This window comes from Pinus tabuliformis, chromosome 9 (assembly GCF_031772625.1).
Source record: "Pinus tabuliformis cultivar Carrire ecotype Pingquan chromosome 9, CPIR1, whole genome shotgun sequence".
In the NCBI taxonomy this organism is placed as follows: domain Eukaryota; kingdom Viridiplantae; phylum Streptophyta; class Pinopsida; order Pinales; family Pinaceae; genus Pinus; species Pinus tabuliformis.
Window position 1 is genome coordinate 335,041,644 of NC_142307.1, and position 144,179 is coordinate 335,185,822.

At 39.5% G+C, this 144,179-nt stretch overlaps 1 protein-coding gene across 2 annotated transcripts; it reads left to right on the plus strand.

Moving 5' to 3' along the window:
* Positions 1-11,757: 11,757 nt before the first annotated feature.
* On the plus strand, positions 11,758-96,595 carry LOC149148578 (uncharacterized). Of its 2 annotated transcripts, XM_089440215.1 has the most exons (6): positions 11,760-12,201; positions 61,825-61,878; positions 95,027-95,167; positions 95,384-95,547; positions 95,656-95,750; positions 96,374-96,595. In XM_089440215.1, exons 1-4 carry the CDS (start codon positions 12,007-12,009, stop codon positions 95,525-95,527), a joined length of 534 nt encoding a protein of 177 aa, XP_089296341.1. In that variant the 5' UTR covers positions 11,760-12,006; the 3' UTR covers positions 95,528-95,547; positions 95,656-95,750; positions 96,374-96,595. The 2 variants fall into 2 exon arrangements, with proteins under 2 accessions (XP_089296342.1, XP_089296341.1); XM_089440216.1 differs by lacking the exon at positions 61,825-61,878 and having other exon boundaries at positions 11,758-12,201.
* Positions 96,596-144,179: the final 47,584 nt, after the last annotated feature.

Sequence of the window (144,179 nt, forward strand, 5' to 3'; positions counted from 1 at the left end):
ACTTATATTTTTTGATCAATTTTACTGGGACAAAATTGAATAGCCTTGCATTTATGTGAGTTTATGTTATTTTGTTTTTCTCATTTTCATGCGAAATTCCTTTTCATGATATGTTTATTTATCAATTTATTACATATTAGATGCGTGAACATGTTTTTTTTAAACAATAATGAGTACATTCCATTAGGCACAATCAATAATTTCGTAGAAAAGGTTTTCATTATTCCACCTCGTAGAACCATTATTTCATAAATGCCACAAGGGCCAACATGTCTCCATAGAATTGAACTTCACGATACTTGGGACACAAATCATAATTTCTTAATTCAATATTTCTTAATTTTTAAAATATATATTTTTTAATATTTTTAGGAAATTAAAACTTTAAAAATATTATATTTTTCTAACTATGACTTTGTTATGTTGAATTTAGCATTCCTCTTTTACCTTGAAAACCTAACATCTCTTTCTCACACTTATATAATCACATTGACACTATTTTCTAATTATTCTGCTTCATTTAGCCCCCAGGGATGGGTGGAGTGTCCATCTAAAATGTTGGACATTGTCCTCATTCTACATACACGACAAAGACATCCATAAATATCAATCATATATTAAAATTGTTTTGTGTAGGAGACATGTGGACAAATGAAGAAAAGAAAATGTGGAAAATGAAGAACCTGTAGCAATGTAATTGCTTGAGAGGATGTTATATTTACATGGTTTGATTTTACAAGGATTTTTAGGGACAAAAATCAAAGTATGGATTTGACAATTTGATGATGGTAACCATGAAACAAAGAAGAGGAGAAGATCAAGGAGGGGTTTTATTATAAAAAGTAACTCATGCTTTAGAATGATGGGTTGGAAAAATTTGAATCAAGTGTGTATATTTTTATTAATTTTGAAGGTAATATTTAAGACTTGTATTTTTTGATCAATTTTACTAGGACAAAATTGAATAGCCTTGCATTTATGTCAGCTTATGTTATTTTGTTTTTCTCATTTTCATGTGAAATTCCTTTACATGATATGTTTATTTATCAATTTATTACATATTAGATGTGGGAACATGTTCTTTTTTTAAACAATAATGAGTACATTCCATTAGGCACAATCAGTAACTTTGTAGAAACGGTTGTCACTATTCCACCTGGTAGAACCATTATTTCATAAATGCCTTCTTGGGACACAAATCGTAATTTCTTAATTTCTTATTTTTTAAAATATTTAATTTTTAATATTTTTAGGAAATTAAAAACTTTAAAAATATTATATTTTTCTAACTATGACTTTGTTCTGCTGAATCTAGCATTCCACTTTTACCTTGAAAACCTAACATTCCTTTCTCACACCTATATAATCCCATTGACACTATTTTCTAATTATTCTGCTTCATTTAGCCCCTAGGGATGGGTGGAGTGTCCATCTAAAATATTGGACATTGTCCTCATTCTACATACACGATAAAGACATCCATAAATATCAATCCTATATTAAAAAGAATTTGTGTAGGAGACATGTGGACAAATGAAGAAAAGAAAATGTGGAAAATGAAGAACCTGTAGCAATGTAATTGCTTGAGAGGATGTTATATTTGCATGGTTTGATTTTACAAGGATTTTTAGGAGCGAAAATCAAAGTATGGATTTGACAATGTGACAATGGTAACCATGAAACAAAGAAGAGGAGAAGAGCAAGGAGGGGTTTTATCATAAAAAGTAACTCATGCTTTAGAATGATGGGTTGGAAAAAATTGAATCATGTGTGTATATTTTTATTAATTTTGAAGGTAATATTTAAGACTTGTATTTTTTTTTATCAATTTTACTAGGACAAAATTGAATAGCCTTGCATTTATGTGAGTTTATGTTATTTTGTTTTTCTCATTTTCATGTGAAATTCCTTTTCATGATATGTTTATTTATCAATTTGTTACATATTAGATGTGGGAACATGTTTTTTTTCAAAACAATAATGAGTACATTCAATTAGGCACAATCAGTAACTTCATAGAAACGGTTGTCACTATTCCACCTGGTATAACCATTATTTTATAAATGCCACAAGGGCCAACATGTCTCCATAGACTTGAACTTCGTGCTACTTGGGACACAAATCGTGAACCATACCACTTGAGCTAAGTTCCTTTGACGCATGTGGGAACATATGTTAGTAATAAGAATAATTCTTTATTTTTAAACTATGTATGCATATTGGTTTAACAATTTATGAAAATATTAAGTAAGTAAGTAATTTCCTAGATAGAATTCACTTATAATAGAATTAAGTAAGTAATTTCAATTTTATTTTAATCTATTAGATTAGAAGTCTTTCATAATCAAGAACTTTTGTTCCTATTATTCTTTAGTGGCAAACTAAGCCCACACATCGATTGGAAGTTACCATTCAAAGTGAGAACAAGTCTAATTGTGACTTGTGATTGAATAATTTTCCCCTTGTTGGTAGAGGAAATTTTTTACTATCATCATTGAGATATGGGTCAACTTGATCCAATGCAAAATTGCAATTTGAAATAACAGGTTGCACTCCTCCACCATGAGCTCCTTGAGTCAAGTCCTTCGCTACATCATGCACATATATTCTTCTTAGGCATGGTCTCATTGGCATTGATAATAACACTCGCCCTATTATAAGTCTTATATTTAATGAGGTTGTGTGAGAGCTCTCAAAGTTTTTCTATACGTGGATGTGGTTTTTTCCATCTCCCATGTCACAATTTCACGACAGTAAATTCAATCCCACACAATATTTTCCTTGCACATTTGAAATGTGTTTCCTTGATAGTTAAAGTTACCTCCTCCTCACAAACTCCTATCTTCGATTCAATTCCAATTCCTTCAGCATTTCCTCCTCTTCTTAAAATAAATTTATAATCAAACCATTGCACAATTGTTGCTTCACTGCTATAACAATCCCTCCCACCCCCTTGGGGGACCCCAATCCTAGTGGAAGGTGTTACTTTAATCTAACCCAACCTCCATAGTTTATTCATGGAAATGGGGTTACAAAATTTCCTTCCTTCCCAAAGTTGGCAAAATCAACTTTGGACAACACCATCACATCCAGCTCATCAAGAACTTTCCAATGATATAAATTTTACCTCGATCTAACACATAGAACAAAAGTTATTTCCTTTTAAAGTTAGTCCCTCTTACATTCCTTGCCACATCAGCAGGTTACCTACCTACATGGTACCCACGTGGCACTTCCACCTCATGAGAGGTCCATCATGGCGCCCACAACGACATGGCACCACTGTGCATTGCACAACACTTGATTGCTAGGAGCATTGTGCTTCCTGACTTCTGCAGTGTGACAAACAATTTTGGTGTTAAATGATGGGATGAATCTCCATCTCGTGATTCATCATCTTTGCGAAATATGTCATCCGTGCCCCGGCCACAAAGTGCAACACACACCCTTTTGCGGACCTGTGCTCCGTGATGACTTGGCTTCGGGTCATTTTGACTTCCTGTCAACACCACGTAGATTCCCTACACTAGGTGGCATTACTGACCACCTCCACGTGTCACTCAACCACATTTATCGCCTGCCTACATGGCATAGTACCACCTTAGCCCATCCTGCCTTGTCCCAACCCTTCATGTAATTCATCGATTTCTCGTTATAAGGGTTATGGTCAATTAACGACCCTTACACGTCAATTAATGCTTTTTCGATTATTCCCAAACATTCAGTCTCCATTCCCAGGGACATAAAGGTTCATGTTCATTGATGAGAACTAATTTCCTAGCATGCCCTACACCTCCCATCAACAATGATATCCACCCACACTCGAGCAAAATCTCTACCACACCTCCGTGATGTGATCGACAATTTCGTGGTGAGTGATGGGTATCTTCCCATCTTGTGCCTTCTGTCAACTCCATGCCTCCTTTTCACAACTAACCCTTGGCCATTCTAGTGCAACACGATGTACGCTATAGTACATGGGTTTATTTGTCGTGTGCTTATGTTATATTTGCACCTTGGGCCAAGGAACGATTTATTTTACGAGTTAAGCTCTTCAACTCAAGCACAAGTTTGTCATAACAGATTTAGAGACTTAAGCTTTTTTGGGGCCACACCCAGGCTCCCATGAAGTGTTGATTTTTACATTGTCTTCTTAACCGATAATTATTGTTTATTATTATGATCTATTTGCATTCCCATTGATTAATTACATCATTCAATAATTACATAGAAGACATCAACCATATAGAAAGTAGAATCATAATCAGACAACCATACAAAGAACATAAAGTTTTATCCTAGGAAAATCCATAATGGGGGGAAGCTTGACCAACCTTTTCCTTAGAGAATCAATACAAATAAAGATACATCAAAGTCAACTCACCAACCACCAAAGACAAAGTCAAGCCCTCTGCAACTTTGTCCAAAGAAGCTCTACAACAAGATCAAGAAAAACGTCATCCAAGAATACCACAAAACTGGTACCAAACCACAGATATATCGTCTCCAAGAGAGAAAAAATGTCTTATAGTTCTGCCTCAAAGTGTGCACTCGGCCATAAAGATATGTTACATAATATAAGGTCACAAGAGGGCCGAAGTTAGATCTCTATTTCAGCCTCAGAGTTCAAACTATTCCACAAAATTTGATGCCTTAGACCTTCACCATCTTCCTCGGGAATCTCACACTTGGTTGCAGAGAGATGTTCCTCATAATAGCACACTAAGATACAAAACCCTTGCCTAAGGGTCTCAACCCCTTTTCCACAAACCATGCCTCAAGGATGCGAGTTGTCTTGCCTCATATCATAACCAAATTATCTTTTTGGAGAGAAAATAGGCTTTATTTATAGTTGTTCATCCATATGAAAGGTCACATCTTCTGGGCAAGCCAACTTGATCCATGGAGGGCCGACATGGTCTTTGTGGTAGGAAAAATTTAAATTCAAAAATTTCATTTTCCTGCTCTTAATGAGCATACAAATAGATTATTCCTTTTTCTTCCAAGCATGAACAACGTGCTTCATATAAATTTTCTTTTTGCAAATATAATTCATAGTACAAAATAATATTATGAAGATTGACCATAGCTACAAAAATTTAACATGAAGGTCAGTGTTTCCTAGAACACTACTTCCTGTAGAAATGAAGTCCTCATTTCCATAGCAGTACTCAAGCTTCACTATGGACGGAGTTCTTGTCTAATAAGTTCATAATTATGCCCTTTGTCAAGCACTAGACAAGGTAAACAATGGATAACACTGCTCTTTGAGGCACAACAATAGTATAACATTCCCCAAGTTGGGCACAATGCAACACTATCATCTTGATGATAAAATTAAAATGCAAGATAAAAGCAGTTAATGGATGCAAACCAACAAATAACCTTGACCATGGAAACAATAAGATTCATACAATATAAATTAGCTTTGCAACCCAAAGCGATTTCAACAATCAACCATTAGAACATTCACAATTACATCTCATTAAGAATAGCCAGGAATACCAACATTCTTGAATAAACAATGCTTATACAACCATTGTTATTATCCATAGCAACATCATTTCACATTCGTAATGCAATAGAATACAAGCTAGTACACTTATCTGTATAGGTTAACATTTGGCAACTAAGGGAGGGAATTTCACTCTCCACCCAACCATAGGGCAACTACACTACAATATTTCTTGTAGTTGATCACAATTGATCCAAATTCAAAGTTTGAGGAGTAAATGCTCAAGGGAATTAAAACTAGTACCAGCCAATTGACCACATCATATACACCCATTATCTTAATATTAAATCCCCCCTAGCGTCTCCACCTGGTCACCTAGGATTCTAGAGCACACTAATGTCCATCTGCAAATCCCAAAGACATCAATAACACATAGAGCTTTCTCTCTGCAACCAAGATTTCAAAGTACAACGTATTCTACCTGCTCCACCTCGAATTATTCCATAAGCACAATGTCTCCACCTTTTCCTCCTTTCAAACATGCTTCTAGCGCCACATTTTTCCTCGCGTTATCCTTCTATTCCACAAGTTTACTTGCAATTTCTTGTATGCCTAATTCGACATAAATCACCCACATCCCAAAACCCAAGTATGTGATTGTTCCAAGATCATCCACGTTAGTTTCCCCGTGTGTAGTTCCTCTTTTTTCACCTTCTTATATTGCAATGTTGTCTACTACCCATGAAAATGATCCTTCATGTGTAGTTCCTCTTTCCTGTTAGCTCCTTTCTCCCCCGCCGACCCCCTTGCGACTCTTGCATGTTGAACACACAATGTAGCCCAAGAGGAACTACATAAGAGGGTATGGGATTGTCCTCAATTTAGGAATCCCATATTCCACCTCCCTACCTACCATGTAGGTCATTAAAACCCAATCAGGAAGTTGGTGGCCATTAAATGAACAACCTTGACTTAACCAATTTCCCAGACAACTCTTCCCCAAAGCTTTGAATACGTGTCCACTTCTCACAACCAATCATTATGCTTATATTTCCATAATATTTACATGAATTACAATTCACAAGGACAATTACAAGGGGAATAGCAAAAAGGGTTATCACAACTACCCAGTTTAACATGTCATCGTTGGCATCCATGGCCCCCACTCACATTACCGCAAGAAGAAGAAATGGCTTCAATTCCACGAAAATGAACACAAGAACCTTATGCTCCAATACCACCACAATTCGATCTCGTCTCAACTTCATGAATTGATTCTCAAACTTAAATGATGATTCCACATTGGCATTTTTACCATCCATAACTTTTGTGTTTAGATTGGCTCCCTCAAGTCACAACTAGGATGTAGAAGATTCTAACATTAACACTGAACAAACTACACTAGAAAATATCAAAATTATTTTGGTGATAATATCCCATACCTATTGTTGCAATGTGCAATGACTTGTTTGCTCCTCGTAACCTTCATTCCAAACAACATAAGATGTTTTGACTAATACCTAGTTTTGATTCTTATTTCCTAAGGGGAAATCAATCCCAAGTCAGTGCTAGGATTTGATTGCACCACCACAGCCTCATGTGGCAAAATGAAACAAGCTATAAAAGTACTTTATCCATAGAGCCTAGGATTTTTGGCCCCTCCACCTACATAGATGATGGCTCACCTCCTGCTCTTATTAATGCTTGAGAGATTCGCCAACAACAATGCCACTATCATCTTCAACCCCAGTTGGACCTTTTCTCTTAGTGTGGCAACTCACTCACATGGTGGCTACTCCAATGACAAGGGATATGCACTCCAACAACATGTAATTATTCATGCACGACTTTACGTTTTTACAATAGAAGCTTATACTCCAAGGGATCCTTCAACTCATAAATGATGGATGTGTTGCAATATAACTTTCATTATCTCTTTCAATAGTGGAAGATTTCATAGTGGTAGTGCAAATGGATGGACATATATAGGTTCATCACACTACTATAGACATATCATAACAACCATCTACTCTATTCTCCTACAATGGTGCCACCCATAGGATTTCATTTCTCCAAGCCTTCCTACTATGGAGGCAAGCCTAGACCTATTTTGATACCATGTAAGAAAAGGGAAGAGTAAAAATTATTTCACATGCCAAAAATAATGTTGAGTGCTTTATTAAATCAATGTAATAATGCATATATAAATACATCAGACTTTGGCTTAAGATAGATGCATTATCTTAACCACACTAATTACTTGTTAAGAGAAATCTAAACCATGTACCAATCTAGGAGCTAGTTAGTTTGAGAGAATCTCTCAAATCCAACTAGATCTAACAACCTTCTAAAGTCTTGGAAATAAGCTCTTTACATAAAGATGAAGTTTACCTAATAATGATATCAATTACAAATATGATTGAACATAAGACAAATAGGAGATAATAATTCCAACACTAATAACACTAAAAACATAGAAATTAACAAAAACATGGTTACTATTTGCTTCCTTCAGGGTAAAATATGAGGGAGGGGAGTTCTATTGTTCAATATCCATTGATTTCCTTGGTGAATTGTTTCATCTTCTCTAGAGTTGGCTTGAGCAGAATTGTCTGATACCCTATTGTTTGAAGTTATGGATAGGGAGTTATTTTAGACATTTAGAGCCATATTCCATAGTATATTACATTTATCTTATAAGGTATCAATCCTCTCCTTTTGATGGACCAATAAACTGATGACATTGGTGTGCTAAGAGATGCAATGGTACTCGTTTTCGTGCACCTTTATAGTCACTGAGAACAATAAGCCCCTATGGGACTGTATACTCTCTTCATGCCTTCTAGAATTCCCTTGAATTCCAAAATACCTCTGTTGTCCATGCTTGATATCTTTGCTAAGTAAGTTGAATGAGAAATGGTAGAATAAGAGTGAATATTTCTGCTCAACTAAACAAAGAAGAAGCCTTGCACTTGATTGGAATTAAAAAACAAAATAAAGACTATCGGCCCCATTTCCCTCACAACATGTTTTGACTTAAACTATCCTAGGAATGAAGAAAGAAACACAGAAGGAGAATCATATGAAAACATAAATGATATTGAAAATCAAAGAAAGTTTCCCATTGAAAGATTAATATATATATCATCACTATATCCCAGACTTAATATTGTTGCCACCTTCTTGTGAAGGAATCCCTAATTCATAAAAATGCAATTGAAACCGATAAACAACCTAAAGTAAAGACCAAAGGCCAAACTTTTTACACAAGGTATTCTGATGGAAAATATCCTAGAAATGAATATACAAAGAAGGAGAACCAGGGGGGAGCATAAGTAGGATTTGAAAAATCAAGGAGAGTTTCCCACTAAAAGAGTTGTAGCCACCATCACTATAATCCATGCTATAGTTGTCACCTTCCTATGGAGTTTTTCCCTATTTGGAAAAATGCAATAAAAATTGATAAACATCCCAAGAGCAAAGATGACACTTACGAGAGGGTCAACCACTCGCAATTTTAAATTGTCCGTGTACCCAATTTTAATGCCCACATTTTCCATTATTCCACATAATTGTTGAGATTTCAACCCAAAGCTTCCATCCATTGGAGAAATACTAATTGCTCACATGTTGTGGATACTTGGTAGAGTCCTTATACTCCCATCCCGAAGCAAATGAATTTATGTGGTAGTTTTTGGTGCATGCGAGAGTTTAAGGTTAGGTGTTAATTGATGCACCATACCATATTATACCTTAAGGGATAAATAACTATAATGCTCCCCATTTTTCATATATACCCAAATGCTAAGTACAATGGCCTTGTTACCCTAGAGGTATGTTATAGGATCCCTATTATGTTTTACATGATACTATGAGGTTTTAGTGAAGGACCTTACCTCTTTTTGATTCAAGCAATGGTTGTCACCTTCCTATAATCCATGCTATAGTTGTCACTTGCCTATGGAGTTTTCCCCTTTTTGGAAAAATGCAACAAAAATTGATAAACATTCCAAGAGCAAAGACGACACTTACGAGAGGGTCAACCACTCGCAATTTTAGACTGCCCTTGTGCCTAATTTTAATGACCACATTTTCCATTATTCCACATAATTGTCGAGATTTCAACCCAAAGTTTCCATTCATTGGAGCAATACTAATTGCTCACATGTTGTGGATACTTGGTATAATCCTTATACTCCCATCTTGAAGCAAATAAATTGATGTGGTAGTTGTTCGTGCATGCGAGAGTTTAAGGTTAAGTGTTAATTGATGCACCATACCATATTATACCTTAAGGGATAAATAGCTATAATGTTCCCCTTTTTTCATATATACCCAAATGCTAAGTACAATGGCCTTGTTACCCTAGAGGTATGTTATAGGATCCCTATTATGTTTTACATGATAATATAAGGTTTGAGTGAAGGACCTTACATTTATCTGTGGCTTCTTTGGCCAAAAGAATGCCATACAAGAGTGTATTTCCTTAACCTGATTATTTGAAACTTGACCTAAAGTCCAAGTGTAAGTGGTTACTGTTTTTCCTTTGATATCATAAAGAATCATACAAGTCTAAACATTCTACGTTTTCTATTTTTTTTATAGTAACCATCACCAAACTCTAGGTAGCAATTGTTGGTAAATTGCAATTTTACATTTTTGTAAGTCAAAGAATTTTGTATAACAGAAGGCATATAATAATTACATCTCAACGACTTTCAAGCCATAGACCCCCAGCTTGACATTTTCTCATGAGTGCACAGAGAGTGTGAGACAAAAGCATAGCAAAAATTATCCAAAAGAGTTGGCTAGTGCCCGAAAACCACGTGTTGAGCATGTGACATAGAGGCTTATGGTAAAAGCAAGACATATTTGAGAGAATAGAACAAAGCCAAAAGAAAAAAGGAGGAGTATAGAAGGCAGAGCTGAAATTCTTGCTCAGGATGGCGAGCCATGCTTTTGTGGTTCCAAAACCTCTTTCTCAATAGGCATAGGGCCATAATAATGATCATCTCATGGTTGGGGGCATTCTTTGGGTATGGTGGCAATGCCAACTCTTGGACACTTGGTAGGAGGTGCCGACAAGGACAGAGGATCCGCTTCAAGGGGTGCTAACAAGGATGGAGGAACTGTAGCGTGAGGTACTGACTGGGACGAGATGTCAATAGCTGGGTGTGGCAACATCGATGGCCCAACTGATTCTGATGATGGGTGTAGGAGAATGCCTAAAGAGCCAGCCATATCTCAAAGTGTCGCCTTGAGCTCAAGTCTGAAGTGGTCAAGGTCGAGGATGCAAGCTTCCATCACCAATATGCTCTCTTCATAATTGCCGAGGTGGCAACCCATGACATTCCATAGAGCCCGAGCAATGTCATCCACAAAGTGGAGCTCAACAACCTCAAGGTCAGTGACTTGTCACTGGTGACGTCGCGAGATGCTGGGGTCAAGGCATTCAACACCTAATCCATGCCAAGGTGGTAGCAGGGGTCTACCTTTGCCACAACCTCCATGGCGGGGTGACCATGCTCACAAACCATCAAAACAAAGAATAAATAGGGAATGAACTTGTAGGTAATAAAGACTCGACTTTGGACAAGGAAGAGCTTTGCCTGCAGAAGGAGATCATACATCTTCCAAAGCCTTCCTTGCTAAGTTTTATAACTGCATAGTTGATTGGCAGACCCGCCATGTGTACCAAAGGATTTATTGCATTGAGGCCATTGGGTGGCCACCATGACATCAGTCTTGAATGCCTGACAAGGTCGTTAGCTGGAGTTTCAAGTGAGCGTCATTGATGGTGCAGATCAAGGCTCATAGATTCTTGTGCCATGGGTTCCCAAAGGATGTGGCGTGGCTAGTGATGTCACTCGCATCGACAAAAATTGCAATTTTACATTACAAAATTGTATTTTTTAATGCATACCTCAGTTTAATGCAATGAGAAACCTTAAAATCACTTATATAAATGAAATGATATTTTAACGTCCACGATACTAAAAATAGTCTAAGGGACCACGATGTTCCATGTTTTTTGCCTTTTGCAATTCAATCATTTTCTTATTCAAATTAATGATGCACTGGCCCAACATTTTAACAATCCACTTGTTGAAAAGACAATGCCAATACCAAAATGCTGATGCTCACATATTCCCATAACTTTCCATGATGTCTCTAAAGGCATCATATTCCAAAATAAACAACACCAACAACTAAAATCCACAACACTATCTATTTGTCAAATTTGAAACAACTATAAAACATAAATTAAAAATCTAAAATATTTATTAAACTACCCTGTAAAGAATTCCCACACCGACTACCCATCCATGGGTGAGGCGTGGCAGGTTAGAATATTGCCGTATGTGACATGGAAACCTGATTTGTCTAGAATATTGCCGTCGAATACTTTTACAGACTCACTCCTGTAGCAATTGTTAATTGCACTCTTTTGGAATATTCCACTCACTCCTGTAGCAATCGCTCATTCAACTCTCCAAAAGGAATTAAGGATTTTGGTTACCAGTTATCCACACAACAAGGCCTTTGAAGCAATGGAGAAAGCCAAAGCTCTTTTAATGTCACATTCTCATGCCAAAGATATCGAGACCAGGCTGCATGTTCTCCCACATCAATCGGATTCTTCATCGCCAAGTTTTTACGAATGTTTTACGATTCAAGGCCTCCACATTCAGACGCTGGAGCCCGGTCACCTTCTCTGCACATGGAAAGTCCCTGGCCGGCTTACTGTAAGGGATTCAATTCAACTCTTCATTAATTTACTGTCAAAATTTATGACCAGCTAGAAATAAGATGAATTTATGACGCAAAGGAAGACATCTCGAATTCATGTCGCCGTATTTGGAATTCATGTCGCTAAACTTATAAAAACCTAAAGACGCTTAAAAAACTTGGTAAAACGCTGGAGAGTTGGGTTTTGTTGGAAACCCTTTGAAACCCTGAAAGTCTTAAAAAAGAAGAAGAAAGAACTGAGGGTGTAAATGCACGGAGAAAAACTATAGAAATCCTCATGACTAAAAATTTTAAAAAATGTCGAGACTATGACATGGTACGGACAGGGTAAAACCCTTACTTTTACAAGTTTTGCCACTGCTTATGCCTGATGCCCCCTGATAGTTCCACCACTGCCGGAGAGAATCCTCCAATCGATGATGAACTGCTAGAGATAAATGCGAGGATATGGATTGATTCAAATGAATATGGAGTGATTATCTCACACTAATTCTCTATTTTTTTCCTGATCTTTTTTCTTAATGGAAGCGCCAAAAATCAACTCTTCCTCCAGAATCTCTAATTATTTAGAAACATAAATGGCCATGAAACAATCAGAAGCTTATATTTGCCATTTAGCTGCATTTGTCTCAAATTATTATACATATATTAACTGTTTCCCTTTTTAAATGAAAAGTTGAAAGTTTTCCATTTCTAAAGTAAATCTTCTAATCTCTACCACCATAGATCCATCTTAACTTTGGATCTGTTTAGCACCAAACACAATTAAATATCCTATGTGCAAATCTCCCTCTGCCTAAAAGACCAATGGTTAAGATGGATACCTCTAAGTTGCACAAAATGCTGAAATGTCTAGAAGTTTTGAAATGGGTATGTGAAACGTGACCCCTGGAAAATGGAAACGTCGGTTAAAATGTTATACATACATACATGCATACATATATTCAATAGTGTTGCACATATCTTGATAATATCGGAATTATTGCAATATTATCGCCAAACTGCCCCTTGCTGATATTATTGCCTTAAATTATCGCGAAGCGCGACCCATGGAAAATGGAAATGTCGGCCAAACTGCCCCTCACCTATGGAAAATGGAATTGTCGGCCAAACTACCCCTCACCAATATTATCGCCTTAAGTTATTGCGATAATTTGCCTATTTTGAATTTATCATGATAATTTAGGTAATTATCGCGATAATTTCGAAATTAGCAACCTGTCTTTGTCAGTTGCAAATTATTGCGATTTTTTTCTTTCTTTTAACCCTATATATATATATATATATATATATATTCAACAGTGTTGCACATATCGTGATAAATATCGGAATTATTGAGATATTATCGCCAAACTGCCCCTCGCTGATATTATTGCCTTAAATTATTGCGAAGCGCGACCCATGGAAAATGGAAATGTCAGCCAAATTGCCCCTCACCGATATTATCGCCTTAGATTATTGCGATAATTTGCCTATTTTGAATTTATCATGATAATTTAGGTAATTATCGCGATAATTTCGAAAACATCACCCTGTCTTTGTCAGTTGCAAATTATTGTGATTTTTTTTTCTTTTAACCCTAATTTTTTAAAAGTGAGTTAGGGGATTGAGCTGTGAGGACCCTTCACCTGTTTCCATCAAGCAAACAAGGAGAAATCTTTTGTTTTCATTTCCCAAGATTCATCTCATCAGATACATACCCTAGTTGTTAACAATAATATTAAATTATTAAAATAAAAGTGACATTTTCCTTTATCTTTGATTTTCATCCTTTCTTTTACTTTAATTTTTAAAATTACCATTAATTGACTTAGGATGTTTGCGAGTGGTTTCGACCTCATTGGATTTCATATGGAAAAAGTAGAATTTTAGATCCCACTCAAAATCCAGCAGACTTAACAGTTTTTAGGATTTTAGCATTGGCAGGATTGCAACGTTTCTATTGGATTTTCAAATTTTGTGATGTACGCGAGCATGAAACTAACAATTTATCAAGATCACCAAGCCCTCTATGTACCTCGATGTTGGTGGCATTGACTGTTGAGCTCCTCCTTCATGACCCTAGTAAAAATGTACACTTCACAAGCAAAATTATTGATTAGGATGTTAAGCTTTTTCTATCTTATTTTAATTAGTGGGTGATCTTGATGAGTAGGATCCCAATATAGGCAATGATTTTGATGTTATGTAGCTATTTGTTGTGGCATGATTTTCTTTGGATTTCGGAGGCCATTTAGAGCCTCTCAGTCTTTATCGATCTATTTTGGTTTAGAGATGGATTGCACTCGGTGATATTTTGGTTATATACACCCTTGCTATACACATGACAAATTTTGCATATTTGAGTATAATAATTTGGATTCATATGGATGCACATGAATTATATATCCTTTTCAAAATTTGAATATTTTATGTATTTTTTGGTCCAGTTGTGATAACATTATTTAGGATGATGTGACCATTTTTCCATCAAGCAAACAAAGAGAATTTCGTTGTTTTCATTGCCATGATTCATTTCATGATATACATTTATTTTTGTTTTGATATGGTTTTGTATCATTCTATTAGATCTTATGACTTAGGACAAATATCATATATCAATATCGATATATGATGTATCACTTGATATCTTATACATCTTATATATTGATTTTATTTTCATATTTATGTAGCAATGATTTTGTTTGATGTTTACAATAGATGATTACATGATGCAAAAGTCCATAATTAAACTTTATAGACAAGGCTTTACATTGAAGGCTTCAAAATCAACCTTTATACATATATGAGTTAATAACACATTATCTTGCAAGAAAAGAATGAATGAGACACATAAACAACGTCTTAGAAAGAAAACCAAGTCTATATTAACTCCAATAGATGATTACATGATGCAAAAATCCAAAATTTACCTTTATAGATGAGGCTATACATTGAAGGCTCCAAAATCAACCTTTATACATAAGGCTGTATGTGTTAAAACTGAAATAAAACATGATTTAAAGGCAATTATTGGCTACATCAACATATCATTAATCATAAAAATCCTCATCCTCATCAACAAAAATAGAACATGATGTTTATTTAGCAGAAGAGGCAACTCTACTAGTACTTCCACTTGCAACACCACTAGCACTAATATCAAGAGAAGAAATAGAGAGCTCTAAGTGTGGACATTCTGCTTCCACATCCCAATCTTTATAAAGTCCACTTGTATATTCTTCACCCCTACGAGACACAAGGCATAGGTTTGAATGAACATATACAAGTTTTCAGTGTTTTGCGATCCCAACCCGTTGCGCTTCATAGAGTGAATAAAACTAAGTGCTCCAATTAAGTTCCGCCGATGACGAGCTTGCCACTTGTGATAGAATACGAGTGGTAAGACTTTGCAAATAAACACCAATTGCCCCATGAAAAGTCCACCACTTAACTAGGTTCATGGTCTTCCTCTCATCCAAAGCTGATATGTCTATAAAATCCTATAATTCACTAGCAAAACAGGTAAATTCCTCCCTTACACTTGTTTGTAAATAAGCTGCAAACAACCTCTGAAAGGCTTTCTTCACTCCATTGACCTCCTCCTTGTCCTTATGTGGGGCCTTCCTCTTCCCATTGCCTTCAACAATGAATTCTTCATCTTAAAATTGGATTCAAAGCATGTACCAAAGTGTGTAATAGAGTGTTGAAGCCATTCCACCTCGTAGCAGTGATGGACTTCACTTGCTAAGCAAAATCAAAATCCACAAAAGGAAGAGCGGGAGCCTCTTGTGTAATAGTTTCGAAAGGTTTCTCTGTGTCTGCATCTCAGAGAAGATCAAATGCAGGTAATGTGAACTTGAGCAAGAAATCGTTCTTGCTCCACCAGTGTTCATCAATCAACACCTTCCTCACCATACTTCCCTTCTCTGAATCTACCTGTCTTAGCCCAAGTTGAACCCACCACCATACTCATTAATGCAGTTTTAACTTCAACAAGGCGACGCAGTATGATGAAATTTGAGGCTTACCTTGTCTCAACAACTTTGAGCAAATTTAATTTGGAGTACCCTCGATATATTGCTTGAGATTGGTGGTGGTTGGTGATGAATTTTATAATCTCCCTAGCTTGCCCCGTGACCTCCTTAATCCATTCTGTGCTTGTCTCAATCTCTACTAAAATCATATTCAAATTGGGGACAATGTAAGGAGTCCAAAATATGTGATTGTATCTACTCTCAACAATTAAGCCTACAGTTTTGTAAATAGGTGCTTTATTTGTGATAATTTGCACCACATTTTTTGGTCCTACTTGTTCAATAGCAACAATTAAACTTTCAACAATGAACTTACTATCCTTTACCTCACCTGAACAATCTTCTGCTTTGATGAACATGGCTCCTTTTGGTGATGATGCAATGACATTAATCAAAGGCCCGCGTCTTGTATCAATCTGGCCATTTGAGATAATGGACAACCCTGTGCTATTGCATGAGTTATGAATTGGTTTCAAAACATCATCAAGAAGTTGCCTCTTTTTCTTCAACAAAACTGTTATGAGTTTTTCATAGTTTGGCCCCTTGTAACCTTGAGGGGCTGTGTTATTCGCTCTTACCAAAGTTTGCTAATATGGGGATTGAACCACATTAAAAGGGATGCCACAAGCATAGATGGTCCTTGCCACTCTTGAGGCAACTTCTTCTCTCCCTTGATTATCGAGCATTTTCAACAATCTATTGTCTATAATTGGATTTGATGGCTTGGATAACTTGTCTTACCACTTGCGCCCTCCTCTTTCTTTCTTCATGAACAATCCTTGGCTAAATACTAGCACTCGTGTGAAGACTGGTAGTGCCCATGCTGATTTTGCTTTTTTAATCCTTCAACCTTTGAGCATCATCACTTTCTCTCTTGAATTTAGCCCTCACCTCTGGATATTTGGTATATGCACACACATCAATACCCTTTATCTCTTCATGCAAAATGTGAGGCTTCACTCTTGTGTAAGAGCCCTTGAAGGTCTTATCAATTTTGCATAGATTGCACTTCCATTGCCACGTACCATCGAAACCCATTTGTTTCACTTAGATAGCGTACCTCCATAGTGGATAGTATTCTTGCTGCCTGGTTGTTTGAGTAGATTTAGGGGCACTGAAAGCACAACTTTGAGAAGCCACGAATGTTGCAAAATTAGAAAATGAAACACTCACCAAAACCACTGTTGCCCATGCCCTTCTGCTTGCTTCCCATGCTCCAAAACACAACTAAAATTCTTGCTACTACTATAGGAAGCTCCTCTTGCAGAAGAGTGTGTGAGAAAGGAGGGAATGAAGTGCCTTTTTATAGAAAAGAAGAGATTGATAGGGTTTCTAGAGAATTCTAATCTTTTAATTTTCTAGAGAATTCTATTTCTATTTTTTTTAAATCAAATTTTGTTAAATGAGTGTTTAACTAGATAAAAAAGTGTTAACTTAGTGTTTTTGGGTGATAGAAGGTGCCCATGCCCTTCTTGACCCCTTGAGATGCCCGATCAAGAAAAAAATTCACATTTCTGGTCAAACAACCCCGAAATGCCACTGGCCATCTTAGATGGCATTTCGAAATTGCGAATCACAGTGCGGGATGACTAGCGGTGTTTCAAGGCAGTTTCGGAGTTGCGTTAGCATTTGGGCCCGTTTCAAGTACCGAGACGACCCTTTCCATGATGTTTCCTGCAACATAGGATTACACATTTGATTGACCCCCTAGCACATTCATGGGAAAGGATACCCATCAACCAAGGGTTTTCCTTAAGTCTCATGTTTTTATTATTGGATTGGTTACTCCTTGAGATAGGGCTTTGCTTGCTTCACATGTGTGCATTCATGTTGGTCTTTGTGCATCATTAGAGAGGAACACTTATCAACTCAGGGTTTCCTAAAGTTTAGCATGGTATAGGTTAAGCTTTGCCTCTTTAGGATGAGCACCCTAGTTCTAGAGCACATATTTTTTATTTCCTTGGGACGTGCATTCATGTAATTGGATGGTTGAGATATGCTTTGGAGGAATACCTTACCCAAAAGGCCCCCAATGTTTACATTGATTGATCATTTCATGGGGGATATCACATCACTTGAGGAGCACTCCATTGTAGAGGACCTGCCTTGGGATCCTTGATAGGTTGTTGGAGATGATTAGATGTTTTCTTAAGGAGCAATCCTCTTGTGTACACTTCGCTAGAGTGCCCTCCAATTTTGGTGATCTTTGATGGTTAATGTCATCAAACCTTCATGCATTGACATCATCTTCTAGGGCACCCTAACCAACCTTCTGTTTTGGGCATGAGTTGAATATTTTTAGGTAGTTGACTTCTTTTTTTTTTGACAGAAATGGTTATGGGGTATTTATATTCATCTTGGCCTGAATGCTGCAAATCTGATTACATTGAGGACGTCTGTGTCCTGTTGCATCTCACTGCTAAGAATGAGAATGTAGCTGAAACTTGAAGACTTCTTCCTTGATAAGGAATCTATATTTTCGATTTCAAATATTTTTCCCCACTTGAAGATACAAACAAATTTATTTAAGAGCAGGCAGTAATACATGGCAGTAATCGGCTTATGGGATGGGTTCCCATGATTCTTCTTCATCTTTCATCTTGACCCTTGCAGAGAGGAGGGCAGCTTTGTTGGCTGCAATGTCCGCCTCTTTATTATGAGTTCTCAACACATGGTAGTAATTCAGCTTCTGAAAAGCGTTTTCCAAGCCCTTGATTCTGGATATCAGCCTTGCTAGTTTAAGATCCAACGCTGGGGAGTTGGAAATCATTGCATTTATAATGATCTGGGAGTCACCTATAACATTAGCTTCACTTATATTTAAATCTTTGAGGATCTTGAGGCCTTGAAAGAGGGCCAAAGCCTCAGCTTGAATGCTGGATGAATGTCCAAGCCCCCAAGCAAATGAATGAATTTTTTCCCCAAATGGATTTACGACAACACCTCCTGCACCAGCTTTGCCCGGATTGCCCTTTGCTGCCCCATCAAAGAAGAGAGAGTGCCTTGAGTGCGATTTGAGCCAGTTTTGAAAGTTAGTTTCAGATTTTCTTATTTGCCAGTCTTTAAGAGGAGGGGCGTTTCTGACTGCTGGTTGAAATTGCAAGCCAAGGAATGATCCCCAAGCAATGCCCTGTTGGCTGAGATTAGAGTCATCTTTTATATTAGTCAAGCACTCCTTTATATGGCTTTTAATCTTCATTTCTAATGCCTTGTGATTCTGATTAGTATTTCTGAAGATTCTTCTATTTCTTTCTAGCCATATTTGCCAACAAATAACCTTTGGAAGGATAGCCCAAGCAGTTTTGATTACCTGATTTTTAGGAGGTGAGCCAGGATATCTGATAGCCCAATTAGAAAAAGGATCAGCAGTGGAATAGGGCAACAGAAAGTTGGGATCCAAATTGTGGATAAAAGAGTACCAGATCTGCTTAGAGAAATTGCAATCAAGAATTAAATGGACTGCTGTTTCTGCATTTTCTTTGCACAACGAGCAGATGGAGGGACTGTGGAACCCTTTCCTCTGCAAAACGTCATATGTTAGAATTCTGCCATGGTAAAGAAGCCATGCAAAAAGTCAACCTTGGGCCATGAAGGAAAACGCCAGACTCCCTGCCAAGGTGCTGGGTCAGGGGGGACGTGAGGCCTCTCATTCAGCTTGATATATCCCATGGAGACAGTGTAGCCTTTGCCATTCGGCCCCCAGCCTTTCGAATCTCTTTTTCTCATGTGTGTGGGTGCCAAGCCGTGAAGGAGATTTAGCAGCGTGGTCCATTCGTTGAGCAGATGAGCCGGAATCTCAATACGTTTCCAGCCTGCCCAAACAGAGTCGCTCCAAAGAGAGATATCCCACAACGAACACAGCCCCTCTCTATCCATCCAGCATCGCAGCGCTCTAATGGAGGCTCTGTCTTCGATTGGATCCATATTCATGATTTTATCAGTCCAGATATTGATCTTTTTGCCGTTTCCTGGGATCCAGTAGGAGTGCGCTTTGATTAAAGGAGCAGCTTTAACATACAGTTTGAGGAAAGGCGAGTTAGGCAAATGGATCACATTGTCTAAACAACTTGAACGAGGACCTCTGAAATACTTTTTCCAGAGAGCCAATTGGGCCCAGCCAGGCTTGGGCGCAATGATCCTCCAGATAATCTTAGCTGCCATAGCCACATTCTGCTGACAAAGATTTTTGAAATTCAGTCCACCCTCCCACAGTGGCTTGGAGATGGTTTCCTAGCTGATAAGGGGAATCTTTTTTTCATTCTGTTTTCCGCCCTTCCAAAAGAACCTGCGCATGAACTCTTCCATTTTTTTTAATATGATTGCCGGAGCGAGAAGTCCAACAAATTGAAATAGAGGGAGGCTGGTGAGCACAGATTTAATCAAGACAGATTTGCCAGCAGAGTTGAGCCAGGAGAAGCCCCGGCTTGGATCCTAGACTTGAATTTTTCAAGCTGAGGGAGCCAGTGTTTGCTTGTAATTCTCTTATGAAAAACAGGGAGGCCAAAATATTTGAAAGAGGTCCAAGAGGAGGAGGCTGCAAAACCCAAACATTTAGAAATAGCGGAGAGTAATCTGCGCGAAGTGTTCTAGCTGAAGATATGGAATTTATTCTTATTTACAGCGCTGCCTGAGGCCTCACTGAATTCATCCAAAACTGCTTTAAATTTAGAGGCGGAGGAAAGAGAGGCATTACCTAAAAGTAGAGTATCATCCGCAAATAAGGCATGGTTTATGTTTTTGACCCCTCTTGCAATACACAGTCCATTAATTTCTTGATCTTGCATCTTTTTGTTAGCAGGAAGCTGAGAATAGAGGCTTGGATGACAAATAGCAGAGGGGATAGAGGACACCCCTGCCTAAGCCCTCTCGAAGCTTTGAAAAAATCAGTGGCTCTTCCATTTACAAGAGGAGCAATCCATGGCTCTGAGATGCATGCCCAGACCCATTTAGTGAAGTTTGCTCCAAAACCAAACTTGCTCATGACTTTTAAGAGAAAGCTATGATTTACTCGATCAAAGGCATTTGCTAAATCGAGTTTAATCACCATACCTTGTTCTTTTCGAAGAAGGCTTGAATGGATTGCCTCTTGTAAGAGTGTGAAGTTGTCCACGATCTGCCTTCCTTGGATGAAGCCTCCTTGGTTTTCCGGAATTATTCTGGGAAGAATGGGCTTCAGTCTATTTGCAATTACTTTGGTGATTAACTTGTACCTAGTGTTGCATAAGGAAATCGGGCAGAATTTGCTGAAGTTGTTGGCGCCTTTTTCCTTGGGTATGAGGGCTAAGAAAGCTGAGTTTGTGCTGCCTCCTATTTTCGGAATGTTTTGAGACTTTTGAACCATTTTGAGAAGGTCCTTTTCAACAATCGGCCAACAAACTTGGAGAAACCTGGCGGAGAAGCCATCTGGCCCCAGGGCCTTGTCCAGATCCATATCAAAGAGGGCCTTTTTAACTTCATCTTTAGTGATTTTGGCCTCAAGTATCCCGTTCATACGAGGAGAGATTGCTGAAGGGATAACGTCTAACAGCTCTGGGTATTGGAACAGATCCTTATCATTACTGTACAAGTTTTGGAAGTGAGAAAACGCTGCTTTCTTGATGTCTACAAAGTCCTTGTGCATGTCGTTATCCTCCTTGATCTCAGAAATAGTGTTGAAACATTTCCTGACCTGGGCTTGTTTGTGAAAAAAAGCAGTGTTCCTGTCCCTTGCTTTGAGCCAGAGATTTCGAGATTTCAATCTCCAATATTCTTCTTCAGCTAAGCAGGCCTTATGAAAGCTCTGTTGCAGCTGAGTTTCTTGTTCTAACAGCTCCTCTGTGATTGTAGCGCTCTCCATATGAGTTTGATGAGAGGCAAGAGAGGCTTTAATGACTTTCCTTTCTGTAACAGGGTTGGACAGGGATTTGGCCCAACGTTTTAGAACTCCTTTTACCCTTCTCAGCTTTTCCTCCCAGATGAAGAAAGGTGATCCTTTGACAGGCTGACTCCAACAATCCTTGATTGTTTGCATGAAGTTTGGCTCCTTGACCCAGAGGGGACTAAATCGAAAGGGGATAGGACCCAGATCTAGATGGGCTAGGAGCTCTAGCTTTAAGGGCTTATGGTCCGAGACACTGCTGGCAAGAATGTGCATTCTGGGTTCTAAACCTAGTAACAGATATGAGCTTTGAATGAAAAATCTATCTAATCTGGTAGCAATATGACTAGGACCTATTCTTTTGTTAGACCAAGAGAACTTACCGGAAGAAGGCTTGATATCCAGCAAGTCCCAGTCCTGCATAAGATCCTCCACCCATTCTCTTGCCGGATCTCGGACTGCGCTGCCTCCCCTTTTTTCAGACGAATGAAGAGTGAGGTTGAGGTCTCCAGCAATAATTATATTTTCCAGATTTATCAAGTCTGCTTGGTGCCTTATAGAATCCCAACAATCCTTTTTTTCCCCGATATTGACTGGAGAGTATACATTGAAAAGGCAAAAGATTTCCTTAGTATCCAGGTTCTGCATTTTCAGCAGCAACCAGTGAGTATTGCTCGCCTCAAAGATGACTGCAAATTTGCTGGCGTTCCATAGAGTACCAATCCCTCCCGAGGCACCCCGGGCTGAGATTGCTCTTGCTTCACTTTTAAACCAAATTTTCTTGCTTGCTTGCAGGAAGACTATGTCTTCCAGCTTAGTCTCCTGGACGAGAAGTATGTCTGGAGTTTCTGTTCTTATTAAGCTTCTCATGGCTTCTTCCTTAACTTTACTCCCCATACCTCTACAATTCCAGGAGATGACCTTCATTATTTATGTTTCTGGTGGGCTCCCTTGGAGCCTTGGGGCTGATTTTTCAACATCCTGGGCTTTGAGGCTAGCAGTTTTTCCAGAGTTGGCTGGCTGCCCTGTAGCTTGTCTTTGTAAGTCTCCTGCTCTCTTTTTTCCCTGTCTGTTTTACGGCCTCTTGTAGATCTTCTTACCGAAGTTTGGGACTCTCCTATTTCTCCTTCCTCCTCTGACTCGTCCGTTTCCTGCTCTTCTTCCTCAGCTTCTATAGTCATACCTTTTGGATCTTCAGCTCCTTTGAGGGAGGCTGAGGGAGTACATTTGCTTGGAGAAACTGGTTTTTGGGTCTCGATCTCCAGAGTGTCTTCTGTCTGCTGGCTTAGTGGATCAAATTTGTTTTCTTGCACCTTTTTGGGAGGGGGACGTTGGACATTAGCCTGAAGATAACCTTTTCCAGAGGGTCCTCCCGGTTTCTGTCCTTTGTGATTAATTTTTGCTCGCTTGACTTGGTTCCAACCCTCTTCGTTCCCTTTCTCTGGCTCTGCGTTGGACGGACAGTTTCTAGCAAAGTGTCCATGAACATGACATTTCCTGCATTTGAATGGCAGTTGCTCATAATCCAAGATCTGCACATGAGACCAGCTGCCGACTTTGATTTTGATTGCCTCTGGGAGACCCACCTCTAGATCTACCTCTACGCAGATCCTAGCGTAGTCGTACTGATCCTTGTTGTTTGCCCGATCTATGAATTTCCCGAGAGAGTTGCCTATGTGCTTCAAGGAATCCCAGTTCCAGTAGTGAACTGGCAGATTTGGAAGGCGAACCCACACCGGGACAGCCTTGGGAACATCGACAGCCGGATCAAAGTCCGGAGTCCATTTGTTCAGATAGAGGCCCTGAGGGCCCATGAAATACGACCCATTTTGGAAGATCAGATCTTTGTCTTATTTGGATGTGAATTCAAAGAGGAAGTACCCTTGCCCAAGAAAGTAAGAGGTAACGCTTTGCTTGATCAGAGGAGCCCAGTTCCTATTGACCCATTGCTCTGTAGTTTTCGGAGAGGGCCAAAGTCCCGTGAATTGGCCAATGAGACCGCGATCAGCCAGAGATAAAGCAACTTGGATGGGGGTCTCTAGTGGCAAAGAGATCTCAGGAATTTCATCGAGCTTCTTAACGAATTTTGATGCTTCGCTTCTTTTCTTCTGAGGCAAACCAGCCAGAAGCTGGTTGAAAGCGTCAAAGGCAGTAGCAGAGGGCGGATCCATAGATTGGCCCTGCGTCTCCATAGGATCAGGCCTGAGGCCGGCCGCCACAGGGGCAGCCACGCAGCAGAAGCCCAATCCCTAGCCTAAAATCCCAATGCCTCAGCGGACGGCCGCAGATCGGAGAGAGGCCTTCTGCGGGCAAGCCCGCAGGGAACAGGAGTCGCAGAGAGAGGGCACGACCGAAGTCTTCAGAACTCGCGAAGTGCGGATCTTGCTGCAGGTCGGGAAGAGAATCCTTAATTGTTACCAAGTCCTATCTCGAACTATTACAAAAAATTAGAATTAGGTAGTTGACTTGTTAAATAATGGAGCTCTCCCCTTTTATTGTGTGAATATTTTGAGGTGGTTGACTCCTTAAATAGTGGAATGCTCCCCCTTTTTATTTTCATCATTGCCACATTCATCGATGAAGCATTGCTACCTTTACATATCTCTCTAGGGTGCCACCTTTTGGAAGAGTACTTTAAAATTTGTGGTCCTGGAGCCATGGGAGGTGGTCCAAAACCCCCTTATTACACATTTCTCAAGGGCGCACTTCATTCTAGGTAGCATTATATCTTATTTGGATGATCAAAGACCTTATTGGAGAGCATCTTAGCTAAAGGCGATCAACACTGCCATTTTCATAATCTTAAGAAGGAATAACTCCAGTGGAAGAGCACCTCCATTGTCTTCATTTGGCATAAAGGTAAATCTTGAAGGGCATTCTGAAGGACTTTGGATTGTCTTTGTGAGCGCGTTTTGTTTTGGAGAGCCCCTTTTATGCAATAATTTAGTCCTTTTCTAGTACTTTCCTCGGTGTAATTAGTGGATATAGAAATTGATAATTAATATTTTATTGTAAACCAATCGAGTTGAAATCTATATAAGGATTTGCTCTCTCCATTGTTAGGCATAGTTGGATTTGGGAAGGTCCTTTCTAGAAGTTTAGTTGAATATCTATGGAAGGATTGGAAATTCAACGGTTCTTTCTTGTAATGTGAGGCTTATGTTTTCATCTCAAATTGTTAAATATTGTTTCTGGAAAGTATTTGCAAAATTTGCTTTAAGGGCTATTTGTGAAGGGCAAGTACTCCATTAGAAGGACTTAGGTGTGGGTCCTCCCCTCTCATGTTCCTATGCTATTTTATTTTTGATTATGTTAATTTTGTAACCATCATATTAATTAAAGTTCGTTGCAGATTTTCTAGTTCATTGCAAGGAAAACCTTCCTTGGAAATTTTAAGAGGTGCACCTTTGGAAGGGTCGTCCAAGTAATTTCTACAATATAAAACAACAAATTAAGACTCGCTGTTGTTGGCATTATGATATAGGTGTTGTCCTTGATGTCAACTCACATATATGATGAATGATGGCAGTTCACGGTGCAACAGGTTAACAACAAAGGATTATAGCTCAGACTTCAGAGGTTGAAGAAAGAGAATGGTTTAAGAAGTATACGCTGGTTCACCTTGTCCAAGTAGTGTATACATGCGGGTTTACAGAACAAAAGGAGCGTATACGTATGCACACACTTTCACAGAAGGAAAAGCGCGTATGGGATGGAAAATTAAGGATAATGAATACTAGGGGTTCCTACCATGGTATTGACCCATGGTAATGAGCGCGGCAAAGAATATTGATACCATCAAAGAATACCAGTAGCATAACTATGGTTTTGGTCTGAGGTATTGACAAAGGATCTAAGTATATAAGGAGGAGAAGATCAAAGGGCCAAGTGTGCAAGTGAAAGGGTTTTTCATGAATACTTCTATCTGAAGTATATTTTATGTTGTAAGGGCTATGGTAATGATATGATCTGAAATATCACGTGCACCTTTGGATACAATGTTGGATCAGGATCATGAGACCTGAAATGACTTATCATTGTATGATCTGATAATGGATGGGCTAGATCTAAATGTTAACGCATGTTTTATTCTGAAAATGTTATGATCCGGGTATGACTGAAGTTTGGAATAGCTGTGAAGTTTCAAGTTAGTATTTGTAGATCTATACGCTAGTTCGCCTTGGTGAAGGCGCGTATACACGCTGGTTCGGCACTTTGAAGTAGTGTATACATTATGAAATATGATGTTTGAAGTTGCAGTTGGTTCTGGTTGTTGATGCAGAGTTCTGGGTTCAACTCTATGTTCTGGTGACAGTGATTTGATTGTTCAGATTGATTGATTGTGATTTGCTTCAGTGTTGATGGGTTTCAGTGATTGGTTGTATTGCAGTGGTGATTGATTTTGAGCTTCAATGTTACTGATGGGTCCAGTATGAAAATTGGATGAAACGTGGCCTTCATATTGTGTTGTTGTGTACCAGGAGTATCTAGTCTGAAAATTTATGAAACGTGGTCCCTGGAGGAAGAGAGGTGGTCGTAGCCTTCTGTAGGCCGACGCCTACGTACTGGTAAACATATCGGCCAATATAAGAGCTAGGGGTTGGAGCTCCTTTCCAGTGGTAGTTGGAGAACGAGTGAAGGTTGGAGCCTTCTGTAGGCCGACACCTACGTACTAGTAAACATATCGGCTAGTACAAGAGCTAGGGGGTTGTAGCTCCCTTCCAGTAGTAGCTGGAGAACGAGAGAAGGTTGTAGCCTTCTGCAGGTGGGTGCCTGCATACTGGTATGAGTCTGCACCAGTACAAGATTGTAAACATGTTTTTCTTATATTAAAAGAAGACAAAGACAACAACAACAGGTGGTTTTTCTCCCGCATTGGGTTTCCACCTTAAATCTTGGTGTTCATGTGTGTTGCTTATGTGTGATGGTTTATTCTGTTATTACTACACATGGTTACTTTTTAATAAAATACTGATGCACTGATGAAAGATTAACATATGTTGAATTAACTAAATCATAAGTTCACTGGATATATGTTGGTTTCTTTAATAACAGTTGCGTGCACACACGAGTTCCATTCACTGAAATAGCGTATACAAATCTGAGTAAGAAATGAAAAAGTTATTGATTTGTAAATATTGATTCACCCCCCCTTCCCCTCTCAGTATTATTTCCAACAATTGGTATCAGAGCTGGTCCTTCAGAAGAAGCTCGATTGCTTGAAGGGAGATCTCTCAAGATGAGCAATCACAAAGTAATGGGATCTATTAGACCACCAATCTTCAACGAAGATAACTTAGTATATTGGAAGACAAAAACTCTGAATCTTAGATTTGCTAAAGGATCGGAAACATTAGATGAAATCATCAAAGTTCAGCATTCTCCTCTTATAAAGACTGGTCTTGGTTTTCATGAAACTGTTGAAGGTGAATCTAGCTCACAAGATGAGGCAAGGAACTCTAATGCAAAATTTGAAATGCTCAACAAGGAGATAAGAGGTCAACCCCATCAACAACCAAGGAAAGAAAGACTTCAAAGAAAATCATTTACTCCTAACTATGGAAGTGATAATCGGTTCTTTCCTCTGATGAATAATGTTGAATGTTTTATATGTCATAATTTTGGACATGTTGCAGCCAGATGCAGAAGTAGAATGGTTCAAGCTAATAACTGTCACATAGAAAGATCATCAGTTTCTAGGTACTTTAAGGGATATTGTTTTTCTTGCAATATGTTTGGTCACAAAGCTATTGATTGCGATAGAAGGAATATGAAACATATAAGATGTTATGCTTGTAACAAGTTTGGGCATATAGCAAAGGAATGCAGGAGCAAATTTCGGCCAACATACCAAAAGGAGCAAACATCATCACAATCCAAGGTATTGAAGAAGAAGGAATTGCTGTCAGAAAGATGTGGCATAGCTCAGTATACAGACATAACAGACTTAGGGGGAGCTGAAAGTGTGAAACTTCAGTATTCCAATTCTCATACGCAGTTATTATGAAGAGACATCGCGTATATACGCGATTTAGAAGCTGCACAGTTGTGTATATGTTGGTTTGATGAAGAAGCAGTGGGACATACTTAGGAAAAGGGGTTGGATATGGTTCAGTCAATTATCAATTACCTTTCTGTTCTAATTGATGATTTCAGTCTGTTGATGATATGTAGAAGTGCTTTTGGCCCTCTAAAGTTGTTGATGACTTGATGAATAACTGGTTGATGATGATGCCTTGATGATTCTTACTGACAAATGCAATGATCAGATCTGACAGTGAATAGTTGGCACAGGTTCAGGTGGAGCATATGCTTCTAATAATGCATTGTTGGCATTATATTAGGAGACCTTGGTACATGATGATACTTATATTGCTTGATCCACTTAGTTGTTTTGATTCATATGACCCTTTTGATGATACACAGGCTGTTGATCTTGATGCTACTGACAGATGCTTATGGTGCAGATCATATATGGTATATGATAGTTGCTGATGACTATCATGGTCTTGTTTAGATCGTTGGTCCTTGTTATAAATGTCATGTATATCATTTGATGTAAAGGTCATGTAAAGACTTATGATGTAATTTGTAACCCCACTATGAATGGGAAGGATGATGTAATAATTGCAAATTTTTAGTCTTGTATGAACATTTGGTATATCCCCACTTGGTTGGGTGATTGATGTATGTATGAGTCATTGGTGATAGGCAGGTCATACTCACATAGTTGAGTTATAGAGTCATTCTATCTCTGCAAAATCTGCATGGGGAGCATGGAAAACATAGTGCATCTTTATGGGGGAGAATATCTTGGTCCGCCCTTTCCCCTTGATGTCAAAGGGGGAGAGTATCTTGGTGTTATTTGATATATCTAATAGGTTCCACAGTTTATCGTAATAAACACCAATATGGTTGCCATCAAGTCCAAAGGGGGAGATTGTTGGCATTATGATACAGGTGTTGTCCTTGATGGTAGTTCACAGTGCAATAGGTTAACAACAAAGGATTACAGATCAGACTTCAGAGATTGAAGAAAGAGAATGGTTTAAGAAGTATACGCTGGTTCACCTTGTCTAAGTAGCGTATACACGCGGTTGCACAAAACAAAATAAGCGTATACGTATTCACGCACTTTCACAGAAGGAAAAGCGTGTATGGGATGGAAAATTAAGGATAATGAATACCAGGGGTTCCTACCATGGTATTGACCCATGGTAATGAGTGTGGCAAAGAATATTGATACCATAAAAAATACCAACAGCATAACTATGGTTTTGGTCCGAGGTATTGGCAAGGATCTAAGTATATAAGGAGGCGAAGATCAAAGGGCCAAGTGTGCAAGTGAAAGGGTTTTTTATGAATACTTCTATCTAAAGTATATTTTATGTTGTAAGGACTATGGTAATGATATGATCTAAAATATCACGTGCACCTTTGGATACAATGTTGGATTAGGATCATGAGACCTGAAATGACTTATCATTGTATGATCTGATAATGGATGGGCTAGATCTAAATGTTAACGCATGTTTTATTTTGTAAATGTTATGATCTGGGTATGACTGAAGTCTGGAATAGTTGTGAAGTTTCATGTTAGTATTTGCAGATTTGTATGCTAGTTCGCCTTGGTGAAGGCACATATACACGCTGGTTCGACACTTCGAAGTAGCATATACATTATGAAATATGATGTTTGAAGTTGCAGTTGGTTCCGGTTGTTGATGCAGAGTTATGGGTTCAACTTTGTGTTCTGGTGACAATGATCTGATTATTCAGATTGATTGATTGTGATTTGCTTCAGTGTTGATGGGTTTCAGTGATTGGTTGTATTGCAATGGTGATTGATTTTGAGCTTCAATGTTACTGATGGGTCCAATATGAAAATTTGATGAAACGTGGCCTTCATATTGTGTTGTTGTGTACCAGGAGTATCCAATCTGAAAATTTATGAAATGTGGTCCATGGAGGAAGAGAGAAGGTCGTAGCCTTTTGTAGGCTGGCGCCTATGTACTGGTAAACATATCGGCCAATACAAGAGCCAGGGGTTTGGAGCTCCCTTCCAGTAGCAGCTGGAGAATAAGTGAAGGTTGGAGCCTTCTGTAGGCCAGCGCCTACGTACTAGTAAACATATCAGCTAGTACAAGAGCCAGGGGGTTGTAGCTCCCTTCCAGTAGTAGCTAGAGAACGAGAGAAGGTTGTAGCTTTCTGCAGGTGGGTGCCTGCGTATGAGTTTGCACCAATACAAGATTGTAAACAGGTTTTTCTTATATTAAAAGAAGACAGAGACGATAGTAGCAGGTAGTTTTTCTCCCGCATTGGGTTTCCACCTCAAATCTTGGTGTTCATGTGTGTTCCTTATGTGTGATGGTTTATTCTGTTATTACTGCACATGGTTATTGTTTAATAAAGTACTGATGAAAGATCAACATATGTTGAATTAACTAAATCAGAAGTTCACTGGATATACGCTGGTTTCCTTAATAACAGTTGCGTGCACACACGAGTTCCATTAACTAAAGTAGCGTATACAAATCTGATTATGAAATGAAAAAGTTATTGATTTGTAAATACTGATTAACCCCCTCCGCTCCCCCTCTCAGTATTATTTCCAACAACTGTAGCATTCTTTTGCAACTTTGTTTTGCTTTATCATTAATAGAAAACATCCCTCTAAGACCAATGCCTTGACTCCATTTGCCTTAGATTGAATAGGCAATAGTCTTGGTCCTCTCATCTCATTTGATTTGAAGGTTCATCTCATTCTTTGCTGAGGGATCTCCCCTTGTGCCAAAGGAGAGCCGACCTAAAATGACAAAAGGCATTGTTGTGGTGATAATGGAAAATCCCCCTTAGTTCCCCGAAGGTTTCATTTGTGTTTTAGGGCGTTACTACTTGGAGTGTAGGTTTGGGCAGTAATATTTTGGTGCCATTGTTGGGGATTTGAGGCAATATTCTGAATAAATGGTATCAATAAAGCCTAGAATAGAGGCTACCTAGCCCCCCTTAGTGCTAGTTTTTGTAAAGAAAGCCCATGATAGAGGCCACTAAGCCCCCTTAGTGTCAGTTTTTGCTCCTCTTGAACTCTAGGGTATATTATTTTGTAATAAGGATTGAGGAATAAATGCATTTGATGAATAAATAAAAGCATCTACATGTTGTTGTTTCTATTCCAATTTATTTTTTCAACTGCGTACCAAAAATTTGACAACTATGCTCCAAGACAATTGATGAGGGTTCTCTTTGAAGATCTCTTGGTCGTTTGGTGATTCCATCAAAGAATGATGCCTTTTCATTGAAGATTATGAAGACCTATTGATAATAGAGGTGAGGACATCCATCATCTTCGAAGACTCACCTGGCAACTCCACTCCATTAATATGAATGAGGTATGATGGTCATATGTTTTCACATTTCATATCAGCAATCTTACATAATGGTTGAAGTAAACAAGGAGGTACAGATTTTGTGCTTGGGCCTTTTGGATTTCTTGGATTTTCTCAGATATCCAAATCACCCCTTTCCTTTGGAGTTTACTTGAACAAACTCCAAAGTTCTATGGATCCCCACGTAAGGCCTCACAGCTTGTTAGGTCTTTTATTGAATTTATAGCAGATCCATGAGGATATCATGATGAAGATGTTTGTATTAACATTGGAAGATAGTGCAGCAGAATTGTTTGATAATTATTGTCCAAAAGGGATATCTTTAATTTCAAGTTTTATCAATGCCTTCAGCAAGTTTTGAGTTTTGGTTTTGAAGAAGAAAATTACATGATATATATTTTTGGCAAGAAGTGTTCCATAAGAGAAGAAAGGAATTTAAAAATTTGTTGCTGGCATATTTAAGTGATTCTTTTGATCATATATTTGCCAAGTCAAGGAAAAAGGAGATGCAATGAATACATTGACGGCTGTCATGGAAAATAAGTTCTTGAAGCTAGCTCATGTGAAGCATCAATATGAACTTCAGCGAAGTCCTTCTGTGAGTGACCAGCCCATTATCTGATCAAGAGAATTGTTTAGAGCTTGACATTGTAGATGATGAGTGGGGGGATCCGCAAGGAGATATCTAAGATCCAAAGAAGGATGAAGACTATGAAGACTTTCCAGTTGTTGCTGCAATGGCATGGAAGTTTATGAGAAACCTGCAGTCATGTGCAATTCTTACAGATTTGAGTACTGTAAAATTCAGATTTTAAAAGTCCCGTATATTTCTGAATTCGTAGAAGACAATTGGCAGGAAGAACATATTGAAAAGCTTATAATCATTGATGATGTAAGTTCAGATATGCTACATTTTTTTTCTCCCTCATTGTTGCATGATAAAAAGGTAAATATAGATAAAGAACAAGCTGCCCTTAATATGGATAATGAAGCATATCAAGAAGAAAAAGAGGTTTGGCAGCCAAATGATGAAGAACAAAACTCATATATTTGCTGTTCTGATAGAGAGATGATCACTGAGTCAAGTTCTTTATATGAATTTACCTTGCCTAAATCATGAAGAGATCCTTGCTTAATATATTTTGAGGGAGACCCTATTTATGATGTTGATAAGAGAGACTGCATTAAAATAAAGAGAGCTGTAGATGAAGATGCATTGGTGGCTGAGTTAAAAATTCAAGACCCTATTGAGCCATCTATTTGAGGGGTGGGCTACACTTCATATTGATACCAGTTGGTGTGTTCTTTTACATTGAATCTGAGTGAGAGAATAAACTTGGAAATACACCCCATCAAGAGGTTATGAGGATATTTGATAAAATATTGGAGGAAGAAAGACCCATCATGACTTCTTGGTAGCAGGAAATTGATATACATAGCAATTTGTTTCATCAAATCTTGGGTCTAATCATCAATTTGAAAAGTTGGCTCAGCACTAGGATTCTGAGATTGATGGTATAATCGGAAACAAAAATAAAGGGCATGCTAGAGAAGGTTTATATGATGGACAACATCCTTACATAACAGATTTCAAACAAAGCTGTATGCAGCAGAGTTATATTAATAGCCATGGTGACTCCTTGACATCTGCAGAGTCAGTGAACCGGACCACAAAGATAGCATCTGATCACACAAGTCCTACAGACTCCAGAGCTAAGTGAAGGTAAAATCTGGGATAGAAATGAGGTCAAAGAACAACCATGAGATGCACCCTTTAACTCAGATCTGCAGCTTGAATTTGCTCTTCAGCAGCATGTGTGTGAACAGCAAGATGTGATACTGCTAATATAGGACAGCAGGAGATAATTTTTGGAGCATATGGCAAGGCAAGGAGATAATTCATGTCTCAACATTGACTATATCAGTCCTATCCACTGTTGGATAGAGCAACCATGTAGCAACACCTTGGTATAATCTTAATGTTATGTTTTATTTTCAGGTTCTCACATCCATTTCCAGCAAAGCAGTGACAGATATTCCACCATTAGTTCACTTGATTTTTAATCTCTCCTTGTTTTGGTCTCTTCCCAAACACAACGGAAAGCCTAATAATATAGATGAGATGCTAGCATGGTTGTGTTGGCTTTTTTATTTCACTTAGCATTCATAGCTTCCTATGTTAGAGTAGGGTAGGAAAGAATAAGCTCAATGTTTACGAGCATTAGATTTTATTTTACACGTTCCCTTTGGCATTTTGCCTTATGTCGCCTTCGTAAAGCTAATTTTGAAATACTTACAACTTGAACAAAAAATTGTGAGATTTTTGATATAGGGTTATGATATGAGAGTGTGGACCTATCCCACCACATGTTTTCTCTTCTTTTGATAGGATATAGTAGGTACGCTAGAGATTTGAGTTTCTCATACACTCGAGTAGAGTGCATGTCCCCATTTGGGGCCATGCGTTACTGTTCATATAGAATGAGGATCGTCATAGGTTGATGATCCTACTTAAGAATGTTGCATTTGGAGGATGTTGGTTAGGTGGCATAATTTTGCTGCTACTAATGTGTTATTGTTTACTGAGTATCACTCCTTGTGGGTGCATGGCATCATGATCACATCTTTGGAAGCTTGTCATGTTATTCAACATGGGAGGATGGAAGAGGGCTAGTCTTGATGAGTGTCTTGCATACATGATTACACATTTGATTGATCCCTAGCACATTCATGGAAAGGAATATCCATCAACTAAGGATTTTTCCTCAGTATTATGTTTTTGTTATTGGATTAGTTGCTCCTTGTGGTAGTGCTTGGTTTGGTTCACATGTGCATGCTGGTCTTTGTGTCTCTTTAGTTCTTGGTTTGGTTTGCATGTGTACATTCATGTTGGTCTTTGTGTATCATTAGTGAGGAACACATCAACATATGGGTTCCTAAAGTTGTTAATTTAATTTCCTCAATCTAGCACTTAGCAATTAGTTCCTAGTAGATTTATCACAAATTTATTGAATAAATGGACAACTAGGTTCTTAACACAATTATTCAGTGGAAACAAAATTACAACCAATCTCAATCACATGTGACATACAAATTTTGCGTCAATCAAATCAATGCTTCATTAAATCTTAATCAGAAGCTACTTGGGCTCCCGTCTTGGGATAATGGCCCAATTGAGAAATTTATAGTTACAACATACCTTGGATCTTGACCAACTGATTAGGCCCTAGATCTATCTTTGATCTCCTTGGTTGATTTGGATATCCTATGCTGCACCTGTGCACCTTCCTTAGACATAGCACACTTGAGTATCACACTCCTCACTTGATGAAATCCCTCTCTCAATGGCTTATGTCACTATATGGTGTGCCCTTCTCCTCTCCTTAGCATTGATTTTATAACTTTACATTGAGCTAAATCCCTTACCCTAATCTCCAAAGTGATTGACGACCAAGATTAGATCTCACCTCACTTGAGATTGATAGTTGAGATTAAAACATAATCACTAAAGTAAATACTTTACTTTTCCTAAGTTTCTTTAGCTCAATAGCCAACATAATTGATTATGTGCTTTTCCTAAGTTAGACTTAGGCTAATTTACACTAGCAACTAACTCATAGTTGAACAAGTGCCCTAAGGAGACTTTGGACGACTTTTGCATGCCTAAACACTTAGGCTTGTGTAGAAATACTTGTCTCAGCTACAAACATCAACACTTCCTCTTAGTGAGGGAGGTACTTTTGCCATTTGGAAGTAGCTTCTTCCTAGAACTGCGTTTGTTGCCATGGCTACTTCCTTTGAATTGGAAGCCTTCCCTACCACCTAGTTCAAAATCATTCCCGAAGACATGCTCCCTTGGGACTTGTTCCTAGAAGCCTCCTGCGCTTGAGCATCTTGTTGAAATATGTAACTAGGTTCAGTCTTCATATGTAATGATGATTTTATGTATTTGATGTAAAGAGAAAAATAAAACTATTATTGTCATTCTTGAGGCATGGGTTTCATGCTCAAGGTTATTTGATTTATAGGTCAACCGTCAAACACCCATTGAATGCTTATAGGGCCTATCTTTGACTCAGCAAGTCATAAGAGTCATTGTCATGTATGTGTTGACGGTGCTAGACCAGCCAACAACAGGGGATCTCCCCGGTATGAAGTCCCAACTAGACCTCACACCGTTTGGTGTAGGAGTCCCATCCGGTACGATGGCCTGGTTGCCTTTATCTTAAAGATATGCCTTAGCTCTTGCTTGTCAGCACGTGAGAGCTGTCTGCTTTGTCTTCGAACAACGAAGTTCGCTTGCCTGGTGATTGATAGTGTTACTTGTGTCAAGGTCCCTTCACCGCAGAGGGAGAGGGTGGAGGTGAGTCTCTAGTTGAATGGGAAGAGTCCCAACTCTATCAGAGACACAAAGCACATAGGAGATGCACAACTTATGGTGGAGCAGTCCATACGGATGCAACAGTCACAAACACACAATGAAAGGGTAGCACGTACAACACCCAGTGGGGCAATCTGCACGAGTGCGACGGTCGTTATAACAAGTTTATGGGAAAGGTCCTGTCTGATCTCCAGTGAGGCGGCCCATGCGAGCAAGACAACGTTAACAACTTATACAACACATTTTCATTAACATATGTATTAGAGCAACCTAAACAGTTCAATTGTTTAGCACAGGTTAAAGCAACATGCATTACAAGTGTTCCAAGATAAGTCTTACAAACAATTACAATACATGTGTGAAAACGTGCTGGCCTCTAAGTCACCTGACACGGGGATTTGAGATTCGATGGATACGGGGATTTGAGTGTCAGATACGGACACGCCGGCCCCTCGGAACAGGACACATTTGGATACGTTATATATATATATATATATATATATATATATATAGATATTTCTTACACAAATTCTCATTCATGATACAAATTCATTGATTCAAACATAGATCTTCATCTAGATGTAAGTTTTACAAAGTAACATTATGCATACAAAATTACAAATACAATTGTGACATAAATGATAAATGATAAATTATAAATTTATAATACATATTCAATTCATCAATGATCCAATAGGAGAAAGACAAGATAGTAAGATAAAGATATTGTAGTTTTCTCATTAATTCATCAAAATCAAAATGTGTTACTGTTTACATAGGTAGTGCAATGCCAATGGAAAAAAGAAATAGCAAATACAAAACAACTACAACTGCAAGTCTACAAGTATACAAGCCTCAAGGCAATAGGTAGCTCATGACTCATGAGTCATCAATCCTCATAGTCATCATCGTAATCAGCATCACTGTCTTCATCATCATGGTCACCACTGCTCTCCTCAGCTGCATCCTCCTCCTTTGTATCCAAAGTCATCTCTGCATTTGCTGGTGTGGAGGATGACCCCTCTATAGTATCACCATCATCAAATCTAACAGGCTCTAGCACTTACTTGTTGCTTGAATCTCCTTGAAAATGCTCCCACACCTTTTGCTCCTTGCTCCCAAATACCCACAACAAACCCACAACAAACTAAACAAGTGAATGTGCAAATATAATGGGGAAATACGCCTTTATAACATTGTGCGTGTTCTTGATTTCCGGATTCGAAGTGTCCCGATCAGACACGACGTGTCCTGATTTTCAGACACGAATCCGCTCGAATCGTGTCCGATTCGCCGGATTCGGGACACGTAGGGCCTGGGGGACGAATATGGTTTCATAGCCTGTTAGCAGGCTTTTGAATTAAGCGAAAGTTCTAGGACACATTGATACACCATTACATCACTAACCCCATGGGTGGGGTGTTGGAGCCACTGCTCGCTCCTCAAAGAAAAGATTACAGACTCTCAAGGCTATGTGGGAGGAGCCAAGGTGAAAAAGTCCTTTGCATGTACAAATGAGGGCTATTTATAGCCAAGGGTAAAACTGGCCCTTGTGACTGTTCAACTTCCCTCATGACTGTTTGACTTTCATGACTCTTCAGATTACAAGTGGGTCTCTTGGACTTCCACGTTACATTACATTGATTTACACAGTATGGCCCACAGTAGTGATGTGGCCTGACATGACTCATGACACGACTCGACATGACAACGTTGGTATGTTCATGCTGCTGTTGGTGTGCATGTCGAGCTGCAGTGCTACTGAGTGATGGATGTCCTCTTGGTGTATCACAACTTCACCTCCGCATGGCAAGGTGTGTGGAGTCTTCGATGGTTGTTGGGTTCGCTTGATGTTGCATTCACATGTTGCTCCTTGCTTGTACTTTGGCATGCTTGACATGTTCATCTGTTCGCGAAAATTGCATGTCTGTCCATTCGTCCGTCCACGAACACATCTTTGCATGTTCATTCGTTCGTCTGTCCGCAAACACATCTTCGTATGTTTGTTCGTCTGTCTGTCCGTCCGCGAACACATCTTCGTGTGTTCTTCTATCCGTCCACGAACACATCTTTGTATGGTCATCCGTACACGACCACATCTCCTTGTACGTTGCATGGCTCGTTTGTTTGTCCGTTCGCGGACATGTGTTCTTGCATGTACTCTCTTCTTCTCATCCCATCTCTCGTCGCGTCATGTCTATTCATGTACCTGTATCTGTAGTCACTCATGACAAGACGACATCAAATCCATAAATCTCCTAGTCTACCATGATGCATGATTGTTTTCGGATGTGGGTGACCAGGATGTTTTCTGGGATGCGGGCTCTGGGCACTGTTGGTGAAAACTGCGCAGAAGTCACTGGGAGACAGAGACGGGCAATCTGGATTGACAGTGACTGTCCGCGGGATCTGGCTCGGCTGGAGGATAAATCTACGGAATTTCTGGGAGAAGCGGTGCGGGTTGCATGAAGGTTTGGTAGGCAAAATCTGTGCAATTCTCGAAGTGAGCAGGCAGCGATAGCTTGGCAGCAAGAACTGCGCAGTTCCTGGAGGGAGTTGACAGTGGGCTGCTGGGAGCTGTTGGCGGGAAAAACTGCATAGTTGCTGGGAGGCTGACCTGCTAACCACCTCTGCGCAGTTTCTGAGCTGAGCGGATTGTCGAGCTGTAGGAGGCTTGCTCATGAAATCTGCGCAGTTTTGTGGGTGAGCAGTCGATCGACTGACTGGGTGACTGACTCGGAAAACTGCACAGTTTTCTGAGGGAGACAGGGACGGGCATCGAATGTCTGTCTGGCCTGTCTGTGCAATTTTCTCAGACAACAGAGCGGGCATGGTCTGCAGCCTCTGCGCAATTTTTGAGGGGAGTCAGTCCCGGGGTGACTGCCCGTACAAACTCTCCGGTTGACCAGCAGGAGGGTTGATTGATTGGCTTGCGGGCGACCCAACATGGAATGGCTTGCTAGTTGCTTCTGCGTTGTTCTAGGTGACAGTTGGTCGAGTCGATGGCAGGGAGAAGGTTCGACTGTTAGAGGGGGACCCGGTCTTCAAAACTTCAACAAAGTGTGAGCGAGCGAATTTGTGCATACGCGACCTTGCAAACACACACTCAGATGACTTGATGACAAGACGCTTCAAACCATCAAGACACACATGCTCAACATGAATGACCGACAGTGCGAGCGACAAGTGCAACGCTTGTGATAGATCGTTGGACGACCGCGACGACGCTTGCGCGACAGTGCATACAACTTCGTGTGTGAGTGCGACGGATGTTTACATAGCGAACACAACATGTACACATGAAGCGAAGACCTTGAACATCACCAGAACGAGGCCACAAGCATGACATAGCAATCAACATGCGGAAGACGACAGTTGGTCGAACAAGTGAAAAAGAAGCGCGACATGTAGAAGCAACACATAAAGTGACTTTTCGAGTTTGTGCACATGCATGTTACTGAGGACATGATGATATGACAATGACAAGCAGTCCTGCAAACTCAACTAAGAGGTGTACTTCGAAAGATGTTCCGTACTTACCATACTTACCCTCAAGATGATCATGCATCCGATGGAGTTCGCATGCGGTCCTGATCTTTTCCATTACTCAGTTCCTTGGTCCTTCTCCTCAACTCCTTGGAAGCGATTTCAACATGTCGCCTTTTCTTGTAGTCACTGAGAGGTGGATTTGCGCAATTTCAGTGGACATTGACTACTGCCGGAATGAGGCCCTGGGAGGCTTGTCTGCGCATATTTTTGCATGCAAGACCGACAGGACAGCTTGGACAACACTGTGCAGTTTTGAGGCTCAAAGCACTGCTGTGGGAGAGGGGTCCCAAGAGGATACCTCTGCGCAAATTCTGAGTGCAGTGTAGCTAGACTGCTCTGCGCATTTCTGGAGAGCAGTGCTAGCTAGGGCCTTTGCGGGTTGCGGGGTTTCCGCAGGCCAGGGAGGTTGGTGTCTGTTGACACCTAATCATAGGGATTGGGTGAACAACTGTAACTAGTGTAAATAAATAATAGAGGAAATGGAGAGTCATCGGGAGATGAACTGAACAGTCACTCCCTCTTGTATATAATAATGGACAACCTAAATGAATAACATAATTTCATTTGAGGAGTTACCTCTTGGTCTAATATGGTATCAGAGCTAGCTCTATCGTTGGCATTATAGTTTGCCCTTATAACTCCCTCCTGGCCTATGTTCTGCCTATTTTGCAGAACTGACACCTTTGTCATGCTCCAGAGGCCTGAAGAGTGCACTGCCATATGTGTTTCTATTACTGCTTTAATGTTCTCACCCCCCGCGTCCAAATCCCAGTAAATGCAATCTGAATATTGCATGTGCTGCTCGACATTCCCTCTAGGTATCAAAGCGCTGCTCCATTAAGCGCTCCCTCCCTTCCTGCATATTACGCTGCTCACACATACGCTGCTCGAGACGCTCAACGAGGCCTATAAGGTTATGCCGTGCCAGGGCCACAAGTTGCACCCTTTCAAGTCGCTTTATTTGGCCATGCTCGGTGGTGCGCGAGCTTTGAGGCTCGACGACAGGATTGGGAGCTTCGCCCTGGGCAACGAGGCGGATTTCGTGGTGCTTGGTTACAAGGCCACGCCGTTGATAGGGCATCGAATTGAGAGGGCGTGCAACCTTGAAGAGAAGTTGTTCGTGCTCATGATGTTGAGGGACGACCATTGCGTGAAAGAAACATTTGCGGCCGGAAAGTCTGTCCATAAGCGCTCTCATTTCTGGTAATCTTTTTGTCTCGCCAGACCTCCGACCTCTCCATATTCATCTACAAAACTCATAAAAAAAAGTTCATGACATGCGTTATCATCAATCTTCCTCCGCATCTGTGTAATAGCTTTCCGTATAGCCTATAGGTATCGATGCATAGTTCCTCAGACTATCTGCCAATTCGATTTTTATTTATGGTAAAAAAAATAAATTCATGAGTCTTTTCATCTAATACAAATCCTTTGATATATTTAAGGGCAGATTTTTTTTTATGTTTTCTTCTGAATCTGAAATATCCTCTGCTGTAATCTTTCCCAAGCATTTGCCCCTCCTCTCTGGTATGCCCACCTCCAGTTGCTCATACCACTCCAGGGTTAATATTTCAGATAACCTTTGTTATATAAATATAAAATTGTAATTTTTTTTACAAGTAGAAGTGCAATTTCTTACAGCGTATTGGCAGCAGAAGTACATTTTTTTTTAAAATGCACACTTTAATATCTATTGTGGGAGTGGCCCTCAATGGGAAGGAAAATTATCCTGAGTGCTCTAGGAAAATCAAACACACTTTCATTTTTAATGAGCTGTGGAAAGGAGTGTGTGTTGGAAACGGAGACAAAGAGCTAGAACAACCTACCTTAGACAAGGATTTTGCCATTTGGGAAAATAAGAACATCAAGGCTTATGCATTGATTGCAGCATCAATAAATGAAGAGGTGAGTCGCCATATTTCGCCATTTTCAAATGCTTTCAAAGCCTTACAAAAAATGAAGGAACTCTATGACTCACACTCTGCACTTGAAGTTGTTCAACTCATGATTAAATTGTTCACCCTTGAATTACGAAATGATGATCCTCTTGCTCTTGCATCAGAAGTAAAATCTATTATGAATGATATCAAAGTCACTAATGTTGAACTGGACATTCCTCTGATAGTTTTTCTCAAGGCACTTTATCCCACTTACTCAAATTATCTTGAGTCATTGCAAGCAAATGGAAACCTCAAAGATATTACCTTTGATGCCCTTGTGAAAAAGATTGCTAAAAGAGAGAAAGCTTTTGGGAAGAAGACAACTCCTTAGTCTTCTGAAGAGGCTGCGTGCCTTGCACATAGAGAGAAGAATCTTGCTCAAGATTCTTCCAAAGGAAGAGGTGGTCGAAGAGGAAGAGGAAGAAATTTCAGAGGCAGGGGGGGTAGACACTCTCAAGGAGAAAAGTCAGATTTGCATTGCATACGCTGCAAAAGAGATGGATCACATGATGCATCCACATGCAAGTTGCCTTGGGACAGAATTGAGCAGGAAAGAAACCAACCCAAAGGTAAAACTAATGACAAAGAGAAAGGTAAAGCACCTGAATCCGCTCACTATGTTGTGGCACACTGTAATATTGGAGTAAATGAAGACTTATTTAATGCTTCACTTGCTTCTTGGAAAAATGATTGGTTGCTTGATTCAGGAGCAACTTGCCACATGACTTTTAGAAGAGATTTTTTTGAAGAATTTACTGACAATGTTGATGGAGCAGTATACTTTGTAGACAAATCAAAACTCAAGCCATCAGGGCTTGGCACAATTAGGCTTAAATTGCTTGGTCTTCCAAACTTTCTTCTGCATCATGTTTTATATCTCCCACAGCTGAGGAGAAACTTGCTGTCCTTGGTCCACATCCGCTAGCAAGGACACTCCATTCATATGTTTGATGGCAAGCTTGAGGTGAGAAAAGCATCAAACCACTCACTTGTCATGACGGGGATAGAAGAAGAAAGGCTTCTCAAGCTGCAGGGTACCTCTGCTCGTGCACAAAATTTCTCATACAATTCTCATTATGAAGAAGGTACATTTCCATCAAGTTTATTATGGCATGCTAGATTTGGACACTTGAACTATGATAGCCTCCGCTTGTTGAAGAAAAATGGTGTTACTAGTTTGCCTACAATTCCTAGGAAACTTAAGTAATGTGATGCTTGCATTCTAGGAAAGCATAACAAACAATGTTTTCATGATTCACATTCCAGAGCACATAGAAAACTTGAACTCATTCATTCAGATTCATGTGGTCCAATGCCTGTTCCTTTTGCCAATCGAAATAAATATATGATGACATTTATTGATGACTACACCAGAATTTGTTGGGTTTATATATTGAAGAACAAATCTGATGCTTTTCAAACATTCAAGAACTTTCATACATGGATTGAAAATGATGCACAATCTCATATTGGCTCTATTCACACTAATAATGGAAAAAAATACACTTCAAATGAATTTGAAAACTATCTTCACCTACATGGGATCAAACATCAAACAACTGTGCCTTATAATCCCCAACAGAACGGAGTAGCTGAAAGAATGAATAGGACAATCTTAAATATGGTGCGCTCCATGATGTTTTTCAAAAATGTAAAATTGATGTTTTGGGCTGAGGCAGTTCTATGTGCTGGATATGTAAAGAATAGATGTCCATCTAATGCTATTAGAAATGAGACTCCTTATGAAATGTGGTATGGTCACATTCCTTCGGTAAAGCATCTCAGGGTCTTTGTTTCCACATGTTATGCCTTGATACCAAAGGTACATAGAAACAAACTTGGTGTAAGAAGTTGTAAGTGTATCTTCCTGGGGTATTCAAACACCTCCAAAGCATACCGTCTCTATGATGAAGTCAATAGAAAGTTTGTTGTGTCTAGAGATGTAATCTTTTTTGAATCATCCAAAACTGACAATGTTGTTAAGCGGCAACTTGATCTCTTGGATAGATTCACAAATGCAAAATCATTTCAAAAATTTGATAATCAGATTCCACGTCTTGAAGGGGGGATTCTTATACTAGATCAACTTGTGGATTCTTCTTTTGAAGCACTTTCTCCCTTGCATGAAACTCCAACAACGGATGATACTTTGAGTGATGTGATTAACAGAATTGGAAGACTCAATCTTGATTCAATCCCAACTCAATCAACGGAGTAGCCTGGACCATCTCAGAAAGGTCCCCCAAAGTGGCTGACAAAGACACTTGAAAGTGTTCATCCTGATGAGGTTGGAAAGACAGGAACTAGAAATTCAACTCGGCAAAATGGAGGTGATGTAGATGACTCTGATTCACCTGTTGATATGGATGTTTCTTATGATTGTGAATTGAATTTGTCTACAGATTTTGAACCAACTTCCTTCAAAGAAGCTGCTTCTCATGATGAATGGAAAGAAGCAATGCAAAAGGAGTATGATGCCTTGATAAAGAATGACACTTGGAAGCTGGTTGATCCTCCATTGGGAACCAAACCAATTGGATGCAAGTGGGTCTACAAGAACAAGTATAAAGCTGATGGCTCACTTGACAAGCACAAAGCCAGGCTTGTGGCAAAAGGTTTTGCACAGAAGGAAGGGGTTGATTATGAGGAGACTTTTGCCCCCACAACAAAATGGGCTACCATCTAGACACTCTTTGCCTTAGCAATTCAGAACGGTTGGAAAGTCCATCAAATGGATGTAAAAATTGCTTTCTTGAATGGAGATCTAAAAGAGAATGTTTTTATGTCCTAGCCTGAAGGATTTGCTGTAAAAGGACATGAACATAAAGTATGCAAACTTGTGAAATCCTTGTATGGCCTCAAACAAGCACCGCGAGCCTGGTATGAAAAACTAACTGAGCATCTTCTGAAACTCAATTTCAAACATTATGATCTTGATGATGCAACTTTGTTTGTCAAGAAGGTTGGTAAAACAGTTGTTTATCTTGTGGTATATGTAGATGATCTTTTGATGACAGGGAACAATGAGAGCTACATTGCATCCATAAAGAAGGAATTGAGGAAAGGTTTTGAAATTACCGATTTGGGCTATGTTCATTACTATCTTGGTATTGAAGTAACTCAACATCTGAAGTCCATATTCCTTTCTCAAAAGAAGTACATTGGAGATCTGTTGAACAGGTTTGACATGACTGAATGCAATCCTCTGACTACTCCAATGGAACAAAATTTAAAGCTCACATCCATTGAAGGAAAAGAATTTGAGGATGCAACAAAGTATAGACAACTTGTAGGAAGTCTCAACTCCCTGACTACTACCAGACCAGAAATTTCGTTTGCTGTTGGAATTCTCTCCAGGTTTATGCAAAAGCCTTGTGAGGGACATTAGTTTGCTGCAAAAAGAGTTCTAAAGTACTTGAAGGGAACTTAAGACTTTGGAATCAAGTATACACAGGTGGGCAACTTCAGCTTGATTGGATACTCTGATTCAGACTTCGATGGAGACAAAGAAACTGGGGTATCTACTTCGGGTTACACTATGAGTCTTGGATCAGGAGCTGTCTCCTGGAGTTCACGCAAACAATCAGTTTCAGTAGATTCCACAACAGACGCAGAATATGTGGCAGTAGTTGATGCAACAAAAGAAATTGTGTGGCTTAGGAAAATTCTGGAAGATTTGCAGGTAAAACAAGTACAATCGACTCCACTCATGATTGACAATACCTCGGCAATAAAGTTGGCCAAGAACCCAAAGTTCCATGATCAAACGAAGCACATCAATACAAAATATCATCTGATTTGACATCATGTTGAGGCCAAAACAATCCATCTTCGCCATTGTTCCACTAATGAGCAGATTGTAGACATCTTCACCAAAGCGCTTGGAAGAGAAAAGCTTGAAAGATTCAGAACGATGCTTGGACTCACCAACATCCCTTCAGATTAAGGGGGGGAATGTTGACACTTAATCATAGGGATTGGGTGAACAACTGTAATTAGTGTAAATAAATAATAGAGGAAATGGAGAGTCATCGGGAGATGAACTGAACAATCACTCCCTCTTGTATATAATATTGAACAACCTAAATGAATAACATAATTTCATTTGAGGAGTTACATCCTGGTTTGACAGTGTCTCTGCGCACTGTGGGGTTTCAGCAGGCAAGGGAGGAAGCTTGATGGTTGCAGAAACAAAGCGTATAGTTCCGGGAAGCTGGATGAGGCTGGGTTGCTTGGGAAAATGGCTAAGTGTGAGATCAGTGAAACATATGCAAACATTGATAGGACTCGACTGTGATTGCACACAGACACTTAGTGACACAATGTAGACCATCTAGAATACATAAGACATACTTTGCTTGATGCAACAACCTTTGTGACGTGAGTGCGTGAGGTGAGTGTGAAACATGTCTATGTGATGACAACCACTCATACATGCACAATTCCCTTAAAGCAAGACACCATCCCCTTTGCATGACAAACAACAACCCCTGTGCCCGAAAATGACATATGCTACATAAGATGAGAACGCAGACAACTCTTTAGGATCAAGGAGGGGAGCTTGAAATCATCAGCTTATCCACAAGCGACCAAGGATAATCGATCGTAGGATCCGAGGTAGGCTCCGAATTTTGCATGCGGGCCAAAATTTTGGAGGGTGGTTGTAGCCACTATAACAGTATGGAAGACCCTTTTGGGCATGTTACATATTGTAAAGAAAAAATTATTTAAGTCAGATTCGAGTCAAAGACCCTCCAAGACCTTGTCATAATGCTACAACAAGTTGGCCTTCAAAGGATCACAAGTCGGCCTGCCTAGAGGAACAAGTCGAGCTATTAGGGAACTTGAAGAAGCCTATAAATAAGAGTACTCAACCTCTTCTAAGGGACATCCATTCACATCTAAGAAGTTTGATCTAAAGACAAGAAGAAGTCTCACATCGAGGGAAGAAGGAGGAGATAAGAAGAAAGATAAATCAAAGTATTTCAAAGATTGTTTTGGGCTCTCTTGATTCACATGTGCGAAGTTAGGGCATTAAATCTTGTTGCATCATGTACCGAATTGCAGTCACACAAAGAAGCCGAGATTTATCTCTAAAAGAAGTCTCCCTTGCAAGCCGAATCACTTAGGAAAATAAGCCATCTCAAGTGAAGGAGAGAGAAGGGGAAATAACACCAAATTCTCCCACACATGCAGAAACTAGGGTTTTTGTAGTAGCCAAAATTATAGTCATAATTACAGGTCCAAAGTTGAGGTCGAAGAAGAGAGTTGCATTGTGAAGCTAGTTTGACTTGGGTTGACTTTGCTAGAAGAAAGTTCTTCAAAGGAGAAGTTTGACTTGGTCTTGGAGGGGTCTTGGTCAAGGGTCATAGGTCTTGGAATTCGTCATTTGAAGTTCTATAAGAAGAGAAGAGTTCTTGTGGGTTTTCCTCTCAAGAGGAGAGGTTTTGGCCCTGGCTGATGGCCTATATCTTGTGGTGTCATGTCCCATTGTTCTTTATTGTTTGGTAGCTGTTTGATGATAAGAACACTAATTATAATCAAGTGAAAGAAGAAGCTAATCAAGTTAAATAAAAATACATCACAAGCAGTTATCAAAGTAAGAGAAATCACCTAATCTAGCTGCCCTAGATTTCTCAACATGGTATCAAAGCAAAGGTGACAACAATAAGAAGAGGCAGCGTAAGATCGTTGAAGAAGGATGCACTAGAGCCAAGCACAAGGAGACCATCAAGAAGCATCAAGGACATCAAATCATCAAGAGCATCAAAGAGGACTATCCATCTCATCTCAAGAATCACACCATCTAGAAGCAACAACAACAAGAAGACCTCAAAGACTCTACTTTCAAGTACTTTCAAGAAGGAGGACCTCCACTCAAAGAAAGAAGGACTACACATTTGAAGCATCTTGAAATCTCTATCCCAAGAAAGCAAGAAGAAGCATTGCCATCATCATCAAAGGAATCAAGGTGATCTCCATCTCTTTGAAGAAAGGATTACATCTCAAGCATATTTGAAGAAAGACATCTCTAGAAGAAGAAGTATTGTCATCTTCAAGGAAGCAAACATCATCAAAATCAAGAAAGTCATCAAGTAGAAGATATCTTCACTTGACAAGTAAGTACCTTTATATCTATGTCTGAATCTACTATCAAAATGACTTCATTATGCAAGGAGAGCAACAAATTGTTTTGGTCATCAAATTTCCTTGCATGGAAGAAGAGGACAGATTTGATCATCATAAAGAATGAAGTTATTGGTCATGTTAAGGGTTCAATCACCAAATCTTCACAAGAAGAAGCTCAAGCTCTATCGAAATATATGAAAAGGGAAATAAGGGCTCAAAGAATCCTTATAGAAATCTTCCAAAAAACTCACATTGATAACTTAGGGTTGATGGGTTTTGAACCCCTACTGAGGTTCATCATCAAGACAAAGATGGAAACCAAGACCAAGAGATCAAATATTTATATTAGAGATGCAACGGTGAAATCCTAACAGACACAGATAAATATTATAAAAATAAAATGGAACGTTATAGGATTCTAACAAATAATTAAGATAAACAATTTATTATTTAATGAATTAATAATCTATTTTTTAAATTATTTAATGAAAATGAGAATGAGAATGAGAATGACAACGAAAAATAAAAAATGAAAATGAAAACGAAATTGAGATTGAGAACGAGAATGGGAATGGGAATATGAATGAGAATGGAAAGGGAAAGGGAAAATGAAAATGAAAATGAAAATGCAATGGAAATGGAAACCGAGAATGAGAATGAGAATAAGAAAGAAAATGAAAATGAAACAGAAAAATAAAAAGGAAAAAAAAGAAAAAGAAAATGAAAACAAAACAGAAAAATAAAAAGGGAAAAAAAAAACGAAATAAAAAAAATGAAAATGAAAAAATAAAATAAAAATGAAAATAAAAACAAAAGTAAAATGAAAATGAAAATGAAAATGAAAGGGAAAAATAAAAAGGAAAAAAATGGAAAAAAAAACGAAAAATAAAAACAAAATGAAAATGAAAAAAATGAAAATGAAAATAAAAACAAAATGAAAATGAAAATAAAAATAAAAATAAAAATGAAAAAAAAAACAAAATGAAAATGAAAAAAAAAATGAAATGAAATTCATAATAATGAACATATAAAAATATGGAGAACTAGATAAACACAGAAAAATAAATTTTAGAAAAATACAACCAGGACAAGAGGATGAGATCAAGGAGGGGAGAAAAACAAAAAGGGGGGGCCTAGGAATTAAGGGATGGGACCCACGAAATGTTGATTTTCCATCCATCGTCCCTATTAAGAGTATTAAATCTCTTCTCAATTTCGATGGCTTCCCTTAATTTACGACGATGGAAATGATCAACCCTTGTGAGAACCTTGGAATCCTCTAAACAGATGTGGTGTTTTGTCTTTTTCAACATGTTCAGCGAAAGCAGAGGAGCGAGTCCCACAGTGTATAAGGTCAGCTACATGCTCTTGAATCCTCTGATATATGGAACGAATAGTCTCTCCAATGTAGGGGGTTCATAAGGAACATGGAACCAAATAAACACCCTTCACGTTTTTAGGATCCACAAGGTCTTCGATGGATCTTAAAGGGCCACAAATGGTTCTTAAGGGTCAAAGGTGTAAACAAACTTGTGCCTCCTAAGAATCCAAGCAAATTTCTCCGTAGTCCCTTGGATAAAAGGAAGCTAGACACTAGAGGCCACTTCAACCAACACTTTCTACCTTGGACCCCGGCTAGCTTTTAAAAAAGCTCTGATACCTTGGAATATATTATAACCATTCTTCATAAAAACACACAAGAGATGGGTTTTCTCATTCACAAGATGGTTTTCATCAGAAACCCTTAAAGCCCGAGTCGCTGGTGTGTTGAGAACACCTAGCTTTTGGGCTGGATAGTGATGGGATTTTGCATGTAAATATTGTTTAGTGTGGGTTTTCTTATGAAAGACCTGTTGAGTGAAAAAATCGTCATCTTTTTTCGAGATAAGCACATCAAGGAAGGGTAAGCTTCCGTTAACTTCAAATTCCATGGTAAATTTGATGGAACTAGATTGATTGTTGAGATGCTGAAAAACAAATCTAATTTCTCATGACCATGGGGCCATAAGATGAAAGTATCATCAACAAACCTTTTCCATACTTTCAGTTGAAATTGAGTAGAAGCTAAAGATTTAGATTCAAAATCCTCCATGAATAGGTTCGCAACAATGGGAGAGGGCGAACCCATCTCTACCCCACAAGTCTGTTCATAGAATTCACTTTCAAAGCTAAAGAAGGTCAAGGTAAGCAAAATCTCCACAAGCTTGGCTATATCAGGGTTAGTTATGCGATTGATTACTTCAACAACCTCCTTAGTAGGGATGTTGGTGTAAAGAGAAACAATATCAAAACTAACCATAATATCACCAGGCTTAAATTTAACCTCTTTTAATTCACTCACGAAAGAGAGAGTGCTTAACAAAAGAATCAGACTTGCCAACCAAAGGTTTAAGCTTCCGGGCATATTTAGTAAGGAGATACGTAGGCCCACCCATGGTATTGACAATGGGTCTAAGGGGGTCCCCTTCCTTGTGAATCTTAGGAAGCCCATAGATTCTAGGAGTGAGAGGGATGCTTTTGATAAGCTTGTGGCTGATGGAACTGACGAATTTATTAGATTTGATAGGCAAGGCAACAACTTTTGAAACCTTTTTAAGGTGGTTCTTATTGATCTTTCTATAGGTGTCATTGTTGCACAAGTGATCCAACATTTTTCTCCGGTAATCCTCTCTATCTAAAATGACAACTGCCCCTCCTTTATCGGCTTTAAGGACTACAATGTTGGGGGTATTGTTCAAAGATTTAAGGGCTTCGAATTCCGACTTGTTAATATTGATCTTAGGGGGCTTAACTTTCCTAAGAATAATGAAACAATCTTGCCTAATGACATCCTTAATGTGATCAGGCAACTCCTTGATGTCGTGTTCAATGAAGCAGATGGTCTCTTCAACCAGGATCTTCCTTGGGGCAAGGGAAAAATTTAACCCTTTCTCAAGAAGACGATAAAATTTAACCCTTTTATTAAAAGAGGGGGATAATGAATTATTATTATTAACTAAATCATTTTTTTTGTCAAGTTGTCTGTGATCCTCCAGGCTTGACTTGTGGCTTGAGGATCCGTGACCCAAGGGCATCTAAGCCGTCAAAGTCACCTGGGGATTGCACCCGAATTGGGCCACACTAGCCCTTAGCTGACTGGATTTTTTAGCATGTCTCCTCCCCCTAGCACAGGGCACAACCACCCCCCGTGAGGTTTGACCTTGGGTCGCCTTGTTGACGAGGCCCATCCTTAACCGTTTGTGCTAGTGAGGCTTGACATTAACTATAGCATCGCTGCTATCCAAATTATTATAGATATTTTTGTTATTATAATCATTAGAATTCTCGAAGTTAAAATCCTTGTTGTTGTTAGAACTATTAAGATTATTGCATTTAGAATTATTAAAGTTGATATTATTCGAATTTTTATTGTAACCAACATTATCAGTGTTATTACATATAATATTATTCCTATTATTAATTTTATAATATATATTATTATCAGTTATGTGATTAATTCCAATCATATCAAATTTATTAAAAACAAATGGAGGATTTGCGGACTGAGGAGAATAGGGAACCTCCAACTTAGAGGACGAAACTGGGGAATAATGAGTAGCAGAGGTCAACGGAGGCAGGCTCATCACTTCGGAAAGGGGATAATTTGAACGCGCAAAGGATGAAGGATACGCCAAAGAGGAGGGGCGGTTGTGATTTTAGATAGAGAGGATTACCGGAGAAAAATGTTGATCACTTGTGCAACAGTGGGAGCTATAGAAAGTTCAATAAGAACCCCCTTAAAAAGGTTTCAAAAGTTGTTGCCTTGGATATCAAATCTAATAAATCCGTTAGTTCCATAAGCCACAAGCTTATTGAAAGCAACCCTCTCACTCTTAGAATCTATGGGCTTCCTAAGATTCACAAGGAAGGGGCTCCCCTTAGACCCATTGTCAATACCATAGGTGGGCCTACATATCTCCTTGCTAAATATTTAGCCTGAAAGCTTAAGCCTTTGGTTGGTGAGTCTGGTTATTTTGTTAAGGACTCTTTCTCTTTCGTGAGTGAGTTAAAAGAGGTTAAATTTGAGCCTGATGATATTATGGTTAGTTTTGATATTGTTTCTCTTTACACCAACATCCTTATTAAGGAGGCTGTTGAAGTAATCAATCGCATAATTGACCTTGATACAACCAAGCTTGTGGAGATTTGCCTTACCTCGACCTTCTTTAGCTTTGAAGGTGAATTCTATGAACAGACTTGCGGGGTAGCGATGGGTTCTCCCCTTTCTCTTGTTGTTGTGAACTTGTTCATGGAGGATTTTGAATCTAAATCTTTAGCTTCTGCTTAATTTCAACCGAAAATATGGAAAGGGTTTGTTGACGATACTTTCATCTTATGGCTCCATTGTCATGAGAAGTTAGATTTGTTTTCTAGCATCTCAACAATCAATCCAGTTCCATCAAATTTACCATGGAATCTGAAGTTAACAGAAGCTTACCCTTCCTTGATGTGCTTATCTCGAAAAAAGATGATGATTTTTTCTCTCACCGGGTCTTTCGTAAGAAAACCCACACTGAACAATATTTACATGCAAAATCCCATCACTATCCAACCCAAAAGCTAGGTGTTCTCAACACACTAGCAACTCGGGCTTTAAGGGTTTCTGATGAAGACCATCTTGTGAATGAGAAAACCCATCTCCTTAGTGTTTTTAAGAAGAATGGTTATAATAGATTCCAAGGTATCAGAGCTTTTTTAAAAGCTAACCAGGGTCCTAGGACTAAGAAAGAACTGGTTGAAGTGGTCTATGGTGTCCAACTTCCCTTTATCCAAGGGACTATAAACAAGATTGCTTGGATTCTTAGGAGGCACAAGGTTGTTTACACGTTTAGACCCTTAAGAACAATTCGTGGCTCTTTAAGATCCGTCAAAGCCCTGTGGATCCTAAAAACGTGAAGGGTGTTTATTTGGTTCCATGTTCCCGTGGAACCATCTACATTGGAGAGACCGGTCGTTCCATATATCATAGGATTCAAGGGCATGCAACTAACCTTAGACACTGTAGGACTCGCTCCTCTGCTTTAGTTGAACACCCTGAAAAGAAAAAACACCATATCTGTTTAGAGGATTCCAAGGTCCTCACTAGAGTTGATCATTTCCATCACCGTAAATTAAGGGAGGCCATTGAAATTGAGAAGGGATTTAATACTCTTAATAGGGACGATGGATGGAAGATCAACAGTTCATGGGTCCCATCCCTTTATTCCTAGGCCCCTTCCCTTTCATTTTTCTCCCCTCGGTTTCCTTCTCTTGTCTTGGTTGTGTTTTTCTAAAATTTATTTTTCTGTGTTTATCTAGTTCTCCATATTTTTTTCCACTGGAAAAATCGTAATCTTTCATTAAACTTGAAAAATTACATACTGTAGATGCACGATGCATATGCTATGTGTCTGTCAACCTTTGAGGGCTCGGTAGAAGATCAAAAAATATCAACATAAATACCAGAAACATCACGCAGGATGTTCATTCAGTCCTTCTATTTTAAGTACATATTTGCCGCACAGGGCCATGTATATATTTCCTGTCCAATATAAACAAAAAACTGTACAAAATTTCAAAAAATATCAGATATTCAATTCATGGGCTATCCGCCCTGTGGTAATGTGGGTCTATATAAGGTCGATGGTAATATTGGTATGCATTTGACCCACGCTGTTCCTGGATCAACCACTCTCCTCGGGGAAGTGTCGTGGCCGCCTTGGATAGTTCGTCAGCACTGTTGTTATGTTCCCCGAAGCTATGGTGGCTTCTGCAGCTGCCCGAGATCTAGTGACCGGCGGCGAGAGAGTTCTGCGAGCCTCGTCCGCTGCCTTTTGAGAAATGTTGGCTGAGTGAGTAGGTCCCGGCGCAGGAGAACGCTGGATAGCCGGCGAGACAGTCCTGGAGGGTGCAGTGGATGATATAGGGGTATCCTCTGGTTTCTTGTTGAGGGGGCAGTCCTTGAATATGTGCCCCACCTTGTGGCATCGTCGACATCGAAATGGAACCCCTTCGTAGTCCAAAATCTGTATCCTGGTGTATTTCCCCCAATGCAAGGTAATCTTCTCCTCCAAACCCTCGCGGGTATCCAAGTGTACCAGAATACGAGCAAGGGTTCTGTTCCTTGATTCCACGAATGTGCGATCATGGTCAAGATAAGTCCCCAGGGCATTCCCTATGCGAATGAAAACCTCCTCACACCAGTACTATAGAGGGAGCCCTGGCAAGCGAACCCATAATGGACCGGCCCCAATTTGTTCTCTCTCAAGATCAAAGAGAGGACTCCATCTCTTTAATAGGACCGGCGCCATCTCAATGTGCCAGTATCTGGCGAGCACCAAGTCTGTGTAGTTCTCTTTTGCAAAATGGAGAGCGAACCAACCTCTAGGTAAAACTTGAACCTCAGGTAATTCTTTAAGAATGCCCCCCCAGATTTCCTTGACCCAGAGTGAGTCGAGTGGCCGAATACGCCCTTCCATGAACATGTCCGACAAGTATAGTGCTAGCCATGATAGTTGCTTCCCCGATTGCAGAGGTCTCACCGAAACGGATCGAGATATCCTTTGAGGTCGATTTCACGCACTTAGTTTTTCTCTTCCCCGAACGAGGTGCAGATGGGTGGTCCGCCAATGGGTCCGGGGAGCCGTCCAGAGGGATGGATTTAGCAGACCTAACCTTGACTGCTGGAGTCTCGAAACAACCCGATGGCGAATGGAGGGGAACAGAAGGGTTTGGGGCCACCGAAGGATGAGGACCTGCAGACGTCGCGGCGAAGAAAGATGTAATGGGCGGATTCAGGTTGAATGAGGGCGATGGAGGCGAGATTGCAGACAATATATGAAGGGTCCCAGGGGACAGAGGGGGAATGTCCAGAGCAGGGGAACCCAGGGAGGTATTCCCAGCGAAAGGAGGAGCTGAACAGTGCTCCGGCAAGGCAACCACCGGTGATGTATTTGGTGGAAAAGGATCCGACGGGAGACTAGGGCCAGCTTCCGAAGATGAGAAAACAGGGCACCCAAAAATGACACGATCAGGTTGCGGGTCCTCGGTATAATCCACCTCCTCCGTTTCCATTGAATCTCCCAATATACTAGCTGAAGAAGACATCCTGAAAACGACGGATGGGCCAAGAACGGGAAAGGTGGCTGCTAACTGTCGGCTACGGGTACGCGGTGCAGTAATGGTAACAAGGATGTAGTAAAAACCTAGGGTTAACCGAAACCCTTACGGAATCCTGCAGTACTCATCCTCGCTCCCCCCCCGGCCCAAGCTTCCATAATACGTTTTCTAGTTCTCCATATTCTTATATGTTTATAATTATGATTTTAATTTCATTTTTGATTTTTGATTTTTATTTTGATTTTTTTAAATTTAATTTTATTATTATTATTTATTTATTTTTAATTAAATTGTTCGTAACTTTTCTTTTTGTTCTCTTTTATTTATTATTGTAATATTGATTATAGTTGAATTTTCTTATTATATTAAAATAAGAGTTATGAAAAAGTAGTATTGTTTTTATAGTTTGTTATAATTAGATAATATTAGTGGTAAATACTAGATAAATAAAAATATTTTAATAAATAGATTATTAATTCATTAAATAATAAATTGTTTATCTTAATTATTTGTTAGAATCCTATAACGTTCCATTTTATTTTTATAATATTTATCCTAGTGATGGTTAGGATTTTACTGTTGCATCTCTAATATAAATATTTGATCTCTTGATCTTGCTTTCCATCTTTGTCCTAATGATGAACATTAGTAGGGGTTCGAAACGCGTGGACCTTGTTGACCACTGGAGTGGCACCTGATGATTATACGAAGACTCCATGCCCAAGGATAATCCAAAGGACACTTGTACCATCAGATATCATCAGTCAACAGAGTTTTTTAATTCTACTTCTATCTTTTCATCATCTTTCTTGTACCTAGATTCCACACCTTGCAGGGAATTGTAATAAGTGATACTAGTAATGATGAGTTTTTGAGTTTGTAACAGGCCTAGGATATTGGGACTTGATCAACAAACGAGTACACCTTAGAGTGTTTTTTTATGTGGTTAATTATCTCTTTTTTCAGAGGCGGATAATTTTATAGGTTTTTTCAACTCATGTTTTACCCCATTGAGCCCCTAACACATCTTAGTGTCTAGAGTCGATGCATATTACCATATTAAATCACACAAAATTTTTCGTGGAATTTGGTTATGTCTAGGTAGTCATTTTTTAATTTTTTAGATTTTCCGCACTACGGAAATTGCTAATAAAATTGTATTTGTAATGTAATAAGTGATGTCTAGAGAAGTTGTATGGCGTACGAGTAATGAAATTTGCACTTCTCACCCTCAACTTTCTACTATCACACATTTTGATGGGTTAAACTTGTGTTTTGAACCTTCAAAACCCACTTTTCCTATGTTTAGTGGGAAATCTGGCAATTAATTAAGCCAGAAAATTAAATAAATGGAGAAAAATAAATATCCACACATTCTAAATGTTGTGGAAATGAGGTGGAAAATTATGGGGGAGTTAAAGTGAAGTCTCAAGGTGATGTGAATTCCTAAAATCAAGGAAAAGATGTGCTCAAATAAAATCGAATTTCTGGCATTAAAGGAGAAAATTGTTTACTTGGAAATTCGAATTTGTGAAGTTAATGCACATTTGGGAGGATTTGGAAGAATATTTGGTGGATATTTTTGTGGGAAATTGTCCTCACATGGGTTACCACCCATATACACTTGTCATTCTATCATAAAATTCGAATTTGGCACACAAGGGAAGAAGAAAACGATGTTCACTTGCCAGAATTCGATTTTTACACTTGGCATTGGAACTCTGTCCAACAAATTCGAATTTCTCTTTGAGATTGTCACCTCATGCCACTTGTTTAATCACTTCTACATTGAGATTGGCTCTAATGCCATTTGTCATTGTCATTCTTCATTGGGATTTGCTCCCAACTCTCTATATAATAGAGCCACAGGCTCTCATATTGTATCATGTAATAAGCTATTGGGCTGGAGGAAACTCTGCTATTTTGTACTTGCATACTTTCTTAATACAATCAAGACTTTGGGGATATTTAATTGGTGTTATTTTGGTGTTATGAGGTGATGTCCTTTCATACTACTGCTATTGTATTTAATTATTTTCGCATATTGAATTAATATTAATTTATGTTTGCCATTTTGCTTGGATTGATGTGTGCAAACTATCTTGCACATATCATTGATTTAGAGTAGTATTCTAGGGATAAGCTTGCCAATTCATTTTAGAAGGAATGCTTGGTTTATCTTATTCATTATATTGCTCTAATTTTGTGCAAACTAATATGTGTTCAAGTGTGGGAAAGATCTTTTGTATTGTGTGCAGAATTCCATCTGGAAGTGAGAGAAATCTCAATTAGATCAACTCACTCCTAGAATCACAGCGATTCAAGACAACCATTTTTTCGCTTCAAGTTTTCAATCCAACGAAGAGCAAAATGGAGTTTTCTTAATCTATAGCTACTTGATCTTCCATTTAAACTTCAAAATACTTATTTGATTCTATTTCTTTCAAAGTTATATCTCCTATTCAAGAGTCATTTCTAAAACTAGGCAAGTATGGGGGTTCACTCCCATTACTTGAGCTAGTACTTTGTAAATTAAATTCTAAGTTTAGTTTTGGTTTCTTTTTCCTAATTTTACACTGACAATTGATTTTTTTTTTTGTGTTTTGCAGTCCATAGGCTTGAGCATTGGGCAACAAGGAGCTTGAGGAGAAGCTTTGGAAAACTACTCACTCGTGTGTATGCAGGACCCTTTCATGCTATCCAAAGACTAATTTCTAGGGAGGCCATAAGCACTTGGGAGAGAGTTGCAAACTCATCGAAGCCGTGGGCCTTTTGAGTCTTGTGAATCTCTTTTGGAGAGTTTTTTCCATCTTCAAGTTTGTTGTTGTTATATTTTTTGGGGAGAGAGTCTAGCTTTGTTAGCCTCATCTTTGTAAAGATCTCTTTCGTATTGTGGGTTGCCCTCTTAGAGGCATTTTTACCTGGTTTAAGCGCTAATAAAAGATAAAAAAATTTGTTGGAGGGAGCTTGAGATTTTTTCCATGGTATCCCCCTTCCTCATTTAGAGGAGGGATTCTTGTGGGTGGCCTAATTTTGCTTTTAGTTTTTTCTTAGCTTTCTAGCTTTTAAATTTCATATTGTGCATGCTTAAAATCAATACATTTCACTCCACATGCAAATTTTTACTAATCTTGTATTTAAATTCCTACATGTATACGCTCTCAAGTTTTGTAAACCATTTTTCTTTGAAGCATTTGCATGAAGCATTAGTTTAATTTGGGGAATTAACACAATTTGCACTTCATCTAGGCATTTTAGTATAGAAAGGCCCCAAGCCTCATTAAAACTTACTTCCAACTTAAGTTGGTTGAATAGACTTTTAAGGACCCTCTACCTCTATTGACTCCTCATTGTGAAATCCAAACATTTGGGCGAGGATGAGGTCTGAGGACTAGAGTTCAATGGTAACTTTGTCTTAGCACTATTTAATTAAATGAACCAAGAACAACATTCCATCACATTTCCTTTGGTTTAAAGTCTCACATGCAAATCTTTTTCAAGAGACACTTTGGATGTAAGCATTGTAATCTCTTTTAATTTTGCAACAAGTTTAATTTTCTTGTACTTGGAAATTGACTCATTTTTTGGTTTAACTGCATATTGTCATGAATGGTTGATTTCACTTTCAAGTACTATTATTTTGGGTTGCAAACTCAATTGCATGTTGTCATATTGGTCTAACATTTGAGTTCTTCTTGTATCCTTTTGAGCAAGATATGTTTCATATGTTTTGATTTATAAAGAGTATTATCTCAAAAACATTTTGTATCTTACATATTGTGCTAACAATTTTTGTTTACATTTTAGGGTTACTTTTCTTTCTCTTTTGAGAGCATTGCATTTTACTTTGAGCAAATATATCTTTAAATTGTTGAGCAAATTTCTTATAAGGCACTGGTTTTATGATTTTTCTCATGTTAATGATTGACGTTGTTATTTCAAGTTGCTCACATCATATTTGCTCATAAATCCTTAAAAGTAATCCATTTTCACTATAACACTCTCCTACAAACTCACATCTTTTAACTTAACTTTTCATTAGGGACCACCCCCTTAGCTAACCTAGGAGATAGCTCAAACAGAGAGTCGGGTTTAGTGTGACAACCCCTTCTCTGAGTTCCCTGCCACCAACCACACCTTGTGGGGTTGAAGGCTTTTCTCACTAACTTGTAGGTAGGTGTAAGCGACAGGGTCAACACACCCTAAGTTATCAATGTGAATTTTTCAGAAGATTTTTACTTAAATCATAAATCACAAAAGCCTCTAATTTGAGAATTCTTATAGAATCAATCAAGGATCCCCTCATCCCTTATGCATCAAAGTTGGAGAATTCAAAAGAAATCTATGATAAGTTGGTAGAAATTTCTCTGTAAGCACTGCAGGAGAAGTTATATTTTTGAGAACCGAGTTATACAATATGAAGGTATCAAAGGAAGAAGGGATAACCTCATACCTTATGAGGGTATTGTTGACCACTCCGTGTCAACTACCCTATAGCAGTACATTTTTTTGCAAGGAGATTCCATCATGTTCGAGCATTCAGATCATCCTGGATTCATCAGTTATCAGTATATCAGAATTGTAAGCCCATTCTGCAAGTTTATAATGTAAATGATCTTAGTAAGACCATAATGTATGTAACAACCTAGGTAAGCCTATTATTTTGATGACGATTTTCATCGTAGGAGATTTTTCGTCTCACTGATTCATCTGAGTTTTTAAACACAAATAATCGACAGAGTTTTTCCCTCCAACCTCACCCTGAAGCTAGGGTTGATTTTGTCGTCAAGATCTTAAGTGAGTCCTAGTGTTCTTTATCCAGTCTTTGTAAAAGTGATTTGGGAATAATTTTAGCTAATTGGCTAAATTATTTTATACAAATCACTTGGTCTATCAGATCATATTTGAGTTGCAAAATTGAGTAAATAATTGAGGGCCTATAATGAATGGGTGTTCCTTCTTTATGGGCTAAATGTAATTATCTTATGTAAATAATATTTTAGCCATGGTGCTAAAATATTAGAGGGTTGGAAAAATTATCAATCCCCTCATGTGTCAATTAATTAAATTTTTTGACAAAAATAAATTAAAATTCCTAAGCCAGAAATTTAATTAAATGGAGTCAAAATTAAGTCTTAAGAAAAACAAATTATCCAAAATCAAAAAAATTTGTGGGTTCTAGAGAATTAATTTTTGGAGGACCCCTACCAAGGGAATATTGAAATTTCAAGAAATTTTGGACCCTTGGGTTTTGGTGGTTAAGTCAGTGAATTTTTTGAGGAAATTAACTCAAAATAATTAATTTTGAGCTAATTAAAAATGAATTAAAAGATAAATTCGAAATTCCTCAAAAAATAAATATTTTGACGATGGAGATTAAAAGGTAATTAAATCTTTATCAACGATCGAGATTACTTTGACGAAGATCAAACCAACTATCCGTTTGGAGAATTTAACTATTAATTAGAGGTCATTTGTCTAGAAAATGATCCGATTTTTGAATTGTGTACTAGCTCTTGAAGTTCTCTTGTATTTTTTTTTTTGAATAATAATAACGCAAAGTCTCTGGGGTTTTAATTGATGTTGGTGTTACTCTTCTACTTCTTATGGTAATACTGTTCTTAATGTTCTGTTGAATAATATTTTTATAAGTTGTTGATTATTAGCCTTCATAGAATAACCTATTGCGCAGGTATATTACATAGGTTATAGGATCTGAGATAGCATTTTAATTTTTTTGAATTAGTAGGTATCTCTAATTCTGTATGATTACATTGTTATTTTATATTTCTATCGATTTGACAACTTGATTTTGAGCGTGCAAAAATCATTTATATTCGTAAAACTTGGGCGTGAGGGGAAGTCCTTGATTGGACCAGCCAACTCCCAGGGCATAAGATCTGAAGAGCCTTCATGATTGAAACCTCAGTATCTATATAACGAAGTTTCTCTTGCAAGGTTTCTTGGCTAGTGCCTCATTTAAAATTATTTATCTTTCATATACTGAGTTTAATTGATATATTTGGCTAGAAAAAGCTTATATCTAAAGATATAAGAGTGGAGTTGGACTCATACTCCTCAGATCTAGTAGATTTGTATTTTAATTGTATATATCTGAAGTAATTTTGTTTTAATTTTCTAACATTGGGGATTTGGGGTTTCATTTTTAAATTTTTTGTATATATATTTGGTCTTGGGTATTATTTTTATTTTTATTTTTATTTTGTGCAGGTGGAGATCTGAAATTCTTTAAGGAAATTTTGGAGTTTTGAGACAGATTTAGGCCCTGGAGGGAAAGATCTTGTCTCAAATATTGTTTGCAGGGATAAACGCAAGATCATTCAGTGAAAATTCAGATCTGGGGTTTCATAAATTTCTGAGATCGATTGAAGACAAAAATACATCAGTCTGGAGTAAAGATTTAACTTCTTGGGCAAAAGTTTATGAGATTAAAAATTTATTCTTTAGAGCCAGAAACAACCCTCAAGCCCTCCTTGACACCCCTGTCCAAGCCTGCAACACTCACACTGCCATTTTCCTCCTCCACGTAACCCTTACCTAGGATTTTCTCCCTGCCGTAGCCTCCAGACAACCTCCCTTTGCCTTTTTTCCTTATGGTACCCTCATAAACCCTCCACTTAGCCTTCAACCAACCCTTATCCCTCCTCCGTTTCCCTCTCGACTCCTCCCTTCTTCATCCGTAACCCTTCCTCCCTCTTCCCTCACCTTTGTTGCCTCCTATCTCCCTGCCTTACCTCCACTCTTCCCTTTTCTTTCCCGTGGATCCCTTCCCCTTGGCCTATTTCCCTTCTAGACCCGCGACATTTCTCCATCTCCCTGCTGCTGATCCTTTAATCCTCAGATCTGCCTGCCGCAGTCCCCATCTCCTTGCTTCCTTGCTGTCGTAGCCTCCCACTGCTTCCTCTCAACTCCTTTCCCTAACGTTGCCCTTCCAAAATCTGTCACATCGCTGCAACCCCTTCTCATTTCTTTGACGTGGCCTCTAGGCCTTGAAACCATAATTTTTTCGTTACATTAAATATTGTTATGAAATTTGAAACCTTTGTCACAAATTTTTCCTCACTGTGGTAAAAATTTCAAAAATTTTTCTGAGTTAAAGCAAAGTTTTGGCATTCAGATCTAAACTGTGGGAGAGAAGATAATTTTCTGAGTGGGTGCGTTGACAAAATTTGAGTGAATTTGAGTCAAGGTTTGTGTTTGCAGATTGCTCATCACTTGAAGAGTTTGGGCAAATTGCTTCAAGGCCTAGGGCCTCAGGTTTCGTTTTCTAAACCTCTTTTTCTATCACTGTCTAATACATTAAGCTAATCACATCTAAAACAATGATATTAAACAAACACATTGGTAAGATAATCTCTGGCATAAATCTATAATTCAAGTGATTGTCATACATTGCCTAAAGTCTTATCATAGCACTGGTTTGCACTTTTATTTTGGATATACTCGAGAAAATAAGAATTGTTTGAGATACTAGATGCTGATTTGACATTAAATATTTCATTGCTATCGTAAGAGAATTTACTGCTATCCTAAATAATATCTCTGAAATATCAGTGTTGTTAGCTCATTGATTCAGAATTTGTTTGACATATTTGGCACTAGTTTGGCATCTTAATCTCACTGTATAATTTCTGTTTTGGGCTCATTGTAGAGGTGACTGTTCACATTATTCATTTCAGCAATGTTTTGGCATTAGAATCTAAGTTTGAATACTTGCTCTTGAGAATTCACACAGAACATATTTGGGTTCAGTAATCAGATTTAAGAAACTGATGGTATTTGTCTTCTAAGATATTCTCGTTATTTGATTAGTGAATGGTAACTTTGCTGGAGTCTAATTCTCTTTGAACTAATTGGTGTTGAAAGAAATTCACTCTAATTGCATGACATTGGAAAATCTGAAGATAGTTGATTGGCTTGGACCTAATTGAATACTTGGCTTATTTGAACATCTCTTGGATAACTAGTTTTGGAATTTCAAGCAGTTGTCATTAGCATTTTACATTGAGATTTTTATTGTGAATTGGTGGCAAATTGTGCATTTCAGTCATTTATTTTACTTTGTTGGCACTTTACAAGATTGACATCTATTTCTGTGATTGAGATTATCCATTGAATCTTTGCTTAAGTACTTAGCGTATAATTCAGATTAAATCGTAATTTAAGTGCTTCGAGGTTTTAACAATCTTGCTTCATTAATCATTCGCTAATTTCACCTTGCATTTGCATTCTAAGTTAGTCTTGCATTTAATAACTGACCTCCAAGCATATGCTTGGTTGACAGAGAGATAGGAACACCTATTGCTTCTTCTCCTGAGAAGTCTAGCCTTAAAAGAGTTAGTGTCTAAAATGATGACTTTGCAGTTGTCAGAGCCACAATCTCTGCAACACTGGAGGCACCGGGTACATTAGATTTCAAGGAGAGAGATCATTAATCACACCCTCATGTGCTTCACTTTGACTTCTCTCTGTCATTTTCTATAAAGTTTAGACTCAATACAAACAAAGATCAAAGGACATACTTGTTTATTTTTAATGTGCCTTGGACAAGTGGTTTCCCATGGGTTAGTCTCTACCTAGGGAAAAATTTCCAAAATAATTCTTTTCCTAAGTGTGACTTTATAAAGTTTTATAAGTGGTAAAGTCAATGTTAAATTATAAAGTGAAAATGACATGAAGTACAATGTGGGTACTTTATTTAATGGGTGAGTTAAAAAATAGAAAGTGAGAACTAAATGCACATTTATTCTCATCCCTTGATCTAAATGAATCTGAGCCATTATATCTTAGGATTGTCCAAAAGTCATCTAGGGAAACAAAAGGGGGAAAAGAAAAGAGAGACTGCATTCTCATGAGCAGATTGGAGAAAAGAGGCTGAGAGTTGGATAAAAGTTTTGAAGGAGAAATTTGTTGCAACAAGCTGAAGGAGTGATTTCTGGGCAACGCTGGGCATGGAAATCAAGGCATAAAAGACAACAGAAGGTACAATACAGACAACATTAAATGCTGTGGGCTGCACACCGTTTGAGAGAAATTTTTGAAAAAACAAAAAAGAACTGAAAAAAATCCGCATATTCCGTACGGAGTCTGTACAATACAGTCCGTACAGTCGTATCCGTACAGTACATATTTTAAGCTTCAAGTGGGCATGGAAATCGAGGCAAAGTGGGCACGATTTTCAAGGAGTTTTGGGCTGAAGAGATAAGTTGTATTTTGCTGTTTTCTTTTGTCTGCAAATGTATTTTCCCTGAACTTGAAAGATAAATAGATTTGAAGAGCTCTCTAACAGGTTTTCCCCGGAGAAGATTGAAGGGGTTTTACCTGGGTCTAAGTTGACCAAAAATCTGTGTATTTTTATGTGTTGCTGGTCTGGTTATGACCATATTTATTTTCAGCATGTGTTGACAGTGCCATGTGTTTTAATATGAAATTTCATTTCCATAATTCTATATGTTGAATGCATGTTTATGGGAAATGACATTTAATTGAATGAGAATGATAATGTGGAATTAAAACCGGGTTGGAATTGCATGACACTTTTTTTTAGCCATCAAATTTCAACATGGTATTAGAGCTATAGGCTGAAAATTGTAGTTTGAACAACAAACAATAGTTTGGGACAACAAAATGAATTTTTGGACAACAAACTCAGTTTGGACAACGAACTGATATTTTGGGACAATGAGGTGAAATTTCACACAAACTGAACTTTTGGGACAACAAGGTGTGTTGGAAAGTTCATTTCTCCATTTTCTTGGTTTTGTAAATTTTGGATAGCAATCACGGCCATGTTCTTAAGGATAGAGGACAGACTGGATGGAATATCCAACTATGCCATTTGGAAGGACAAAATTCAGACAGTGTTTGAGGAGGCAACAGTTTGGGACATAGCGTGGCAAGTGGTTGTACCTCCTATTGCCGCAGATGAACTTGCTGAATTCACAAAAAATAATGCAAAGGCAAAAAGGATTTTGATGGATAATCTAAAGGATCATGTGGTTCCTCAGGTGAGAGGAAACACACATGCATATTAGATGTGGACAACTCTAACCACTCTCTATCAGAGTACCAATGAGAGCAGGAAGATGGTACTCAAATAACAATTGAAGAACATCAGGATGATAATGCTGAAAGTGTAGTTCATTATCTTGGCAGGGTCAAACAGGTACGTGATGATTTGACTACTATTGGTGAGGCAGTTGCACCCACAGAGTTAGTTAGGATAGCTGTAGCGGGACTTCCTAAGTCTTGGGAGGTCTTTGGAGATGCTGTTACCTCTGGGGAGAATCTTCTCAATTGGAACAAATTCTGGGATGATTGTGTGCAGCATGAGATACAAAACACTGGCAGTGGTGGGGTGAAGATAGCAGATGAGGAGGATGTAGCCTTGACAACCAGGGGGAAGAACAAAGGGAAGGCCAAGAAAGGGGCCTCATCATATGGGGCTAAGGGAAAGGAGAAGAAGAAGAAGAAAGATGGGACACTATGCTGCTATGTGTCCTGAGAGGAAGAACGAGGGGAGAAGGGTACTACAACTTCAACAGAGGTGGAGTAGTTTGCTTCACAGTTTGACCAGGACTTTGCATTTATTACTTCTACATCTAGTATGAGTACATCATCCGATGTGTGATACATAGACAATAGGGCTTCCCGCTATATGATAGGTGCATGAGAGTTCTTTTTAGTGCTTGCAGAGAGGGCACTTGATATTGAAATTGTACTAGGAGATGACCGCACTGTGAGAGCTGTTGGTGTGGGGACTGTGACCTTTGAGAGGGAGTTTTTGCCTCTTTTGAGGGTCATGGATGTTTTGTATATTCCGGGGATGAAGAAGAGCTTGATTTTAGTGTCTTCTATGGAGGAGAAGGGGTTTGATGTCACTTTCTCAGGAGGGCAGGTATTGATGCATCCTAGGGGAGCTTCCATCACTTCGGCCAAAGTGATTGGAGTCCGCTCTGGGAAAATATATAGGTTCAATTTTCAGTCGGTAGGAGCATTGGTGAGTAGCACATCTGGTAGCACTCACACTAGTACCACCAACAGTAAAGACTTGTGCGAGATATGGCACCGGAGGATGGCGCATATGCATCATGGAGCTTTGAGAGTACTGAGGGAGATCATTTCTGGAGTTCCTGATTTCAGTGTCGAGCATTATGAGGTCTGCAGAGGGTGTGCTTTGGGCAAGTACACCAAGTTACCATTCCTAGCTAGCAACAACAGATCTACAGGTATACTAGACTTGATTCATACTGATGTTAGTGGTCATATGTCTCATGTGTCTTTGTGTGGTTATGAGTATTATGTTATATTCATTGATGACTACTCTAGGAGGATTTGGATATATTTCCTGAAGACCAAGGTTGAGGTCTTCAGTTGCTTTAAAGAGTTCAAAGCTCTTGTAGAAAAGTAGATAGGTAGGAAGATTCGGGTCTTGAGGTTAGACAATGGTGGTAAGTACACCGATGGTGGCTTTTCTGACTTCTGTGCATAGGAGGGCATTAGGAGAGAGTTCACGGTTCCTTACAACCTCCAACAGAATGGGATGTTTGAAAGGAAGAACAAAGCTATTGTTGGGGCTGTTACAGTGATGATTCATGATCAGGGGTTGCCTTTGTTTTTGTGGGCTGAGGCATGCAATATTGTTGTTTGTCTTCAAAACAAGAGTCCTCACAAAGTATTGGGGAATATGACTCTGAAGGAGGCTTTCACTGGAGAGAAGCCTCATGTGGGACATCTTCGTATCTTTGGATGTCTCACACAGTGTTGCAGGAAGCGTCCCCTCTGGATCAAAAGCCCGATCGCGATCCGTACGGATGCGCGGGGGAATCGCCCTCCGAAATGCGAATCGGGCTGATAAATTAGATTCCTGCCATTTTCGGAATCGTACGCCCGATTCCAAAACGCGTTTCATACAAAGGTTCGGCCATACGAAGTGCGACGCTTCAGGGTCCGATCCGTACGGATCACGACCGCTTCGCCTGGGCTTCTGCCGTTTCCGCCATTCTTGACATGTACTTTTGGTCACAGGTTAAATATGTTTTGCAATTCACCAAACCAATTTATTACATGATCAAGTTTGGAGATTCAGATCGACCAATAATTGGGGAGGTGTATGAGCAAATAGATAGCATGTTGGGGCAAATTAAAGACATTGTTGAGCCTAGAGATATCACCTTGTACAATTATATTCGTGCAAAGGTGGAAAACCAATGGGAAATGCTAAATGTTCCATTGCATGCATTAGCATATGTTTTGACACCTAAATACTATCATCCGTCATGGTTTTCAACACCAACACTTGGGGGGGGAAGCAAAAGAAAACCACACCAAGATCAAGAGGTTCACAAAAAATATATGATTGCATTGAGTAAATTAGTCCCTGATGAGGAGGAGGCTGCCATGGGATGAAGATAGTTGAGCAACTATACGCTTAACATTGGTCCATTTGGGAGCATGCATGCAATTAGAGATCGAGAGACTTTTTCTTTTCTTGAGTGGTGGAACATGCATGGAGGGGTTACTCCACTTCTACAGACTTTGGCATTGTGGGTGCTATCACAGGGGGTAAACACTTCTTCTGTAGAGAGGTGTTGGAGCTCTTATTCTTTCATCCACAGTGTTAAAAGGAACAAGTTGAGTTTAGACCGGGCAGAGAGCTTGGTTTATGTTCATTGAAACTTGCGATTGTTGTCCCATTACTATGATGATGCAAAGACTAATAAAGACCTTAAGATTTGGGACAGGAACCTAGAGGAGCCCAATTTGGAGGATGGAGTGTTGCGATTAGCATAGTTAGAGGATGCTCTTATCCAAGTATGTCCATTGTGGTATGAATTTTGCTTATAAAGCATTTCTCTAATTCTTGTTTTTATTTATTTTTGTTAACTAGAAGTTTTTTTTGGTATGATTTTTTTGAGCGATTCCAGGATGATGATGATCGAGTTGAGATGCCACCCCCATCTGGTCCCTTGGTTCCCAGGTTCCATGGTTCAACGCCAACAGCAGGGGGTTCGTCTTCATTAGTTTCAATGCCACAACTTCCACAGGCACCATCTTCTTCATTGCCACCATGTGGAGGCTCGCCGCCACGTTCTCTTCGTGGTGGAAGGAGGAGAGATTAGTAGATATATTCACAATTTACTACTTTTGTCATGGATTAATCATTAGACTTGTAGGCTTGTGAATTTGAACCTTTTTGTCTTGGCGGTGACCAAGTGACCTATTTTGTAAACATTATTATTTGAATTTTGGACATGACAAATGTTGACAATTGCTCACTTGCTAGATAAATCATAATATGCTCTATGTTTTATGTTTTATAGTATGCTTAAATGTTTTATGTTTTATAATATGCTTAAAAATTTCATGTATGTTTGTAATTGCTAGAATATAGATGGTTGATGCTCGAATAATTAATCATTGATATACATACTAGTAACTACAATGGAATCATGATGCCATATCTATCTTGATTTATGTAAAAATATGCATGTTTTCATGTCATCTACAACTAATTTGGTATTTGGGATGTTTGTTTTGAATATAAATGCAAAAAAAATATAATATATATATATATAGCAGACGCTTCACTTCCTAGATTTTTGGAAAATGATGCTTCCGTGTCCCCGCTTCGTGCAACATTGGTCTCACATATTCTTATATCACCAAGGAGCAGAGGACGAAGTTGGAACCCATGGCAGAGAAGGGTATCTTTATGGGTTACAACGAGACTTCAAAAGCCTATCGGATCTTCATTCCTTCTAAATGGAGAGTGGTGATTAAGAGGGATGTGAAGTTCGAGGAGGAGAGGGCATATCAGAGATCACGGGAGTATGATGAGAGAGAGTCACAGACTTATCTTCAGCAGGGAGGTCAGGTACAGGGAGCAAGACCTCGTGGTTCTGGATCGATTGGTACAGGAGGTACTTCAGTGTTAGTGACATCTGGGGCACCAGTGGCGAGTTCACCGAGCACTTCTTTAGGGAGTCCACTGGTACATAGTTCACATGGCACTTCAACTGACACAGGCACAGGTGCCAGTACAGGTTCTTCGAGGACAGGAGCTGGTATAGGCACACCAGGGTCAGTTGGCAGACCTTTAGGTTCACCAGACTAGGGGGCAGAGGATGAGGTTTCCTATGGGGAAGCTTCTTCAGGGAAGAGGAGGCCCAAGTGGCTTCAAGACACCTTGAAGGAAGCGGAGTCCGTTGGTCCTACGAAGAGGGTGAATAGGGAGAGTGCGCTGCCTGAGCGGTTTTGCAGTTATGTAGCCAAGGCTACCATCATTGTTGACTTTGAGCCTACTAGCTATGAGGAGGATGCTAGCCAGGAAGTATGGAGAGAGGCTATGGTGGAGGAGTATGCCTCTTTCATTAAGAACAATGTCTGGAAAGTGGTGCCCAGGCCTGAGGGCAAGTCAGTTGTGACTTCCAGGTCACTCTACAAGATCAAGCATGCTGTGGATTGGCAACATTGAGAAGTTCAAGGCGAGGTTTGTGGCTAGAGGGTTCTCACAGATAGAGGGAGTTGACTATGATGAGACCTTCGCTCCTGTAGCTCGGTACACTTCTATCCGGCCCCTTATTTCTATTGCTACAAAAATGGGTTGGCAAATCCATCAGATGGATGTGAAGACCACATTTCTGAACAAAGTTATAGAGGAGGAAGTGTATGTTGAGCAACCACAGGGCTTTGAGGTACTTGGGTGGGAGACCCATGTATGCCGGTTGAGGCGAGCACTCTACGGACTTAAGCAAGCTCCGAGAGCTTGGTATTTCAGGATTGATACTTACTTGCAACAGATGGGTTTCACTAAGAGTGATGCAGATCCGAACCTATACTACATTGTTGTAGGAGATGACCTGCTCATTTGTGTGTTGTATGTTGATGACTTGTTCATTACTGGGGCAGAGAGATTGATTAATGGTTGCAAGGAGGATCTTGCTATGGAGTTCGAGATGAAGGACATTGGGTTGATGCATTACTTTTTGAGGCTTGAGGTGTGGCAGGAGGAGTGGCATATCTTGCTGGGGCAGGGGCAGCATGTTATGGATGTGTTGAGTAGATTTCACATGGCAGATTGTAGACCTATGTCTACACCCATGATCACCAACTGGAAGAAGCTTCATGCTTTAGGTTCTAGTTTGGTGGATCCCACATTGTATAGGCAGCTTATTGGGTCCTTGATGTATTTGGTCAACACTAGGCCAGATATATGCTTTGAAGTGAACACACTTAGCCAGTTCATGGTTGAGTCTAGGAAGGTGCACTGGGTAGCTGCAAAGCACATTCTTCGCTACATGCAAGGGATTGTTGATTATGGTCTGGACTATAGGCGAGCAGATGGAGTGAGGTTGGCAGGTTACACAGACTCAGATTGGGCAGGTTGTGCTTCTGACAGGAAAAACACTTCAGGGTGTTGCTTCAGATTGGGTTCAACAGTTGTGTCATGGTTCAGTCGAAAGCAAAAGTCAGTTGCTTTGAGCTCTTCTTAGGCTGAGTATATGGCTGCTAGTCAGGCTAGTTGTGAGGCCATTTGGCTTCGCAAGTTGTTGTATGGCCTATTTGATTAGGAGTTGAGATCGACGATTATTCATTGTGATAATCAAAGTTGCGTTAAACTCACGAAGAATCCAGTGTTTCATGACAGGTCAAAACACATTGACATCAGATATCATTTCATCAGGGACTATGTTCAGAAGGGGGCAGTGAAGCTGGAGTATATATCAACAGATGAGCAGGTGGCCGATGTTCTCACAAAGTCCTTGCCAAGAGGCAAGCATGTCCATTTCAGGGACAAAATGGGTGTGGTGAGAAACACTTTCCTCGGTAAGAGGGAGTGTTGATTTTTAATGTACCTTGGACAAGTGGTTTCCCATGGGTTAGTCTCTACCTAGGGAAAAGTGTCCAAAATAATTCTTTTCCTAAGTGTGACTTTATAAAGTGAAAGTGACTTTATAAGTGGTAAAGTCAATGTTAAATTATAAAGTGAAAAGTGACTTTAGACATAAAGTACAATGTGGGTACTTTATTTAATGGGTGAGTTAAAAAATAGAAAGTGAGAATTAAATGCACATTTATTCTCATCCCTTGATCTAAATGAATTTGAGCCATTAGATCTTAGGGTTGCCCAAAAGTCATTTAGGGAAACAAAAGGGGGAAAAGAAAAGAGAGACTGCATTTATTTCTTCCTGAGCAGATTGGAGAAAGGAGGCCGAGAGTTGGAGAAAAGTTTTGAAGGAGAAATTTGTTGCAGCAAGCTGAAAGAATGATTTCTGGGCAAAGATGGGCATGGAAATCAAGGCATAGAAGACAACAGAAGGTACAGTACGAACAACATTGAATGCTGTGAGCTGCACGCCACTCGAGAGAAGTTTTTGAAAAAAAATTTATGTAGTCCGTATAGCGGCACGGAAATCCGCATAGTCCATATGGAGTCTGTATGGTATAGTGGTATCTGTACAATACATATTTTAAGCTTCAAGTGGGCACGAAAATTGAGGCAAAGTGCGCATGGTTTTCAAGGAGTTTTGGGCTGAAGAGATAAGTTATATTTTGCTGTTTTGTTTTGTCTGCAAATGTATTTTTCGTAAATTTGAAAAATAAATAAATTTGAAGAGCTCTCTAACAGGGTTTCCTCGGAGAAGATTGAAGGGGTTTTGCCTGGGTTTAAGTTGACCAAAAATCTGTGTGTATTTTTATGTGTGTTGTTGGTCTAGTTATGTCCATATTTATTTTCAGCATGTGTTGACAGTCCCATGTGTTTTAATTTGAAAATTTCATTTCTAGAATTCTATATGTTGAATGTATGTTCATGGGAAAGGGCATTTAACTGAATGAGAGTGATAAAACCAGGTTGGGATTGCAGGAACCATTTTTTTAGTCATCAAATTTCAACAATACTTAGACCAGGCATTTAAGTAAAATCAATCAAGAGTCTTGCATTTCACATAAGTCCTAGGAATTTCATTTCATATAAAATAATTACTCATCAAAGCAGTAGTTGTCCATCCGGTACTTGGTCTTAAAATTTGTAAAGCAAGAGTATTGACTCTATAAGACACTGGTTTCAAATCTTATAAATCTAATCGAATCTTTAAAATCTTGGTAGATCTAAATAAGTATGTGGTCACTCAACTGTTTCTCCCAGATTAGTTGGTTCCCAACTACTCCTTCTTCATCTTATTTCCATAGTGTCTACGCCCCATAGTCTGTTGTTTGGAGACAACTTAAACGGAGAGGTTGGGGATTAGGTGACAACCCCCTACCTGAGTCGTCATCGCGGTGCCTATACATTTTGAGCGACAACATGTATCACAAATAAGAGACCATCTACAAAAGTTAGGGGAAATAATGTCCGATAAAGAAATGACCACTGTTGTGCTCAATGCACTACCTGATGAATGGGGCAACTTTGTATCAAGTATCTATGGAAAGAAGGAAGCCACCCTATTTAATGAACTTTGTTCATTATGTAAGGTTGAAGAAACTAGGTTGAAAGCAAAAAGCGATGTGGGATCAAATGAACAAGTTCAAGCATTTGCTACTATGTCTAGGAGAAAAGGAAAATTTGGGAAATTTGGTCCTTAGAAAAGAAGAAGAACGATATGTCAAAGATCCAATGCTATGGATGTCAGGAATATGGGCATTTCAAGAGAGATTGTCCTAAAATCAAGAAGGACAACAAGAAGAGAAAGGAAAGAAATGAAGCGCATGTCACTGAAGTGGAAGAACTTGAGCAAAAGAAATCAGAGGAGGAAGTGAAAGATCTCTACTATGACTAAGATAATCTACTTCACTTAGTTCTCTTCAGTGTTGTGAAAGATGGCTATCATGGTAGGAAGCATCACAAGAGTGATAGGATGCATTAGAGCTGAAATAAAGATGACATCATCATAGAAGCATGGAAGTATAGCTGAAGTAGATAGCCTACATGGTTGTAGCCATCATCATGACTGAAAGAAAGTAGCTCATGGCACCTCCATTGGAAGCATATAAGGACAATTGTAGTAGCAAACTATATGTTTGGAGAATGTCATCTAGCATAATAGAAGATAAAGAAATCATCATATATCATCATCATTAGGAAGGAGCATTTGCAGGATGAGGATAACAAAAATCCTCCATTGGAATCTTCATTAGAAGGTTCACCTCTACTTGGAAGAAGCAAGTGTCTTACTGATAGTCTACAGTCCACTTTGTGTGGGATCCACTAGTAAGGTATGATGATGATGTGCAACATGTCAGTTGGTTGAAGTACTTTAGTCTTCAAAGGAAATGAAGTTGTTGAAGGAAGTCTAGATGACCACATGAAGGAAGAGGTATGTATATATTTGGAAATAGATAGATAAAGTCATGTCATCATGTGGTTGCAGTTAGAATGAGTGAATTCTCTATCTCATGAGCATGATCAGAAAAGAAGGATCTCTTCCATTAGGAAGATGCATGAAGGCATGAAGACAATATGCCTTGAACTTGTTCACATATTGATAAGATGAAATCAACATAATATGACCTCATATGGAATATGAGGTGGTTGAAAATGATGAAGGAACTATGTATAGAAATTCCTGGGGAAGCAATATGTGAAGAAAGGAAGAAGAGTTCGTGAAATATGGAACTATAGTCTTGTAAGATAAGATATGTGATCAACATTCGATAATTAGAAGAATTAACTTTGACATCTCCATGAAAGAAGGTATGAAGACCTTGATATGTATGTTGGAAAAGGAAAAACCTTGGTAGTGTATGTCTTGGAGATGATAACATACATTTGCAGAATGTTGATGTTGCATGAAGCTGATGCCATGACGAAAGGACACCATAAAAAGGTAATTTTAATTTGATGTTTGTTTTTTATTTTTGAAATCATATGGTTGGGTTGAAACAGGGCTACCAAAAGAGAGTTGTAGATGTCACCTACAACTAGCACTCATGAGATTGGATAGAAGATCCTGAAAGAAGCATGACTTGGAAAAGGTAGCTTTATGAAGGAAAAGCCAAATATGGACTAGAAGATCACTTTCTAATAAAAAGGATGACATGACTATTGGCTCAACCCTATGGTTCGTTGAAGGAAAGTGATGGAGAAGATGGCCGATGCCCTACAAGAAGAACTAGATGATGAAGGCTCCATAATGAAGACAATGAAGTTCATGACATTGGGAGGAGGAGCCCTACAAGCAGCTGATAGTACCATGATCTCCACCAAAGTTTAGAGAGCTACTATTGGAAATAAGTCCCTAGTGAAGAGGGAGCTTGAACAAGTCCCTGTTTAAGAGGGAGCTTGAGTATATTCCTTTAATAGGAATGAGTATATCCTCCTTATTTGAGAGGGAGAGATAGACATATCATTCTTGTCTTCATGTTATGAAGAAAGGATGGAGGATTGGGTAAGCATCTGAGGTTGATTCTGATACTCTGAGGATGTGGTAGGGCATCCAATAGGCAAGTCGAAGAGGAAATTCCTTGAGGATGTGTTATTCCAAGACAAGAATTATCTAAAAAGGACATACCTTTTGAACACCCTGGTGGGATATGTGCCTTGAGAGACAATGATGATGGTGTCTATTAGTCATTGGTCTCACCAACATTGTGCTCTGATCTTGTGGAGAGACAGAGTTGTTAGCCAAGGCCTTGCTATGTGACAATGCTAGTTGGTATGATGAGATGCTTTGGTATAAGCTGAAAAGATAGCTTATGAGATGGCTTACCAATCTAACTCTTCTTATGAGAATTCTTCAGTATGAGAATGTCCAAGTACCTTGTATTGATTATGAATACCTTCCTAGTTAAGAGGGAGTGTTGAAATATGTAACTAGGTTCAGTCTTCATAAGTAATCATGATTTTATGTATTTGATGTAAAGAGAAAAATAAATAATTATTGTCATTCTTGAGGCATGGGTTTCATGCTCAAGGTTATTTGATTTATAGGTCAAGCACCCATTGAGTGCTTATAGGGCTTGTCTTTGAGTCAACAAGTCATAAGAGTCATTGTCATGTATGGAAGACCCTTTTGGGCATGTTACATATTGTAAAGAAAATTTTATTTAAGTCAAATTAGAGTCAAAGACCCTCCAAGACCTTGTCATAATGCTACAACAAGTCGGCCTTCAAAGGATCACAAGTCGGCCTATTAGGGCACTCGAAGAAGCCTATAAATAAGAGTACTCGACCTCATTCAAAGGACATCCATTCACATCTAAGAAGTTCGATCTAAAGACAAGAAGAAGTCTCATATCAAGCGAAGGAGGAGACAAAAAGAAAGATAAATTGAAGTATTTCAAGGATTGTTTTGGGCTTTCTTTACTCACATGTGCAAAGTTAGGGCATTCAATCTTGCTGCATCAAGTACCAAATTGCAGTCACACAAAGAAGCTGAGATTTGTCTCTAAAAGAAGTCTCCCTTGCAAGCCGAATTACCTAGGAAAAGAAGCCATCTCAAGTGAAGGAGAGAGAAAGGGAAATAACACCATATTCTCCCACATGTGCAAAATCTAGGGTTTCTGTAGTAGCTGAAATTGTAGTCATAATTGTAGGTCCAAAGTTGAGGTCGAAGAAGAGAGTTGCAACAGTTGTGAAGCTAGTTTGACTTGGGTTGACTTTGCTGGCAGAAAGTTCTTCAAAGGAGAAGTTTGACTTGGTCTTGGAGGGGTCTTGGTCAAGGGTTAGGATCTTGGAATTCATCATTTGAAGTTCGATAAGAAGAGGAGAGTTCTTGTGGGTTTTCCTCTCAAGAGGACAGGTTTTGTCCCCTGGCTGATAGCCTATATCTTGTGTCCTCTTGTCTAATTGTTCTTTATTGTTTGGTAGTTGTTTGATGATAAGAACACTAATTATAATCAAGGTAAAGAAGAAGCTAATCAAGTTAAATAAAAATACATCACAAGCAATTATCAAAGTAAGAGAAATCACCTCATCTTGTAAGGTCATCTCATACCAAGAGACCTTCTTGACAACACTTGGAAGAATCTGTTGATTGCTCCTCCCCACTTGAACTTGATGGTTGACTCCCTCTGAATTGCTGAACTTTTGAAGCTTCTCACTTTGTCACTCCTTGTTCTCTATCACTGTTCTACTTCTTCTTGCCATTGCTTGAACAAAGCAGCCCTTTACCCTGTACAGGTTGCCCTCTCTAACTCCAATGACGTGGCCATCGTTTGAGCTAGATCCCATGGGTCTGGTTAGTGCTTGCTCTTCCTGGAATGCTACACCAAAACAACCCCTTCTTCTCTATCATAGAGATTGAGAGCAAACTCCACTCGAGTTCCGATACCCATAACACATCCTTCACTTCCAACTTGCTTCCTGACTCAAGTTGGAATATCATTGTTCCAACTCTTTTCACTACTTGTTTTGTATCAACACTAAACTCCACATGCATTTTTGAGTCCTACTTCATCAAGTTATCAAATAGCTCCAGTGCTTCTCCTTGTGGCACTTGTGTTAAGTCCTTCCAACACCCACAAGAAAATTGTTGGTTTATAGATCTGCAAAGATCTTCCTTGTGGATTTGTCTTGGTCCTTTGAAACACCCATAGACATAATCTCCTGCCAAACTCTTGACCAGTACAATCTCCCTCTCTCCCTCCAAGGTTTGACCTTTACCAATCACACTGGCAAATTTGGTACCGTCCTTCGTACCATGCTGCCTTGCGCCACTTGTCTGCTACAACACTTGTTCTGTGTGTCACTTGAAGTGCAATTGTGCTAAATTGTTTCCCACTTGCCAATTTGCGTTGTTGTCACCATGTTGCTCTAGCTCATTGACTGTTATGGTCTCCCTTTGAAAGGTGACCTCTACCAATCACTTCTAGTTGTACTACAATTTGGCGCAACTCTGTGCCATTATAGGGAACTCGTACAATCCCCACATTGTTTGTGGTGGTACCTCTGGTTGATCTGTCCTTGGCAGTGTGACTCCTATGTGCTAGGCTGATCTGTCCTTGGACCCTGTTTTGTTGATCGTGCTATTGCCTGTGGCTCATTTATGGGTCCCCACGCTGGCCTATCCATGTCCTGCTTGAGTGTTTCCTTGCTGCTAGTGTTCTCTAACTAGAGCCCTCTGCACGTCAACTAAACTCTATGTTGTTTGCATACACCCCACATCGAGCTAGTCTTGTGTGCTTCTCTGACACCTATAGACAGTGGCAGTTGACGACCACACCACCCTGCGACATATTTTCTACGACTATTGTTTATTAGTCTGTGCCTGGTATTGCTAATTGGACCCTTTCCCTTTGACCCTTGCACTCCAGCAACTGCGACTGTGCCAACCATGTCTTGTTGCATCTGCTCGGCCACTTGCACTAGCTCCTAACAACTATCCCTGTGCGTTATTGGCCTGCTGTGACTTTTCCTTGCTGTCTTTTACTGCCCACGACTGTTCATGGTGGCAGAAACCCGGTCCCTCGAACTTTGTTGCTTTGCACTTGATCTGACCCAATCCTCGACAACCTCGCGTGCAAGCCTCAATGCTAGTTTTGCTAACATCTCCTTGTTCATATCCTGTCACTGTGCATAATTTCTATGACGGCTAGCCTGCTCTAATCTCTGTCGGCAACTACTTGTCAGCCTCGCTCCTGCTGTGTTTTCCTGTGCTTAGCTGACAGATTTGCCCCACAGTCTCTATCAGTGAGTATCGCTCTCCTCAACACACATTTTTTGTGCTTAGGCTCACGATTTACTACCTCGGCGACTGTTAGTCAAAAAGCTTGCGCAATCTTGTCTCCTTCGCTTAGGCATTGCCAGTCTCCAACGCATCCCTACTTAGTTGGGGGCCTTGTTGGTTGGGCCCTGTTAGCAACTGTTCCTTGCACGTGGGTCCTGGTGGTTAGCTGTCGGCCACCACATTTTCAACCCTTCTTTTATTTGTTTATTGTTTCTTAACTTTACGCGGCGACAACTTTCCTTTAGCCAATTCCGTAGGTACGACCTGATGCACTGTCGCCATATGCCTCAGCCAAAGATTGCAACTCTATAAAATTAATTTTGTGCCTTGTATGGTTGCGTCCGAACATGGCCTCCCTACAACACCTGTATGAACTTGGCCTTTGTTGTGATTCAAAGTTCAGTTCTTAGAGTTTACTCTCTGACACCATGTTAATTTCCTAATCCTAGAACTTGACAATTAGTTCGTAGCATATTTATCACAAATCTATTGAATAAATGCACAACTAGGTTCTTAACACAATTATTTAGTGAAAACAAAATTACAACCATTCTCTATCATATGTGACACGCACAAAATTTTCCCAATCAAATCAATCATTCATTAAATCTTAATTAGAACCTACCTGGGCTCTTGTCCTAGGATAATGGTCCAACTGAGAAATTTATAATTACAACATACCCTGGATTTGATCTTGCTAATAAAGCCCTAGATCTATTTTTGATCTCCGTGGCTGATTTGGATCTAGTATGTTGCACCTTCCTCGGACTCGGAACACTTGAGTATTACACTCATCACTTGAGAAAATCGCTCTCTCAATGGCTTGTGCTGCTATATGGTGTTGGAAATCAGGAGGATTTTACTTATTAAAAGATTTCAATTACATGATAATTACTTGTGAGTTTGTTATTATGGTTATTATTACGTTTTCTTTCTTCATCAAGCAATTACCATAAAGTATGAAGATCACAAAAGACAATAGAACACAAGATATAGGGTCTCAGCTAGGGAAAAACCCAATCAAAATCTCTTCTTCTAGAATCAGATCAAAAGGAGACATCCGAGACCCATGATCACAAAAAACCACCTCTAGATGCCAAGTCAAAAGCTTCCATTCTATTCGACAAAATCATCATCAAGAGACCAACTACAAGAAATGTACCAAGGCAAAATTTCCACATGTTCTAGCTCAAAAAACTTCCTCTTCCTTCTCAGACTTTGGCCTTATATCCTCTGTGAAAAATCAGAGCTAAATCACTCAAGAATGTGTGTCCAAATGAACTCATATCATCTTCTATTTATATTGTCCAGAGGGGTGTGAACAAACATGTCCATTGGGGCAGGCGCTGACTTGGCATCTAGAGGGGTTTTGACCCAAAATTACATAATAAAATTTCTTTTTCATTTTTCTTTTCAAGAGGTCCAAATAGGACTTTGACCCTTTGACTCAACAAAACCTAGAAGCATGAAGAACATGCTTATCTAATAAATAATAATAATAAAAAATTCTTTTGAGCATGAAACCCATGCTTGATTTTTTTTTTTTTTTTGGTTTTTACATAAAGTACATAGAGGTACCGTTGTGAAGACTGAAACTAGCTACATCTTCCAACACTCCTTCTTAACTAGGGAGGTATTCATAATTGTACAAGAAGTACAAGGATGATCTCAAGTTGAAATTTTCTAAGAAGAGCATCACAATCAACATATACAATGCTAGAGATGTAGATACCATCTAGGCTAACTACCAAGGTATCAACCCATCTAGGTACCCTCTAGGCTACTTGCCAAGGTACCATCTCATCGGGGATCCAGGTGTCATCTAGGCTACCTGCCAAGACACCAACCCTAATAGGGTTCTAGGTATTATTTAGACTACCTGCCAAGATACCAGCTCAACAAGGATCGAGGTGTCATCTAGGCTACCTGCCAAGACATCTACACAACAAGGATCCAAGTGTTATCTAGGCTACCTGCCAAAACACCAACAAAGATCTAGGTACCATCTAGGCCATTTGCCAAGATACCAACCCTAACAAGGATCTAGGTATCATATTGGCTACCTGCCAAGATACCAACACCAAGTACCATCATACGGGCTGATTTGTCTAAGGTACAACATCTCATCATCATGATCTGGTCGATGCCTCAAAGTTATGTTATATAGATTAGTACAAATTCTTCATCATCAAGGTCAAACTTCAAGGAACTTCTATCTTCAAGGAGTACCAGTCACAAATTCTTACTCAATTCTTCAGTCCCCATTTTCTTCGCATGGCCTTTACTAGACGTACGACTGTTAGTCCTAGCGTAGTGCATGACACATGAAGTAGATAATCATGTCCATCATCGCTCCCTCTCAACTTAGGAGGATGTACACGTTTCTTCACACACAAAGGGAATATATCCAGTCTCCCTCTCAACTAAGGAGTTGTGTCCAACATGATGATGCTAGTTTTTGTAGCATCATATGTGTTCTATCTTTGAAATTTCGTGGATAGGCTAGAATACATGAGATCTCCAAAACCCATAAATTGTTTCTCGAAATTTCGCTTAGAAATGACTTAATTAGATTATTAATCGTTTATAAAGTATTTCCTAAGTCTAAACTTAGGGAATATGACTAATTAATCAGAATTAATTAAGTTAAGGTGTGAATGTTCTAGAAACCCACATAGATCGACTTCAAGTTAATCCTAACCATCGATTAAGATCTAATCTTGGCTGTTGAAGTCTCAATAGAGGATTATAACAAGAAGTCGATGGGGCTTGGAGAAACCACTTGAACAATTCAATTTCATAAGCAGATCGATTTCCAGAGTAGTAGCAATCAGTTGTTGGAGAGAGAGCTAGTGAGATCGAAGCAGTGATTGAGGGGCAGGGACAGTGAGTCGGAGTAAAGATTGTTCTAGATTCGGGGAGGCAGTAGTGAGTCGAATTATCCCAAAGAGGCAGCGCAGAGGGATTGCGCAGTGCTTTAGTCAGGCATATCGAATTGGTGAAGAGAAAAAAGTCGTTCTCAATTCTAGAGGCTGGGAAGGAGTCCCAGAGGGTCGAAGATACAATTTTCTAAGCTTCCAGAGGCAAATGACTTCATCTGAGCCCAGTCCAGAGCAAGTCGTCCAGCTAGCTACGCAGAGCAACGCAGAGGCTGACGCAGTGCTCCAGGAGGCTGAGTTTTGATAGGGAAAGTCCAACCAGAGATTGCTTGTGGGAGAAGATAATTATATTTAATATTTTACTCAGATTTTCTTGCTGTTTGGATAGTCAGTTGGGCATTCATAGATGTACTCAAATTCCACTGTCACATAATAAATAAAACCCTCACTGCTGCACCAGTTTTCCCAAGTTGGGTTTTTTTGGGGACATTGGTCCAAAAATAACTGTGTAAATTTGTGTGTGTGCTAGTATTTCTTCTAGCGTTTATTTCTTCCGCAGTTTTATTTGTGTAGGTTGTAGTGTGATTGATTCAGTATTTTCTGTAGCAAACAGTAAATAAATTGTTAAAAGTTAATTTAACAATTAGGAGAATTATTTCTAGTTGCTGTAATAGGATTCAGGTTTCCGAATTTTCACATGTCATACACCTTAGACTACCCACAAACCCTAGAAACCAAAAGCAAGGGTTTCTATGAGGGTACAAACATATTAGGGTTAGGGTTTCTCTCTTGACTAGGGTTTTCTATTCCAAGCACTATCTAGGGTTTATAATCCCTAGATACCAAAGACCTTCAACAAGATGAAGACTACAAACCCTAGAGCCAAAACATGTCACAAAACCCTAAAACAATTCATGTTAGACCCTTTATGTATAAAAAAAATTATACGTACCTTATAGTCAAGGACTACATACCTTAGTCCTTCATGATCATTGGAAATCTGCTACAAAGCCTTCTTCTAGATGCCACAATCTTCTTACTATTTTCAAGAGTGAAAACTCCAAATATGCCAAAGCCAAAGGCTGGCTTCAAATGTATTGCTACTTCCATTGATGTCACCATGCCAAATCAAGATGCTCTTCATAAGGTGACTAATTGTTTCATACTGCTACAGTCCTAGAATTCAATAAAAATTTCTATTTTTAAATCTTGCTTTTGAACTATATATTTTTTTCACTGTAAATCGACTTCATGATAAAGCTTGGCCTCCTATTATGAAGTCACTATCACTGTCTTACGTCCATGAATATGGGACGAGCCTCAACGAGTCATGAAAGCAACAGATTTGTTCCACACACACAAAGTGTTACAGGCCCCTAAGCATTACTAACCACTGTATACATAGAAGAGCCACAAGCCACAAATCCCGAGCCACTATAACAAGTTCTTATGATCACGGACACGAGCCATGAATGATGCCAAAATTCAAATCACAACTTCTTAGAGTCCTAGTGAATTTGAGATTATTGGAATGACATCACTGTGTATATATGTTGTCGTGAATACTTCATGGTCAACGCTCTAAAGTGAGTGCAATTAACCTGTATTTTAAGCCATATCAATTAGATGTGAGCTACAGGTGTCATACATATTTTTGTGTCATAAATAAAATATGCCAGCTACATAATCTTGATGCTAAGGAGCCAAAAAGATTTATGTTTCTTCAGTGTGATGTGATTCGATGCCCTTTGATCATTTTGAGCGAACCTCTATTCGCTATAAATTACGATCTCATAATATTAACTTACATATGACGACATCCTTTGAACTTTATGGGCTTCAAATGCAAGAGCAATCCACTTCAAAAGCGATGCCTCAAAGTATGCGAGCTTCTAAGATTATGCGAATCTGAGTTATATTTGACTACATTGGGTCATCTTTAACAAGCCAGGAATATATTTACCACAAGGATGTGAATTATGTAATTATATATGAACATAAAATTCACTAATGCGATGGCACTGTTGCATAAGAATCGAACCACAAAATTTGTGAATGCCACGTCGAGTCTTTATAAGTTAACGAGCTATTTGCAAACTGCGAGTCATGGGCAAGTGTATCCCTTCATAAATGAGTCAATAGAGATCATGCTTGCAGTAAGATCGAGCGAGCCATGAGATTATTATACTATGCGATTACTTACTGTTATATTGTTGCAATAAGCGAGATAAATTATGCGTGCCATACAATGTATACTGATCCATCAAACCATTGTACGGTGGATCCTATAGATATAAGCGAGTCATCAAATATGTATATGCGAGCCTTCAAAATTAATAAATCAAACTACTGTAGCAAGGGACAACGTCCATAGTTATGAGCCACAGTAAACCATTCAAATCAGAGTGTGCGTGATCCTCTCTAGGGTGTGCATAATTCATATGTAAGATCTGTATTAGTGCAAAAATCCCTCTAGAGCATATAAGTGTGAGATTCAGGTCCCTGTATTTAGAGCAAGCATTGTATGGCGATTCACGGACCTTCAGTAACAAAAGTGTGATTTTCTTTTAGAATGTTGTGATACGACGAAGTCAAGCCATCATAGAGATAGATTTCCTCCAATAGTCAACAGAAAGTGATCTTCATGCCTCCTTGTACAAACCTTGCTTTGATACCATGATGGAAATCAGGAGGATTTTACTTATTAAAAGATTTCCATTACATGATAATTACTTGTGAGTTCTGTTATTATGATTATTATTACGTTTTCTTTCTTCATCAAGCAATTACCATAAAATATGGAGATCACAAAAGACAATAGAACACAAGATATAGGCTCTCAGCTAGGGAAAAACCCCTCTCCTAGGGGAAAACCCAGACAAAATCTCTTCTTCTAGAATTAGATAAAGAAGAGACATCCAAGGCCCATGACCACATGACCACAGAAAACCACCTCTAGATGCTAAGTCAAAATCATCCATTATGTTCAACAAAATCACCATCAAGAGACCAACAACAAGAAATGTACCAAGGCAGAATTTCCACATGTTCTAGCTCAAAAAACTTTTTCTTCCATCTCAGACTTCGACCTTCTATCTTTTGCGAAAATTCAGAGCTAAATCACTCAAGAATGTGTGTCCAAATGAGCTCATATCATCTTCTATTTATATTGTCTAGAGGGGTGCGAACAAACATGTCCATTGGGGCAGGGGCTGACTTGTCATGTAGGCCAACTTGGCATCTAGAGGGGTTTTGACCCAAAATTACATAATAAAAATTCTTTTTCATTTTTTTTTCAAGTGGTCCAAATAGGATTTTGACCCTTTGACTCAACAAAACCTAGAAGCATGAAGAACATGCTTATCTAATAAATAATAGTAATAATAAATTCTTTTGAGCATGAAACCCATGCTTGATATATATATATATATATATATATATATATATATATATATATATTGATTTTTACATAAAGTACATAGAGGTACAATTGTGAAGACTGAAACTAGTTACATCTTCCAACATATGGTGTGTCCTTCTCCTCTACTTAGCCTTGCTTTTATAACTCTACATTGATCTAAATCCCTAACCCAAATCTCCAAATTGATTGATGGCTGAGATTAGATCTCGCCTCACTTGAGGTTGATGGTGGAGATTAAAACATAATTGCTAAATTAAACAATTAACTTTTCTTAAGTTTCTTTAGCTTAATAGACAACATAATTAATTACGTGTTTTCTCTAAATTAGACTTAGGCTAAGTTACAAGAGCAAGTTACTCATACTTGAGCAATTGTCCTAAGGAGACTTTGAGTGACTTTTGCATGCCTAGATGGTTAGGCTTATGCGGAAGTACTTGCTCGAGCTACAAACATCAACACAATTTGGGCATGATATTAGTTGAGTCTTGCCTCTTGAGGATGAGTGATCTAGTTATTGAGCACATATTTTAGATGCTCTCTTAAGGAGTGCTACACTTGTGCACACTTACCTAGAGCGCCCTCCTTTCTTGGTTAAATATGGTCAAACCTTCATGCATTAACACTAAGTTACAGGAAACGTCACCTTGAACTGCCAGAAACATCGTTCCATTTTTCCGAAATAGAAATGGGTACAATCCTCGTACGAAATGCCTTGAAAACGTTTCTGAGCCATTTCAAAAAATTGGAAATGTCAGAGCCGGAAATGGAAACATTTATAGGGTTTTTAATTTTTTTTGGATCTGTTTCTTGAAATCCAGAAACGGATCATGAAAATTGTGATCTGTTTCTAGATTTCTGAAAATCGATCCACCCTTAAAAGGTCAAAAAACCAGGAATGCCAAGTTAATTTCCAACTCCAAGTTGGGCTCGCCTCTTAAGATTTAACCTATTTGCCTTACTTATTTTCATTAACCTATGACCTTGTTTATTTTCGTTCGACCCACGGTTGGAGGAGGCCGTCGTGACTCATCGTCACCATAGACCGAGCAACCCGTCGCACAAACCGAGCACTTGAAGCCTGACCACTAAACCGCTGTCGTCGTTCAAGCACTTGAAGGCTAAACAACTCGTGCTCAACCTGTCATTCAGTCAGCACAAGGGTTTTTGTCATTTGAGCTACCATGAGTAGCAAGTCTCGTACCTGTCGCCTTGTAAGGTTGAGCCATTGAGTGGGGGCGCATTGCAACTTGCTTGTAACTTGTAAGTTGGCACTCCCAGTCTTGCAAGATTCAAGACAAAAACATTTTATGATTTGTTCACAGTTATACCTCTCAATATCATCACTAATACAAACTTCTATTGCATTTTTTGTTGCAATTCAATGCACTTTGTGTTAAGAATGAGAAGAACTTAGGAGCTGCCACTATAAATTTTCTTGCACTTGTTTTTTTCTAATAGAAATGGATATGTTTTGCATTAAAAATTGGCTACATCTGAACAATCCAGCAAGTTAATACAAAATTTAGTGTAGGAATCTGTATTGAGTACTTCAAAAAGTCTCGACAATTCAAAAATAATAAATATTAGTTCTATTAAACTTAAATATAACTATTAAACTTCAAAATTAGTTCTATCTTCTTGAATATATTAATATATATGTTGTAGGTGTTCTTGCTATTATACATTCCATTTTTGTGGCATCTTCAAGTTCATCCATTCATAATGAGGAACATGAAATTGAATCTACCCCTAAAATTGATCCAAAGTCACCACTTTGGGAATATGTAATTGTTGTAGGGAAGATCCAAGGAGGGGGATCATTGGTATGAGTTGGCAGTGAGTGTCAAAAGGAGTTTAAGGGATCATACACCCAGTTTAAAGCACATTTACTTGGGTTAAGAGGCAATGGGATTCGAATATGCACTAGCCCACCTAAAGAGAATGGGACAGAGGGAAAAGGTTTAAACAAGGAAAAATTGGCAAAATATCAGAAATAACAAGATGAGGCAGATGCTATAGTAAATGAGGCAAATCCTGCCTCTCAATTCAAACAACTAACAAGGTTGGGAGCATCTTTATCAAAGCCTCCACTTCCCTCTTATGGAATTGACAACCTTGGTTCAAAGCAGTGTAATTTGGGACTGCTTGAAAAGAGTTTTAATAATGATGCTCGAGAGAAAGCAAATGCAGCTATAGGTCATTGCATTTATGCAAATGGCCTTCCTTTTAATCTTGTGCGATCTCGTTATTGGGCAAAGATGATCAAAGCAGTGAATGAAGCTCCAAAAGGGTGCAAGAGCCTTAGATATGGGAAGGTCCGTACTACATTGTTGAGTGCCGAGAGGTTAGATTTGGAGGCTAAATTAACCCCCATTTGTAATTCATGGCGCATTTTAGGTTTGTCCATCATTTTTGATGGATGGAAAAATCAAAGGAATAGGGCTTTCATCAATGTGATTGCTCAGAGCCCAAAGGGGGCAATGTTTTTGAAGGCAGTGGATTGTGAGGGGTAGCTAAAAGATTCCCAACTCATTGCCGACATTTTGATTGAAGCAATTGAATTGGTGGGGCCAAAGAATGTTGACTAGGTAATAACTGACAATGCAACGATGTGTAGAGCAACAGGGCTAATTATTGAAGACAAATATTAATACATATTTTGGATTCTCAATTGTCATGATTCGTGAATCATAATAGGTATTCAATCAATTATGATTTTTAATTTATTGAAACATTAGCACTTGCAGGTTGCCGAGACTCGTTTTGCTTCTCACATCATAGTCTTAACAAGGCTTATGCAGGTGAAAGAAGCATTACAATCAATGGTATGCAATTCTCTTTGGAACCAATGGAAGCAATCCCAATTTGAAAAAGCACAAGCAGTGAAAAGGTTGGTTGTTGATGATGAATGTTGGGATAGAGTGGAGTACTTTTTGGCATTTACTAAGCCAATTGTGGATTTGCTATGCATGTTTGACACAAAGATGCCTAATTTGGGAGAGGTGTATGAGGGCATTGACTCCATGATGGAGAAATAAGGGTGGTTATAAATGCCAAGGAGAAGGACCCAGATGGAGTCTTTTACAAAGAAGTAAAAGATATATTGACCAACAGGTGGAACAAGATGACCACCCCTTTGCACCTTTTGGCCTGTGCAGTGAATCCAAAATATTATTCTGCAGAGTTGCTAAGTGATCCAAAAAGAACCACACCAAACAAAGACCCAAAAGTCTCATAAGGATTTAAGAAAGCTTTTAGAAAGCTATTTGTAGATCTTGATATTGGGATTCAAATTCGTTTAAATTTTGTTCATTTTGTGGGATCAGAGGGTTTAGGTGCAGATCTTGTTTCTACGTGGGACAAGACCATATTAAGTCCAATTGATTAGTGGAACTACTATGGCAGGGAACTTCCACATATCCAAAAATTGGCCCATAGGATCTTGTGACAGGTTGCTAGTTCCTTTTTAGCAGAAGGAACTAGAGTACATATGGTTTCATACATTCGATGAAGTGAAACAAATTGGGCTCCAAGAAGGCTGAATAACTAGTGTATGTTCATTCGAACCTTCATCTTTTGTCATACAAGAGTGACAAATACAAATTTGGGCCCACTATGGGATGTGGAACTAGAGTTGCCTGACTTGGATATGACGTTGAAGGCCATGTCTCATATGACTTTGTTTGATGAGGAGGCACCAATAGTTGATCTTCAAGTGGACATGGCAACAATGTTCCGACTCCTGGAGAGGATGTGGATCTTAATTACATGGATGAAGACATATTTGATGATATGTAAATGTAATTTATGATGATGTTTTAAACTTTTGAACAATGAACATTGAATACCATAATATGTCATATGATAGTAGATTGCTAGTCATAGTTCTTTTTATGCTTTGTACTATGTAGTGTGCATTATTTATTTTGGTGATGATGTTGATGATTGAAATTTGAAACAAAAACTTGATGATATGTTGAATGTTATAATAATCATTGATGATGATGACAATGGTTATGCCAAATTGATGATGATGATTTGTTTATGTTGAATTCATGACGATGATTATGTATTTTTAAATATAGAATCTATATTATAAAGACTTAAAGATGAATGGTAATATGAAATTTTTATTTTGTCTTATATATGTTGTTTCCTTGCCATATTGTATCCGTTTTTTATTTTTTATTTTTTATTTTTCCGTATCTGTTGCAGTGCAACTTAGCATTAACACACTCTTTTATGTCACCATAACCACCCTTACTATTTTGAGCATGGGTTGAATATTTTGAGGTGGTTGACATCTTAAATAGTGGAGCACTCCTCCTTTTTATGGCATCATTGGCACATTTATTGATGAAGCATTTCTACCTTTACAAATCCCTCTTAGGACACCCACCTTTGGGAAGAGTACTTTAATATTTTGTGGTCGTAGATGTGTGGGAGATGGTGCCAAAGCCACACGTTTACAAACTTCTTAATGGTGCACCTCATTCTTGGGAGTAGTATATGCTATAGGGCTAAGTTGAGGTGGTCCCAAAGGCCCACTTGACACACTTCCCAAAGGTGCACCTCATTCTACAAAGTATTATATATTATTTGGATGATCAAAGACATTCTTGGAGAGAACCTTAGCTAAAGCCGGAATAATTCCTCTTGAAGAGCACCTCCATTCCCTTCACTTGGCATAAACTCATAATTGATTGGAAGTGATTACTAAAGGTAAATCTTGAAGGGCATTCCAAAGGAGAAGATGACATGTGGCTTTACTATTTTAGTCTATGTATGCGTATTTTGCCTTGGAGAGATTTTGTGATTATTTTGTCTTTTTTTAGAATTTTCCTTGGAGTAATTAGTGGATCTGGAAACCACTAAGTAATTAGTATTTTATTGTAAGCAGTGTTCCACGGGGACGCGCCCCATAGGGTGGGGGATGCTCCCCGATGCTCCCCCATGCTCCCGGGACGTCCCCTTTTTGGAAACTCGGGGAAACTCCGGGGGGGATGTTTTTGTGGCAACGAAACACGACTCCCTTGCAGGGGGGACACCGAGGGGACGCATATGCGTCCCCCCATTTTTTTGTCTAATAATTTTTTTAAAACATTAAAAATTAAAAATAGAATACAAATTTAAATATATGAAAAAACAAAAAAAATAAAACTATATTAAAACTTAAAATTTGTCAAAAATTGAATTAAATATATATATATATATATATATATTAAAATTTAAAAAAAATTAAAAACAATAACAAAAAAAAAGTATATTAAAACTTAAAACTTAATATTTATTAATATTATTTAGTACTTTTTGAGAAACTTACTAGTATTTCATTGCTCAGTGCTTTCTATGTTTACTTTTAGTATATTAAAAAAAAATTAAAACCAATAAAATATATATATATATATATATATATTAAAACTTAAAACTTAATATTTATTAATATTATTTAGTACTTTTTGAGAAACTTACTAGTATTTCATTGCTCGGTGCTTTCTATGTTTACTTTTAGTTTAGTATTCTATGGCTATTTTAGACTTCAACATAATGCCATTATTGTCATTGTCATATGATGAATTTACTTTTTATTGTTTTTGAAAATTTGATGTGCATTGAATATTTTCATTTGTCAAATGATGAATTTATTAATTTAATTTAGATGTACCTTGCATCATGCCAAATGATGAATTTAGATGGAACATTGCATAATGTCAAATGATGGATTCAATTTAGTAATTTACTTTTAGATTTACAATGCAGAAATGTCAAATGATCATTGATAATTCATAAATAATAATAGTCTAATATGTAAGGATGATCATATTTAGTCTTTAGATGTACATTTCATAATTGTTAAGATTTTCTATTTACTTATTGACATTTTTTTGGGATTTTATTTTTATATATAAAATCTTTAATAATTTATAATTTTATAATTTTTATGACTTTGACTTCCCCACGTTTCCCTGAAAATTCCCTAAATTTTGGGGTTGCTTATATACCTCCCCCTTGTGCGTATCCCCGCTCCCGCATTTCTCCGTCCCGGAAACTTGTTGGAACATTGATTGTAAGGGAGTTGAGCTTAAGTTGATATAACGATTTGTTCTCTCTCTATCGTTAAGCATGGTTAGATTTTGGGAGGTCCCCACTAGGAGCCTAGTTGAATGTCCATGGAAGGTTTGGAATTCAAAGTTTATATCTTGTAATTTCTTGTAATGTGAGGTGTGTGTTTTCATACCAAATTGCTGAATATTGTTGCTGGGAGGTACTTGCAAAATTTGCTTTCTGGGCTATTTGTGAAGTGTAATTAGTCCATTAGATGGGCTTAAGTGTGAGTCTTCCCCACTTATGTTTCTTCACTATTTTATCTCTGAATGTGTTGATTTTGCAGCCATCATATTAATTAGAGTTTACTGCAAATTTTCTATGTCATTTTATGGCACACCCTTCTCGCAAGTTTTAACTTTTTAAGAGGTGCACCTTTGGAAGGGTTGTCCAAGTAATTTTTTGCAGGAACAACAAATTAGGGCTGTTTGTAGCATGATTTTGCAGCTTTGTTTTGCCTTAATCATTAATAGAGAACAATTCTCCAAGACTGATACCTTGATTCCATTTGCCCTAGGTTGGATAGGTGCTAGTATCGGTCCACCCATCACATTTGTTTTAAAAGTTCATCTTATAATTTCCTTGGGGATACCCCCTTGTGCCAGAGGAGAGCTTTCCTAAAGTGAGCGAGGGCTCTTTTTGTAGTGACATTGGATAACCCTTTTTAGTTCCCCCAATGGTTGAACTAGTGTTTTAAGACTTTACCAATTGAAGTGCAGGTTTGGATAGTAACAGTCATTAATAACGTTAATATTAATTATAGTAGTTTGTAAATGATAATATTATTAATGAGTTCATATTTAAGATGTGTATACTGTCATTGTAAGGCTGTATTGGATCTTTTCAAATTCGTGTTTTTGTTGTGCCATATTGTATTCATATTCAAAGTTGGTAACTATAGGCAATGCAAGGATCTTCCATTAGTGGGCAAGTTAACAGTGATCTCTCGAAATTTACAAGCTTCAGACTGTTGAAGAATCTAGGGCAAGCAAAGTTAAGATGATTCTTCGTTACATGATAACAATTTGTGAAGTATTTAAACAATTTATCTTAGCTTGATGTTTACTTCATTATTAGCATGTGTGTGTTAACTTCATCAAACTGCTATCAAGAATAAAAGAGACAGGAACACAAATGTTTGGCTTTCTGCCAGGGCCAAAACCTCTCCCTCTTGGAGAGGAAAACCCATGCAAAATTCTTCTTATAGAGATTCTATTGACGAATACCAAGACCATGACCCTTGACACTATCTGCCTCTCCAAGACCAAGCCATCAATCCTCTTTCTTGAGCACTGCTGAGATCATCATCTTGCTGCTCCTCTGACACCATTGCATTACTGAGAATTTCATTGCTGTAGCAATGTCATTAGGTTTATCATGGCTACACCATGGTTGTCTCTATCATGACAACACTTCACTGTACTGCTTCTTTCATCATACTTGGACTGTAATACTTCTTGTGATCCTTGTCATTGTGACTGCCTTTGAAATCATATTCATATTGAGATTACTATCTTGACTGAGATTGTAACCATGTTATAACAGAGATACCTTACTGTACCTTATCCGAGATTTCAAACCTCCAAGAAGGACATCCTAAACTGTCCTCTATAATATGGATCTCTGCTCCATCCATGACTGCACCTAGTCACTGAGATCTTGCACCCAAGTCTGTAGCTATGCCGAGACTGTAATACATATAAGGCAGAGATGTGATCTTCGTTGATCCTATAGAATAGATCCATGACTGCTCATCCTTGTACCTAGTATCCTACAGGGATACCATGACTGCTCCTTGTCATACTTATCCATGTAATGCGAAGACTGTCACTATAAGGGTTAGGTCTCTATATAGTTTAGACCTTACTGCAATAACCTCATCCGAAGTCTTTACTTCCTCGTCCATCCGAGCATTGATTCATAGGTAGTATATAGATCAGATCTGCGTCCATATTATACTTTCAAGTTCTGGTCATGACTGCACCTAATACCCTAGCCGAGGTGCAGTCAGACCCTGCTTCTTCATGCGAGATCTTCTTCCTTGATTGCGTGCTCTCTGCCTCCTTGACTGCGGCTCCCTCACCCGAGTCCTTGTCTGCCTGCGGTGACATGAGATCACGCTGCCTGCACCCATACGAAGCACACCTTCCTGCACCCTATACCCTATTGACATCTCAGAGAAATGCGAGATCTTCACCACTGATTTGCGGATACCTCAACAGGGTATTTATAGTGGTTGTGCACATATATATTAGGCCGACATGACCTTCTGAACTGATGTGTCTTTTTCTTCAAGCCAACATGTCATATATTTATATATTTAATCCATTTTTGAGCCGACATGAAGATCCTTTGAATCTTTTGCTTGCAGACTTTGGTAGGCTTGCTTTTGAGGCATTGATCTTGGTCTTGGAGGGTTGTTTAGACAACTTGAAGACTTGTACATATTTACATAAACTCATGAAGAGTTTTTATACACATGACATGACTCTTTTACATATGAATAAATCCTAAAAACATCAAGAAGTCTTTCACCTAGAGACACTTCTTTCTTAGGAAACCCATGTAGCAAGGTTACAAAAATAATTTATTAATAATAATAATATCCATTTTTAAGGTCACAGCCAAGCCAGACACCAAATTGGTGTATGAGAGCCCCTTGTTTGTGGGACAAGGGACCCACCTCCGTGCAGCGATTTCACTGCTAAGTCGATGAAGGCATACATACTCTACCCCCCTGGTTTTGAACCTGTGACCTCTTAGGAGGAAACACATGCTCTTAACCATTAGGCCTACATCAGTTACAAAGATATGTCATTATGAAGACCGAACCTAGTTACACTTTCTTCAACACAGACATCTACTACATTTCTTGTGAATTGTCTAGCTGAGCTTAGTTTGGTAGTCTAGGAAAAATGTTAAGGACCTTTTTGTTGGCCAAGTATAGAGGTGAGAGGAGCTTGCTCATGGTCCCATCTTTGGCAATGAGGTTAGGTTTGTTCCTTAAGATTTTGCAGGAAGATGTAGATCTTCAGCTCCAGGATAGTGGTTTTCTTCTAGCCAGAGACGTGAAGAGTGCTGACATCTTTGCATATCTGGATCTTGTTATGCTTTTAGTAGCATTGAGGAACACACCTGGACTTTTATTTTTGCTTTGGTACATATATTATAATTAAATATTTATATAAGACATATTTACTCCAATTTTTTTTCGCTAGTAGGCAAAATGAGTATTATGCCAAGTCTAGTGTGGTGACTTTGGTGATAATTAATTAATTACTAGGGCAAAAATTGAGCTTGTATTTGAATTTTCGGTATTGGCAAATTTTCCAGTATAAACTCTCTCAAATAGGTGGGTTTTAGCATCGATGTTTTTTAATGTATTTGCAATCCTCTATATAAGTACAATGGTAGTGTTGAGTTTGAGTTGAGTCATTACTAATAGCAAGCCATTCTTTCTTTTTCGGAAGATGCCACGGTTGCATTATCCATAGAATTACAAGGGCTTTATTTTTAGTTATCTTTCTTAATGTTTTGTGGTAGGCATATTTTAAGAGTAACAAAGAAAATTCAAAATACGTTTCCTTAAAACGATTTTTGGAAACAACAATATTGGTTATACAGATAGGTGTAAGATCATTGTAAATGATCTTAACAATAATCCTTTATTTTAACATGTTAAGACCTTGGCATATGAAATTAGCCTCTGGGTAAATATTGCAAATGTAGAGAACTTCAAAATGGATTTGCTTTAAGCTAGATGCATCATGTATTGCTTTTCTTCTATCAAGAAAGATTTATGTAATGTCCTTGAGAGATTAATTGGCCCAAGGGATGAAGTAACCTATTGATCCCCGTAGGCTATAGTCCTCGATAAAGGGGAAAACCCCAAAATACCCAATGTTTGGGCAAGTTTTGGGGCAGCTGGGGCAAAAACCCAAAGTTGGGGCTTGGTGTGAACCTCACTCAATTAATTAAAGAGAAAACTCCCCTCAAGGAAATCTATAAATACAAGAGGATGAGAATCACTTGAGGCATCATTGGATTGGATCATTTATCTCTGTTTGTCTTTGAGCTTGAGGCTCTAAGGGTTTTAAGACTCCATCTTTCTTCTTGGACTCGTTTCGGTGGAGGTGATCCCACCCTACCTAGTCACTACTTTTTTATCTTTTTCTATTTGTTCTGGCCACAGGGATTTTAATATCTGAAGCAGCAGCGAAGCATTTTGTAGGAGAGTCTGGTGAAAGGAAAAATCAACCCCCTTGAAGCTGGATGGCTCTTTCTGTGGATAAATTTTTGAAATAAATCAAAGTTTCTTTGGCCAAACCTTGTAAGTTTCCCTGTGGCAGAAGGTGAAACCATCTGAAGCTAGCGGCATCCTCTAAAGCAGATCAAAGCAGATCTGAGGCCAGTGAAATACTCCTGAAGCAAAGAAAAATTGATCCGAGGCAGAGAATCGAAACTCCTGAGGCTAATTCGTGGTCAGTATCCTAAGGCAAGCTAGATGAATTTTCTGAGGCACCCACAGTCTGAGGCACCTGAAGTTCCAAGGCAACTGCAGTCTGAGGCACCAAAATTATCTGAAGCAAGTAATTCGCATTTTCTGTGGCAAGGTGAGGCCACCCGAAGTTGACCTTGTGACATTCTGAGCAGATCGGAGCACCTTCTGAGGATGCACAACTCCCTTTGATACTCCTGTGTAAACATGAAGTGCTTCTGATGCCATTTCGGCTCCTGTAACAAAACAGAGAAGGCACCTGAGGGAATATGAAGTCTGAATATGGTAACAGATCTGCAATTTGTTGAGTAGGTCCAGAACACTGAAGTGGACAGTTGGGAAGATTTTGAAGGTAATACGGAGGCAGAAAATGAGTGTGGTCGTGAAGCAGTCTAGGAATTTGTCCAGACAGCACTCGCATAGGGTTTACCAGTTTGTATATTGATCTTGATCTCTGGTTAGGGTACTGTTGCACTGTTGAATTTGTTTTGGTCTATTGGAACTATAACTGTTGAACGTGGATTATACTGTTTGTGGATCTGTTGAATGATATCATTACACTCTTGGGTTTATTGCACTGTTGAGAAGCCAGCAATGTTTATTGAATGATGTATTATTTGTATAGAATTGGACTGTTGTACAAAAAGAAGGAATTCTGTTGAAACCCTAGTGCCCCTAAGAAACCCTCAGACAAATTACCCTAGATCACTACAATTTAAATGCATCTGTAAAACCTTAGCCCGTTGACGGGAGAGAACAGTTAAAATGGAAATACATCTAATGAACAGTTATCATGGAACTTCCTAAACATGGAATATTGCTTGTTTTGCAGGATTCATCTGGAACATTACAACCTGGTGCTATTGCAAATATTGTAGATGATGTAGGAGCTGCTGCTTCTCTTTCTGATGGTCAGCCAAAAAAAGTTTCCGTTGATATGAATATTTCCTACCTGTCTATTGCAAAAGTTAATGTAAGATGGATTTCTTTTCACGTGTTGATATGAAACTTTACACCGTCAGTGTGAATGGAAGGATGATTAACATTCATAATTTTTCATTGCTTAGTTCCATTAATGTTAAGTTGAAATTGTCTGCTGTAAAAGTTAATATAAGATTCCATATCAGTTTGCAAGGATCATTTAAACTAGCGGCATTGTTTATAGCTTGTCATCTTCTTTTGGCTTCAGGATGAAATTGAGATCAATGCGAGGGTGTTGGGACATAAGGGGGGTTTTTCAATGACACATGTTGAGTTAAGAAATAAAGCCACAGGCAAACTTGTTGCTGAAGGTCGGCATTCCTTGTACAGTCGATGGGCAAGCAAACTCTGATGTAACTTCGTGTTCAACCTGTAAGAAAGATTTTTGTTGTTGGGTTCACAATTTTAACGGTATTATAATGATTATGTTACAATGAAAATGAGCTGTATATGACCTAATAAGCTATTACTTTGATTTAGTTCAACAGGAACAGCCATAATGGTGCATCCTAGGTCAAGTTTAAACTTCAGCGACATCTCAGTCGTTTGATTTTCATCTCAGCAAGAACTAGGAGGTAAGTTCATAGATAAACATTCCCAATGTATCTGAAGAGAATTTTTTGTACTAGAGCTAAGTAGACTTTCTTTGATGAAGTGCTCTTCCAGTGTTTTTTAACCAGTTATTAGATTAGAAAATGTTGTTACATTTCTGTAATATACTCTGGCATCTGGACACTTCTGTACCAGCCATTCATGTTATCTAATGCTTTCCAAATGCTACATTTTCCTTGTAATGATTTGTTTACTGATAGCTTCCATTTCCAATGCCCTTGTTGAATTCTGATATTTATTCCCTCTGATTTACCATGCACCCCAATATTCAAAAGATATTCCATGTTTTGAAAATCTCGTTCATAACAGCTCTACTCTATGAGGTTTACATGCAGAAATTTTGTTTTTCCTATCCAGAGATTATACCATGGATCCAGACTAAGATAAAAGAAGAAAGATGAATTTTGATAGTCTTCCATTCTTTTAGTATGGCATTTATTATAAAAGATTTGTAGTGGTCACAGCTGTTTATAGAACAGCCATTTAAAAGGCTATTTTCTGCAACTGAGGTGAGTATTGATATGATTTATCACTTTTATGACATTTGATTTTGTGCTTGATGCTATCTTTGCTATGTGCATTGCAGGAAATAAATGGAATCTCTGGGAGATATGCTCCCTAAGTAATTTAGCTGCCCGTTATGAGATACTTCTACTTGTGGTGTTTGGAATTCTGTAAAATGGACCGTAAGTTAGTTTGAAGTGTACATAAATACCTTTTTGACATTTACTTGAGCAATATGGTGTAAAAACACATTAAGCATTTTGGAACCTCCCTCCTCGATTAAGAGTATAATGGATTCTTATCACCTTTTCATCTGTGTTATAGTAGTCCATATTTTCTTATTTGGCTTTTCTATGCTATATATGCCGCAACAGCTGCATAATTGCCTCTCTTTGCAGGAAACTGAAATCTTATGCTCCTTATATTAAAATTTAAGTACATCCTTAATAGCCCTGCAACCATGAGCCCTAGAAAGCTGAAAACAGGAAATTTGAAAACTACTTAACGCTAGATCTGAAAACACATAAGCTAACTGAGAAGTATGAACAACAAAATGAAACTGAGTGCCAATCCTGTCGCCGGTTTCTAATCAATTCAGAAAAGGAATCTGCTTCAGGAAACCCAAAAAATCATTTATCTCACCACAAATACTGAACTATTAACCCTAGTCCCATGCCCTGCTTTTGTAATAGAGGCAGAGGATCATGGCTTACAATCAAAGTTGGATCAGATCAAACTGTAAAGCTTCCTAGAAGGATGCGCCCAGCTTGCATGAAGAAAACTGACTAGATTAGAATGCCCAGGAACATGCAATGCTCTCACTGGGACACTTGCCTAGGCTAAAACTGGTAAATACATGTCCAACCTTGCTGTCTTTGACTTGGAATAGCAAATCATGCTAAAACAATCAAACAGATCAATAAAATTCTGTTCTATGAAGCGAGCAAAGTTCGTTCTTCAGTTTAATTACTCCAGAAAACTTGGAATATGAAGATATCCATTGAGGATACAAATATTATATATTAAATGTGTGAATAATAACGATGATACAAATGAGAGTAAAGGGCCTGCTTATATACTAGGCAGTGCCTCTTCATGGAAGCTCATGTTTCATTTAGACATGCCTCTTCAACCTAATTACTAATTAACTAATAATTATTTTTAGTTATTATCATTTACATTATTTCCTATATGTTTTATTCATAACATTACCTTCCTCAAAAAGATTTGTCCTCAAAGCTCACTGATGAAAGGCATGATCTCTTTTTCTTGTTTCGGATGTCTTTTTGTCTTGGAATTGTCATATTCGTCGAAGCAAAACTATATGATCCTCTAAGTGATAAACAAAACTATCGCACTGAAAATGGATCTGACCATCCTAAATTAGTCTTTTGTGGAATCTTGCAGTGACTTGAAACTCGTGATGAATTGTTATCACATGAATGGCTTGCACTGATCTAAAAATGGGGCACTAAAGGCTTCTTGTCAATCAACAAGGACCTCTCCCACTCCAAAGCTTATATATTCCCAAGATCTAGGCTTATATTGACAATTTGCGGAATAAATAACTTGAAATAGGTGTATGCTTTTAGTTTGCCTTTGACTGCTTAATTGCCTTAAGTTTATTTGCTTAAACTGATATATAAACACACATAACAATAGATGCAACAACTAAACAAACACATAAAGACAACAAGTTTAATTAGGAGTTCACCTTGATATCTTGGGCTACGTCTCCATGAGCTCTAGTCAACTCAACTAGGCTCTTTGGGATTGTGGTAAACTTCATTTACAAGTTCTACACTCAACTCCATTGGTTTACAACTGAACTTATGGGTTTAGAATACCATCTTATCCTGCTGGCTGTCCATACTCTGTAGACAGATCTAGGCTTCTCTGGACTAGATTCCTTCAATTAGCGCTCCGAGCTATCTTGAGCTCCTGGCTTGCACCAACTCCCTCAGAATTATTTTATTGTCTATGGAATTCTTTCTTCTGTCTTCAGCACACATCAGCCACTAGCACCAGCTTGATCATTTGATCTCTTTGCTATTCTGAAACTTCATTACAACCCATGGCTCTCAGAAGTCTGTTTTGAGCTCTCTGGTTCTGCGGCTCTGGCTCTCTAGCTAACTGGCTTTGGCTCTCAACTCTCTGGCTCATCTGGCTTTGGCTCTCTTAGCTATCTGGCTTTGTCCGTTTGGCTCTGCCTCCAACCTCTGGTGGCTCTGCCTCTGCTCGGCCCTCTGGCTCTGAAGCTCTTAGGCTTTCTGGCTCTCGGTGCTCAAGTTCTCGGGCTCTCTGTCCCTTCCTCATCCCGAGGAATCATCCCTGGGCAATTTGCCCCAACCTCTGGTGGCTTCTGCTTCTACTCGGCTCTCAGGCTTTCTGGCTTTGCAACTCTGCAGTGCTCATGCTCTCTGGCTTGCAACTCTGCTGCGCCCAGCTCTCTGAGGAATCACCCCTTTGCCATCGCCCTCAATCTCTGGTGGCTTCTCTGGTTTCTCTAGAACTGCGGCTCTGCCTCCAACATCTGGTGGCTCTTTGCCCAGTTGTGAGCTCCCTCAAGGGAGACTCCTGAAGGGAGACTTGCTCCTCCGCTTGGCTCTCTGGCCTTTGAGGAATCCTCCGACTCTGCGGCTTCCATCCGTTCCTCTGTCCCCAATCATGAGGAATCATTCCTTTGCGGCTCTGCGTCTCTTCGACTGGTCCTCTGGCTCACTGGCTCTGCGTCTGGCCCTCTGGCTTTATGGCTTTATGGCTCTATGTCTGGCCCTCTGGCTTTGTGGCTCTGTGGCTCTACGTCTGGCTCTCTGGCTCTGTGGCTTTGCGTCTTCTATAACGCATGCTTGTTAGAAAACGCCCGCTTATAGCGTGGCACAGATGCGATGGATTGTTTCCAATGGAAATGAACCGACAACCTCTTTCCAAGATAAAATCCACGAAATAACGCATTTTTTCGTTTGGAACGGAAATACAAATGAATACATAGAAAAACTCGACAAAATGCTTTTCAACGGAACTCAAATTTTATCCAATTGCGTCCATAATCCTATTGGGTCCGGCCTTTATCGCATGTCGCAATGCACGACTCTTTTATATGGCTGTGATCCCATTTGCCGATAGCCAATATCGGCGCTATCGCATTTCGGCATATTGCATGGCATAAGGCCTTTGTTCCGATCGTCGGTCGCCGATCGCAATCACATATCGCATTGTGCTTCTGCCAGGCCTTTATCCCTTCAACGCTCTGATCTGATACATCTTATGGATCTGATAAGGGTTTAGACTGCGGAACATAGTATTTCGGGTCCACCTCCACATCGCTCCATCGCCGATCGCTTTGTCGCACGTCGCAACATCGGCATATCGCCAATCGGCCTACCCAGGGTTCCGATGTCATGCGAAGGCCTTCCTCCGATGCGATATATCGGAGATCGCTATCGGGGAGCCCTTAAGGCCTGCTGCTCCGCCCTTTAAACCTTTCCGATGTGATTTTCTTTAAGAGATGCATATTCTCCATTAAGTCCCATTTAACAAGAAAATGCCTCCTTTTCAAAGGACAATGGGCAATTTTATTTTTACAATATCTCCTTCATCTGAAGTCCGTTTTCGCCCATTCAAATTGCGTTAGATTCAGAATGAAGAGATCTCTGCAATGAGACTATTTCCAGGAGCATGCTTTGACTTCCATTTTTCCTCTGTGAGGAAAATTCATAGAATTAGAAGTTTATGTTAGATCCATTTTGGATCACGCCTTCCCACTAAAAAGATTTTGGACACCAAAAGATTGATATACTGATCTGAACAGTAAATGAGAGTACCTCACCCTCTTCTTTCAACCTCCATACACTTGCCTTGCATAGTGCCTCTGAACCAAAGCCTTTGAACACTCCCTTCCTGGATGTGCTTGTCCTCCTAGAAAGTGTTAGCTCTGCTACAGGTTGCTGATATTCGAGGAGCAGAAGTGAGCTCAGTCCTTGGTTTTGCTAAAAGGAGGCCTCTACCGGTCATTCTCACCCTCTTTGTTACCTCTCGCACTCTCCTTTCATCCCCATATCCTACGCCCTTTCGTTAAAAAACAAACATATAAAACCCCATTTTCTTAAGCCCCGGGCGCTCAAACCTATGAACCCGCGCCCACACGACCACCCACCTTCACAAACCCTCCGCCATAATCATAACCGTCGATCAATGTACCCCGATCCAACGGTCCCCGCTGCATTCAATGAAGAACCTACTCGATTGAGTCCCCACCGTTTGATCGTCTCCACCGCGATTGGACGACAATCGCTTCCCCTGCGCTCACAAAACAATCACGCAATAACGCGCGATGAAAAGCGGTTTTCCCGCCACTCTGCTGCCACGCATTGCCCTCCGAGTGGGATCGCTTGCCCGTGTAAGATTACCACCCGACGATCCGCGACGGTGCGATCAATAACGCCCGCCGAAACCGCCTTCCTGCTCGGTAACGCCCGCTCATCTTCGAAGCCCGATGGCTGTTGGATCTGTCTGCCCGAGATCCAACGACTCATGATGATCTCCCGCCTCGCCTTCCCGATAGTCCCCGCCAAGCCGTATCTATCGTCCATCCGTTCAATCCGACAACCCATGTTGTTCCTCCATCCAATTCATCAAATCCGCTATGAGTCCATGTCCTTGAACTATCCCATGCACCCGAAGGGCGGATATAGCTAGTTCTCAATACCGTTTGTAATAGATCCTCAACCACCATATTCAAGAGGTAGTATGGCCGAGAAGGAAAGGTACCGAGCCGAGCAGGTAAATGCATTCAACAATTATGGGACTTTATCCCATATAACACTCCACCTGCCTGAGAAGGACAACGGAGCACCAGAGAAGATCAAATCATTCACTGAAGCAGGTAGATTTCACCAGAAACTCCATCAGGCAATTAAAGCGGTTGGTGGTCAATTATGACCTCCTCATACTTAGAATGGCCGAGTGCCTTTGTATTCAAACTCTATATATACCTAGAAACAAGATGTAATCAGGGTTGATGGTTGTTGTTTTGATGTAAGGTTCAACTTCTGGAGACTGTAACTGCTTTGATACTTGCAGCGTCTCGTCTTCATTTTCGTTTAATACATGCTTCTTTTGATGTTTTGCTCACTTTCCATTCTTTTTCTATTCTAGGCTGTGCTTGATATGCGGTTTTCCTGAACTCTTGATGTTTAGCATTAGAGGAGCTATCATCCTACCTCTGTGTTTAAATCTTGCATGTATCAGTGAATGTGTTAATCAGGTTTCTTTTTACTTAGTGACAGAGAGTTGTCATCTTGTCTGTGCACTAGGGAATTAGATTTGCAGACCTCTTTACTTGTTGCAGTCGGCCATCACATGGTCTTGTGTATCCACTAGTGTGGTCAGTATTCTCCATATTCATCCAATCCTTAAACTGTGAGTAATTGGTGGTCTAAAGCCTTGTAGTTTGGGGGTGTTCACGCATGTTTGGAGTCAAGCAAAGTAGAAGTGGTTATCCGGCTTGAACAAGCATCATTCCTTCCATTCATCCAGTTCCAACATTAAGTTGAGTTTGTAATGTTCCCGAGCATCTCCGAGCTACGACCTAGCAGAGTTTCTTGGGGTGATAACAGGAAGAACTGTCTTCCTCCTTGACTTCCTGCAGAACTCCAGTTGAGAAGGTCACAGAAGTTAGTTTGAACTTCTTCACAAAAATTCACATTTGTATCTGTTTGACATATTGTCAACAACAACTGTTAACAACAACAGAATTACAGACAACAACTGGATGGCCTAAACTTCTGCTTCAACAAAAGAAACATATTTCACATCTTGTGAACACCTCCATGTCTTTACATCTGCATTTACAAATGATGGACTAGATAACAAGCCCGATATTACATGCATGTTTAAAAACAAAGCAATCAACCCTTCAAGTTAATCACACATACATGTTCAAATACAAGGAAATCATCAACATCCCTGTGTTCATGCACATCATTCTCATGCATGCATTTCATCCTTCAACTTTCGCTTAAGCACACTGTACTTTTGAAGCTGAAATGAAATATAAGGTTTCATCCTTCAACTTTTGCTTAAGTACACTGTACTTTCGAAGCTGAAATGAACATAATGTTTGCAGCAATAAAGTGAGTCTGCCTACTCAACTTTTTCCATCCTGCAACTTGCATCTCATTAGCAAAGAAATGCAATAAATCAAAAGACAAGCATCCTTTTGCAACAAACCTCTTGTGCTTCAATGATTGTCTTGAGGTCCTTCGAGATAAGGAGAATGCTTTAAGCCCTTCTTCCTTCTTGTCCTCTCCTGGACTTGGCTATCAGTAGCTTTCCCTTCACCTTTACAAACTCAAACAACAGTCAGTTTACAAACAATCAAACAACAAAATCCTTGCTAATGTTTGAACACCTTTCAAGTCAAGCAAGCAAATAGATTGCTCTATCAATCAAGCATCATGATACCACCTGCTTCATGATACCACCTGCTCTGGTATAACTTACTATGATATAACCAGCTCTGATATAACCTTCTTTGAAGGTGGGGTTAATCAACTTGATGCTCTGATATAACTTGGCTCCAATGCCACTTGATCTGAAAATGGGGCACTAAAGGCTTCTTGTTAATCAAAAGGGACCTCTCCCACGCCAAAGATTATATATTCCCAAGATCTAGGCTTATATTGACAATTTGCGGAATAAATAATTTGAAATAGGTGTATGCTTTTAGTTTGCCTTTGACTGCTTAATTTCCTTAAGTTTATTTTCTTAAACTGATATATAAACACACATAACAGTAAATGCAACAAATAAACAAACACATAAGACAACAAGCTTAATTAGGAGTTCACCCTGATATCTTGGGCTACGTCTCCATGAGCTTTAGTCAACTCAACTAGGCTCTTTGGGATTATGGTAAACTTCTTTTACAAGTTCCACACTCAAATCCATTGGTTTACAACTGAACCTATGGGTTTAGAATACCATCTTCTCCCGCTGGCTGTCCATACTCTGTAGACAGATCTAGGCTTCTCTGGACTAGATTCCTTCAATCAACGCTCCGAGCTATCTTGAGCTCCTGGCTTGCATCAACTCCCTTAGAATTATTTTATTGTCTCTGGAATTCCTTCTTCTGTCTTTAGCACACATCAGACACCAGCAATAGCTTGATCATTTGATCTCTTTGCTGTTCTGAAACTTCATTATAGCCCATGGCTCTTAGAAGTCTGTTTTGAGCTCTCTGGCTCTGCGGCTCTGGCTCTCTAGCTAACTGGCTCTGGCTCTCAGCTCTCTTGCTCATCTGGCTCTGGCTCTTTTAGCTATCTGGCTTTCTACGTCTAGCTCTGCTTCCAACCTCTGGTGGCTCTGCCTCTGCTCGACCCTCTAGCTCTGAAGCGCTCAGGCTTTCTGGCTCTCGGTGCTCAAGCTCTCGGGCTCTCTGTCCCTTCCTCATCCTCAGGAATCATCCCTGGGCAATTCGCCCCAACCTCTGGTGGCTTCTGCTTCTACTCGGTGCTCTGGCTCTGAAGCTCTCAGGCTTTCTGGCTTTGCAACTCTGCTGCGCTTAAGCTCTCTGGCTTTGCACCTCTGCTGCGCCCAACTCTCTGAGGAATCACCCCTTTGCCATCGCCCCCAACCTTTGGTGGCTTCTCTGGGTTTCTCTGGAACTGCGACTTTGCCTTCAACCTCTGTTGGCTCTTTGCCCAGCTGTGAGCTCCCTCAAGGGAGACTCCTGAAGGGAGACTTGCTCCTTCGCTTGGCTCTCTGGCCTTTGAGGAATCCTCCGACTCTGCGGCTTCCATCCGTTCATCTGTCCCCAATCATGAGGAATCATTCCCTTGCGGCTCTGCGTCTCTTCGACTGGCCCTCTGGCTCACTAGCTCTGTGGCTTTGCATCTGGCCCTCTGGCTCTCTGGCTCTGTGGCTCTACGTCTGGCCCTCTGGCTCTCTGGCTCTGTGGCTTTGCGTCTGGCCTTCTGGCTCTGTGGCTCTGCGTTTGGCCTTCTGGCTCTGTGGCTCTGCGTCTGGCCCTCTGGCTCCGTGGCTCTGTGGCTCTGCGTCTGGCCCTCTGGCTCTGTGGCTTTGTGGCTCCGCGTCTGGCCCTCTGGCTCTCTGGCTCTGTGGCTTTGTGGTTCCGCGTCTGGCCCTCTGGCTCTCTGGCTCTGCGTCTTCTATAATGCATTCCTGTTACAAAACGCCCGCTTATAGCGTGGCACAGATGCAGTGGACTGTTTCCAATGGAAATGAACCGGCGGCCTCTTTCTAGGACAAAATCCGCAAAATAACACATTTTTCGTTTGGAACGGAAATACAAAGGAATACATAGAAAAACCTGACAAAACGCTTTTCATTGGAACTCAAATTTTATCCAATCGCGTCCATATTCCTATCGGGTCCGGCCTTTATCGCATGTCGCAATGCGCAGCTCTTTTATATGGCTGCGATCCTATTCGCGGATCGCCGATCACCGATATCGGCACTATCGCATTTCGACATATTGCATGGCATAAGGCCTTTGTTCCGATCACCGATTGCCGATGCCAATCGCCGATCGCAATCACATATCGCATTGTCCTCCCACCAGGGCTTTATCCCTTCAACGCTCCGATCTGATACATCTTACGGATCCGATAAGGGTTTAGACTGCGGAACATAATACTTCGGGTCCGCCTCCACATTGCTCCATCGCCGATTACTTTGTCGCATGTCGCAACATGGGCATATCACCAATCGTCCTACCCAGGGTTCCGATGTCGCGCGAAGGCCTTCCTCCGATGCGATATATTGGAGATCACTATCAGGGAGCCCTTAAGGCCTGCTGCTCCGCCCTTTAAACCTTTCTAATGCGATTTTCTTTAAGAGATGCATATTCTCCATTAAGTCCCATTTAACAAGAAAATGAATCATTTTCAAAGGATAATGGGCAATTTTCTTTTTACAATATCTCCTTCATCCGAAGTCCGTTTTCGCCCATTCAAATTGTGTTAGATTCAGAATGAAGAGATCTCTGTAATGAGACTATTTCCAGGAGCATCCTTTGACTTCCTTTGACTTAGAAGTCTATGTTAGATCCATTTTGGATCATGCACTAACCTTAGTATTCTTCGAGACATCAGTGTGTTGTTTCTGTTCTAAATACATGGCTTGATTGAGTTGTCTACTCTCGTGATTTGGATGTCGATAAGGAATTCTTGTGATTTGATTTTACCTTATCTTGTTTGTGTCGTTTTCCTTATTTATTTGAAGCCCCCGATTTCCTTTCGTTATGGAAGTTGAATGGTTAATTCCTGGATCTTCACTTGAATCTTTTGTCGCTAGTACTGCAACTTCTGAGTACATTTTTACTTCATCTAGTTTTCCCTCTTCTTGAGTTGTGATATTGATTGGATTGGTATTAGTTCCCTTATCTTCAACATGGACTATTACATCTAGAGACTTCAATACTCCTTGAGTAAGTTGCTCTAACTTATCTTTTAATGACTTCTTGTCATTCTTAAGCTTTTTAATTTGTGTTTGTAATTTTTCACTATGATCCTTAAGTCGCAATACTTCTTCATTTCTATCAGCAACGATTTTGTCAATTTCATTTTGCATATTTTGTAATACTTTTTTACCTTCTTGAAAAATTAATTTTGAAATATCTTGGATGTCTTCTGGTGTTACTGAATTTGGCTTCACGGTGACATCCTGTAGTGTTATTTTTTTCTTTTTGTAAGAAAATGTCAAAAATTTCCTTTTCGTATTTAGGATGAAGAAACCAAGGGTTTCCATCCAGGGTGAACATAAAATAATGTCACCTTGATTGCTCCTTAGGGTTTGAACTGTAAAGTGCGATATAAATGTATAATCCTCAATGTTTATTGTAAATTGGTTAGGTCATATTTTTTGTTGCCAAAACAGTCTAATTTTTCGATTATGTTTGACTCCAGGATCGCTAATTGGTTTGCGATTTTAGGCATTATATAATTTTTATCTTTGACAAGTGACATCTTTTCCCGCAATGGACCCTTTAATTCTAAATAGCACTGAAGCATAATTACGTGAAGTTTTCAGAAATCTTCCTTCCTTCAATTTCAAATTAGACTCCATTAGCCTTTTTTTGTCATTAATAGATTCCATTTTGTTCTCAACTATTTAAATACTCTTGATTTGTTTTTTTAACAAATAATTTTTACTGAATCTTATCCTTCTTCGAATTATTTGTTTATAGTGCTTCCTCTTCAACCTCTTTTAAAATAACTTTGATTTTATAACTTCAAGCCAAATCATATAAATTAGTATCTTTGTCATGCCCATTTCTCCCCGTCACATTTTTCACTTAATCGACATTCCACCTTCAGCGATAGTGGTTTTTCTATGTACAATTGATTGATGTTTTGAATAGATATACACACACAACATATTGAATTATCTGGTGCAGTTGTGCAAAATGAAGTGGTTGTCTGTGGAGAGGGATAAGCGGCTATAGTGAATGTCAGGGCGGCTTGATATTAGAATGGCTAGCAATAGTAGTTATGGCTGATGGAGGGCAGATAGTGGTAATCACAACTATGGGATGAAAAATATATAGTGGTTGTGGTTGTACGAAAGCAATAGGAGAATCAAGTCTTTGCAATGGCTGAGACATGACGCGTTGTGCGCTCAGGATGCTACAGAGCTTGGGTCACGGTGGTCACCGAGAGAGTGTTTTCAGCGCTGATGGCTATGGCCTATGTGCGACAGTCTGGCACCCTAGGTTGTGTGCTGGGCAATGACTACGGAGCGAGTGGCTTGAGAACTCTGGATGGTGGCTGCAGCGGTTGTGGGACCGTGGTTGTGGATTGGGCTCCGACGGATATCGTGTTTCAGAAGGCGGTGGTAAGTCGGGAATTCGACCACAGGGACGTTGTTGTTATTTATTTATAATTTTAATTTAATTTTATTTTTATATTGATTTTTTTAATATATATATTTTTTCTATTATAGAAACTATTTTCCCTGTATTTTATTTTTCTTTTCCTTTATATAATCTCTTTTTCTTTTTTCTTTCTCTTTTATTATTATTATTATTATTTTTAATATTATATATATATATATATATATATATATATATATATATATATTTTCTTTAAATGGCCAAAAGCCTGATAGCGAAAATGGAGACTCCAAAATCTTGTAGCGAAACACTCAAATGACAACAAGGTTGACGACTTTAAACAACCTAGATCAGAGAACGAGCTCTGTGCAACGGTTGGGCGACGAGGATCGAACTGTTCTAATACCAAATGAAGCGAACAAAGTTCGTTCTTCGGTTTAAATACTCCAGAAAACTTGGAATATGAAGATATCCATTGAGGATACAAATATTATATATTAAAGGTGTGAATAATAATGGTGATACAAAAATGGTTTCGACGACAGATGGATAGAATGGGTAATGTCTATGATAACCACGCCAGTTATGTCCATAATGCTAAACGAAACACCTACAGAAGCCTTTAACTCGTCTAGAGGACTCAGATAGGGGGATCCTCTCTCCCCGTTCCTGTTCATAATAGCTGCTGATGGTCTGGGAAGACTAATAAAATCAAGAGTGAATAGCGGACCACTATAGGTTTTAACCCCGTACAGAAATTACCTGCATACGAATTCTAAAACACAGAAAATAAATAATGCGAGAGCAGAACACATAAAACACATATACACAGAGATTTTCCCCTGGATCACAAAACCGAGACTACTAGCTTGATTTTTCATTATGTTCCTTTCAATGTTATAATACATATTTATACATGCCGAAGCATCCAATACCATGGAACGAAAACCATCGCGTCCAAAAAACATGTGCGAAAATCATGCACAAAACCATAGGTGGGTCCGCCCAACCTAACATAGGGTCCAAAACCAAAATTTTCTGGGGCGCTGCCCTGGACCCCATAAAGTGGGGTTACGGGTACACCTCAAACCCCCTGTGACCTCCCCCCCTCTAACCCCCGGTTAACTACGTGGGCTAGTCGTGGAAAGAATATAACACAACCCAACATTTTCCCACTTGTTGTTTTCTTTCCACAGGGGGGCCACAAGAGAGCTTAGTCATTTTTCCAGCCCTGAAACGCCCATTGTTTCTCTACACCAAGAGAACTTCTCAGAGCTCACAAATTTTGTCAATGCATCTGCAGTATTCTTCAAAGTGTCCACCTTTACCACCAACACCTTTTTGTCTTCTATCATATCACTCACAAAGTGATACTGAACATCAATGTGCTTTGTCTTTGAATGATATGCAGGGTTCTTTGCCAAGAAAATTGCACTTTGGCTGTCATAGTCTATCCTTATAGCTTCCTTTACTAACCCCATACTTGAACACAATCTCTGCAACCACACTGCTTCCTTGCTTGCATGAGTGGCTGCCATGTATTCTGTCTCTGTAGTTGATAATGTCACTACAGATTGTTTCTTACTCATCCAACTGACTGCACCTCCAAATATGTTAAACACATACCCACTTGTAGATCTTCTCTGATCCAAATCTCCAACCCAGTCTGTATCAACAAAGCCATGAATATCCAACACTCTGTCCAATCCTGGTCTTCCTTGGTAGCACAAACCATAATCACTAGTGCCACGCAAATACCTGAAAACCTGCTTCACTGCTGTCCAATGCTCATTTCCTGGTTTTGACATAAACCTGCTCAATACTCCCACTGCATGTGCAATGTCTGGTCTAGTACAGACCACTGCATACATCAGGCTACCGACTGAACTTGCATACATTAGGCTACCGACTGAACTTGCATATGGAACACGAGACATGTCCTCTTCCTCTTCTTGTGTCTTGGGACATTGTTCAGCAGATAACCTCACACTGACAGGAATAGGAACCTTCACAGGTTTACTATCCTACATATTAAACCTTTGCAATATTGTCTCGACACCAGAGCTTCCTCTGTGCTTGATCTCTTTTAATTTCCATGCCCAAAATATAGTTTGCAGCACCAAGATCTTTCATGTCGAATTTGGAGGACAATTGGGTCTTTAAATCCTGGATAATTTCTTTGTCATTTCCAACCAGCAACATATCATCCACATACAAGACCAGATAAATAACACAGTCACCAATTAATTTAAAATACACATAGTGATCTGCTTTGCTTCTGGTGAAGCCAAGTCCCCGTATAAATGTATCAAATTTCTGATACCACATCCTTGGGGACTGTTTTAACCCATACAGAGACTTATTTAACTTGCATACCAGTTCTTTCTTACCCTTCACCGCAAAACCTTCAGGTTGCTTCATGTAGATCTCCTCTTCCAGATCCCCGTGAAGAAATGCTGTCTTCACATCCATCTGTTCTACCTCAAAATCAAAAGCAGCAGCAACAAATAAAAGTAATCTAATAGAAGTTACTTTGGCAATATCACCAAAATCAATTCCCGGCACCTGGGAATAACCTTTTGCTACCAACCGAGCTTTGTATTTCTCCATTTTTCCTTCTGCATTTGTCTTTTTTTTGAACACCCATTTGCTGCCAATGGGTTTCTTTCTAGCTGGCAACTCCACTAGATCCCAATCCTCATTTTTGTGCAAAGATGCCATTTCATCAACCATGGCCTCTTTCCAGAGTTTTCCATCATCTGAATCCACTGCTTCCTTCACAATTCTGGGATCATTATCAGTAATAGACAAAGCAAAATTTGAACAGAAAGCAGATGGACTATACCTTTCTGGCTGCGTTCTTTCTCAAACTGATCTTCTCACAGTCGGAGTTTGTGGCTCTTCGTCTTCTGATTCCTCCTCTACTGTAGAGTCTGATTCTTCCTCCTTTAGCTCAAACTCTATCTTCTCAGGTTCCTTTGGTTGGACTTCATGTTTAATAACATCTTTCACCTCTCTGAACACCACATCTCGGCTGTACACAACCTTCCTTTTTACTGGGTTCCAAAGCTTATAACCTTTTAAACTATCCTTATACCCAATAAAGATGCACTTTTCAGATTTACTATCCAACTTGGTTCTTTTCTCCTTTGGAACATGTACATATGCATCACATCCAAATACCCTCAGATGTGAAGGAGAGGGTTTCTTACCAGTCCATACCTCTTGTGGAGTCTTATCCTCCAACGCTGATGAAGGTGACCTGTTGACCAGGTAAGATGCAATATCCACCGCCTCTGCCCAGAATTCCTGTCCTAACCCGGCATCACTAAGCATGCTTCTTGCCCTTTCCATCAATGTCTTATTCGTTCTTTCTGCAACTCCATTTTGCTGAGGTGTATATGGAGTAGTATTCTGTCGTGCTATACCACACTTTTTACATAATTCTTCAAATTCCTTGCTACAAAACTCTCCACCATTATCTGTCTTCAACACCTTTATCTTCTTCTCTGTCTAATTTTCCACTAGAGCTTTAAATTCTTTAAACCTGTCAAAGGCTTCAGATTTCTTCTTAAGGAAATATATCCATGTATTCCTTGAGAAGTCATCTATAAATGATACATAGTACACAGACTTACCCAGTGATGGAACTTTCACAGGTCCAAACACATCACTGTGCACAAGTTCTAATATCTATTTCGCCCTCTTACTACCAGAGGGGAAACTCACCGATTCTACTTCCCATATACACAATTTTCACAGAAATCAAAATCCAGAGAGCTATTACTCATACCTTCTACCATACCTTTACCATGAAGTATTCGAAGGCCCTTCTCTCCAATATGTCCAAGCCTTTGATGCCACAACATGGTATTTTCTTCAGAGACCACTAGATTTTCTGCTCCACTTTCAGGAACCACGGAACTGTTGCACCCATCAACAACAGTGCTGCCTTGCAGCTTGTACAGAGTTCCAATCCGAACTCCCCGCATCAATACCAGTGCTCCCCGAACCATTTTGCAAGTGTCATTTTCGAACACAGTTTTTACACCTGCATCATCCAACTTGCTTACAAAAATAAGATTTCTGGCCAATGCAGGAATATGCAGAACACCCAGAAGTGTTCTAACCCTTCCACCTTGCAACTTCATCTTTACTTTTCCGCAACCAATGAATCTAGCCTTCCTATCATCCCCCAAGAAGACATCACCACCATCATATTTCTCATACTCGCAGAACCACTCTCTATGGAGAGTGAAGTGAAAGGATGCACCTGAGTTAATCAACCATGCCTCATGATCTACATGTGTACTTGAAGAAACCAAGTACACATCCCCACTTTCATCTGAGGTGGTTTTCGCCTCTGCAGAAGGAGCCTCATCAGATACCTCTCCTTTGTCAGGAGCTTTAGATTTACAGTCCCTTTTGAAGTGGCATTCATTTCCGCATTTCTAGCACACCACTTTTATAGGTTTTCCTGGAGATTTAGATCTCCCTCTAGATTTAGATCTCCCACTCGATGACTTATTTTTGTTTCTGTTCTGGGACCGTCCTCGTACAGACAAGGCATCACCATTTTGGCTCTCCATATTTTTCCGTCTTATCTCCTCCATCAACAAGGCTGAGACTATTTCATCAAACTGCAAGGCTGTTGCATTGCTATCTATTGCAATAACCAGACTATCCCACGAATCTGGTAGAGAACACAACAAACTGATGCACTTACCTTCATCTGAAATTTTAATATCAACAGATGCTAACTGACTTACCACAGTATTAAATGCATTCAGATGCTCTGTCACTGAGTCTCCATCTTTCATCCTCAGGTTATACAACTTTTTCCACAGGAATAGTTATTCACCAAAGACTTAGATGCGTACAAAGTCCCTAACTTGTCCCACAAAGCCTTTGCTGTAGCTTCCCTTGATACATTCAACAATACTGAATCTGAGACACACAATCGTATTGTGCTTTTTGCCTTCCGATCCAACTTTTTCCATTCTTCATCGGACACTCCCGTTGGTTTAGTACCCGGATCTACCGCGATCCACTGATCTTTATCCACCAACAGATCCTCCATCTTGAGTTTCCACAACTCAAAACTCTGATCATTAAATTTCTCGATCTCTATCATTCCACTACTCGCCATCTTCTTTCACCAATAGAATCAATCTCGCAGATCTCCCATTGAATACGGTCTACCATAGGCCCGAGCGAAACCCCTCAGTAACGAAGGCGTCCCCTTGAAGCCAAATCTGCTCTGATACCAAATGTAGGTTTTAACCTTGTACAAAAATTACTTGCATACGAATTCTAAAACACAGAAAATAAATAATGCGAGAGCAGAACACATAAAACACATATATACAGAGATTTTCCCCTGGATCCCAAAACCGGGACTACCAGCTTGATTTTTCATTATGTTCCTTTCAATGTTATAATACATATTTATACATGTCGAAGCATCCAATACCATGGACTGAAAACCACCGCGTCCAATACCATGGACTGAAAACCATTGCGTTCAAAAAACATGTGCGAAAACCATGCACAAAACCATAGGTGGGTTCGCCCAACCTAAAGTGGGGTTACGGGTACACCTCAAACCCCCTGTGACCTCCCCCCCTCTAACCCCCGGTTAACTACGTGGGCTAGTCGTGGAAAGAATATAACACAACCCAACAAAAGCTAAAAGGACTCAGACTGTGGGGAGAAGAACTACCCCTAACACATTAACAATTTGTAGATGACGTCATGATGTATGGACAAGCCAATCTCAAAGAAGCAAAGCAATTAATGGAAATCCTTGGAGAATTTACAAAAGCAACAGGTACAGAGATAAATAAAGACAAAATGGAAATCTTCTTCTTCAATACTCCAATGACTTCCCAATCATTCCTAGCTAGAACCATGGGTTTTCGAACAGGGAAGTTCCCCACTAAATATATCAATTAAGCGATAAGCAAAACATAATTGCTAACTGGGGAGGCTTGATGGGAAAGATACAAAGAAGAGTGGATAACTAGACTTTCAGGGCTTTGAACACCCCGAGTTGCATCATTCTCCTCAAATCGGTCCCCCAATCAATTCTAATTTAGCAAATGACTGGCCAAGCTATACTAAAAACAATATGCCAAAAAATGGTGGAAATCTTCAAAAAATTCCTATGGCAAGGGACAAACAAAGCTAAAAAGTGGGCGCTGCTATCATGGAAATGGCTGAGTAAAACATTAACAGAAGGAGGATTAGGGCTGCAAGATCCTTATCTCCTAAACTAGGTAATGGGGGCAAAATTATGGTGGAGATGGATACAAGGAGGAGAAGATTTGTGGAAAAAGTTGTGGGAGAAGAAATATGAGATGGCTAGATCTCTTGAAAGAAAATTGAGAAGCCAATCGGAAAAGAAAGGATCAACAATTTGGAACCTGGCAAGATCAAATAGGGACCTGATAAGAGAACATAGTTTCTGGGAAATAAGGGAGGGCGACACAATGAACTTCTGGGATAAGGCATGGCAACAAAGAGGAAAACTCCATCAGCAACCTCAACTCCAAGAAATTCACTAGTTTACCACCCAAATGGAGGAAGATCAGTCTGGAACCACCGGCTCCCTGAAAGGGAAGGATACTAGAGAAAATGGAAAACACAAGAAGATTGGCAAAAAGCACCAGAAATAGAACAATGGGCAAACTACAAAAAGGAGATGGAGACAAGGAAAATCGCGGTTAAAGAAGGGACGAACATCATAAGATGGGGAAAAAGAATTAAAGGGATGTTTACAACAACAGAAGGATACTACATAAAGGCGGGCAACATTGACAATCCTGAAACCAAAAAATGGGACAGAATTTGGAAAATGAAAACGTGGCCAAAGATAGCATTATTTACCTAGATAATGTTCCACGAGCGAGCTTTAACCTAGGACCAGCTGCGAAGGAAGGGGACGCAAGGTCCATTGCGTTGCGTACTCTGCCAGGAACAAGAAGAAACGATGGAACACCTGACTAACTCTTGTCGAGTCAGCAACATCCTGTGGCGACACCACCAACAACTTTTCGAGATCAGCGACAAAGATACAAGCAGTATGAAATTAACAGTAGAAAACTGGAGGAGTAAACCATACCAAAATGCAGTCCTGAATAGAGCCTGGAATCTCTCCATAGGGTTCACCCTGTGGAACATATGGAAAGAAAGGAATCGGTTGATTTTTAAGGATGAAGGTAAAGCAACGAAGGATATATGGAACCAAACAGTCTAGAACATAAGAGAAAGCATAATCCTAGAGAAGTGGAACGACGAAGACTGGAAAGCAGACCAAACAGAGACACGAATTCTGAATTGTCTGTAGCTAAAATAAGCATAACAGAAATGGCTGCAAGGAAATATAAGGCCAAAGAAGTAGGAGACAATGATTACTACAGGAATCCGCAGCAAGGATTCACAAAACTGAATTTTGACAGAGCGACAAAAGGAGACCTAGGGGAGGCAAGCATTGGAGGAATATTCAGGGATGACAGAGGAAGAACGCTAAGGGTATATGCGATGGACTGTGGAAATGCATCAAACAATGAGGCAGAATTCCATGCGCTGAACAGGGGGATAGAAATAGCCATACGAGAAGGGTATCAGAAACTCCAGGTAGAAGGAGATTCGAAGCTAGTGATAGACATACTCAAACAATTACAACACAGAGCATCAACAGAGAAGCTGAGTCACAGCTGGCGGACCGCATGAATAATCAAAGAGATAAGCAAACTATTGAGAAGGATAGCATACATACTACCTTCCCATGTGAGACGAAAAGGGAATGCACCTGCCGATTGCTTAGCGAACTGGGGATGCAGGAAGGGAGACCAACAACTAGACGCAAGCGGGGCAGAGCTAAACCAAAAGGAGGAAATGGCACAACTGATACAACTCGTAGAACAAGATAGGAATATGAGCGATCATCTAAAGAATTCAAAGAGAAAAGACCGGAGCGGAGAGGGAAAAGGACAGACGCAGGAAAGGATAGGGGAGGAACAGGACAAGGGAAGACAGATGATCGACAGGATGACGGAGCAGGGCAGAGGAAGGACAAACCTCGAGAGTACGGGGGATGAGCCGGAAAGGAATGTTAGAGGAGAGGGCAGGATAGAGAAATCGAAGACGGGCAGAGGAATAAAGACAAGTGGCAGAGTAGAGTCAGAAATACCACGGCAAGAGCAGCCAGGAGAGGAAAGAAGTTAATGCAGGACAATGGTGGATAGGACATGAGGGTAGCATCCCAAGGCAGGAGGGAAGGGATGCGTGTTAGGAAAAAAACAGGACAGCTGGCGGTAAAGACAAGAGCCGGGAATGAAAAAGAGATAAATCTCAAGGAAAAGAGGAAAGGGGCATTATGCATGCAGACGAGAACAAGGAAAGGTGATGAGAAAGGAAGAGGAGGCAGCGAGAAGATGCAGATGGAGGAAGAAAGACGAAGCTTGGTAAGCGGGTATGTAATACCTTTGGCCCTAACTCCTGAAAGCTTAAAATGTTTGAGAAGTAGGTTAGGATATTGGTATGGTAAGCAACCCTGGTATCATTATATCAATTGTTATAGCAATCTCAGTGGAATGAAAGAAAACAGAACCGAAGAGATCTCGTCTGCTCTAGACAGAGAGAATGAGAGGAGAGGCAGAGAACTCAATGAGAATGAGGGCATACCTGAGCAAAATTTCAACAATTCCCACCTCAGAATATGGGTCCTGGTAAGACTCATTGGAGTGAAAGGCAGAGTGTCTGTAGCCCTGAGGGACGAAAGCTGGGAAAGGAAAACCCAGAGCTCCAGGGAGATGGCACTGCATCCTAGGGGGAGGGGAGGGAGAGAAGCCAGCAGAAACCCTGCTGAAAAGCCGGAGAAAACTGGGTTAAGGGGAGGCCTCTTCTGCCTAAAACTAACCAAGGGCGAGGCCCCGGGAGAGAAGAGGAAAAAAAAGAAAGAGTGGAATTTCTGCGAGGGATGGGAAAAGAAATGTAACCACCGATACCCCATGACCCAGAGAATTAAAAAAGATGGAGCCAAATTCAGTTTGGTAGGAAACCAGACGCTAGGAAACTCAAGAAGGAGGGAGGGGGGAAAAACCAGGGAAAATGATATAAACCAATATAATATGGCTGACATATGCTTTGATTTTGTGATAGGTCTAGCAACAGAACAGGGAAGGCACATGGAACAGGTCAGGGAGAACAAGGTTACAGGCTTCAACCACCAAGTTGAAAGCAGAATGGCTACTAAAAGAAGCAAGAGGACATCTAAGAAGGACGAAGGAACAAGCAGCCAGGGAAAAAAGAGAGGCAAGAAGCAAGATGGAGACTAAATGAAGAAGATTATTGGTTCCTACATGGAAGGAAACCCGAAGGAAGTAAGGGACCAGATTAATAGCTGAGAGTGAGATCTAAGAGACAACCTTAGATACAGAGACATACCCATGGAGGAATGGGAAAGAATGGTGCAAGACCCTGGGACTACGAACAAAAGACAATCCCTGTTCAAAAAGACCCCGCATCAGTACTGGATCATGAAAAATGTAGTAGCACGGGCCATGACTCTCCACCGTGAGCATATGGAAGGAGAAGTATTTGACAAACAAGAAGACAGAAAGGAGAAGGACCCAGTGTGAGTTGAATTTCTAAGGGAAATAGCAACCATACAGATACAAACTTAGCGGAACAATCTTGCCTTGGGAAGGATCGAACAGACCCTGAAAGAGATAAAGTGGAAAATGGAACAGAGATGCGAGTTGCCGGGATCCAACGTAAAGGCACCAGCTCCGGTAGTATCCTCAGATGAGGAATGATCAAGTGCACTAGAATGTTTTGATTTTTGAATTTTGAAATTGATGAAGAAAACAAGCGTGTTTATTTGGATCTTTAGAGATAGCACTAGAGACAGTCAACATAGAAACAATGGATGGCTTGTTATGAACTTATTCAAATTTTGGACTAGATTTAAAGCTGACTGGTGGTTACCTGGTTTCGTTCGGGCAGGTGACTACTCGGAGCAAATGGATGTAAAAAACTTTTGAAAATAGATAATACATAGAGACCTGCCAAGTTTACAAAAATAAAAATAAAAATAATGGTGATACAAATGAGAGTAAGGGGCCTGCTTATATACTAAGCAGTGCCTCTTCATGGAAGGTCATGTCTCATTTAGACATGCCTCTTCAACCTAATTACTAATTAACTAATAATTATTATCATTTACATTATTTCCTATATGTTTTATTCATAACATTCTAACAATAAGAAGAGCAAACATAGGAAAGAGCTTCAATTTGATGCATACATCTTGAAAGAATGCATGCACCCTCTTTCACTCTAAATTAGGATAAGCAACACACCTCTAAGAGGTGTAATTAGTTCACCTTCAACCTTTACAGAACTGCTGTTTCAAATTGGTGTGCTAAGCTGCTAGAGTTATGTTGGGAGAACACTTATAGAGCAACCATGTTATTCTAACACTCTCTCTTTGTGACAAAAGTGTTCTCAACCAACCCAAGCTTCTTTATTGACTTCTTGAACCTCCCTTGCTAAGGGCTTTGTCAAAATATCAATGAACTGTGAATCTAAAGGAAGATATTCCAGGACCACTGTGTTCCTTTGTTCTTTGTATTTGATGAGATGGTGCCAGATTTCAATGGTTTAAGAGTAATCATGAAAAAATGGATCCTCGGTGATCCTAATACAACTATTATTATCACAATGAACAATTGTGGGCTCCAACATCTAACCAGTCAAATATGTGAACAGTTTGTGAAGCCAAGTAGCCTCATAACTAGCATCACTTGCTGCCATGTTCTTTGTGTCTATTGAAATGGGTGTAATTGAAGACTACATTCAATTGAACTAAGAATATTACTCTTGAACCCAAACTGAAACAACACAGTGAGGTGCTCCTCCTATCACTTGCACTGCCTGCCCAATCAAAATAAGTGAAGCCATGCAACAATAACTCACTATCTCTATCATACCTTAGGGCATAGTGAATTATGCCCTTCAGATATATGAGCACGTGTTTTGCAACCAGAGGTTCCACCAGAGTTTGGTTTCGCACCAGGCCTCTCGCAGTTCCCTTTGTTTCCCTCCCACCCAATCCAGATTACCTTCCTTAAATGCCATAAAAAATTCCTCATACATATACAGAGAAATATGCTCATGATGACTCTACTTTCTGAGTCAATTTGGCCCGACAGTCTCCTTCTGCCATAAGACCTTTCTGCCTTCATACGAGGTTCAATTTTCCCTTCCCCCTGCCCTGGATAACTATCAGGTCTACCCCACCCCAGGTTGACAGACCAATAACCCAAGGGATCCTTGAAGCTTCGTACCGTCTTTCGACTGGGGAAGCCATAATAAATAACCAACATTCTTCTACAAAACTCATTACTTTTCTTCTTACGATCGAAATTCTTCTCAAATTCCATATCATTATTTCCTTACTGACGTAGGGGAAGGCTGGAGGCACATACCAAGTGTTACAAGTGAAGGCCGAACGCTGGTCGACGCCCCCCAACTCTCGACGCTTTCCAACTCAGATTGCTCGTTCAACCTCTGCTTCCTGCGTGCAAATGCCCTTCAACCTTGCCACCTTTTCCTTTAATTTGCTCTCCCACCTACCCGTCCTCACTACCAAGGTACCCTCCACTTGCTTTGCTCCACTGGACGCCTCCTTTTCCTTCGCGTGTATGTCTCGAATTGAGCGCCCACTTACCTTTCATTTATTGTCTATCATCATCGCCTTCCCACATCCGGCTGCTCCTGCCGTCCTGTATTTCCTAGTTCTCCATGTATGCTTTCCATCGCCCTTGCCATCTGTCTTGCCCCTGTTACCTATACCCGCCACACCCTGATCGGGGGGTTGAGGTTCAATATTGAAATACTAGATACAGAAGAGAAAAAATTGAGTACTCGTATAAATAAAGATTCACCAAATCTAAATCCGAGTCAACATATGACTCCAAATTTGGAATCATCTGGAGTAGCTAGGGGTTTACAATCCATCATCTGAAAGCTCTTCAGAACCTCTAAATGCATGTTTACCTCGTTCAAAGAAAACCTCCCTGGAACACTACCAAACATCTAGATGTGGAAAAGAGTGCATCAGGCCTATGTCTATGTGAAACTTGCTGGCAGTTTCTTCGTGCACCATATTATGGGCTTTTTTGAACTACATGTTAGGATTATGTCATCTAATATCACACTGAGATGAACAGATCAAATTGATCAAACATAATACAAGTTAGAATATGCCACAATCTTAGTGAAGCCCAAACTTTGTAGGTGCTCATCAATCCATGAGTACCAAGCACATGGTACTTTCTCCAACCTGCACATGTGTGTATTTTGTCCATGCACCTCAAAACCTCTTGATGGATTAATGTATGCTTATTCCTCAATTAGACCATTAAGAAAGTTTTCTTATCATCCATTTGATATAAAGGCCAGCCAAATATTGATGCTAAAGATACAATGGCTCTAACAGAAGTATACCTGGTAACTAAATTAAATGTCTTCTCGAAGTCCACACTCTCTTTTTGGGAGAATTCTCTCATTGCAAACCTTGCCTTGTACTTTTCAACATTGCTATTAGTGGGATGCTTCACCTTAAATAACCACATGGATTCAATTGTTGACTTCTATATTAGTCTTGGTGCTATCTCGTGTACATCAATCTTCAAGATGGAGCTATACTCCTTTATCATGGTATCCCACCATATCTTTCCCTTGTTGTCTCCTCATATTTGCATCTATTATGGAAGACATCAATGCTACATAATTAGCAAACTTCTTAGAGGAAGACATCAATGCTATATAATCAACAAACTTCTTAGAGGATGACTCACCTGGGAAAAAGTCTTAGGCATCCCAACTTGCTTTAGTGTCCACTGCATTGTTTGGGTAAACTGTTTGGATGTCTTGAGGGAATTGGAAGACAATACTTTTTGTACATGCATAGTAATTTCACTTATCTAAATCTAATTTACATGGATTATAGTTTTGGGGCATCAAGCTTCTCTACCTCAATCTTTATTGGAGGTTCTTGAGGTATAGAGGACAAAGTATCCTTGTTAAACTTGACATCTCAACTTACAACTATCTTCCATTGAGACAAAATGTAGATTGCGTAAGCCTTAGAAATCTTGTTGTATTCCACAAAAATACCCTTGAAACTAGAAGCTTCCAACCTTGTTATTTTCTCCTCAGAAGTATGAATATATACGTGACAACCAAAAACATAGAAATGTGATGGTCATGGTTCCTCACTAGTAAAAGCTTCTTTAGGGGTCATGGCATTGTGAAAATCCTTGTTGAGACTGTAAACTTTTGTGCAACATGCATTTGCCCAAAGATGGATAAATCTAGTTTACCAATCACTGCCTTAACAATGTTTATGATGAACTTGTCCTTCCTCTCTACAACCTTATGCTATTGTGGGTTGGAAGGCACTGCCCATGCTCTCTTGGTCCTTGCGTCTTGCAAAAATTGTCAAATTCCTTGTAGAGATACTCGTCCATTATTTGCTCTCAATAGTTCAATTTGTTTACCTATATGATTTTCTGAAACTTTTGGAACTATTCCATTGATAAGCATAATGGAAAAATGACAAAAAATATTTGATATAATTCTAGTCTTCCTTGCTCTAATTCAAGTACCTTGGATCCTCTTTCTTTCCTTTTTCGACATTTCCTAAGTCCTTTCTTATTGTGATTCTTTACTCGGTTGACGAGGGCTAGATTTTTCTCTTTCTTCTTTATTCTTGCAACTGCCTCCATTCCCATCTCCTCTTGGGTAAAATTATCCCATAGCTTCTCTAAGGCGAGAAACTTATTGTAGGCACATAAACCCCAACAAAATGCCACCAAGATGCTCTAAAATGGATCCGAAACAAATAATGAGTGGAATGAGACCTAGTTGCTACAAGTAATTGAAAAAGAAAAGAGTTCAAATAATGACAATTGAAACACCAAAATACAAGAAGATAAGAACAAAAAAGAATTTTGAAGTGGAATGCTACCCTCGAAGGAAAAAATGTGAGAAGAGAGTTGGAGAATGAAAAATGAAGGGACAAGGAAATTGGCCTTCTAGTGAGCCAACCAAGCCCAACATTGTTTATTGCCTCTAGCAAATTGATTCAGAAGGGGCCTTTTGGCCCAAAGAGCACATTACTGCAAATCTTTGTTATGTAATTTGCTAATAGCCCAAAGAGCCATGGCATTGCATTTGTTGAGAACAAAGATTAAGCAAGCCATTCAAATGTTGTTTTTGCCATTTGTCTTACCATGGTAAAATCTCTTGTGTGTATTGTGAGTTTGATTGTGGTGTAGTTGTGTTAGTCTTGTGGCTCTATATGTATGCTTAGTTCTTGTGTGAAAACCACATCTTATAGTGCTATGGCATTGCACTACCCATGGAATTCAAATTGATTCTTTGTTGGCTTAAACTCTAGTAGCAGCTATTTTTCGTTTGATTCACCCATGATAGAACTACTATTAACTTATGGAGTCGATTGTTTTGATGAACAACATGCTACAACAACATTTTGATCTATATGCTCTAGTACCAATATGGTTTGTAAATGAGGGACTTATAGACCACATGTTTCATCGACATGGATCTTTTGTGGAAATTATGTTTTGTTTTGTGCAATTTTTCTAAATGGAGAACTTCATATTTAGATTTGGCTTCAGTACTTCATTGCTTGGTCTATCTAGTTACAATGCTTGTTTTGTTGGCTTATGATGCTAAGGTGAATGCTCAACAATAGAGACAACACACTTGGTTTAACTACTAGCGAAAGAAAATAACTATGTGCTTTACAATAGACTAGTCTAACACTCTAAATTTTTTAATTAATCTTCAATACTACTAATTGTATTCTAATAGTCACAATGTTTTTAATTCACTACAAAACATGACTCTAAGAGCTTACAATATCAAAATTAGTGTTTAATATCTTGTAAATCTGGTGTGACTGTTATCTTCCTTTCTTTTGAAAGTGAATTGAAGTGTAAGGCGATTCAAGAGAAATGAGAGAAATTGACTCAATGTAATTGATGCAGTTGACTTATGTTGAGATGAAGATGACTAGAACATAGGATAAGTCCCTTTGGAAGCAATCCTACTCTAGGTGAGATTCCTTTGGACTTTGTTTGCTAGGAAAGTGAAATTCATTGGTTCGCTGGTGAGACCAACTTGGTGATTGAGTTCAACCATGTGTATAGGAAATTGGATTGAGAAAGTCCTCTAATAGAGCAAAAGAGACATAATTGCCAATGAGAAAAATCAATCGAGTGGTGGAGATGTTGATTCCAATAAAGATACCAACTCATCTCCCAAAATATATTGAGTCGAAGGAAGTGATCAAATGAAGTAGAATAGATTTGTTCATTGGAGAAGTTGATCTAAGGGAAAGTGAATATATCAATGAGAGTCCATTGAGAAAGATAGGAACCAATTATGCATAGTGACTTGATTGGCTTGCAAAATAAATCAATTTTCCAAGAGGGATTTGAATTTGGTGATAAGAATTCAACTTGGCTTCCATTTGTTGCTAAGATAGATAATCTCTAAGTTTGAGAATGGAAGAGACTTGCATGTGAAAGATGGAAAAGGAATCTAATTGAAGAGCTCTAAAATTTGAAGATTGTAGAGTTTGATGTTTAATGCATAGAACAAATAAGTAGACTTTTGTATTGTTGAAACATGTCAGGCCAGGGTAACTCCAGAATGAATGAGCGGAAGAAATTGTGATGATTTATTCATAAGCTAACTAACATTTATATACAAAAATATGATGGATCAGTTCATCTTCTTGATGACTGTCTAATTCACCCATCAGTTGAGGATTAGGTGTCAACATTCCCCCCTTAATCTGAAGGGATGTTGGTGAGTCCAAGCATCATTCTGAATCTTTCAAGCTTTTCTCTTCCAAGCGCTTTGGTGAAGATGTCTGCAATTTGCTCGTTTGTGGAACAATGACGGAGATGGATTGTTTTGGCCTCAACATGATGTCGGATCAGATGATATTTAGTATTGATGTGCTTAGTACGATCATGGAACTTTGGGTTCTTGGCCAACTTTATTGCAGAGGTGTTATCAATCATGAGTGGAGTTGATTGTATTTGTTTTACCTGCAAATCTTCAAGAATTTTCCTGAGCCACACAATTTCTTTCGTTGCTTCAGTTGCTGCCACATATTCTGCTTCTGTTGTGGAATCTGCTGGTACTGATTGTTTGCGTGATCTCCAGGAGACAGCTCCTGATCCAAGACTCATAGCATATCCTGAAGTAGATACCCAAGTTTCTTTGTCTCCATCGAAGTCTGAATCAGAGTATCCAATCAAGTTGAAGTCGTCCACCTGTGTATACTTGATTCCAAGGTCTTGAGTTCCCTTCAAGTACCTTAGAACTCTTTTTGCAGCAGACCAATGTCCCTCACAAGGCTTTTGCATAAACCTGGAGAGGATTCCAACAACAAATGAAATGTCTGGTCTGGTAGTAGTGAGGTAGATGAGACTTCCTACAAGCTGTCTATACTTTGTTGCATCCTCAAATTCCTTTCCTTCAGTAGATGTGAGCTTCAAGTTTTGTTCCATTGGAGTAGAAAGAGGATTGCACTCTGTCATGCCAAATCTGTTTAACAAATCTCCAATGTATTTCTTTTGAGAAAGAAATATGGACTTTGGATGTTGGGTTACTTCAATGCCAAGATAGTAATGAACATAGCCCAAATCAGTCATTTCAAAATTTTTTCCTAATTCTTTCTTTATGGATGCAATATAGCTTTCATTGTTCCCTGTCATTAAAAGATCATCTACATATACCACAAGATATACAACTGTTTTGCCAACTTTCTTGACAAATAAAGTTGCATCATCAAGATCAAAATGATTGAAGTTGAGTTTAAGAAGATGCTCAGTTAGTTTTTCATACCAGGCTCGTGGTGCTTGTTTGAGGCCATACAAGGACTTCACAAGTTTGCATACTTTATGTTCATATCCTTTCACAGCAAATCCTTCAGGCTGGGACATAAAAACATTCTCTTTTAGATCTCCATTCAAGAATGCAGTTTTTACATCCATTTGATGGACTTTCCAACCGTTCTGAGCAGCTAGTGCAAAGAGTGTCCGGATGGTGGCCCATTTTGCTGTGGGGGCAAAAGTTTCCTCATAATCGACCCCTTCCTTCTGTGCAAAACCTTTTGCCACAAGCCTAGCTTTGTGCTTGTCAAGTGAGCCATCAGCTTTGTACTTGTTCTTGTAGACCCACTTGCAGCCAATTGGTTTGATTCCAAATGGAGGATCAACCAGCTTCCAAGTGCCATTATTTATGAGGGCATCATACTCCTTCTGCATCGCTTCTTTCCATTCATCATGAGAAGCAGCTTCTTTGAAGGAAGTTGGTTCAAAATCTGTAGACAAGTTCAATTCACAATCATAAGTAACATCCATATCAACAGGTGAATTAGAGTTATCCACATCACCTCAATCTTGTCGGTTTGTATTTCTGGTTCTTGTTTTTCCAATTTCATCAGGATGAACACTTTCAAGTGTCTTTGTCAGCCACTTTAGGGGACCTTTCTGAGATGGTCCAGGCTGCTCTGTTGATTGAGTTGGGTCTGAATCAAGATTGAGTCTCCCAATTCTATCAATTACATCACTTAAAGCATCATCCGTTGTTGGAGTGCCATGCAGGGGAGATTGTTCTTCAGAAGAAGATTCCACATGTTGATCTAGTATAGGAATCCCCCCTTCAAGATGTGGAATCTGATTATCAAACTCTTGAAATGATTTCGGTTTTGTGAATCTATCCAAGCGATCAAGTTGCCGCTCAACAACACTGTCAGATTTGGATGATTCAAGAAAAATGACATCTCTAGATAAAACAAACTTTTTATTTACTTCATCATAAAGGCGGTATGCTTTAGATGTGTTTGAATACCCCAGGAAGATACACTTACGACTTCTAGCACCAAGTTTGTTTCTATGTACCTTTGGTATTAAAGCATAACAGGTGGAACCAAATATCCTGAGATGTTTTACCGAAGGAACATGTCCATACCACAATTCATAAGGAGTCTTGTTTCTTATAGCACTAGATGGACATCTATTCTTTATATATGCAGCACATAGAACAACATCAGCCCAAAACATTGTCTTTACATTTTTGAAGAAAAGCATGGATTGTACCATATTCAAAATTGTTCTGTTCATTCTTTCAGCTACACCATTCTGTTGAGGATTATAATGCACAGTTGTTTGATGTTTAATCCCATGTTGGCGAAGATAGTGTTCAAATTCATTTGATGTATATTCTTTTCCATTATCAGTGCGAATAGACCCAATATGAGATTGTGCATCATTTTCAATCCACTTATGAAAATTCTTGAATGTTTGAAAAGCATCAGATTTGTTCTTCAATAAATAAACCCAACACATTCTGGTGTAATCATCAATAAATGTCATGATATATTTATTTCCATTTGCAGAAGGAACAGGCATTGGACCACATAAATCTGAATGAATGAGTTCAAGCTTCCTATGTGCTCTTGAATGTGAATCATGAAAAGACTGTTTGCTATGCTTTCCTAGAATGCAAGCATCACATTGCTTATGTTTTCTATGGATTGTAGGCAAACCAACAACACCATTTTTCTTCAACAAGCGGAGACTATCATAGTTTAAATGTCCAAATATAGCATGCCATAATAAACTTGATGGAAGTGTACCTTCTTCATGATGAGAAATATATGAGAAATGTTGTGCATGAGCAGAGGTTCCTTGCAGTTTAAGAAGTCTTTCTTCTTCTATACCCCTCATGAAAAGTGAGTGGTCAGATGCCTTTCTTACCTCAAGCTTTCCATCAAACATATGAATGGAGTGACCTTGCTGGCGGATGTGGACCAAGGACAGCAAGTTTCTCTTGAGCTGTGGGAGATATAGAACATGATCCAGAAGAAAGTCTGGAAGACCAGGCAGTTTAAGCCTGATTGTGCCAAGCCCTGATGGCTTGATTTTTGACTGATCTGCAAAGTATACTGCTCCATCAACATTATCAGTGAAATCCTAAAAAAAATCTTTCCTATGAGTCATATGACAGGTTGCTCCTGAATCAAGCAACCAATGATTTTTCGAAGAAGCAAGTGAAGCATTAAACAAGTCTTCATTTACTCCAATGTTACATTGTGCCTCAATATAGTGAGCGGATTCAGGTGCTTTACCTTTGTCTGTGTCATCAGTTTTACCTTTCTGCTGATTTCTTCTCTGCTCAATTTTGTCCCATGGTAGCTTGCATGTAGAAGCATCATGTGATCCATTTCGTTTGCAGCGAATGCAATGCAGATTTGCCTTTTCTGCTTGAGAATGTCTGCCCCCCCTGCCTCTGAAGTATCTTCCTCTTCCTCTTCGTCCACCTCTTCCTCTTGTAGAATCTTGAGCAGGATGCTTTTCTTTATGAGCAAGGAAAAGAGTCTCTTCAGAAGATTCAGGGACTGTCTTTTTTCCAAAGGCTTTCTCTCTTTCAGCAAACTTTTTCACAAGAGACTCAAAGGTTATGTAGTTAAGATTTCCATTTGCATGTAAAGACTCAAGATAATTGGAGTAGGTAGGATAGAGTGCTTTGAGAAAGGCAATAAGAGAGATATCCAGCTCAACTTTAGTGGATTTAATATCATGCATTATAGACTTTATTTCAGATGCAAGAGCAAGAGGATCATTATTTTTCAGTTCAAGAGTGAAGAGTTTAATCATGAGCTGAACAACTTCAAGTGCAGAATGTGAATCATAGAGTTCTTTCAGCTTTTGTAAAGCTTCAAAGGCAGTGGAATAGGATGAAATATGACGACTTACTTCTTCATTTACAGATGTTGCGATCAATGCATAGGCTTTGCTGTTCTTGTTTTCCCAAATGACAAGTTCTTTATCTGATGTAGGCTGCACAGGGTCTTTGTCTTCTTCTCCGACACACACTCCTTTCCACAGCTCATTGTAGATGAGGGTGTGTTTTACCATCCGAGACCATTCAGAATAGTTCTCCTTGCCAGTGAGAACTATTCCGACCATAGAGATGATTGAATGCATTCTGTAAAAAAATACTTCTGCTTGATAAAAAAAACCTTCCTTACAGCCTTATGCACTATATTTTCTACAAATCCCTCTAATGTGTGACAGAAGGCATCAGAATTTCATTGAATTATTATATCACTTTATGCTTCAATACAACATTACCAAAAATAAAAAACTGTGCAATATCACTATATCACCTCCACAAATGCTTTGATATATAAAATGCTCTGACTGATATGACTTTGAATGCTTTTGAAAACTGCTTATATAAACGCCTTGAATGATATATATAAGCTGCTCAATACAATTTGAACTACTAAACACGGTTTTGCTACCATACGCAGCAATGTTCACTCTACCATTCAAGTATCAATCATTGATAATAAAACAAATAGCTGCATTTTCTAGTTCAAAACCTTATCAAGAAACACAAGCAACAACACAAAATCGCGTTTCCATTGGAGACACTGCCTTCTGAAGGGGCCAATACAACTCACTGCCCTTCACGGTCATTTACTTCTTTGGAGTTATTTCGCACTGCAAAATCAGGATTATCAAAGCTTGAAACTTTAAGATTCGAGGGAAGAAGAGAAATATCATAAATCCATTCTAAAAAGCATTACAGTTACAACATCTCTGAACGGATCGACGTTTCTAAGTTCACCTACACTGCAAACCAAAAGAAAGAACCGTTAAATTGACGGATCTCTTCAGTATCTCGGGGAGAGGCAGCTGCTTGATAAACGTCTTCTGCAGAAAGCGCCAGCTTCAAGCCTGTTCTACACCTTCAAATTCAGAAATTTTCCAATCACAAATTCAATAATCCCTGATATTGCAAGATATCCCTCCAATTACTCTTCCTGGTTCTGGCTAAAATTTCAATGAATTGAAGCCACCTTTCACTGAAAACCTTTATTGGACAGCTGCCGTATTAGAAAACGTCAACGGGGTAGATCGGAGGAGGACCGACGGCTCTTTTGGTTTATTTGCTCAAGGAAGATGAGAAGACACATTCAAGGGCAAGCCCACAGGGCGCAGACACTTCTCATCAGTTGAGGAAATACGTGCAGGGACTTCTGCCAAACCTCGTGGCTTCAGGCAGGAAGAAGAGCCGAGTGAAGATGGAGGTGAATTAGAGATTCGTAAGGAAAATGAAACGATTACCTTTCAGCAGCGCATTACCACAATGGCTCATGATCTGAGAACAACGCACATTCAGCAGCGCATAATTATGGATAGTGCGCAGTCTTCAGGACAGAGGCGCTCAGTCTTAGGACAGAGAGCGCAGTCTCAGGACAGTGCACAGTCTCAGGACAGTGCACAGTCTCAGGACAGAGAGACGTTTATGCAGACAAAGGCGTTATAGCCAGGCAGAGGCAGAGCAGGTGTGGCAGATGCAGGTCAGAGTGCTGGCAGTCAATGCGCAGAGAGACAGAGGACAACAACAGAAATGAAGGAGTTACGTCTATTTTAAGAACCTGGGACCTGTGCTCTGATACCATGTCAGGCCAGGGTAACTCCAGAATGAATGAGCGGAAGAAATTGTGATGATTTATTCATAAGCTAACTAACATTTATATACCAAAATATGACGGATCAGTTCATCTTCTTGATGACTGTCCAGTTCACCCATCCGTTGAGGATTAGGTGTCAACAAAACAATTGAATCCTGCTACTAGAAACATAACCATAGCCATAACTATAGTAGAAGTCAAAGTCAAGAGCCAAAGTTAGAGTTATAGCCAAGAGCTAGAGTTGAGAGCCAAACTTAGAGCTATAGCCAAGAGCCATAGTCTAGAACCACATTCTAGAGAAGCAAACAAGAGGTACATTGATAAAAAAAATTGGTTTCCTTAGAAGCTTTTGGAGCCTCCCAATGAGGTGGTGTGGTATGAAATGGATAAGAAATAAATACTGAATGGAATGAGACTTAATGTCTACAAGAAATCAATAGAGCATAGAGTTTGAATAATAACAATGCAAGCGTTGAAACAAAAGAAGACAAACAAAAATAACTTTGATGTGGAACATTGTGGGTGAAGGATAAAATGGGAAATGGGACAAAAGAGCATTGGAGAATGGGAAAGAAAGCAACATGGATGGATGGCCTTCTAGTGACTCAATTGAGCCTAATGTTGCCTATTTCATTTGGCAAATTGATTTAGAAGGGATCTTTTAGCCCAAAGAGTGATCACATTACAAATCTTTGCTATGCAATTTGCTAAATGGCCTAAGGAGCCATGACACTACATTGTAACTCTTGGTTTGTTAAGGATAAATAATGAGTGAACCATTCAAAAGTTGGTTAACCCATTTGGGTTTCAATGGTAAAATCAATGTCTATTGTGAGTTTGATTTCCAAGTGAGCCATTGAGATGATGGTTTACCCATTTGGGTTTCAATGGTAAAATCTATCTATTGTGAGGTTGATTTCCATGTAATTGTTTTAAGCTTGTGGATCTATATGTATGCCTAGATTTGGTATGAAAACCACATCCTACAATATTGGACATAGTCATTGACTTGATGAGAACTATGACCTTAAAACTAGCTATAGAGTCGCATATTTTGGGCCAAAAACACCAAAATCAACATCATTTCGGGGTTAAAATTAACACCTTTTGCAACCATGGCCTTAACAACCTTGTAATGTTGCTAACACAAACTTTAAAATCAACCCCAAAATTGAAAAGTGGTATCAATAACAAAACTTAATTTTTTTTTTTTTGTTAATTAGATAGGTGTTGTGTTGCTATGTAATTGCATCACATACAAAAATAATTCTTTTTACGGATCTGCCATAAGGGAAACCAAACCAATAAAATAACATGAGTTTTTTGGCCAAAATATACTCTTTGAACTGGAAAATGAAATTTTCTAGATAACAGGTAATCTTCCTATCAACTTTCGTAATAACATAAACATAAACATGCTTAACTAGGATGGCAACTTGGTTCCTACTAAACAAAATAACCAAGAAATGGTAGAAAAACATATATTTGGACGATGATTCCAACTACATTATCGCTGGAGGATCCCCCTCATCTTCCAAAGTGGTCAAATCTAGATGAATGACCTTCGCTAGAGAGGAGAGTTTGTGAATGAGCTTGTTTGTTTGTCGTTGAAGTTCATCAATAAAATGAAAATTTCTTGGAGGTGTTATCACAATTTTACTTAATAGTTTTGAGGCACTGACAGTTTCAATGTCAACATCAATTTCTAAAAAACAATGTAAAAGCGTTGACAAGTAAAATATCAACGCTATTGTAGATTTGTAAAATAAAAATGCACTCACAACCAAAGTAGTAGCGCAAATCTGTAAAATTGGAAAATTAGAAGCAAATTTTAATTTTGGATGGTCAAGATTAAATGTTGATAGTTATAGTATCAACGGCAAATGAAAAATTCATTTTTTTAATGTCCAAAACAATGTGCTGATGGAGCACACGTCAACGAATGAGCGATAATCTTTCAAGCAAGCACCGATTAATCAGATGGTGATATGACGTGACATCTTTATGGGTTTCGCCGCTGAGAGGAAATTTTCAGTTAAAAAGTCATGATTGCGCGAAAAGGTTTTATGTAATCGTCAGTCAGGTTTATTATATGATTTACTAGTTGCCACGCTATGAAATCATTTGTTTCAAATGGTAAAACCTGTATAATGCATGGTTAACATGTTGTATGTTTTATGCCAAGAGAGGAAAAGGTGTTAGTCATCTCGAAAGCCTAGGATCGAATCACACTCCCGTTTATAGTGCTGGTGTTTGATGGTGAAAACTATGGGAAGGAGCGGAAAGCTACACAAAGGAGAGCCCAAAGGACTCGACCTGCTTGAAGTTTACCCAGAGATTCACTAACATTTTTGAGAAGTAGGGTGGGAACAATTCTTCAGTTATATAGATTACCACGATGGAGTTGCCAGGGCCTTCGCAGAGGGGTTTTGATGGTCAGCAGGTCAATGTTTGGGGAATATATTTCCCTGTTACCAAGGAGGTAATCACAGAAGTCACGGGCTTCCCTGCAGATGGGGAAAGAAGTTTCAAGAGTCATGTTTTGGTCGGAATCGATGTGCTATTTTTCCTGAGGGATGAGTATAAGGATAGGTGCCGACGTTCATAAATCTAGAGCTCATGGTTGAAGGGTGAGTGGCATTTTCTCTTATGTATCACATAGTCTTACTTCACAAGCGAGGGACGCTTCAACCAGGTAAATTTGTACCATTTTCGATTCCTTGATCACATCGCCAGTCAGGTCAGGATGAACACTCCTTATTTTCTATTGAGTCTGAAACACATGTCTGCGACGGTTAGGGAAAGACCCAATGTTTCGTTTCATTTCATATATCATAAGGGTTTAATTAAGTTGTTAATTGAAAACCACTTGAGAAATGTAAATAGGACTTGAGAGCATTCTATTTTTTAGAAAGGATTTGAAGAAACTGTAAAACCAAAAAGGGCCAGAAAGAAAGGAAGAAAAAAGAAAACTAAACAACCCTAAAGCCTAGAACAGGGGACCTCATTCGTGCAAACTAGGAGTTAGAAAAAGATAGAGCATGTTCCTCCTTTAGTAACTGAGTTACCAAAGGTTTATACAAGGAAGAGTTCGAGGCTGAGAAAAACATAGGATGTCCTTTCTCCTAGTGTACCTCTCCTTGAAGAAACAAAGGTCATTAAAACAACATAAAAGGTTAGGGGCAAAACCATTGAGCCTGAAACAGAGCAGACAGAACTTGACAAAGAACCCACCTTAACCCAAATTTTCAGAGGTGGAAAAAGGCCACATACAAGACTGTGGAATAAACTAAGTTTGAACATTAAGCTAAAGCAAAACCTTGAGTTGGCAAAGGAGGTCATTGATGTAGACAAAACCCCTCAAAAAAGACTTAATTATAAACAAGGAGGAGTCCACAAGTTCAAAGAAACCCAAGAAGACCAAAGGCTCAAGGAAAAAAGTTAACATAGAGGCCCATAGGACTAAGAAACAAAGAAAAACTAATGTTGACATCCTATTGGAAGCATCTAGCACACTCAGCTAGTTGTTTTGACAACACAGTGTTTATTACTAACTGTTCAGATGAAGTTTTCACTAAAGTCCGATAACTAGCTTGTCAAAGATTTGCATTGTTAAATTTTGATGAGCGTTGATGCTAGTTGTTTTGACAACACAATTTTTATTACTAACTGTTCAGATGAAGTTTTGACTGAAGGCCAATAACTAGCTTGTCAAAGATTTGCACTGTTAAATTTTGATGAGCGCTGATAGTTTCAGTTTCAGCGCAATTTTGTATCGATTTCTATAAAGCGTTGACAACTTGCTCCTTAGAGATCTTGGTCCTTATCCCGAGTTGAAAGAATATCATTGGATTGGTCAGCGTTGGAAAATTAGATAGTCCCGAAAGTAGGAGCTACATGACATATGCCATATTTAGCATAATGATGTGGCACAAGTTCCAACAAAGCAGGCAAGATATCAGTCAACAATTTTGATCCTAGTTTTTAGCCGAGATTCCAGCAGACTGTTTCATCTTTAGATACAAATATTTTTGAGATTATTTATTGTATTAATGTATTAGATATGCACTCTTTATTATTAGAAGTTTGTAATGAACCACATACTAGAACCCTGCTTTTAGTTTCTAAATTTTCTACAAAGACAAAGTCTCTAGAATGAATATGGGTTTGATTTTCGTTGAAAAAGCTATTGCACTCTATATATTTTTGGAGATTTAATGAAGAAACCCTGAAGCTACAATAAAGATTCATGTGTTGGGTGTTTTGAATCCGTTTTCTCCAGTTTAGTGTGTTTCTTCTTGCCATGATGTATCATCTTCTAATGATTGAATGAAAGAACATATGCAAAATTCGTTCATTGTAATGCTCTGTTTATAGATTCAATTATTTGCATTCTTCTTTCAAAAGTTGGTTTTGGAATTCATCTATTTGATGCTCCTTCTCAGTGGACTGTTCCTGTCATATTCTGCCTTTCATTACAACAAATTAATGATTCAGAATTGCTCAGCTACCTTGCCTTTGTTGATTGTTTTAATGTGATATTACATTAAGCCAAAAGAGACTCCATCGCCCAATGATGTTTCTTTTTCCCCATATTCCAACCACACTAGCAAATTTTATGTTAATCTGGCCATAAAGTGTTTAACAGACCTGCTAATGTTTAGACCTAGGGTAGTTGAGTTTGAGGAGAGATGCCCTCTGGATTGAGGGGCAAACTTCAATCCCAAAGTGGTTAGAGGTTGTTAAATTATGGTATGTTCTATGCTTAGAGAAATTTACTTCAATTCTTCTTATTAGCTCAATGTCAATGACAATCACATTAACATAAAAGTAAAATGCTGATAGAACAAAAATGAAATCAACAGAGAACAAGCCATGACAAGAGACACAAGACGTGGCACTAGCTAGGGACAAACCCCAATGCGGGGAAACCCTTTGATCAATTCTTCTATATTCTTCAATAATTCAGCAGAGAGAGAGAGATAGTACAATATCACAAATATGTGATTTACAACAGTAGTAATGAAACCCTTGAACAACAATAGCAAGGGTGATAAATCAGCTCCAAAATGCGCCCAAGAAAATCTAGGAGAACTCGGTCTCCAACAATAGTGAAAGCAACCCAAAACAATCAATGTAATAAGGTCAAAACAACAGTCAGTGCTACAACATACTGTAGCCAACCCTAACCAGTGAACGCTGTCCCAAATCAGCTCTCCAACAAGTCAACGCAGGCTGTCCCTAGCCTAGGAGAGGCTGCCCACACAAAGCCGCGGTCAATGGAGGCAATACGTTGGTCAATGCAGTCCTAAATCACACCAAATAAGATTGTTGTACCTTCCTGCGTCCTTGCTGCCCTAACTGCGTCCTCTCACAATGATGCCCTAGCTGCGTCCTCTTTCCCATGTGAGAGCTGCGTCCTCCTTCCTTTGTATACCCAAGAGACAAGGAGAGAGAAGAGATGTGTGGATGAGATGAGTGAACTAATGCCTCAAGGTCTCTTCTATTTATATGCCACGTTGGGGTTTAGCTGGGGGTGTGCAACACAACTTTACTTGCTGGCTGACCTTGACAAATTGTCAAGAAATACAAATAAATTCATATCTCCATGAATACATGTCGGAATCATATGATCGTTAGATCAATCCTACACCTCTCGACGAGAGGAATCCACGAAAAATATCAGCTGCCATAAATAAGGTGACCCACATGGAGTTTGGCCCTAGTTGCCAATTTTAACACTCCCTCTCAACTAGGGAGAACTCCATCTGTTAATCCATTTTTCTGTCGATACTATCTCAACCATCAAATGCACTGCCCTGCACTGCTCGGCTTTGCTATGTTTTGTTGAACTATGAAGAAGAAGAAATGACCGAGAATGTATCATACCATCCTCTCTGACCCGAAGTCAGTCCCAGATAAAAGAGAGTGCCCAATAGCACTCTTATTGACCCGAAGTTAGTCCCAATGAAGAGAGTGTGTCATACCACTCTTATCGACTCGAAGTCAATTCCAAAAGAGAGTGAGTTATATCACTCTCACTGACCCGAAGTCAGTTCCAATTGATCCCAGATCAATGTCATCCTAGCATAGGGAGTACGGTAGATACACAATGCGTCCATCGATACTATTATGGTCCCTACCCTCATTTCCCTACTCATTGGCCAGATGAGAGGTACTTCACATGAGTCCCAACTGCATGGGTAGGATGACTCGGCAAGAGAAGGATTAACCACTCATCCTGCCTACATGTCGCCACGGGGTATCACAGGGGAACGCTGAGTCATTCACCCTGTACATAGCGCACCACTAGGGGAGGGTGAGTCACCCTATGGTCTCTTGTCGCTCCAAGAAGTACCCCAAGCCCCCAGAGCTCAATGTATGCATCATACATGACCCTCATAAGAGGGTCTCTCAACGACTCCTAGTTGTTCTCGAAAAGTCAAGAATTTGACCTTTCTCAGGGGCTTCGTCAGAATGTCAACGACTTGCTCATCTGTCCCAATATGATGGAGCTTTATTTCTCCTCGTAGTACGATATCCGTGATAAAGTGGTACCTGATATCGATGTGCTTGGAGCGATCATGAAATACAGGATTCTATGATAAACGAATCCCACTCTGGTTGTTGCAGAGGATCACGGTAGTATCCAGCGTGTTTCCAAACAACTCACTCAAGAGATTCTTCAACCAAACAGTTTCACAGGAGGCCATACTCGCAGTAATATACTCTGCCTTAGCGGTGCTCAAAGCCATCGACTTCTGCTTCCTGCTCATCCAGGAGATCGAGGCAGAACCCAAAGAGAAACAACACTCGAAAGTGCTCTTTCAGTCCACCACATTGCCTGCCCAATCAACACCAGAATATCCATGTAGCCTCACATCTCCGGCAGTGTATTTCAACCCATGAGTGATTGGGCCCCGAAGATATCTAGAAGATTCTTGGCACCAATCCAATGTGAGTGATGAAGCTCAACTATATATTGGCTCAACGTGTTGATTGCAAAACATATATCCGAATGGGAGTTCACCAAGAACATTAATGCTCCTATGAGTTGGCGATACTCAAAATCATTTCCCAATACAAGTCCGACAACACTACCGCATAACTTCTTGAAGTTAAGTAAGCTCCATCGGGGTAGTCACGAGCTTGCAGTCCACCATACCAAATCTCTCCAAAATCGTCACCTTGTATTTTCCTTGAAATATGAAAATTTCTCCTGGCTTTTCCAGACCTCCAGCCCTAGGAAATAGTGCATCAGCCCTAGGTCCTTCATCTCAAATTCGGAAGCGAACTCCCTCTTACATTTGTGAATGAGAGGGTCTGCACCTGTCAGAAAGAGGTTGTCAACATACAACACCAGTATGAGAGGCTTATCATCTTCAACCTTTAAGTAAAGGTTTGGATTGAATTCACTCCTAGTGAATCCTAGCATCACCAAGTAGCTATCGATCCTCTCATACCAAGCTCGGGGTGCTTGTCACTCGGAATCTGTCAAGGGTGCGGACACGACTGACCTTCCTAGAAGTCTAAGACATTCTAATGACAAACAAGACAAAATGGAGTGATCTTTCTCTAAATACACCTTTTACAACATGAAAACTACAAGTGTTTAGGCTTACCTTATTCCAAAACGCTGTTGTTGAAGTCCGTTCTTGATGATCCGGATGAGCTCCTCCTTCAAGTCAATTCCTGCAACCACAAACAATCAAACAATTACCAAGCACTTGCATTTCATATAATAAAACATATATTCAACATGCAGACCAAGGAACACATGAAATAACTCATTAACACAAGCTATTGAGAAAAATAAACCAGTTTGTATTAATAACGAAACAAAGAAACTCTTACAACCTGGCCTTGGTGTTGTGCAAGTTCCTCCCAGGGTCCATCAAGGGTTTTCCTCTACTTTGACAAAGCTCACCCTCTCCCAAGTAGAATCAAGTGAAGACAATCTCTCCTCACAAAGGCTCTAATGGAAGACCTAAATCCTGCAGCATTTACCCAAAGAAAATGTATAGCTCCAACCTCCTCTCCTTCTGGCTCAATGCCTTTATTTATAGTGCTGTAAAGAGGTTATTCAGGTCCACTATCAATGGGATCATCCCCCTCTATGGGTGGGATAGCTCCCTTATTGATGGGATTAGTTCCCCCTTAATAGAGATACATGAACCAACTGGAGGCGCATCCATTTCATCAAACCGACCTCTAGAATGTTCTAGAAGTAACCACAAGTAACTTTTTCAAGATAAAACTCGCGCATTTTGCCTTTTACAGAGGGACGCACCTGTCCCTTAACATACAGAGCGTCCATGGACGCATATTTTGTGAACAAGGTCCGCGTCCCCGCAGGTAAGGCTAGAGAGAACCTGCGACCCCAGAGATAAACATAGTTTTTACAAGACTTTCTCTCTTCTTTGAGTTTGAGATGGATAACAGAGGCATGAGACTTGCCTAAGAGGGTAGCATGACTGTTGATTTGAGCCATACTAACTGTAAGTAGTCAAGGTGACATTTTTTAGTGTAACAGATTGCCCCCTAAAGTGCGAAGCCTGGAATAGAATAGGGTTTTGTAATTCTAGGAAGGGTGAAGCGCTTTATCATTTCAAGGATTGCCTTGTGGATGGCCTGGTTGGAACCTGCAATTTTCAACACAAAATACATGGATAAGATTATATCATCACTGAGGTAGGCATTCCCATACTCAGATTCAAAACTTTAACTAATGGACTAACTATTCTGATACAGGAATGATCTTGCAGTACATCATTTTTATAGACTTTTGTAGACACAGTATGGACGCAGCCATCTGTTTATGATTAGTCTACATAGATAATGAATACAAAACTCCTCGCAGCCTGGATGGTAGAAACTAGATCCAGGGTCTTCACTTCTACTTCCCGAATTGGTACGATTCTAACCATGTGATTAAATGATTCGATGTCGAACATGGTAGAAACCACTTGATTACCAGTCAATGATGTAAACTGTTAACAAGCGTGAGAGAAACCACCAGTAATGTCAATGGTTCTCAAAGTACCAAGCACAACCCGTGAAATGTGAATAGATGTTTTGATGTCGAACACTTCACGGAATCCTTTGATCGAAAGTCAATGATGTAAACTGACGTCAAAGGCGAGAAACCTGCCATTGATGCATGCAGACTTCAAGGTACTGTCGATTCCTAAGTCATCTTTCTAGATAATGTGTCGATGTCGATAGAAAGCGACCCGTTGCAGGCAAGCCCGCAACACGAAATCATTGTTCAAGTTGAAGAAATGTTGCTGTAAGGACTGACTCAGGGATGGTCAAATGGATGACAAGTATTTTGCAGATGAAAGTTTTTGCTTGCAGACCTCTTGAACACATAACGACACAACAGATGGCTTGGTGACGTATAACTCAAAGTTAACCCCTGGAACCCGGTTAAAGACTTTCAAAGTGATTTGGTCAACTGTGAGGTAAAAGATTTCCCAACCCAGGTGAATGAAAAGTGTCGTGTTCAAGAGCGGTAATAAAGTTTCTTCTGAGACAAAAGGTGACAAATAGGTTCATTCTTCTCTTTTTTCCCCCACCATTTCTGGCAAGTACCTCTTTATTTTTAACAAGCTTGAGGAGGATAACATATGCTTGATTATAAGCTCATCCTTCGGACGAGTCCAACCTAGTTTAAATTCGAACCCTAGGAAGGAGTGGTTCGTTCCTGTTTGTAATTGAACAGGTCCTCTACTGTAAAAGTTTAACGAGCCCAGTATAGGAGAAACTCGGCGTTTTTCATTTTTAGAGAGTCTGAAAAAACTAAAGGAGACTCCACGTTGAACTTTTTCGTATATTTGTGTCCCTCAAGCCCGAAAAAGTATAAAATAATACCTGGGGGAACCGCTTGATCTTGCGACCAAGGAGTACTTTCATAATAGTGTCGTTAACCTGAAAAGTAAAAAGCGATCAAGGACACGTCGTTTTATTTCCTTATCGAGTTCGAAACGACAAAAACCCGGCAATCTTTTCCTGATTTTGCGGTCAGAAAAGAGCTAAAAGGGGACCGTCTTTTAATTCCGTTTTAACGAGTGAAAAAGAAACACTCGGCGATCTTTTCATGTTTTAGGAGTCAGAAAAGGGCTTAAAAGATGACTCTGAAATTTTGTTTGTGAAAAATTACAATTTCCCTCGAAATCCCTTTGTCCTGCACAAAAGCGACACATTACTCATACCTGTTTAAAATAGGCAAAAATACATTCAAAAACATCTTTTCATGGTAAAAAATGAACTAATTCATCCAAAAAACCTATAAAAAGACCTTTTACCATGTCATTTTTACCGTTTCACTGTTGAGGTTGAAAAAGGAGCTTTTGACAAGAAACTTCCCGTGGTCGCTGCGGAAAATCTGACCGTTGGAATCGAACGCCGTCTCATCCAGGTATTTTACACATCCTACTCTGCATTTCTATCCGTTTAGAATCAATTTTTAGGTTTTAGTTTCATTTTTTGGGGGGGTTTTGGTTTTGGAATGCGCCTCTCGGCGGACGCAGGTGCCCTTCGGGTGACCTGCGTCCCCCGACTTTTTCTCATACGGGAAAATGGTCGGAAGACGCAGCCCGCCTTCAGGCCAGCTGCGTCCGGGCGCCCTGTGCTACAAAGCCGGGGTGCGTCCTCCGAGAAACGCGCATTTCAAAACCCCAACTCTCTCAAAAAACCACCAAAAATTCCCAAATTAATTTCTAATTGCTATTTTTGATATGCAGGGCATTAATCATGTTAGACTGGAGAGAAAGAGAGCATGTAGAGGAAGATGAAGCTGCAATAAATCATCAACCTTCCCTGGATGCCTAAGAGCATGCGGATTATACAAATATTGGACCATACCGGGCATGAGGGGCCAGGTAAGATTCTTGGAATGGCTGGTTGAGCGATGGAACGTACAAGAACAATGCTTTTACATAGGAGGGCACCAGCTCGAGATAGAGCCCTCGGATGTATACTTTCTCACTGGCTTGCCAAACAGAGGTGAGCAACTCAGTCTTGCGGGGACTAGGCCGGGTGGCCAATCCCTTGATAGTCTCCGCGAGAATTGGTGCACACCTGGGGCTCACCATTCAAAAGGCATAGAGATAAAACACATCACTCTGCCGGAACTCAAAGTCATAGCGTTCACGGTTACCAGAATTTGCGGCGCGGCCGCTTTACACATTGCTTCCGGATCCCAAATGCGGATGGCAATTGACTGTTACCAAGGCACCATTTTCAACTGGTGTGAAGCTGTGTCGGCTCATATGAAGAGCCAACTGACCAAGGCAAAGAACGGACGACTAAAGACTTTTGGATATGGGCCTATAGTCGTGAGCTTTGCCTTGGAGAGAATTCCAATGCTGATCCCTCAGCAACTCACTGTTGATATCTTGGGTCCCCAGCAGCCAAAGCTGATACGATGGGTTGCGGTGATGGCCCGGCATCCTGACGAGGGTGCGACAGTAGTTCGATTCTCAGATAGTTATTTTGACTGGTTAGAGGGCCAGCTTTTTGTGATACAGGACTTTCCGTATGCCGGAATGGATTTCAGAGGTGATCCGGACATGGTTCTTCCACAGGGAGAACAATGGGACGACAGAGGTACTTTTTATTTTCACAAGTTTTCTAGTTATGTATTTTTTGTATTTTTTATATATATCGTCTCAAAACTAATAGTAAATCTTTCAAAATGCAGATGTTGGTCCACAGCGTCCAGCCAACCTCCGGCCTTATGATAGACTACATCCAGCTGCACCGGTACCGGCCCCACAGGATGCGACAGCAGAAGTACTAGCTGAGTTGGAGCATGATCTAGAGCGTCTCACGGCAGATATACCTGAGACTACTATGGACGACATTCCTATCAGGCTTCAGCGCTTCGTAGTCGCGGTCCCTGGACCGTTTAGGAGATTTTTGCGTAAGGTAGCCCGCGCAGTGGTGTCGTACAGAGAGCACCACCAGTGATTGACTAGTCACTTTTGTAGTCACATGTGACATTTTGACTTTTTGTACTATCATTTTGCCGATCATAAGGTGTTTTAAACCTATGATCGAAGACGATGTATATATTTTTTGACACACTTCTATCTATATATATCACTATTACCGGCTTATCTTGTTTAACATATGTGATGAAATGTTTTTAAATTTACTTGCATGATTATCGTAAATGTCTGTCCAACATTCGAGAAGCAATTGCATCTGCTAATGTATTCAAAGACCTTGGAATATGTTGATATTCAATGTAATCAAATTCACGTTCCAAGAGACGCACTCTCAAAAACAACCTTAATAACACAGGATTTCTAATGGCATAAACTCTATTAAGCTGTAATACAACAAGTTCAGAATCTAACCTCACTATCAAACGTCGAATTCCAAATGAAATAGATTCGGATAATAATTCAACCACTGCACTGTATTCTGCAATGTTATTCGTTGTTTGACCGAGGCTTACCCCATGCATAGAAACTAACTCGTCAGAGGGCGAATAGATAACCCAAGCTGCGGAAGAGATATTCCGTGTATTACGACAAGCACCATCAGCAAATCCAATGTATGTTTGGAGAGGCGTCGACATCTACAATATCAAGAGTAAAACCAAGATAAGCCAGAATAATGACGAAAAACCACACTTGCTAAGCTAAGCACACTGACTAAACTAACACACTTGCTAGCTAGAAAGAAAATCTAACCTATCTAAAAATTTCTCCATACCCATCATTTTAAGCATAATACCTCTTTAGGTAAAGTCCATTTCTGGGTTTACCCAAAGAGTCCCCATCAAAATCAACTAACTCATAAGCCCCTTTTGCTAGCTTTCGCTTTACAATGTAGGGCCCATGCCACATGGGAACGAATTTTCCGGCACCTAGCTTATCGTTAGCTTGATCATATAATAGTACTAGGTCTCCTTCCGAAAAACTTCGAGGGGTTACATTTTTATCGTACTGAGCTTTCATTCGTTTCGCGTGAGTCTCGATAGCTAAAGTAGCGTCACGTCGAGTCTCATCTAATTTAGCCAAGTATAATAACCGTTTCTCCTCTTCGGAAGTAGCTGGAAGTAATTCGACAGCCATTTGAAGTGATGGGATTTCGCATTCAATAGGTAACACAGCTTCTAAGCCATAAACTAGCTGGAAAGGGGTGAAACCTGTTGAATTTTTCACTGAAGTTCGATATGCCCATAGCGCCGAAAATAACATGTTATGCCAATTCGTTCGATGGATACCAATGATCCGTCGAATCATGATGACTAGAACTTTGTTGATTGACTCAACCAAACCGTTGGCTTGCGGATAATAAGGAGTAGAGCTATCGTGGCGCAAACCAAGCTGGCTTGTAAGCTCAGTCATCATGACGTTTCGAAAATGGCTCCCATGGTCAGTAATGATTGCTTGTGGGACACCAAACCTAGTTATGATATGATTGAATACGAAAACTGCAGCTGTCTTGCCGCTTGCGTCGAATGTAGGCATCGCCTCGGCCCATTTTGTAAAATAATCAACCGCGAGGATGATATACGCATGCCCCCCGGCCGAGTGAGGGTTACAAGTAATAAAGTCAATGCCCCATTTGGCGAATGGACCAGCGGCAATTATAGGGTGGAGAGGAGCAGGTGGAGCGCGCATCTTTCGATCAAACACTTGACAGTTGTGGCATGTTCTGACAGCAAGGATACAATCTTTAAACATAGACGGCCAGAAATAGCCAGCGCGCAACACCTTCTGAGCTGTGGCATACCCAGACATATGACCGCCACATGCTCCAGAGTGACAATCATTCAAAACTCTCTCAGCCTCTTCGTGAGTTAAACAACGTCGAAAAACTAAGTCTGCCCCCCGGCGATAAAGTGTATCTCCAATAATTCTGTATTGCTGGGATCGAAACCGAATTTTTCGACGGTCTTCCTTGGAAGCTTCAGGCCGAAAGGTTTGGGTTTGGAGATAGATGATTATATCCCCATACCACGGATCTAAAGTGCTAATAAGAAACAAAGATTCGTCCACAATGGACTCCTCTGCCACAGTCTCTGTGTCAGCACTCGGGAAATCACACATCAATTCCGCAAAAACTAAAGATTTCTTAGACTTGGACTTCTCGAACTCCAAGTCGAACTCTTGCAGGATAACAATCCATTTAGAGTACTTGCCCCCTAGCAGTTGTTTTGTCAAAATATAAATCATAGGGTTGCAATCCGAAATAACTGTAGTCTTGCGGAGAAGAATGTAGTGACGAAAACGCTGGACAGCTTGAACGGCTGCCAGGGCCAATTTCTCCACATGCGAATATTTTAACTCAGTGGGATTTAAGGTTCTACTAAGATAATATATCACATGCTCTGCTTTGAATTCATCTTCTTGAACTAACACCATTCCAATGGTGGAATGCGAAGCTGCGAGGTATAAGAAGTAGTCCTGGTTGTAGTTGGGAGGATGCAATAACGGTGCATGGGTCAACGCGTGTTTCAGTGCATCAAAAGATTGTTGGGCAATCTCGTCCCAAAAGAATTGTGCGTTCTGTTTCAACAACCGTGTAAAACCTTTAGTGACCTCGGCGTAGTTTGGGATGAATCGGCGTAAAAAGTTCGCTTTCCCTTGCAAACTTTGGAGTTGGCGCAAACTCGAAGGAGGAGGCAATTTGATGATAGCCTCGACTTTCGAGGGATCGACGCGAATGCCGGCTTTTGAAACAACAAATCCCAGCAATCGACCTGTTTCTATACAGAAAACACACTTGTGGGGATTCAACCGAATTCGATAATGCCTACACCTCATAAAGATTGCTCGTAGGTGGACAAGGTGATCAGCTCGTTGTAAAGAATGAGCAGGCAAATCATCGAGATAGGGTTGCACAATGTGCTTGATGTCATGAAATGCATAAGACATCGCCCGTTGAAAAGTGGCCCCGGCATTCTTAAGTCCAAAAGGTAATTTGCAATAAGCAAATGTCCCCCATGGACAAATGAATGCCGTTTTTGGTTGATCGGCAGGTAGAATATTGATTTGATTATAGCCTGAGAAACCATCCATGAAGGAAAACATCTCACTTCCGGCACAATCATCAATAATTTGATCGATATAAGGCGTAGGATAGTTGTCTTTTGGACAAGCTCGATTGATATCCCTATAGTCGATACAGATTCTTATTGTTCCTTGTTTTTTATTGACGGGAACAATATTCGATACCCAATCCGTTAACGGGATCGGATAAATGAAACCTGCTTTCAACAGCTTTTCGACTTCTGCTTTAATCGCAGCCGCTTTTCGAGGGTGAATCTGACGCAACCGTTGCCGAATGGGTTTAGCATCCGGGTAGGTTTTGATTTCATGAACAACAATGGCAGGATCAATTCCCGGCATTTCCTCGTAAGACCAGGCAAACACGTCGCGGAATTCTTGGAATAGGGCCTTGTAAGTT

Coding starts and splice junctions, on each gene's coding strand:
- LOC149148578 (XM_089440215.1), top strand. CDS start 12,007: ATGGAGAAAGCCAAAGCTCTTTTAATGTCACATTCTCATGCCAAAGAT. Junction 12,202..61,824: donor AAGTCCCTGGCCGGCTTACT/GTAAGGGATTCA, acceptor TTGTGTTTGCAG/ATTGCTCATCACTTGAAGAG. Junction 95,168..95,383: donor TGTCTATTGCAAAAGTTAAT/GTAAGATGGATT, acceptor TTTTGGCTTCAG/GATGAAATTGAGATCAATGC.